Source organism: Aegilops tauschii, chromosome 1, assembly GCF_002575655.3.
Source record: "Aegilops tauschii subsp. strangulata cultivar AL8/78 chromosome 1, Aet v6.0, whole genome shotgun sequence".
NCBI lineage: Eukaryota > Viridiplantae > Streptophyta > Magnoliopsida > Poales > Poaceae > Aegilops > Aegilops tauschii.
The window spans coordinates 349139722-349283900 of NC_053035.3; positions in this window are offsets into that span (position 1 = coordinate 349139722).

Consider the following 144179-nt stretch of genomic DNA (forward strand, 5'->3'; position numbering starts at 1 on the left):
CAGGGCTAAACTTTTTCATTGGCATTGGATATATTCTACACTAATGTAACCATTCATACAGATCAGATAATTTGGAGCGAACAATTGATAAGCAAGCTATCATGCATACTGCTGTCACATAATGAACCAGGTATGAATGCAAGTATAGTGATACAGGACAATAGGTATGTACTAACAAGAGCAAAGCAGCGGGCATCATATTTGCGATATCCCGTCGTCCTTTTCAAACCAGAGTTCTTCTTCGAGCAGATTTCCTGCAAAAGAGATCCGTAAGGCACATGCGGAAAAGTAGAAGTTCAAATTGTCATGTGATATCATAAACAATACCTCATCCTAGGAACGAGACCAGTGCATAACAAGGTTTTTCCATTCAATGTCTTCTAACTTTAGCACAGGAGACTTCATCAGAAATTCGTTTATAGACTTGCCACCAAAGTGTGATTTCCTCAGGTAACACCAATGCTGCTGCAATGCTTCCTTGAAAAGCGCAAGCAAGCTTTGCTTTTCATGACTATCAAGATTGATCCTCGCCTACTTACAACAATGTAATGTAAATCATTGATGTGTTCAATCAGTAGAAAACAGGAAAATAATCACCATGAATAATAGCACATACACGTAAGTGGGACGGGAAGATGTGAAAATGGTGTTCGTCTTCACTATAATCTTCACATGATGGGAATATATGCAGTCCCTAAAAACATTGAAAGCATTGTCTTTTAAACTGGGAATAACTGGAATGGGGTTCCAATCTGCAGGAATTTGCCGTCTCTGCAGTTGGGATAGGTCTTCGGCCGGTGGACTTGCTATACCTTTTGCTGGAGTGGGATTTTTCTATGGTATGACTGGTGCTATGGAAACTGAAATCAGCATACCTTTTGCTGGAGTGCAGGTCCTGTGTGGTGGGGCTAGTGGTGTGGCCAGTGAAGTATGGGTACAGTCTGCTAGAGTCAATCCTACTTTTTGTGTCACTGGTTGTAGAGCCAATATAAGTGGGGTGATGTCTAATTTCTCCGGCACCACCATGTTTTTCAAGGACTTTGCTTTCGCTCCTTCAGTTTCGGCAATCACCCTCTTCCTTTTTAATGTCTGATGCACAAGAACAACATTTGAGTGGAAAAACATGGTATGATGACAAATGGAATATGTATTGATAATGGATGGGCATGGCATCTTGACATATATGATGAGTAAACTAAGCAGATGGAGGTGTAACGAAGTAGAAGAAATGCAAGACACCTTATGCAAGATACGCACAATCAATAAAACCTTGCCAAATTAGAACAAGCACCTTGATGGGTGAATAGGACAGGTCATCTGCCTTCAAATCCTCGAATCGGAATAGTCATTAGGATCATATTCCGAACAAGAATCTGCAGGTGGGGAGCGTATGAGTTTCATTGCATCCAGAATGGCACTCAATGCCTTGGTGCCAATTTTGTTACTTGTTGCAGTGTTCCACAATATTCTTCTGATGTCTGCATTATGATATTCATTGTGATTACGTATAATATCTGTGAAGCATGAAAACATAAATTGTAGTGAGATTATCTTTGTAATGTAGAGGATATTCTAACATAGGGGCTCCCTGTAAACCCTTGTGCGCTATCACTGGATTCTGATGAGAGAGCCCATGTGTGCTGTAATATGGTGCATGCATTAACATAATCTAGCACAAGTACACAAAAAAATAAGCTCCAGAAGTAAGGATAATTGGCAGATGATAGGTTCATAATATACTGATAGAGAGTTTATTGCCAAACCATGATAACAAGAGCACACAGCAACTAGGCAGATCGTAGTGTACATAAAAGGGGTACACCATAACCAGCATATATAAATCGGGAAAGTGGAACTGGCTGGAAAATATGGAGTTGTATTGCCGCTACTAATTGAAAGCCTATCAATCACGTATAGGCCAACTCTATCAGTTGTTGACTGCAGATGTCCCTGCTCCCCTTCCTGACAAGGAACATACTGTACGTACTAAATACAGAATAACAAAAGAGGAACATGTTAAAGAACAGAAGAGGAAGCATATTATTGAGGTTCCGATTCTTTGCATACACTGTTGGTTGCCCACTCATGATGAATCACAGCGCCTAAAGAAATGCAATTCCATGCTGTCTCTCTATATGTGGCCACATGCATTTGGGAAATCAAGTGGGAGCATTAGCTGACCAATTAAATGTGTGTCTGTTAAATAATATCAGTATCATATCACAATTCGTATTTGAAGAAGTAAGCTTTGGACTTATGATTGGTGTGTTATTTAGCTTCAAGAGTGGACTGCTGCTAGTGCGACACAAAGCAGCTACACAGATCATAGTGTAGATATAAGGGGAAACCCGTAAGCATCACAAGTAAAATCAAGAAAGTGGAACTTGCTGGAAAATATGGGCTACTATTGCCGGTACGGCTAGAAAGGCTTCGGATACCAGCTCTCTTCAAGTGAAGGTGCGGTACTGTTAATATCAGTGTAACTCTCAAAGGCGACACAGCTCCCCACATTTCCTTGCTAATCTTGTAGGATTCAAGTGGGCAGGCCACTACAATTCCTATTCCTATGTTTACAAAATCCTACGAATCAAAGAGGCCCGAAGAGTTGAAAGTGTCCATCACAACCGACCGAATAGACATCTACACTACAAATGTCCCTGCTCCTCTTCACTACAAGGAACATACTGTACTACTATCATACTCCCTCCATTCCAAAATATAAGTCTTTGTAGAGATTTCCACTATGGATCACATACAGATGTATACAGATACATTTTAGAGTGTAGATTCACTCATTTTGCTCCATATGTAGTCCATGGTGGAATCTATACAAAGACTTGTATTTAGGAACGGAGAGAGTACTTATTAAAGAAGAACAAAAGAGGAACATGCTAGAGAAGAGCAAGCAGATTTTGGATAATAAAATGTTCGTTGCGCAGTGCCCACACATGCAAGTCCCCACTGTCTCTCTATATGTGGTGCACGTGCTTTTTGAAAGTATAGTAGGAACACTAGTTGACCAATTAAACGTTATCTGTTTTAGTAATATCAACATCATATTAGATTCGTATTTGAGCAACAAGTTTGGAATTATGAGTGGCACGTTGTTTAGCTTGATGGATTGAGGAGCAGTGTTAAGCAGCTACGATGATGGTACTGAATATGAAGGAACGTCTGGATGCAAGTCGCGTGACTTCCGTCATTTGGGTCAGTCGACCATTTCAGGCGGTTGGATGAAGATCCTACGTCTCCTAACCCTTCTTCTTCCTCGTCTCTGATTCTTCCCCTACAGAACACCGCACGGGCCGCCGGCCGAACCTCCGGCCCCGACCCCCCCCCCCCCGCCCTCCCCTGAACCGCCCCACCGCATGTGTTCCTCCGCCACCCTACCCCCAACCCCCGCCACCACCCGCGTCAAGTTTTCTTCGTTCTGCGAGGCCCCACCACCGCCAAGCCATCGCCCCCCACAACAACTGTCCCCACCGAAGCCCCTTCCTTCCCTCCGGCGAACTCCGGCGAGCTCTCAAAAATCGACTGACCTAATTTTGAAATTTAGTCTATTGTCATTTAACGGGTGTGGAATATAAAAGGGGAAAACCATAAGCATTGCGAGTATACTGTTGAGCGTGCCATGGCGGATCTGAAGGTGCAAACCGGAGAAAGGCAACTTCACAACCAATGTTTGCTTTCAACTAACAAGTAAGTGATGGACAAGACATCACAGTAAAGCAGTGGCGATCTATTTTCTTGCTGCGATAAATAAGTTGAGCAGATACGAAAGAGTACCGCCTCTGGTGCGGTGTCGTGTATGCATCTGCTGAGAATATGACGGTGTTGCGGTAGCGATTGCTGTCAGCGGCGTGGAAGCAGATCTAGGAGGGTAGACGGTGGCAGCGGGGGAAATATCCCGGTGCGGTGGACGATACGGTCGTAGGAGCGGCGCCGGCAAGGTGGACAACGGCGGGGATGAAGTGAGAGGATGGGATGCAAGGATCCTGGTCCGAAGCTGTGGATGAGAGAGGTCGACCTCTTGTAATGGACGACGACGTCGGGGTATCAGCTCCGGCATGGTGGAGGAGGACGGCGTCGAGGTATCAGATCCAGCATGGTGGAGGAGGACGGCGGTGGATGGGGTGGCGGACGGAGGAGGCTTGGGTGGAGAGGGTGTTTTGGCGCCCACGGAGTGCGAATGGGGAAATGGAGGGAGAGAGGAAGGGGGAACTATGTCTTCTGGGTGCGCTTGTCTCAAATGCGAGGAAATTTACAAACTTAGCCCCCGTTTAAAATTTCCTACATCACAACAAAATTAGTCGGTTGGGGATAGGACGGTAATCTCAGATACACCGAATATTTGTTGACGGAGAATTTGGCCGATGAGAGTTTGGTTTGGCGCCCACCGACCACCATGTATGAATCAGGGAGGGAGGCAATTTCGGCCGAGGAGACACTGTGTTTTGGCGCCCACCGTGTATGAATCCGGGGAGGTGAGAGGCGGAGGGGGTTACATCACGTTTGAGTGAAATTACAAACCTACCCCTATCGAAACCTTTAGATATCGAGCCGATAGGCTTTGCGTGTCAGGGATAGGCAGTAATTTCCATCTCGTAGATTTTGGTTTCGGGCGGTTACTTCGACTTTCCCCGCGTTGTTCAAGTTTTTGCACAAAAAGAGTGCACGTTTACCGTGCCAACTCAATTCGAATCCAGTTTATATTCTATTTTTGTTCGGGTAGGATCCATTTTCGATTGGAATAAAATTCTATATACATCATTTTTTTATATATACTTTCAAAAGCACAACAAAGAATTCTGCTCCTTTATATATATAATATGATTTACAAATACAATGATCACAAAATCATAATGTTGAATTCAAAAACTTTAAACCAAATTATGTTCTACTAAAATGTATGGATCAGTAATATCTACATATTAAATAACATAGATGCACGTGAATTCATATGAGTATGCATGTTTGGTAGATTAATTTTGGTTCGAGTATGAATTACATGTATCATCATCTCGAATTCAAATATTTTAATCCCTTTTATGTTGACATTTTCTATACACGCAACCAAATATTTGAATCTCCTTTCACGCCCATCTCTCTCGCATGCTCCTTCATGTTGCTATCACTCTCTTTTCTCCAGCTCACCCGCACGCTCACTTCATGTTTCTCCTATTTCGCAAACGTGGTCTCTCGTCGTCTCCCTTGAGAAGTGTCACACTCTCCCTATCATTATACATTACACGGTTTTCATTATCTCTCACGTCTCTACCGTTCTCTGGTATCACTAGGTACCTAAGCTTTCTTCTTCACCGCCACACACACACTCTCACTCGTCTTTAGCTTTGTCTTTCTCTCTATAGGGTTCTCTCACGCACCCTATATCTCTCTAGATATGACTCATACCTGAAGGAAATATGCCCTAGAGGCAATAATAAAGTTGTTATTTATATTTCCTTATAGCATGATAAATGTTTATTATTCATGCTAGAATTGTATTAACTGGAAACTTAATACATGTGTGAATACATAGACAAACAGAGTGTCACTAGTATGCCTCTACTTTGACTAGCTCGTTAATCAAAGATGGTTAGGTTTCCTAGCCATAGACATGTGTTGTCATTTGATGAACGGGATCACATCATTAGAGAATGATGTGATTGACTTGACCCATCCATTAGCTTAGCACTATGATCATTTAGTTTATTGCTATTGCTTTCTTCATGACTTATACATGTTCCTATGACTATGAGATTATGCAACTCCCGAATGCCAGAGGAACACTTAGTGTGCTATCAAACGTCACAACGTAACTGGGTGATTACAAAGATGCTCTACAGGTGTCTCCGATGGTGTTTGTTGGGTTGGCATAGATCGAGATTAGTATTTGTCACTCCGTATTTCGAAGAGGTATCTCTGGGCCCTCTCGGTAATGAACATCACTATAAGCCTTGCAAGCAATGTGACTAATGAGTTAGTTGCAGGATGATGCATTACGGAACGAGTAAAGAGACTTGCCGGTAATGAGATTGAACTAGGTATTGAGATACCGACGATCGAATCTCGGGCAAGTAACATACCGATGACAAAGGGAACAACGTATGTTGTTATGCGGTTTGACCGATAAAGATCTTCATAGAATATGTAGGAACCAATATGAGCATCCAGGTTCCGCTATTGGTTATTGACTGGAAGTGAGTCTCGGTCATGTCTACATAGTTCTCAAACCCGTAGGGTCCGCACGCTTAAACGTTCGATGACGATCGGTATTCTCTTTCCTTTCTATATGATAAGTCTACTCGCGCCTCAAGGGCCGGTCATTTACGCTCTCCACTGCATGAACAGCATTCGAGCAAGAGGATTGACTTACTCATTTCAAGCGGAAGTGGGGATTGAACCCAGTAGATACCATTATGAGTTTATGTGCTTTGATGTACCGAAGGTTGTTCGGAGTCCCGGATGTGATCACGGACATGACGAGGAGTCTCGAAATGGTCGAGACATAATGAATGATATATTGGACGATGTTATTTGGACACCGGATGAGTTCCGGGGGTCACCGGATAAATACTGGAGTGCCAGAAGGGTTATCGGAACCACCGGAGAAGTAATGGTCCTTATTGGGCCTAGGGGAGAGAGAGAGGGGCTGCCAAGGGCTGGCCGCGCGCGCGCCCATGGGCTAGTCCCAATTGGACTAGGGGGAGGGGCGGCCCCCCCTCCTTCCTTCACTTTCCCCCTCCTTCCTTCTTCTCCTAGTAGGACTAGGAAAAGGGGGATTCCTACTCCAACTAGGAGGAGGAATCCTCCCCCCTTGGCGCGCCTATGAGGGCCGGTCGGCATCCCCCTCCCTCCTTTATATACGTGGGGAGGGGGGCACCCTAGAACACACAAGTTGGTTGATTAGCCGTGTGTGGTGCCCCCCCCCCACAGATTTCCACCTCGGTCATATCGTTGTAGTGCTTAGGCGAAGCCTTGCGTCGGTAACTTCATCAACACCTTCATCATGCCGTCGTGCTGACGAAACTCTCCCTCAACCTCAGCTAGATCTAGAGTTCGTGGGACGCCACCGAGCTGAACGTTTGCAGATCACGGAGGTGTCATACGTTCGGTGCTAGGATCGGTCGGGTCGTGAAGACGTACGACTACATCAACCGCGTTGTCATAACGCTTCTACTTTCGGTCTACGAGGGTACATACACAACACTCGCCCCTCTCGTTGCTATGCACCACCTAGATAGATCTTGCGTGATCGTAGGATTTTTTTTTAAATTACTGCGTTCCCCAACAGTGGCATCCGAGTCAGGTTTATGCGTAGATGTTATATGCATGAGTAGAACACAAAGAGTTGTGGGCGATAATAGTCATACTTCTTACCAGCATGTCATACTTCGATTCGGCAGTATTGTTGGATGAAGCGGCCCAGACCGACATTACATGACCGCGTTCATGAGACTGGTTCTACCGACGTGCTTCGCACACAGGTGGCTAGTGGGTGTCTGTTTCTCCAGCTTTAGTTAAATCAAGTGTGACTACGTCCGGTCCTTGTTGAAGGTTAAAACAACACACTTAGGAAAAATCGTTGTGGTTTTTGATGCGTAGGTAAGAATGGTTCTTGCTAAGCCCGTAGCAGCCATGTAAAACTTGCAACAACAAAGTAGAGGACGTCTAACTTGTTTTTGCAGGGCATGTTGTGATGTGATATGGTCAAGACGTGATGATATATAAATTGTTGTATGAGATGATCATGTTTTGTAAAAGTTATCGGCAACTTGCAGGAGCCTTATGGTTGTCGCTTTATTGTATGAAATGCAACCGCCATGTAATTGCTTTACTTTATCACTAAGTGGTAGCGATAGTCGTAGAAGCAATAGTTGGCGAGACGACAACGATGCTTTGATGGAGATCAAAGTGTCAAGCCGGTGACGATGGTGATCATGACGATGCTTTGGAGATGGAGATCAAAGGAACAAGATAATGATGGCCATATCATATCACTTATATTGATTGCATGTGAGGTTTATCCTTTATGCATCTTATTTTGCTTAGTTCGGCGGTAGCATTATAAGATGATCTCTCACTAAATTTCAAGGTATAAAGTATTCTCCCTGAGTATGCACCGTTGCGACAGTTCGTCGTGCCGAGACACCATGTGATGATCGACTGGTGCAACTGGTGCATGCCAGTTTTGCACACGCAGAATACTCGGGTTAAACTTGGCGCGCCTAGCATATGCAGATATGGCCTCAGAACATTGAGACCGAAAGGTCGAGCGTGAATCTAGTAGATATGATCAACATAGTGATGTTCACCATTGAAAACTACTCCATCTCACGTGATGATCGGACATGGTTTAGTTGATTTGGATCACGTGATCACTTTGATGATTAGAGGGATATCTATCTAAGTGGGAGTTCTTAAGTAATATGATTAATTGAACTTTAATTTATCATGAACTTAGTCCTGATAGTATTTGCATAACTATGTTGTAGGTCAATAGCTCCCTGTTTATTTTTGATACGTTCATAGAGAAAAATAAGTTGAAAGATGATAGTAGCAATGATGCGGACTTGGTCCGTGATATGAGGATTATCCTCATTGCGGCACAGAAGAATTATGTCCTTGATGCACCGCTAGATGACAGAACTATTGCAGGAGCAGATGCAGACGTTATGAACGTTTAACAAGCTCGGTATGATCACTACTTGATAGTTTAGTGCACCATGCTTTATGGCTTAGAACCGGGACTTCAAAAAGGTTTTGAACGCCACGGAGCATATAAGATGGTCCAAGAGTTGAAATTGGTATCGCATACTCATGCCCGTGTCAAGAGGTATATATGAGACCTCTGATAGTACTTTGCCTACAAGATGGAGGAGAATAGCTCAACCAGTGAGCATGTGCTCAGATTGTCTGGGTACTACAATTGCTTGAATCAAGTGGGAGTTAATCTTCCAGATAAGGTAGTAATTGACAAAGTTCTCTAGTCACTATCACCAATTTACTAGAACTTCATGATGAACTATAATATGCAAGGGATGACGAAAGTAATTCCCAAGCTCTTCGCGATACTGAAATCGGCGAATGTAGAAATCAAGAAAAACCATCAAGTGTTGATGGTTGACAAGACCACTAGTTTCAAGTAAAAGGGGAAGGAAAAGAATGGGAACTTCAAGAAGAATGGCAAGCAAGTTGCCACTCCCATGAAGAAGCCCAAAGCTAGACCCAAGCCTGAAACTGAGTGCTTCTACTGCAAAGGAAATGGTCATTGGAAGTGGAACTGCCCTAGATACTTGGCTGATAAGAAGGATGGCATAATGAACAAAGGTATATTGGATATACATGTTATTGGTGGATAAGAATAATGGCAAGCAACTTTACTAGTGTTTATAGCAACCCCTCGGTATTTGATACTGGTTCAGTTGCTAAGAGTAGTAACTCGAAACGGGAGTTGCAAAATAAACAGAGACTAGTTAAGGGAGAGGTGATGATGTGTGTTGGAAGTGATTCCAAGCTTGATAAAATCACCATCGCACACTCCCTTTACCTTCGGGATTAGTGTTGAACCTAAAATAAATGTTATTTGGTGTTTGCGTTGACCATGAATATGATTGGATCATGTTTATTGCAATACAGTTATTCATTTAAGTCAAAGAATAATTGTTGTTCTATTTACATGAATGAAACCTTCTATGGTCATACACTCAATATAAATGGTTTATTGAATCTCGATCGTAGTGATACAAATATTCATAATATTGAAGCCAAAAATGCAAAGTTAATAATGATAGTGCAACTTATTTGTGGCACTCCTGTTTAGGTCATATTGGTGTAAAGCGCATGAAGAAACTCCATGCCGATGGGCTTTTGGAATCACTTGATTATGAATCACTTGATGCTTGCGAACCATGCCTCATGGGCAAGATGACTAAGACTCCGTTCCCCGGAACAATGGAGCGAGCAACTGACTTATTGGAAATAATACATACTGATGTATGCTGTCCGATGAGTGTTGAGGCTCGCGGCGGGTATCGTTATTTTCTGACCTTCACAGATGATTTGAGCAGATATGGGTATATCTATTTTATGAAACATAAGTCTGAAATATTTGAAAAGTTCAAGGAATTTCAGTCTGAAGTGGAAAATCGTCGTAATAAGAAAATAAAGTTTCTATGATCTGATCGCGGAGACAAATATTTGAGTTACGAGTTTGGTCTTCAATTAAAAACAATGTGGAATAGTTTCACAAACACATGCCACCTGGAACACCACAGCATAATGGTGTGTCCGAACGTCATAACCGTACTTTATTGGATATAGTGCAATCTATGAAGTCTCTTACCGATTTACCACTATTGTTTTGGGGTTATGCATTAGAGACAACTACATTCACGTTAAATAGGGCACCGTCTAAGCCATTGAGACGGCACCGTATGAACTATAGTTTGGCTAGAAACCTAAGCTATCGTTTCTTAAAGTTTGGGGTTGCGATGCTTATGTGAGAAAGTTTCAACCTGATAAGCTCGAACCAAAAATCGGAGAAGTGCGTCTTCATAGGATACCCAAAAGAAAAATCTTTGGTACACCTTCTATCACAGATCCGAAGGCAAGATCTTTGTTGCTAAGAATGGATGCTTTCTAGAGAAGATGTTTCTCTCGAAAGAAGTGAGTGGGAGGAAAGTAGAACTTGATGAGGTAATGTAGCGAGCCGACCTCAAACGGTCGAATCTCTGTGCATAAGTGTCATCCCTGGATCGGTAATGCTGACACACACAATACTTGAAGGGTTTATAACAGAGTGCACTTATTACATCGAATGTCTCAAAAGAGAACTTATTACAATAATATGGCTTAAGGCCATCTAATAAAGATAACTGCGAAAGCATCGAAGGTAAACGAGTCCATCAACTCCAACGACATAGCTCAGTGCATGACAACGACCTATCACACCTTACTCTTCATCTGAAAAGCTACAACATAATATGTTGCAGCCCGAAACGGGCCAGCAGATGGAATATGCTGGCAAAATAACACTGTAGAGCAATGAAAATAAATTCTAACACTACATGCATATATGGCTGGTGGAGGCTCTAAGTTTTAATTTTTGCATAAAGCTAGTTTTTCCCTACAACAAAGGAATGTATTTTGTTTAACTATCATGGTGGTTGATAAACATTGAGAAGGTTCCTCCAACTCAATCCCAATTAAACAGTATTAAGAACCCAACAAATTAATTAAATGAGTGATGAGATCAAATAAATAATTCAAGTACCACATGCTCAAGATGTCCATAACCGGGGACACGGCTAATCATGATTAGTTTGTACACTCTGCAAAGGTTTGCGCACTTTTCCTCACAAGACTTGATCTCCTCTGTTGTATTTCTTGGACTGGATGATGTTTGAGAAACGGATGACCGAGACACGGTCTTTCCGAAGAGGTCCCCTTAACCGATAGATAGGCCGGTACACCTACAATCCCCTACATCTGCTAGCCCATCATGGAAAGGTTTCCCACAACTTACTCAACTATGCCAGAGCCCATAATGGCCTGTGGCTGCACACGGAAGTTTCTAGCATGAATAATCTTATGATCCCTTTGAGCCTAGGTGACGAACCATAGGATGATCACACGGGTACTCCGGGATATCCCAGGACAGCGCTGGATTGCTCCAGGTGGCCAGACAACCACTGGGTGCTCCAAGGTGCCTCAACCAATCCACCCAGATGTGTATTTAAGTAGCCACCTTAAGTTAACCATTAATTAACAACTCTCACGTCTGTCATGGATACACTCAACCAATCCACGTCTACGAGCATAGCGTAGCAGTATAAGCATAACGTAGAAGTAACTCCCAGGGTTTGATAATAAGGACAATAGGCTCTACCTCATCAAGTACTTCCCAAAACCCACAAGTTAATCAGATCCTACTCATGTAATGTTTGAGGATTGGACTAATGCATAAAAACTGGGTAATAAAGGGTATGATCAAAGTGTTACTTGCCTTGCTGACGATCTGCAAACCCTAGGGACTCGTAGTAGCACGCTTCGCACTCCGGAAATTCTATCGCAAACAAACAATAGCATACATAAGCACTCAAGCATAGATGCAAGGGTAAAACTCAGATAAGAAAGTCCAAACTGGAAATTCAACTGAAGAGCTTCGATTTGCAAAAAGAATCAATCAAATCGGAGCTACGAAACTCAAACTATGATCAAAAGAAGTTCTAACTCAAATCTGCTTGAAACAAAATTTTAAATTGTCAAAATCATGTTCAAGTTGATTAACTGGAAAGAGGGGTTCGAGACGAAGATTTTGGTGTTGGTTTCACTGGATTTGGACGAACGGTTAAAAAGTTACGAGGGTTTGAAGGTCAGGGGCTAATCTGTGTTAAAAATAATCGCGGATAGGTCCCTGGCGAAAAAACAGAAAAAGAAAAATCTATCGGACGGACGTCCGCTAACAGAGACAAACGAGCGAATTCGTTCATTATAAGAACTAAACGAACGAACGTTCGCAGAATAGATCTAACCGAGAAAACCGATGTAAAAAAACTAATTAGATCTAGGGTTTACCGAAATAAACCGACGAACACCGGACAAAAACCGATCGGCGGCGGCGGATCCGAACGGCGGGCGGGGGGGCTAGGCGGGGCTCCGGCGACGGCGGTGCGCCGTCGGGCGGCAGCGGCGTGCGGCGGCGTAGCAGCAGCGGCGGGCGACGGCGCGGGCTGCAGCGGCGGCGACGGCGCTGGTGATGGGCGGCTGCGGCGGCTCAGGACGTGGTGGAGAGGGGCGGCGACAGCGGCTACTTATAGGAGGGGGGCTCGGCTTGCGGGAGGGGGTGCGGGCGGCGGTGTCCGGGCGGGACACGGCGGCGTGCGGCAGCGCGGCTCGGGACTCTGTCCCGAGTCGGAGAGGGAGGCGGCGGCGCACTAGGCCGGCCTGCTTGGCTGGGCCGTTGGCCCAGTCGGGCGAAACTTTAAAAATAATAATAATTCTGCAGAAGAAAAACCCTAATAAAATATAAAAATATCTAAAAATGCCAAAAACAAATTTTGCCGTCTAAATAAAATATATCGAACAAAGTGAACATTTTTCTAGCCTAAGAATGCAATTTTGAAAAATGCATATTTTTCTAATTCAAATAAATTAGGAATAAAAATCCAAATAAAATATTTATTTGATTTTAACAATTTTCCTCCAATATTTCTTCTATTTTGGAGAAGTCATTTTATCTCCTCTCATTTATTTTTAATATTGGAAATACTTTGGAGAGAAAAAATATTAAAATCAAAATGATCCTTTCTTTCAAATTTGAGAAATTCAAATATGAAAATTTTGTGAAATCCCCAACTCTCTCCGTGGGTCCTTGAGTTGCTTAAGATCTCTAGGATCACAACAAAAAATGCAAAAAAAAATATGATATGCATATGATGACCTATGTATAACATCCAAATTGAAAATTGGGATGTTACAAACCTACCCCCCTTAAGATGAATCTCACCCTCGATATTCGGGTTGGCTAGAAAATAGGTGTGGGTGGTCCTTCCGTAGGTCTTCCTCTTGTTCCCAGGTGGCTTCATCCTTGGTATGGTGGCTCCACTGAACTTTGCAAAACTTGATAACCTTGCTGCATGTGACTCGGCTAGCAAACTCGAGAATCTTGACGGGTTTCTCCTCGTAGGTCAGATCATTGTCCAACTGAATTGCTTCCAGGGGCACTGTACCTCTCAGAGGAATATCGGCCATCTCTGCATGACACTTCTTCAACTGGGAAACGTGAAACACATCATGAACTCCTGACAGTCCTTCGGGTAATTCCTACTTGTAGGCCACTTCTCCCATACGTTCCAAAACTCGGTATGGTCCTACAAATCTCGGGGCTAACTTTCCCTTAACTCCAAATCGTTTAACTCCTCGCAGTGGTGACACACGAAGATATGCTCGGTCTCCGATCTCATAGACTACCTCCTTGCGTTTTGAATCTGCATAACTTTTCTGCCTGGACTGAGCTACCTTAAATCTATCCTGAATCAACTTAACCTTCTCTTCTGATTCCTAGTTCAAATTTGGTCCAAATAACTGGCGGTCTCCAACTTCATCCCACATTAATGGTGTCCTGCACCTTCTTCTATACAAAGCTTCGAAAGGTGCCATCTTCAAACTAGCTTGATAACTGTTGTTGTATGAGAACTCTGCATAAGGTAGGTTATCATCCCAACTAGATCCATAATCTAGCACACAAGCTCTCAACATGTCTTCCAGAATCTGATTGACTCTCTCGGTCTGTCCATCTGTCTACGGATGAAAGGACGTACTGAACTCTAGCCTTGTACCCAAAGTCTGATGCAGCTGATTCCAAAACTTCGAGGTAAACTGTGTCCCTCTATCTGATACGATGGTCCTCGAAACTCCATGCAGACATACTATCCTGGTCATGTATATCTTGGCCAACTTCGCACTCCTATAGGCAGTTTTCGCAGGAATAAAGTGAGCCACTTTGGTCAAACGATCCACTACTACCCAGATAGAGTCATATCCCGATCGGGTCCTGGGTAATCCGGTAATAAAATCCATGACAAGCTTGTCCCACTTCCACTCGGGTATCGGCATAGGCTGCAGTAATCCTGCTGGTTTATGATGTTCTGCCTTCACTCTCTGACATACATCACATAGGGCTACATACTCGGCAATATCCTTCTTCATACCTGTCCACCGGAAACGCTCCTTCAAATCCAAATACATCTTGGTGTTTCCGGGATGAATCGAGTATGGCGAGTCATGAGCTTCTTGAAGTATTAACTTCCTGATCTCTGCATTATTGGGTACATATACACGGTCCTCGAACCATAAGGTTTCATGCTCATCCTCACGAAAACCCTTGGCTTTTCCTTTGCTCATATTCTCCTTTATCTGAGCAACTTCCTTGTCATTTTTCTGAGCTTCTCGAATCTTTCCCAATAATGTTGACTGAACCTCCATTGCTGCAACAAAACCTTGAGGAACTATCTCCAAATGAAGCTCCCTGAGATCTTCGGCTAACTCCTTTGGTAATCCTCCGGTTACGAGGGTATTGACATAGCTCTTCTGGCTCAAAGCGTCTGCTACTAAATTGGCCTTTCCTGGATGATAGTGCAACTTCATGTCATAATCCTTTATAAGCTCCAAGCATCTCCTTTGCCTGAGATTCAGCTCCTTCTGAGTGAAAATGTACTTCAAACTCTTGTGATCTCTGTACACATCACAACGGTTTCCAATAAGAAAATGTCTCCAGGTCTTAAGCGCATGCACTACGGCTGCTAACTCCAAATCATGCGTGGCGTAATTCAATTCGTGCGGTCGAAGCTGGCGTGAGGCATATGAAACAACTCTTCCGTCCTGCATAAGTACTCCTCCAAGTCCTAAGCGGGAAGCATCACAATACACTTGGAAATCCTTGCGTATATCCGGAAGAATCAGCACTGGGGTTGTAACCAAACGTTCTTCAACTCCTGAAAACTGGCCTCACATTCTTCGGTCCACTTGAACTTAGTGTCCTTCTTCAACAACTCCGTCATGGGCTTCGCAATCTTGGAAAAATTCTCAATGAGCCTCCGATAATATCTCGCGAGTCCAAGAAAACTGCGGATCTCTCCTACTGAGGTGGGTGCCACTCAGTGACTGACTGAACCTTGGTAGGGTCTACTGCTATACCTTCTCCTGATATAACATGTCCAAGGAACCCAACTTCCTTCAACCAAAACTCACATTTGCTGAACTTGGCATATAACTGATGTTCCCTGAGCTTCTCGAGAACTAAACGCAAATGCTCCTTGTGTTCCTCTTCATTCTTCGAGTACACCAAAATATCATCAATGAACACCACGACAAACTTATCCAAGAACTCCATGAACACCTTATTCATCATACTCATGAAATAGGCAGGGGCATTGGTCAATCCAAATGACATAATTGTATACTCATATAGCCCGTACCTTGTGGTAAAGGCTGTCTTAGGTATATCCTGTTCTCGGATCTTCAACTGGTGGTATCCTGACGCAGATCTATCTTGGAGAATACTTTAGCTCCTTGCAGCTGGTCAATCAAATCATTGATCATCGGTAGTGGGTACTTGTTCTTGATCGTCACTTCATTCAATGCACGATAATCAACAACCATTCTCAGAGATCCATCCTTCTTCTCAACTAAGAGCACTGGGGCACCCCACGGTGAGGAACTTGGTCCAATTTAACCTTTCTCCAACAACTCTTTAATCTGCTTCTTAATTTCCTCCAGATCATTTGCGGGCATCCGGTATGGCCTCTTTGATATTGGTCCGGTGCCTGGCAACAGTTCTATAAAAAACTCAATGTCTCGATCCGGCAGCATGCCTGGTAATTCCTCTGGAAATACATCCGGGTAATCCTTCACTACAGGCACTTCCTCCTGAAGAACTCCTGAGAGGGAATTTACTTGTGTCCTCCTCGGCGCATGCCGAGACACATACTTGATCCTTTTTCCCTCCGGGGTGGTGAGCAGAATTGACTTACTGGCGCAATCGATATTTCCCCCATACATCGATAGACAATCCATGCCTGGTATCACATCCAATCCTTGTGACTCCAGAATTATTAGGTCTGAGGGGAAAACATGCCTACCTATGGTCAATGGCATCTGAAAACATCCTCTGCTTGCCATATACTCCGCTCCAGGCGAGCTTACTAACATAGGTGTCTTAAGAACTTTGGTGGGCAACTTATATTTATCCACAAATCCCCTTGATATGTATGAATGCGATGCACCAGTATAAAAAAGAACGATTGCAGTAAATGACTTAACCAAAAACTTATCTATAACTGCATCTGGCTGCTCTTCAACCTCCTCCACATTAACGTGGTTCAACTGTCCCCTGTTGAAAGGGTTGGGCTTCTTCCCAGAGCTTCCATTGCCATTTCCATTCTTTGCTTCAGAACACTCGGTAGCGTAGTGTCCAGTCTTCCCGCACTTGAAGCAAGTAATGTGACTTAGATCCTTCTTGGCGGGCGTTGCTGGGTTGGAACAGTTCTGGCTGCTGCTACCTCTATTCCCATTCCCATTCTTGGGGCCACTATGATTATGCGAACTTCCTCCGTTGTGAGTGTGGCCTCCATGGTTATGGGTATATCTTCCCGAGTTCGGGGTAAAATGAGGCTTCTGTGATGCTCCAGAAGTATACTTCCCTTGTCCATACTTCCTTTTGCGGCTCTCTATCTGCTGCTGCTTCCCTTCAATCATAAGAGCCCTATCTACCAAGTCCTGGTAGTTAGCAAATGTGGCTACCATCTACTGCATACTCAGCTCATCATTCAGCCCTTCCATAAACTTCTCCTGCTTTGCTGCATCTGTGGCCACACCATCCGGGGCATAGCGAGCTAACTTACTGAACTCATCCACGTACTACCCCATAGTACGATTTCCCTGGCGTAAGTTGCGAAACTCATGCTTCTTCATGCTCATAGCTCCAGTAGAGACATGTGCAGTGCGGAACGCTTGCTGAAACTGACCCCAAGTGACATTGGCTATAGGGAATGTGGTTGTGTAATTCTCCCACCATGAGGCTGCGGGCCCATCCAGTTGGTGTGCGGCAAAACGCACCTTCTCAGCATCTGTGCAACCTGCGGTGGTTAACTCCCTTCCAATCCTGCGTAGCCAGTCATCAGCAACAATCGGCTCGGTGCTACTAGAAAACACCGGCGGATTCAACCTTAGAAAACGGGCTAAGTTGTCAACTGGAGGTGGTGGCGGTGGGTTGTTGTTGTTGTTGCCTTGGTTCTGGACTTGTAGCTGCATCAAGGCATTCTGCTGTTGGATCAACTGAGTAAGTTCTGGTGGGAAGACAAATTCGGGGTCACGTCTCGGAGGCATCTATTGGGTTTAGAGGGAAGAGATTAGAATAGAATGAGGTCTAAAGAGAAACACTACCCATATGCACATGAGACAAACACAATCATATCACACCACTCAATTCAAACAAGGGCATACAATCGATCTAACTACCGTTACAAAATACTCAGTCTACTACTATATACATGGGGGAAATTCTACTCATAGTATGGTGGTCATCTAGAAATTTTGATCGGTGGAAGACTCCATGATATTCGCTCCAGCTTCGTCTTCGTAATCATCATCACTACTATCGGGGTCAGAATCAGTGTCGTCGATGATGATGTAGTCCTCGGGATGGTTGTCATCTCCTCCTGGCACGGGGTCTCCCATGAATACTCCTAGCTTCTTCGTCAGGTCTTCATTCTTTTCTACTAGCACTGCGATTTCCTCCTCATATTCGTCGCGTGTAGACTTGAGTTCCTCTTCAAGCTCCATGTTCCTGGTCATCACCTTCTTCAGATCTATCATGCTTGCGCACATTTGATTCTCCTGGCGGCGAATGTGCTGGTTCAACTCCTAGATGAAAGCTGCAATGGACCCGTCCCTCCTGGTGCTGATCATCTCCCATTGTTCATCTCGGTGCCCACATATCTAGTAGATGGTGTCCTTAAGATCCTTGTGATAAACTTCGCCGATGCGTCCCATGGCGATGTGAGCTGCCATGCTCTTTCCTAGACTCCAGGTTGGTGCATCAAAGGAAAACTCTATGGGCTCAGTAACTGGCGTGAACGTCCTTCCTGGAACATGAACTCGAATCATCCAATGCTCCTCTTCTGGTAAAGTGGCGGTGTAGGTCCCGGTGAAGCTTGGTATTCCGATGTTCAGGTACCTAGTGACTTCCTTCAAGTGTCGTCCAAAAGGTGTGTCTTCATCCGGTTGAGCAAACTTTTTCATTGAGTCTGCCATCTATAGAGTGGAAAAATGGAGAGGAGTCAGAAATGAGTAGAGAAGAGTGACCTATGGCTTATCTTAGTGGTCGTGTCCTACAATCAGCGTGTGCTCTGATGCCATCTTGTAGCGATCCGACCTCAAACGGTCGAATCTCTGTGCATAAGTGTCATCCCTGGATCGGTAATGCTGACACACACAGTACTTGAAGGGTTTATAACAGAGTGCAATCACACACTTATTACATCGAATGTCTCAAAAGAGAACTTATTACAATAATATGGCTTAAGGCCATCTAATAAAGATAACTGCGGAAGCATCGAAGGTAAATGAGTCCATCAACTCCAATGACATAGCTGAGTGCACGACAACGACCTAGAGCACCTTACTCTTCGTCTGAAAAGTCTGCAACATAATACGTTGCAGCCCAAAATGGGTCAGCACATGGAATATGCTGGCAAAATAACACTGTAGAGCAATGAAGATAAATGCTAACACTACATGAATATATGGCTGGTGGAGGCTCTAAGTTTTAATTTTTGCATAAAGCTAGTTTTTCCCTACAACAAAGGAATGTATTTTGTTTAACTATCATGGTGGTTGATAAACATTGAGAAGGTTCCTCCAACTCAATCCCAATTAAATAGTATTAAGAACCCAACAAATTGATTAAATGAGTGATGAGATCAAATCAATAATTCAAGTACCAGATGCTCAAGATGTCCATAACCGGGGACACGGCTAACCATGATTAGTTTGTACACTCTGCAGAGGTTTGCGCACTTTTCCCCACAAGACTCGATCTCCTCTGTTGTATTTCTCGCACTACATGATGTTTGAGAAACATATGACCAAGACACAGTCTTTCCGAAGAGGTCCCCTTAACCGATAGATAGGCCGGTACACCTACAATCCCCTACATCTGCTAGCCCATCATGGAAAGGTTTCCCACAACTTACTCAACTATACCAGAGCCCATAATGTCTTGTGGCTGCACACGGAAATTTCTAGCATGAATAATCTTATAATCCCTTTGAGCCTGGGTGGTGAACCATAGGATGATCACACGGGTACTCCGGGATATCCCAGGACAGCGCTGGATTGCTCCAGGTGCCCAGACAACCACTGGGTGCTCCAGGGTGCCTCAACCAATCAACCCAGATGTGTATTTAAGTAGCCACCTTAAGTTAACCATTAATTAACAACACTCAACCAATCCACATCTACGAGCATTGCATAGCAGTATAAGCATAACATAGAAGTAAATCCCAGGGTTTGATAATAAGGACAATAGGTTCTACCTCATCAACTACTTCCCAAAACCCACAAGTTAATCAGATCCTACTCATGTAGTGTTTGAGGACTGGACTAATGCATAAAAACTGGGTAATAAAGGGTATGATCAAAGGGTTACTTGCCTTGCTGACGATCTGCAAACCCTAGGGACTCGTAGTAGCACGCTTCGCACTCCGGAAATTCTATCGCAAACAAACAATAGCATACATAAGCACTCAAGCATAGATGCAAGGTTAAAACTCAGACAAGAAAGTCCAAACTGAAAATTCAACTGAAGAGCTTCGATTTGCAAAAAGAATCAATCAAATCGGAGCTACGAAACTCAAACTACGATCAAAAGAAGTTCGAACTCAAATCTGCTTGAAACCAAATTTTAAATTGTCAAAATTATGTTCAAGTTGATTAACTAGAAAGAGGGGTTCGAGACGAAGATTTTGGCGTTGGTTTCACTGGATTTGGACGAACGGTTAAAAAGTTACGAGGGTTTGAAGATCAGGGGCTAATCTGTGTTAAAACTGCAATCCTTAATGGATATCTCAAAGAAGAGTTGTATATGATGCAACTAGAAGGTTTTGTTGATCCTAAAGGTGCTACAAAGTGTGCAAGCTCCAGCGATCCATTTATGGACTGGTGAAAGCCTCTCGGAGTTGGAATATACGCTTTGATATTGTGATCAAAGCATATGGTTTTATACAGACTTGTGGTGAAGCCTGTATTTACAAGAAAAGAGTGGGAGCACTACAGCCTTTCTGATAAGTATATGTGAATGACATACTGTTGATCGGAAATGATGTAGAATTTTCTGGAAAGCATAAAGGAGTGTTTGAAAGGAGTTTTTCACAGAAAGACCTCGATGAAGCTGCTTACATATCGAGCATCAAGATCTATAGAGATAGATCAAGACGCTTGATAAGATTTTTCAATGAATACATACCTTGACAAGATTTCGAAGTAGTTCAAAATGGAACAGTCAAAGAAGGAGTTCTTGCCTGTGCTGCAACGTGTGAAGTTGAGTAAGACTCAAAACGCGACCACGTCAGAAAATAGAATGAGAATGAAAGTCATTCCCTATGCCTCAGTCATAGGTTCTATGAAGTATGCTATGATGTGTACCAGACCTATTGTATGCCCTGACTTTGGCAAGGGAGTACAATTTTGATCTAAGAGTAGATCACTAGACAGCGGTCAAAATTATCCTTAGAGGACTAAGGAAATATTTCTCGGTTATGGAGGTGATAAAGAGCTCGTCGTAAAGAGTTACGTCGATGCAAGCTTTGACACCGATCTGGATGACTCTAAGTCACAATCTGGATACATATTGAAAGTGGGAGCAATTAGCTAAATTAGCTCCGTGGAGAGCATTGTAGACATAGAAATTTGCAAAATACATACGGATCTGAATTTGGCAAACACGTTGACTAAACTTCTCTCACAAGCAAAACCTGATCATGAAGGAAATATGCCCTAGAGGCAATAATAAAGTTATTATTTATTTCCCTATATCATGATAAATGTTTATTATTCATGCTAGAATTGTATTAACCGGAAACATAATACATGTGTGAATACATAGACAAATAGAGTGTCACTAGTATGCCTCTACTTGACTAGCTCGTTGATCAAAGATGGTTATGTTTCCTAGCCATAGACATGAGTTGTCATTTGATTAACGGGATCACATCATTAGGAGAATGATGTGATTGACTTGACCCATTCCGTTAGCTTAGCACTCGATCGTTTAGTATGTTGCTATTGCTTTCTTCATGACTTATACATGTTCCTATGACTATGAGATTATGCAACTCCCGTTTAACGGAGGAACACTTTGTGTGCTACCAAACGTCACAACGTAACTGGGTGATTATAAAGGTGCTCTACAGGTGTCTCCAAGGGTACTTGTTGGGTTGGCGTATTTCGAGATTAGGATTTGTCACTCCGATTGTCGGAGAGGTATCTCTGGGCCCACTCAGTAATACACATCACTATAAGCCTTGCAAGCATTGTGACTAATGAGTTACTTGCGGGATGATGTATTACGGAACGAGTAAAGAGACTTGCCGGTAATGAGATTGAACTAGGTATCGAGATACCGACGATCGAATCTCGGGCAAGTAACATACCGATGACAAAGGGAACAACGTATGTTGTTATGCGGTCTGACCGATAAAGATCTTCATAGAATATGTGGGAACCAATATGAGCATCCAGGTTCCGCTATTGGTTATTGACCGGAGAGGTGTCTCGGTCATGTCTACATAGTTCTCGAACCCGTAGGGTCCGCACGCTTAACGTTACGATGACAGTTATATTATGAGTTCATATGTTTTGATGTACCAAAGGTTGTTCGGAGTCCCGGATGTGATCACGGACATGACGAGGAGTCTAGAAATGGACGGGACATAAAGATTGATATATTGGAAGCCTATGTTTGGACATCGTAAGTGTTCCGGGTGAAATCGGGATTTTTCTGGAGTACCGGGAGGTTACCGGAACCCCCCGGTAACTTAATGGGCCTAGGTGGAAGAGAGGAGAGGAGGCCAGGGCAGGGCTGCGCGCCCCTCCCCCCCAGTCCGAATAGGACAAGGAGAGGGGGGCGGCTCCCCCCCTTCCTTCCTCCCCTCCACCTCTTCCCCATTACTCTCCTAGTCCAACATGGAAAAGGGGGGAGTCCTACTCCCGGTAGGAGTTAGACTCCTCCTGGCGCGCCTCTCCTCCCTTGGTCGGCGGCCTCCCCCTTGCTCCTTTATATACGGGGGCAGGGGGGCACCTCTCTACACACAATTGATCAACGATCTTTTAGCCGTGTGCGGTGCCCCCCTCCACCATATTACACCTCGATAATATCATAGCGGTGCTTAGGCGAAGCCCTGCATCGGTAGAACATCATCATCGTCACCACGCCGTCGTGCTGACGAAACTCTCCCTCAACACTCGGCTGGATCGGAGTTCGAGGGGCGTCATCGAGCTGAACGTGTGCTGAACTCTGAGGTGCAGTGCGTTCGGTACTTGATCGGTCGGATCGTGAAGACGTACGACTACATCAACCGCGTTGTGTTAATGCTTCCGCTTTCGGTCTACGAGGGTACGTGGACAACACTCTCCCCTCTCTTTGCTATGCATCACCATGATCTTGCGTGTGCGTAGGAATTTTTTTGAAATTACTACGTTCCCCAACAGTGGCATCCGAGCCAGGTTTTACGCGTTGATGTTATGCACGAGTAGAACACAAATGAGTTGTGGGCGATATAAGTCATACTGCTTACCAGCATGTCATACTTTGGTTCGGCGGTATTGTGCGATGAAGCGGTCCGGACCAACATTACGCGTATGCTTACGCGAGACTGGTTTCACCGTTGCGAGCAGTCGTTGCTTAAAGGTGACTGGCGGGTGTCTGTCTCTCTCACTTTAGTTGAACCGAGTGTGGCTACGCCCGGTCCTTGCGAAGGTTAAAACAGCACCAACTTGACAAACTATCGTTGTGGTTTTGATGCGTAGGTAAGAACGGTTCTTGCTAAGCCCGTAGCAGCCACGTAAAACATGCAACAACAAAGTAGAGGACGTCTAACTTGTTTTTGCAGGGCATGTTGTGATGTGATATGGTCAAGACATGATGCTATATTTTATTGTATGAGATGAGCATGTTTTGTAACCGAGTTATCGGCAACTGGCAGGAGCCATATTGTTGTCGCTTTATTGTATGCAATGCAATCGCCATGTAATTGTTTTACTTTATCACTAAGCGGTAGCGATAGTCGTAAAAGCAATAGTTGGCAAGACGACAACGATACTACGATGGAGATCAACGTGTCGCGCCGGTGACGATGGTGATCATGACGATGCTTCGGAGATGGAGATCACAAGCACAAGATGATGATGGCCATATCATATCACTTATATTGATTGCATGTGATGTTTATCTTTTATGCATCTTATCTTGCTTTGATTGACGGTAGCATTATAAGATGATCTCTCACTAAAATTTCAAGATAAAAGTGTTCTCCCTGAGTATGCACCGTTGCGAAAGTTCTTCGTGCTGAGACACCACGTGATGATCGGGTGTGATAGGCTCTACGTTCAAATACAACGGGTGCAAAACAGTTGCACACGCGGAATACTCAGGTTAAACTTGACGAACCTAGCATATGCAGATATGGCCTCGGAACACGGAGACCGAAAGGTCAAGCGTGAATCATATAGTAGATATGATCAACATAGTGATGTTCACCATTGAAACTACTCCATCTCACGTGATGATCGGACATGGTTTAGTTGATATGGATCACGTGATCACTTAGAGGATTAGAGGGATGTCTATCTAAGTGGAAGTTCTTAAGTAATATGATTAATAGAACTTAAATTTATCATGAACTTAGTAACTGATAGTATCTTGCTTGTCTATGTTAATTGTAGATAGATGGCCCATGCTGTTGTTCCGTTGAATTTTAATGCGTTCCTTGAGAAAGCAAAGTTGAAAGATGATGGTAGCAATTACACGGACTGGGTTCGTAACTTGAGGATTATCCTCATCGCTGCACAGAAAAATTACGTCCTGGAAGCACCGCTGGGTGCCAGTCCTGCTGCAAGAGCAACACCAGAAGTTATGAACGTCTGGCAGAGCAAAGCTGATGACTACTCGATAATTCAGTGTGCCATGCTTTACGGCTTAGAACCGGGTCTTCAACAACGTTTTGAACGTCATGGAGCATATGAGATGTTCCAGGAGTTGAAGTTAATATTTCAGGCAAATGCCCGGATTGAGAGATATGAAGTCTCCAATAAGTTCTACAGTTGCAAGATGGAAGAGAATAGTTCTGTCAGTGAGCATATACTCAAAATGTCTAGGTATAATAATCACTTGATTCAACTAGGAGTTAATCTTCCGGATGATAGCGTCATTGACAGAATTCTTCAATCACTGCCACCAAGCTACAAGAGCTTAGTGATGAACTATAACATGCAAGGGATGAATAAGACAATTCCCGAGCTCTTTGCAATGCTAAAGGCAGCGGAGGTAGAAATCAAAAAGGAGCATCAAGTGTTGATGGTCAATAAGACCACTAGTTTCAAGAAAAAGGGCAAAGGGAAGAAGAAGGGGAACTTCAAGAAGAACAGCAAGCAAGTTACTGTTCAGGAGAAGAAACCCAAGTCTGGACCTAAGCCTGAGACTGAGTGCTTCTACTGCAAGCAGACTGGTCACTGGAAGCAGAACTGCCCCAAGTATTTGGCGGATAAGAAGGATGGCAAGGTGAACAAAGGTATATGTGATATACATGTTATTAATGCGTACCTTACTAATGCTCGCAGTAGCACCTGGGTATTTGATACTGGTTCTGTTGCTAATATTTGCAACTCGAAACAGGGGCTACGGATTAAGCAAAGATTGGCTAAGGACGAGGTGATGATGCGCGTGGGAAATGGTTCCAAAGTCGATGTGATTGCGGTCGGCACGCTACCTCTACATCGACCTTCGAGATTAGTTTTAGACCTAAATAATTGTTATTTGGTGCCAGCGTTAAGCATGAACATTATATCTGGATCTTGTTTGATGCGAGACGGTTATTCATTTAAATCAGAGAATAATGGTTGTTCTATTTATATGAATACTATCTTTTATGGTCATGCACCCTTGAAGAGTGGTCTATTTTTAATGAATCTCGATAGTAGTGACACACATATTCATAATGTCGAAGCCAAAAGATGCAGAGTTGATAATGATAGTGCAACTTATTTGTGGCACTGCCGTTTAGGTCATATCGCTGTAAAGCGCATGAAGAAACTCCATAATGATGGACTTTTGGAATCACTTGATTATGAATCACTTGGTACTTGCGAACCGTGTCTCATGGGCAAGATGACTAAAACACCGTTCTCCGGTACTATGGAGAGAGCAACTGATTTGTTGGAAATCATACATACAGATGTATGTGGTCCGATGAATATTGAGGCTCGTGGCGGATATCGTTATTTTCTCACCTTCACAGATGATTTGAGCAGATATGGGTATATCTACTTAATGAAACATAAGTCTGAAACATTTGAAAAGTTCAAAGAATTTCAGAGCGAAGTAGAAAATCATCGTAACAAGAAAATAAAGTTTCTATGATCAGATCGTGGAGGAGAATATTTGAGTTACGAGTTTGGCCTACATTTGAAACAATGCAGAATAGTTTCGCAACTCACGCCACCCGGAACACCACAGCGTAATGGTGTGTCCGAACGTCGTAATCGTACTTTACTAGATATGGTGCGATCTATGATGTCTCTTACTGATTTACCGCTATCGTTTTGGGGTTATGCTTTAGAGATGGCTGCATTCACTCTAATAGGGCACCATCAAAATGCGTTGAAACGACACCTTATGAACTATGGTTTGGCAAGAAACCAAAGTTGTTGTATCTTAAAATTTGGGGTTGCGATGCTTATGTGAAGAAACTTCAACCTGATAAGCTCGAACCTAAATCGGAGAAATGTGTCTTCATAGGATACCCAAAGGAGACTGTTGGGTACACCTTCTATCACAGATCTGAAGGCAAGACATTCGTTGCTAAGAATGGATCCTTTCTAGAGAAGGAGTTTCTCTCGAAAGAAGTGAGTGGGAGGAAAGTAGAACTTGATGAGGTAACTGTACCTGCTCCCTTATTGGAAAGTAGATCATCACAGAAATCAGTTTCTGCGACACCTACACCAATTAGTGAGGAAGTTAATGATAATGATCATGAAACTTCAGATCAAGTTATTACTGAACCTCGTAGGTCAACCAGATTAAGATCCGCACCAGAGTGGTATGGTAATCCTGTTCTGGAGGTTATGTTACTAGACCATGATGAACCTACGAACTATGAAGAAGCGATGGTGAGCCCAGATTCCGCAAAATGGCTTGAGGCCATGAAATCCGAGATGGGATCCATGTATGAGAACAAAGTGTGGACTTTGGTTGACTTGCCCGATGATCGGCAAGCCATTGAAAATAAATGGATCTTCAAGCAGAAGACTGACGCTGACGGTAATGTTACTGTCTATAAAGCTCGACTTGTTGCGAAAGGTTTTCGACAAGTTCAAGGGATTGACTACGACGAGACTTTCTCACCCGTAGCGATGCTCAAGTCTGTCCGAATCATGTTAGCAATTGCCGCATTTTATGATTATGAAATTTGGCAAATGGATGTAAAAACTGCATTCTGAATGGATTTCTGGAAGAGTTGTATATGATGCAACCGGAAGTTTTTGTCGATCCAAAGGGAGCTAACAAAGTGTGCAAGCTCCAGCGATCCATTTATGGACTGGTGCAAGCCTCTCGGAGTTGGAATAAACGCTTTGATAGTGTGATCAAAGCATTTGGTTTTATACAGACTTTTGGAGAAGCCTGTATTTACAAGAAAGTGAGTGGGAGCTCAGTAGCATTTCTGATATTATATGTGGATGACATATTGCTGATTGGAAATGATATAGAATTTCTGGATAGCATAAAGAGATACTTGAATAAGAGTTTTTCAATGGAAGACCTCAGTGAAGCTCCATATATATTAGGCATCAAGATCTATAGAGATAGATCAAGACGCTTAATTGGACTTTCACAAAGCACATACCTTGACAAAGTTTTGAAGAAGTTCAAAATGGATCAAGCAAAGAAAGGGTTCTTGCTTGTACTACAAGGTGTGAGATTGAGTAAGACTCAATGCCCAACCACTGCAGAAGATGGAGAGAAGATGAAAGATGTTCCCTATGCTTCAGCCATAGGCTCTATCATGTATGCAATGCTGTGTACCAGACCTGATGTGTGCCTTGCTATAAGTTTAGCAGGGAGGTACCAAAGTAATCCAGGAGTGGATCACTGGACAGCGATCAAGAACATCCTAAAATACCTGAAAAGGACTAAGGATATGTTTCTCGTTTATGGAGGTGACAAAGAGCTCATCATAAATGGTTACGTTGATGCAAGCTTTGACACTGATCCGGACGATTCTAAATCGCAAACCGGATACGTGTTTACATTGAACGGTGGAGCTATCAGTTGGTGCAGTTCTAAGCAAAGTGTCGTGGCGGGATCTACGTGTGAAGTGGAGTACATAGTTGCTTCGGAAGCAGCAAATGAAGGAGTCTGGATGAAGGAGTTCATATCCGATCTAGGTGTCATACCTAGTGCATTGGGACCAATGAAAATCTTTTGTGACAATACTGGTGCAATTGCCTTAGCAAAGGAATCCAGATTTCACAGGAAAACCAAGCACATCAAAAGACGCTTCAATTCCATCCGGGATTCAGTCCAGGTGGGAGACATAGAAATTTGCAAGATACATACGGATCTGAATGTTGCAGACCCGTTGACTAAGCCTCTTCCACGAGCAAAACATGATCAGCACCAAGACTCCATGGGTGTAAGAATCATTACTGTGTAATCTAGATTATTGACTCTAGTGCAAGTGGGAGACTAAAGGAAATATGCCCTAGAAGCAATAATAAAGTTATTATTTATTTCCTTATATCATGATAAATGTTTATTATTCTTGCTAGAATTGTACTAACCGGAAACATAATACATGTGTGAATACATAGACAAACAGAGTGTCACTAGTATGCCTCTACTTGACTAGCTCGTTGATCAAAGATGGTTATGTTTCCTAGCCATAGACATGAGTTTTTATTTGATTAACGGGATCACATCATTAGGAGAATGATGTGATTGACTTGACCCATTTCGTTAGCTTAGCACTCGATCGTTTAGTATGTTGCTATTGCTTTCTTCATGACTGATACATGTTCCTATGACTATGAGATTATGCAACTCCCATTTACCGGAGGAACACTTTATGTGCTACCAAACGTCACAACGTAACTGGGTGATTATAAAGGTGCTCTACAGGTGTCTCCAAAGGTACTTGTTGGGTTGGCATATTTCGAGATTAGGATTTGTCACTCCGATTGTCGGAGAGGTATCTCTGGGCCCACTCAGTAATACACATCACTATAAGCCTTGCAAGCATTGTGACTAATGAGTTAGTTGCTGGATGATGTATTACGGAACGAGTAAAGAGACTTGCCGGTAATGAGATTGAACTAGGTATCGAGATACCGACGATCGAATCTCGGGCAAGTAACATACCGATGACAAAGGGAACAACGTATGTTGTTATGCGGTCTGACCGATAAAGATCTTCGTAGAATATGTGGGAACCAATATGAGCATCCAGGTTCCGCTATTGGTTATTGACCGGAGAGGTGTCTCGGTCATGTCTACATAGTTCTCGAACCCGTAGGGTCCGCACGCTTAACCTTACGACGACAGTTATATTATGAGTTTATATGTTTTGATGTACCGAAGGTTGTTCGGAGTCCCGGATGTGATCACGGACATGACGAGGAGTCTCGAAATGGTCGAGACATAAATATTGATATATTGGAAGCCTATGTTTGGACGTCGGAAGTGTTCCGGGTGAAATCGGAATTTTTCCGGAGTACCGGGAGGTTACCGGAACCCCCCGGTAACTTAATGGGCCTTAGTGGGCCTAGGTGGAAGAGAGGAGAGGAGGCCAGGGCAGGGCCGCGTGCCCCTCCCCCAGTCCGAATAGGACAAGCAAAGGGGGGGGGGGCGCGCCCCCTTCCTTCCTCCCCTCCACTTCTTCCCCCTTCCTCTCCTAGTCCAACATGGAAAAGGGGGGGAGTCCTACTCCCGGTAGGAGTAGGACTCCTCCTGGCGCGCCTCTCCTCCCTTGGCCGGCGGCCTCCCCCTTGCTCCTTTATATACGGGGGCAGGGGCACCTCTCTACACACAATTGATCAACGATCTTTTAGCCGTGTGCGGTGCCCCCCTCCACCATATTACACCTCGATAATATCGTAGCGGTGCTTAGGCGAAGCCCTGCGTCGATAGAACATCATCATCGTCACCACGCCGTCGTGCCGATGAAACTCTCCCTCAACACTCGGCTGGATCGGAGTTCGAGGGACGTCATCGAGCTGAACGTGTGCTGAACTCGGAGGTGCCGTGCGTTCGGTACTTGATCGGTCGGATCGTGAAGACGTACGACTACATCAACCGCGTTGTGTTAACGCTTCCGCTTTCGGTCTACGAGCGTACGTGGACAACACTCTCCCCTCTCGTTGCTATGCATCACCATGATCTTGCATGTGCGTAGGAATTTTTTTGAAATTACTACGTTCCCCAACAGATCACACCTTAGTACTCTTTGGGTGTTAATCACATGGCGATGTGAACTAGATTACTGACTCTAGTAAACACATTGAGTGTTGGTCACATGGCGATGTGAACTATGGGTGTTAATCACATGGTCATGTGAACTATTCATTTTAAATCATACAGCGACGTGAACTAGATTATTGACTCTAGTGCAAGTAGGAGACTGAAGGAAATATGCCCTAGAGGCAATAATAAAGTTATTATTTATATTTCCATATATCATGATAAATGTTTATTATTAATGCTAGAATTGTATTAACTATAAACTTAATACATGTGTGAATACATAGACAAACAGAGTGTCACTAGTATGCCTCTACTTTGACTAGCTCGTTAATCAAAGATGGTTAAGTTTCCTAGCCATAGACATGTGTTGTCATTTGATGAACGGGATCACATCATTAGAGAATGATTTGATTGACTTGACCCATCCGTTAGCTTAGCACTATGATCATTTAGTTTATTGCTATTGCTTTCTTCATGACTTGTACATGTTCCTATGACTATGAGATTATGCAACCCCCGAATACCGGAGGAACACTTAGTGTGCTATCAAACGTTACAACGTAACTAGGTGATTATAAAATTGCTCTATGATACGTCTCCAATGTATCTATAATTTTTTATTCTTCCATGCTATTATATTAACTGTTTTGGATGTTTAATGGGCTTTATTATGCACTTTTTATATTATTTTTGGGACTAACCTATTAACCGAAGGCCTAGTGCAAATTGTTGTTTTTTGCCTATTTCAGTGTTTCGTAGAAAAAAAATATCAAACTGAATCCAAACGTAACGAAACCTTCACGAGGATCGTTTTTGGAACAAACGCAATCCAGGAGACTTGGAGTGGACGTCAAGGAAGCAACGAGGCGGCCACGAGGCAGGGAGGGGCACCCAGGGGGGTAGGCGCGCCCCCACCCTCGTGGGCCCCTCGTAGCTCCACCGACCTACTTCCTTCGCCTATATATACTCTTATACCCTGAAAACATCGAGGGGAGCCACGAAACACTTTTTCCACCGCCGCGACCTTATATACCCATGAGATCCCATCTTGGGGCCTTTTCCGGCGCTCCGCCAGAGGGGGAGTCGATCATGGAGGGCCTCTACATCAACACCATGGCCTCTCCGAAGATGTGTGAGTAGTTTACCACAGACCTTCGGGTCCATAGTTATTAGCTAGATGGCTTCTTCTCTCTCTTTCGGATCTCAATACAAAGTTCTCCTTGATTTTCTTGGAGATCTATTCGATGTAATACTAATTGCAGTGTGTTTGTCGAGATCCGATGAATTGTGGGTTTATGATCAAGATAATCTATGAACAATATTTGATTCTTCTCTGAATTCTTATATGCATGATTTGATATCTTTGCAAGTCTCTTCGAATTATTAGTTTGGTTTGGCCTACTAGAATGATCTTTCTTGCAATGGGAGAAGTGCTTAGCTTTGGGTTCAATCTTGCGGTGTCCTTTCCCAGTGACAGCAGGGGCAGCAAGGCACGTATTGTATTGTTGCCATCGAGGATAAAAAGATGGGGTTTATATCATATTGCTTGAGTTTATCCCTCTACATCATGTCATCTTGCCTAATCCGTTACTCTGTTCTTATGAACTTAATACTCTAGATGCATGCTGGATAGCGGTCGATGTGTGGAGTAATAGTAGTAGATGCAGAATCGTTTTAGTCTAGTTTTCACGGACGTGATGCCTATATACATGATCATGCCTAGATATTCTCGTAACTATGCGCTTTTCTATCAATTGCTCGACAGTAATTTGTTCACCCACCGTAGATTTTGCTATCTTGAGAGAAGCCACTAGTGAAACCTATGGCCCCCGGGTCTATTTTCCATCATATTAATCTCCCGCCAACATGCTATTTTTGTCGCCGTTTATTTTGCAATTTTACTTTTCAATCTATACAACAAAAATACCAAAAATATTTATCTTATTATCTTTATCAGATCTCACTTTTGCAAGTGGCCGTAAAGGGATTGACAACCCCTTTATCATGTTGGTTGCAAGGTTCTTAATTGTTTGTGCAGGTACTAGGGATTTGCGTGTAGTCTCCTACTGGATTGATACCTTGGTTCTCAAAAACTGAGGGAAATACTTACGCTACTTTGCTGCATCACCCTTTCCTCTTCAAGGGAAAACCAACGCATGCTCAAGAGGTAGCAAGAAGGATTTCTGGCGCCGTTGCCTAGGAGATCTATGCACAAGTCAAGACATACCAAGTACCCATCACAAACTCTTATCCCTCGCATTACATTATTTGCCATTTGCCTCTCGTTTTCCTCTCCCCCACTTCACCTTTGCCTTTTCTTCGCCCCTCTTCCATTCGATCTTGTGTTACCATGTGCCTTCTTTTTTCTTGCATCTTCGCTGGCTAAAAGTTTATGGATCCTCATCCCATTGCTAATCTTTTTAAGAGATCCAATTATGATGAACCAATTTCTAGTGATTTGAGTGCACTAGATTATCTTTATGAGGTTTTGCTTGAAATTCGTGAATCTGAAAATTGTGATGAAGCAATTTATGAAGAGATTCACGATAGCTCCTTGAATAAAAAGCATGTTTGCAATGATTTTACTATAAATTCTCTTGATGTCAATTGTGCTAATAATATGCAAAACCCTAAGCTTGGAGATGCTAGTTTTGCTATGTCCACTACTTGTTGCAATGATCATGATTGGGGAGATTCTTATTATGATCTTGAAAATTTATTTAAGCCCCATGATGAATATGAGATTGACAATGGTCTTTGCAATAATATTAAAAGTGGGTTTGGAAGAGTGTCAACTTTAGATCCCACATATTTGGATAATGTTCAATCTTATGAAGTTTTTGATGAAAGTGGTTTGGAGAGGTGATGACTTTAGTTAATGTTAATCCCACTATTTTTGAAGAGCGTCAACTTTGCATACATGTGGATCATGTTAAGAATATGTTTTTCATAGCTATATTGTTGAATTTGCTTATGATCCTACATGTGATTATTATGAGAGGGGAAAATACGGTTGTAGAAATTTTCATGTTACTAAATTACCTCTCGTTATGTTGAGATTGCTATTGTTTCTCTCTTCTTCCATATGCTAGGATTTGCTTGCCTTGATAATTTGTTTGCCTATAAGATGCCTATGCATAGGAAGTATGTTAGACTTAGATGTGTTTTTCACATGCTTCATGATGCTCTCTTTATGTTTCAATTGCTATCTTTCATGTGAGCATCATTATCAATGCCTAGCTAGGGGCGTTAAATGATAGCGCTTGTTGGGAGGCAACCCAATTTTATTTTTGTTCCTTGCTTCTTGTTCCTGTGTAGTAATAAATAATTCATCTAGCCTCTGGTTAGATGTGGTTTTATGTTTTAATTAGTGTTTGTGCCAAGTAAAAGCTATAGGATCTTCTTGGGTGATAATTATTTGATCTTGCTGAAAAAGACAGAAACTTTCTGCTCACCAAAACAATTGTTAAAAATCACCAGAAAGTGATAAAATACTAATTCCAATTGCAGTAGATCAATAACCAAATTATCTAGGCCTTCCTATTTTGGTAGATGTTTCTGAGTTACATAAGTTTGCGTTTGATACAGATTACTACAGACTGTTCTGTTTTTGACAAATTTAGTTTTTCGTGTGTTGTTTGCTTATTTTGATGAATCTATGGCTAGTATCGGGGGGTATGAACCATAGAGAAGTTGGAATAAAGTAGGTTTAACACCAATATAAATAAAGAATGAGTTCATTACAGTACCTTAAAGTGGTGGTTTGTTTTCTTACACTAACGGAGCTCATGAGATTTTCTGTTGAGTTTTGTGTTGTGAAGTTTTCAAGTTTTTGGGTAAAGATTTGATGGATTTTGGAACAAGGAGTGGCAAGAGACTAAGCTTGGGGATGCACAAGGCACCCCAAGGTAAAATTTCAATGACAACCAAAAGCCTAAGCTTGGGGATGCCCCGGAAGGCATCCCCTCTTTCGTCTTCGTCTATCGGTAACTTTACTTGAGGCTATATTTTTATTCACCACATGATATGTGTTTTGCTTGGAGCGCCTTGTATGATTTGAGTCTTTGATTTTTAGTTTACCACAATCATCCTTCCTGTACACACCTTTTGGAGAGACACACATGAATTGGAATTTATTAGAATACTCTAAGTGCTTCACTTATATCTTTTGAGCTAGATAATTTTGCTCTAGTGCTTCACTTATATCTTTTAGAGCACGGTGACGGTTTTATTTTATAGAAATTATTGATCTCTCATGCTTCACATATATTATTTTGAGAGTCCTTTAGAACAACATGGTACTTTGCTTTGGCTATAAAATTAGTCCTAATATGATAGGCATCCAAGATGGATATAATAAAAACTTTCATATAAAGCGCATTGAATACTATGAGAAGTTTGATACTTGATGATTGTTTTGAGATATGAAGATGGTGATATTAGAGTTGTGCTAGTTGAGTAATTGTGAATTTGAGAAATACTTGTGTTGAAGTTTGCAAGTCCCGTAGCATGCACGTATGGTAACAGTTGTGTGACAAATTTGAAACATGAGGTGTTCTTTGATTGTCATCTTATGAGTGGCAGTCGGGGACGAGCGATGGTCTTTTCCTACCAATCAATCCCCCTAGGAGCATGCGCGTAATGCTTGGTTTTTGATGACTTGTAGATTTTTGCAATAAGTATGTGAGTTCTTTATGACTAATGTTGAGTCCATGGATATTACGCACTCTCACCTTTCCATCATTGCTAGCCTCTTCGGTACCGTGCATTGCCGTTTCTCACCTTGAGAGTTGGTGCAAACTTCGCCGGTGCATCCAAATCACGTGATATGATACGCTCTATGAAACATAAACCTCCTTATATCTTCCTCAAAACAGACACCATACCTACCTATTATGGCATTTCCATAGCAATTCCGAGATATATTGCCATGCAACTTTCCATTATTTCATTTATAATGACGCGTTTCATCATTGTCATATTGCCTTGCATGATCATGTAGTTGACATCGTATTTGTGGCAAGGCCACCATGCATAATTTTTCATACATGTCACTCTTGTTCATTACCCATCCCGGTACACCGGCGGAGGCACTCATATAGAGTCATATTTTGTTCTAGTATCGAGTTGTAATCATTGAGTTATAAATAAATAGAAGTGTGATGATCATCATTAATAGAGCATTGTCCCATGAAAAAAAGGAAAAAAAGAAAGGCCAAATAAAAAAGAGAAAAAAAAGAAAGGCCAAAAAAAAGAAGGGAAATGCTACTATCCTTTTTCCACACTTGTGCTTCAAAGTAGCACCATGATCTTTATAATAGAGAGTCTCTTATTTTGTCACTTTCATATACTAGTGGGAATTTTTCATTAGAGAACTTGGCTTGTATATTCCAACAATGGGCTTCCTCAAATGCCCTAGGTCTTCGTGAGGAAGCAAGTTGGATGCACACCCACTTAGTTTCTTTTGTTGAGCTTTCATACATTTATAGCTCTAGTGCATCTGTTGCATGACAATCCCCACTCCTTGCATTGACATCAATTCATGGGCATCTCCCTAGCCCGTTGATTAGCCGCGTCAATGTGAGACTTTCTCCTTTTTTGTCTTCTCCACGCAACCCCCATCATTATATTCTATTCCACCCATAGTGCTATGTCCATGGCTCACGCTCATGTATTGCGTGAAAGTTGAAAAGGTTTGAGAAATACTAAAGTATGAAACAATTGCTTGGCTTGTCATCGGGGTTGTGCATGATGAGAGCATTTTTGTGTGACGAAAATGAAGCATGGCCAAACTATATGATTTTGTAGGGATGAGCTTTCTTTGGCTATGTTATTTTGAGAAGACATAGTTGCTTAGTTAGTATGCTTGAAGTATTATTATTTTTATGTCAATATTAAACTTTTATCTTGAATCTTTCGGATCTGAACATTCATGCCACAATAAAGAGAATTACATAGAAAATTATGTTAGGTAGCATTCCACATCAAAAATTCTATTTTTATCATTTACCTGCTCGAGGACGAGCAGGAATTAAGCTTGGGGATGCTTGAGACGTCTCCAACGTATCTATAATTTTTGATTGTTCCATGCTATTATATTATCTGTTTTGGATGTTTAGTGGGCTTTGTTATGCACTTTTTATATTATTTTTGGGACAAACCTCTTGACCGAAGGCCCAGTGCAAATTGCTGTTTTTTGCCTATTTCAGTGTTTCGAAGAAAAGGAATATCAAACGGAATCCAAATGGAATGAAACCTTCGCGAGGATAGTTTTTGGAACAAACGCAATCCAGGAGACCTGGAGTGGACGTCAAGGAAGCAACGAGGCGGCCACGAGGCAGGGAGGCGCGCCGAGGGGGTGTAGGTGCGCCCCCACCCTCGTGGGCCCCTCGTAGCTCCGCCGACCTACTTCCTTTGCCTATATATACTCTTATACCCTGAAAACATCAAGGGGAGCCACGAAACACTTTTTCCACCGCCGCAACCTTTTGTACTCGTGAGATCCCATCTTGGGGCCTTTTCCGGCGCTCCGCCGGAGGGGGAATCGATCACAGAGGGCCTCTACATCTACACCATGGCCTCTCCGATGATGTGTGAGGAGTTTACAACAGACCTTCGGGTCCATAGTTATTAGCTAGATGGCTTCTTCTCTCTCTTTGGATCTCAATACAAAGTTCTCCTCGATTTTCTTGGAGATCTATTCGATGTAATACTTTTGCTGTGTGTTTGTCGAGATCCATGAATTGTGGGTTTATGATCAACATTATCTATGAACAATATTCTATTCTTCTCTGAATTCTTATATGCATGATTTGATATCTTTGCAAGTCTCTTCGAATTATCAGTTTCGTGTGGCCTACTAGATTGGTCTTGCTTGCAATGGGAGAAGTGCTTAGCTTTGGGTTCAATCTTGCGGTGTCCTTTCCCAGTGACAACAGGGGTAGCAAGGCACGTATTGTATTGTTGCCATCGAGGATAAAATGATGGGGTTTATATCATATTGCTTGAGTTTATCCCTCTACATCATGTCATCTTGCCTAATGTGTTACTCTATTCTTATGAACTTAATACTCTAGATGCATGCTGGATAGCGGTCGATGTGTGGAGTAATAGTAGTAGATGCAGAATCATTTCGGTCTACTTGTCATAGACGTGATGCCTATATACATGATCATGCCTAGACTATGCGCTTTTCTATCAATTGCTCAATAGTAATTTGTTCACCCACCATAGAATTTGCTATCTTGAGAGAAGCCACTAGTGAAACCTATGCCCCCCGGGTCTATTTTCCATCATATTAATCTCCCACCAACGTGTTATTTCTGTTTCCGTTTATTTTGCAATCTTTACTTTTCAATCTATACAACAAAAATACCAAAAATATTTATCTTATTATCTTTATCATATCTCACTTTTGCAAGTGGCCATGAAGGGATTGACAACCCCTTTATCGCGTTGGTTACAAGGTTCTTAATTGTTTGTGCAGGTACTAGGGATTTGCGTGTGGTCTCCTACTGGATTGATACCTTGGTTCTCAAAAACTGAGGGAAATACCTACCCTACTTTGCTGCATCACCCTTTCCTCTTCAAGGGAAAGCCAACGGATGCTCAAGAGGTAGGACTCTACAGGTGTCTCCGATGGTGTTTGTTGGGTTGGCATAGATCGAGATTAGGATTTGTCACTCTGTATTTCGGAGAGGTATCTCTGGGCCTCTCGGTAATGGACATCACTATAAGCCTTGCAAGCAATGTGACTAATGAGTTAGTTGCGGGATGATGCTTTACGAAACGAGTAAAGAGACTTGCCGATAACGAGATTGAACTAGGTATTGAGATACCGACAATCGAATCTCGGGCAAGTAACATACCGATGACAAAGGGAACAACGTATGTTGTTATGCGGTTTGACCGATAAAGATCTTCGTAGAATATGTAGGAACCAATATGAGCATCCAGGTTCCGCTATTGGTTACTGGCCGGAAGTGAGTCTCGGTCATGTCTACATAGTTCTCGAACCCGTAGGGTCCGCACGCTTAAACGTTCGATGACGATCAATATTATGAGTTTATGTGTTTTGATGTACCGAAGGTTGTTCGGAGTCCCGAATGTGATCACGGACATGACGAGGAGTCTCGAAATGGTCGAGACATAAAGAATGATATATTGGACGATGTTATTCGGACATCGGATGAGTTCCGGGGGTCACGGGATAAATATCGGAGTGCCGGAAGGGTTATCGGAACCACCAGAGAAGTAATGGATCTTATTGGGCCTACGGGAGAGAGAGAGGGGCTGCCAAGGGCTGGCCGCGCGCCCCCCATGGGCCTAGTCCGAATTGGACTAGGGGGAGGGGCGGCGCCCCCTCCTTCCTTCTCTTTCCCCTCCTTCCTTCTTCTCCTAGTAGGACTAGGAAAAGGGGGATTCCTACTACTAGGAGGAGAATTCCTCCCGCCTTGGCGCGCCTATGAGGGCCGGCCAGCCTCCCCCTCCCTCCTTTATATATGTGGGGAGGGGCACCCTAGAACACACAAGTTGATTGTTTAGCCGTGTGCGGTGCCCTCCTCTACAGATTTCCTCCTCGGTCATATCGTTGTAGTGCTTAGGCGAAGCCCTGCGTCGGTAACTTCGTCAACACCGTCATCACGCCGTCGTGCTGACGAAACTCTCCCTTGACCTCAGATGGATATAGAGTTCATGGGACGTCACCGAGCTGAACGTGTGCAGATCGCGGAGGTGCCGTACGTTCGGTGCTAGGATCGGTCGGATCGTGAAGACGTACGGCTACATCAACCGCGTTGTCCTAACGCTTCCGCTTTCGGTCTACGAGGGTACGTAGACAACACTCTCCCCTCCCGTTGCTATGCATAACCTAGATAGATCTTGCGTGATCGTAGGATTTTTTTTTAAATTACTGCGTTCCCCAACAATACCACTAAAATTACTCTCTCCCGCAGACACAACATCTGTTGCGGTCTCTTTCATGGTACTAAGACTGACAGTAGAATAGGGGGGTAGTATGGAGAGGCAAGATCCTAGCTATTGCGAAGTTGTACACACGAGTATTACGAGTTCAGGCCCTTCTCAGAAGAAGTAACAGCCCTACGTCTTGGAGCCCGGAGGCGGTCGACTAGATTATGCGTATGTGTGTTACAGAGGGTGCGAACCCTTGTGCCTATGGAGAGGGGTGGCTTATATAGAGTGCGCCAGGACCCCAGCCCGCTCACGTTACAAGGGGTTTAAGGTACATCAAGAGGGGGGCATTACTGGTAACGCTAGTAATAAAGAGACATAATAACCATTAAAGCTATGATGTAATGTCCGACCGTTGCAATGCGGAGAGACTTTAGATCTTCTGGCGGTCGAGTGACAGTCTCCATGCTCGAGTGTCTTCAAGTCTTCCGAGTGGAGTGCCTCATGGTCAAGTGGATAATGACTCCTCTTCGAATGCTTTTGGTTTTAGGGTGATGTCCTAGGGGAGGGTGTCTAGGTCAGGCCTATGACCCTACCCTAGGTATATAGCTTCATCATTAGCCCCCGAATGGTTCAGGGTTCGAGTGGAGAAGGAGTTGATAATCTCTCCGATTCAACTTTTGCGCTTCGGAAACGTCTTGTCCAGGGATCAAATGAACAATCATGATGACTTCAACTTCTTGTTCAGTCGCCTTGATCCATTCTTGGTTTTGTTGAGTGAACTTTCGTTGTTAAGCTTCGAGTGTTGATATGGGGAAAATCTTCCGTCTGACAGGTTGTTCTGCTGCCCGTGGATCTCGCGGGATTCGAATTTTTGGGAAGCGCGCGGGGCAGAGGAGGTCGCAGCAATCGGGCTGGATAAGGCAGGGCCGCCTCGATTTCCATGCCGACTTTTTCGCCACGTATCGCTCGCGCGACTGTTGCGGGATTTGATAAGATCGCCCGGGTCCACAAGTCAGTCACTCGGAAGAGTCCTCATATAAGGCGTCGGTCCGGGGTTTTTGAACAGTGCGCTCCCATTCTCCCTCTTCTTTCTCTGTTTTCTCCACCGCTTTCGCCCCTGCCCCGGCGCCGCTGCTCCGTTCGAGCTTTGTCCGCTGCGATGGGGAAGGAGAAGACGGTGGCATTGGAGCGCGCGAAGAAGGCGACGGCGAAGGCGAAGGGGAAGAAGTCCAGCCGGGGCGGATCTTCCTCGAGGTCTAGTCTGCCGCGCGGGTGGATCCAGGGAGATTGGATCTGGTCGACGATTCGCCAGGACAACATCGACGATCTGGCCGAGGAGGGATTGATCCCCCACGGATCTGCGCGGCTCCCAGCGGACGAGACTGAGCCCGACCACAGGAGGGTGAGTGTGTCCTCCTCGCCACCCACGTCGACCGCGGGTTTTCTTTGCCTCCCCATCCTTTTTTCCGAGCTTTCTTGAAATTCTTTGGAGCACAACTTCATCATTTTCCCCAAACACCATCGTGTATCTTTCCGCTTTCGTGTCCATGTGCGTAAACTTCTTGGGTTGTCGACCACACTGGGGCCTCTTCAAGCACATTTTCACGTGTCGTTCCCAGTCGGTCAAAAAAGCTAATCCAAGTGATGAGAGGACAATAGTGATCCAGATGTGTGGGGGTCTTGGAATCCAAATGAGGGGTAAGAGCTCTTTCCCAGCCATAATCCTACCCGAGTCAGTCTGAGGGTGGCAGTCGACCTGGTTTTACTACAAAGACCAGCCCTGAAAGTGACCCCGGGGGAGAAAGCAGAGGTGAAGGTGCTGGTCGAGCGAGTGGTCCAGATCATCCGTGATGGTGTGACTGGCATGGATCTATTGGAAGTTTTTCTCCGGCGACGCATTCAGCCGCTTCAAGCCCGTGACCATCCGATGTGGATGTATTCGGGCATTGACGATTCCACTCAGATCCATCCAGAAGAAGTCGACGAGGATACGGTGGAGAAGTGGTTGAGGGGTATCACTGGCAACAAAGATAACCCCAGGGGTGCCAGGAGAGTCCCTCCACTTGACAACTCGCACCAACCAGAGAAGGTCCAACTCTGAATAGCCGAGTGTTATCTTGATTTATCATGTAACTGCTTGCAATCAACCGACTGACTTTTGTCTTGCTTGTTGTCTTCTAGGTTCTTACTGAGATGTATTCGATGCCCAACGGAGAGCAGGAGCAGGATCCGGAGGGGGAGGCGAGCGGAGGCGAGAGCGGCGAGTGGCATTCCGATGGTGAAGGGGACGAGGGGAGCTCCGACCCGAGTGATGAAGAAGAGGTCGACTCCCCTCCCTGTATGGAAAGGCGATACAAGCTCACCCACGATCCCGCAAGCACCCGCGACAAGGCAACCGCTCAGACCGGGCAGTCGTCAAAGCGTCCTCGGACGTCTTCTCCGGCGCCGACTGAAAAGGCTCTGAAACAATCCAAGATCGTCCCGCAGAAGACCCGAAAGGCGCTGCCCAGAATCAAAATGGACGTCCCTGTTGCCTCTGCGTAAGTGTCATGTCTTCAGTTTTACCCAGAATTCTGCGTTGTCTATTTTTCCTTGGTTTGAACGAATGGATATTGAAACTAGCAGTGCCGCTACCTCTAGGACCTCTGCTTCCAAAAATGAGGATGAGGACATGGAAGATGCGGTCACCTCCAACCCAAGTATAATCTTTGTGATCTTGTCTTTGCTTTATCGATGGGACTGCGGTGCAACCAACGAGGATGAATTTTTGGCAATTGACCTTTTTACAGCTCTTCCCAACATCATCGATCTCCCAGACAACGACGAAGACGAGCCACAGAGGCCCTTGGGGAGAAGAAGTAGGAAAACGTCCGCTGGCACGACGCCTCAGTCGACGCCGGTGGCGGAACTGGTAATCCAGGAAGCCGGCGATGCCAATCGTACCTCTGCTACCTTCGCCATACCACTGTCGAGTGCTCAGCCGTCAGCGTCAGCCGCGCAGACTCCTGCCGATCCACCTTCACTTTTTGCTGCACATCACGTCCCAGAGGACCAGGTGGGTGCTGCCAAAGAGGCTATACGCCAGGCGGGCATTATGATGGAGAAGATGAAGATGGTGCGGGAAGCCAGCCAAGCTGATTATGATGCCAGCTCCGCTCTCCAGAGCAACGTCCAGGTTAGCAAATTGCTGACAGACTCTTTTAGCTTGTTCTGTCAGGATATGCTACCTGAAAACTTTCTTTCAAAGAATATTTTCAAATGTCTGCGCTTCGCATCTGTACACCCACTGGGTGTTTTGATTTGCCACTGAGTGAACTTGTATCTTGGGTCGACTAGGTTGTGTCGATTGGATTTTTGAACTAGTGGGGGCATGCTAAGTGCACCCACTGGGTGTAGTCCCCGAGACCATAGTTGACTGCGGGTAGTCGACTGTGGTCTGAGAAGCTAATTTTTCCACTCGGTCTGGACGGACCATGTCGAGTGGAATCCGAACCAGTGGGGGCACGCTAAGTGCACCCATTGGGTGTAGTCCCCGAGACCGTGGTCGACTGCGGGCAGTCGACTATGGTCTTTGATCCTCTTCCTTTTTTGCATTCGGCCTGGACAGACCACGTCGAGTGGAAACTGGATCAGTGGGGGCACGCTAAGTGCACCCACTGGGTGTGGTCCCCGAGACCATGGTTGACTGCGGGCAGTCGACTATGGTCTGAAAACAACTATTGTTCTGAAGCAACTAATCTTTCCATCTGTCGATTGACTGTCCCTTGATTACAAAAATCTTGTGAACTCGGAGCTCATTTTGTTGAATTGGAAAAACAACAAACTCAGCTCAACCTCGATCTGGAACTGGCCAAGACAAATCTGCAGAAGGCCAAGGATGAAGCTGCTGGTAAGAGAAAGCTTGTCGACTGATTTGTCTCTCTACCAGATTCTATTTTTCTTTTTCTGAATCGAGCGATGTTTCTTTCAGAGAAAATGAATCAAGCTTTGGCGAAAAAGGACCAAGATCTTGCGGCCGCCCAGAAAGCAGCTGACGAGAAAACTGCACTCGCCGAACAGAAGCTAGCTTCAGTCGGCAAACTGGAGGAAGAAAAAGCCAAGCTGAAAACTGCCCTTAATGAAGCCAATAAGGAAGCGACCTGTCTGAAGAAGGACAAGAACAATCTGAACGAGAAAATGGAAGGCATTGCTCGCAAGAGGGACGATCTGGAGAATTATCTGGGAGGTCTTGCCAAGAAGCTGTTCGTCATGCTTGAAGGTATTTTCTTTGAACCGGCTGACTTGTCATTGTTGATTTGATATACAACCGCTGGCTCATCTTTGAATTGTACGTGCAGAATTTTGCCGGAACTTCGAGGAAGAGACTGGGCGAGTTGAGACAAGCTTGGACCCCATCCATTCTCCGATGAAGGACGCGGCTGCCATGAATGTACTCTGATTGGAATCTCGTGTTGCTGGCGTTGTTGATTATCTTGCTCGACTGAAGGTCGCAATGTCGCGGATCGACACAACGCTCTGGCCAGGGGCAACGCTCCAGAATGACCTCGAGTCTCTGATGACTCGCCTTAATGAGATTCCTAGTCGAGTGCAAGAATGGAAGAAGTCTTCTGCTCGGTGCGGCGCTTATGTGGCTCTGTCTTTGGTTCGTGTCCATGCAAGGAAGCGCGAGAAGAGAAGCTGGCAGCGATCAAGGTTGCCAATACCAAGAAGCATGACTTCCAATCTTTCATGGAGACCTTCATTGCTGCTGCCACTCAGATTACCGACGGAATCGACCTGGACGAATTCGTCAAGCCTGCCAGCCCTCCTCCTGCGGAGTGAACAAACTTTTATGCCTCACCTTAAATTTTCCTCGGAATGCCGAGTGATTTTGTAACCGTTAAACTCCTTCGGGCTTGATGCCCGAGTACTTTAATCCACGGTCGGAACCTTAGGATTTATCTGAATTCGGTTTATCTCTGAATATGCTTGTGTTTGCCTTCGAGTGGAATTTGCTCTTCACTCGGAATAATATTTGTACTTAAGATGCAGCTCTGAGGAGCAGATCCCAGTCGACCTGTACCTCGTCGTCCTTGCGGATAGGGATGGAGCGTACGTTGTACTTGTGGCGTGGCTCCGAGGAGAAGGTTGCAGTCGACCTGCACCTCGTCGTCCTTGTGGATAGGGATGGAGCGTACATTGTACCTCTGGCGTAGCTCCGAGGAGAAGGTTGCAGTCAACCTACACCTCGTCGTCCTTGTGGATAGGGATGGAGCGTACGTTGTACTTGCGGGGTAGCTCCGAGGAGAAGGTTGCAGTCGACCTGCAGCTCATCGTCCTTGCAGATAGGGATGTGTTTCAAACTTAGGCGAGTACTGGACTGCAGCTAAGCCCCCGAGTGAGAGGGTTGCTCTTCACTCGGTAGGATTTCTTAAACTTAGGCGAGTAGTGGACTGCGGCTAAGCCTCCGAGTGGGAGGGTTGCTCTCCACTCGGTAGGATTTCTTAAACTTAGGCGAGTACTGGAATGCAGCTAAGCCCCCGAGTGGGAGGGTTGCTCTCCACTCGGTAGGATTTCTTAAACTTAGGCGAGTACTGGACTGCAGCTAAGCCCCCGAGTGAGAGGGTTGCTCTTCACTCGGTAGGATTTTTCAAACTTAGGCGAGTACTGGATTGCGACAAAGCCTCCGAGTGGGAGGGTTGCTCTCCACTCGGTAGGATTTCTTAAACTTAGGCGAGTACTGGACTGTAGCTAAGCCCCCAAGTGGGAGGGTTGCTCTCCACTCGGTAGGATTTCTTAAACTAAAGGTGAGTACTGGACTGCAGCTAAGCCCCCGAGTGAGAGGCTTGCTCACCACTCGGTAGGATTTTTCAAACATAGGCGAGTACTGGACTACGGCTAAGCCCCCGAGTGAGAGGCTTGCTCACCACTCGGTAGGATTTTTCAAACTTAGGCGAGTACTGGACTGCAGCTAAGCCCCCGAGTGAGAGGCTTGCTCACCACTCGGTAGGATTTTTCAAACTTAGGCGAGTACTGGACTGTAGCTAAGTCCCGGAGTGAGAGGCTTGCTCACCACTCGGTAGGATTTTTCAAACTTAGGCGAGTACTGGACTGCAGCTAAGCCCCCGAGTGAGAGGCTTGCTCACCACTCGGTAGGATTTTTCAAACTTAGGCGAGTACTGGACTGCAGCTAAGCCCCCGAGTGAGAGGCTTGCTCACCACTCGGTAGGATTTTTCAAACTTAGGCGAGTACTGGACTGTAGCTAAGCCCCCGAGTGAGAGGCTTGCTCACCACTCGGTAGGATTTGTTTAAAACTTACACTACTAGAAAACAGGTTATTAATGGCGCACCTATTTTGGCTACTAATGGCGCACATTAGGTGCGCCATTACTAGCACGCCATTAGTAAGTTTTAGTAATGGCGCACATTTGATGCGCCATTACTATCCCAGACAGTAATGGCGCACCTAATAGTGCGCCATTACTAACCCTTAGGTGCCCCACTAGTAATAAAGCCAAGTGCGCCACTAGTAACCTTAGGGTGCGCCACTAGCTAAAAAGCTAGGTGCACCACCAATAAAGGCTGAAATGCGCCACTAATAGTATATTTGGAAAACAAAAAAATACAAATTTACAAAAAACAACCTATAAGGAAAAATAATTTAAAAACAAAAAATGAAATAGAACCATCATTTTTATTATAGCAAGAATATTACCATGTCTTTATAAGTATCCAATAAAAAGAAAATTGCACAGAAATAAAACAAAATCCTATAACTAATCTTCTACTCCCTCCGTCCAAGAATACCTCTCGCAAGGGGAGGAAATTTGGAACTAAAGTGCATTTTACATTACAACCCGTCATATTTCAAATCAAAATCAATCGAGTCCACGTCCGATCGGCAACAGCGCCTCGTCCTGGCATCGAGGAGAGCCAGAACTCATCTCTTTGGTAGCTCGTCACCACCCTCCCGGCAGCCTCCGACATCACGTACCCACCCTCTCGGCGTCGATCAACTGCTTTGAGGTAGCGGATTCCTCCTTTGTGTTTGCTCCTGCAATTAACACTTTGAATGCAATTAACAATTTGAATGTTAACATGGGGCAAAGACAAGATGGATCAGTATATAACAATGGAGTACATGCACAATTAGATGTTCAAGCTGTTTAATGTCACTCCCATCATCACAATTTCATCTCAGGAAATGGAGTAGAATAGATTTAATTGGATGTTTGAATGATATGGTTACTTACAAGTGTCAGGGCTATTACGGTTAGTTAAGTAATTGCACCAGATTAAAGAGGAGCCAAAGAATTTACAAGTGGTCTAGTGCATATGCAAGTGCAAGTTACTCAGTTAAAATTCAGTACTCCATTGCCCAAAAAAATTCAGTTAAAATTTTGTTAAAAGATCACTGAATTAACCAAGTACTCTAGGTCAGGTCGAGTTACTCAATGCATAATTTCTAAACCTATCATCAATGGAAGGTCACCAATTTTAATTGAGCAGTAGCTAATTGAGCAAACACACTGAGCTTATGCATAACACATTAGCTGCGGAAAGTACTCACCTTGCGGTGATTATTTCACAGGGATAAACCTCCAAATATAACCATATACCACACTATATAAATTGTGAATCAAGGAACTGCTGCAATTGACATGAGAAGATCAACAATATATGCTCACCTCCAGGAACAAAGTCAGCTCCATATATATGCTAGCTCCAGGGTAAATATGCCACAATATCACACCTTGTGAAAAGAGCATCTTATTAAACAGTCGGTCACAAACATTCTAATTTCTTAACATAATTACAGTAAGTTACTTACTTGCGGTATACACAGGGGAAACGGAATCCAGAGGACGGACACGGAGGGTGTGAGAGCGGAGAGAACCTGAGGGAGACGGGTTGAGGCCGCCTCTCGCGGCAGCCGGGATGGGGAGCGAGGCGAAGGCGCGGAGGAGGAGGAGGAGGAGCGGGGGCGGAGCAGGGCGAGGCCGCCGTTGCTGCGGGAGATGGCGGCTGGATCCGCGCCGATACGGGGCGGGGGAGGCCACCGTGGCTGGTGGCGGAGCGGGTGGCACCTGTGAAGCTCGTGGGGCGGATCTGGCCGGTTCCCGGCGAGTGGAGACGGCGGCGGCTCCACCACTGCCAGATCCAGCGCCGCCGCTGCCTTCCGATCCGTCGCCGCCGAGCTCGGGCTCCTTGGCTGCGACTGCCGCGAGGAGGCGCGAAGGGGACCGAAGAGAGAGGAGGGCAAGGGCCGCCGCGCAGGAAGAGGAGGGAGAACTTGCCTACAAAACCACAATGGCGCGTGGATCGGGGCTGGGGCGAGGCCGAGAGACGTGTGTGTGTGTGTGCGGGGTGAGGGAGAAGAGGATAGGGTTCCGTGCGAGAGAGAGAGGAGAGAGATGGTGGACGGTCGGGCTGCGGCACTTACCTACAAAACCACAATGGCGCACCTCCTAAGCAATGCGCCATTAGTATCAAAAATAGCAATGGCGCATCAGGGAAAGTGCGCCATTAGTAGTTTTGCAAAAAAGGGAATAAAAATATAATAGAAAAAACAACATTAGTGGGGCACTTTCCGGCAGGTGCGCCATTACTAGTTACAACTAGTAATGGCGCACTGTGTCTGGATGCGCCATTAGTATGTTTGGACAGGCGCACTAGTTAAATTTTTTTTTGATACTAATGGCGCACCCTGGGCCAGGTGCGCCATTAGTAGTTTCAACTCTAATGGCGTATCAGAAGGTGGTGCGCCATTAGTATATACTAATGGCGCACCGCTTGTCTGGTGCGCCATTAGTGTCAATCCCATCTATAGCCCTTTTTCTAGTAGTGTTAGGCGAAATGGATTCGCAGCTAAGCCCCTGAGTGAGAGGTTTGCTCACTACTCGGTAGGATTTTATAAACTTAGGCGAAACGGATTCACAGCTAAGCCACCCACTGGGGGATTTCAGACACAAACGTAAGAAACGACAATCATTTTAGAAGACTGTAAAACTCTTGTCTTTGATAAACAAACTACAAAGGTGCTTCTTATTACATCTCAACAGACTGAGTGCTTAAGTATAAAAGGGGCGGAGCAGCTCCGCATTCCAAGCGCGCGGCTCGTCTTTCTTGTGCTCGACGTTGTAGAGGTGGTACACTCCATTGTGGAGCACTCTGGTGACAACAAAAGGGCCTTCCCAGGCAGGAGCAAGCTTGTGTGGTTTCTGCTGATCACTCAAAGAACCAAGTCTCCCTCTTGAAATGCTCGACACCTCATGTTTCTGGCGTGGAATCGACATAGGTCTTGCTGATAGATGGTCGACCGGATTAAGGCCATCTCTCTTTCCTCTTCTAGGAGATCAACTGCATCTTGTCGGGCTTGTTCTACTTCATCTTCTGAGAAAAGCTCAATTCGAGGCGCATTGTGGAGCAAGTCACTCGAAAGTACAGCTTCAGCTCCATAAACCAAGAAGAATGGAGTTCTGCCAGTCAACCGATTGGGAGTCGTCCTCTGTCCCCACAATACTGATGGAAGTTCATCAACCCAGGCTCCTGCTACGTGTTTGAGATCACGCATCAGTCGGGGTTTCAATCCTTTGAGGATCAATCCATTTTCTCTTTGAGCTTGTCCATTCGACTGGGGGTGAGCGACTGAAGCATAGTCGACTCGAGTACCTTGAGAAGAACAGAAGGTTCTGAACTCATCAGAATCGAAGTTTGACCCGTTTTCAGTGATGATGCTGTGTGGAACACCATATCTGAATGTTAATTCCCTAATGAAACTGACAGCAGTACTGGCTTCAAGGTTTTTTATAGGCTTGGCTTCAATCCATTTGGTGAACTTGTCGACAGCTACAAGCACATGAGTGAAGCCGCTCCTACCAGTCCTCAGAGGTCCAACCATATCCAACCCCCAAACAGCAAAGGGCCAGACGAGTGGAATGGTCTTCAGGGCCGACGCAGGCTTGTGAGACATGTTGGAGTAAAATTGGCAACCTTCACATTTGTCAACTATTTCTTTTGCCATCTCATTTGCTCGTGGCCAGTAAAATCCCGCTCGGTATGCTTTGGCCACAATGGTCCGAGAAGACGCATGGTGACCACAGGTCACCGAGTGGATGTCATTGAGGATCACTCGACCTTCTTCTGGTGTTATGCATTTCTGGCAGACTCCAGTCACACTTTCTCTGAACAACTGTCCTTTTATCACACTAAAGGCTTTAGATCGACGGACGATCTGTCGAGCCTCTTCTTCATCCTCTGAGAGTTCTTTCCTAAGGATCTATGAAATGTACGGTACTGTCCAGTCGGGAGTGATGACCAAAACCTCCATGATCAAGTCGAGCACGGCAGGGACTTCGACTTCAGTCGGATTAGTGGCACTTTTTGGTTGCGGGGGCTCTTCAGTGAAAGGATCTTCTTGAACTGAAGGTGCATGAATATGTTCCAAGAACACATTGCTGGGAATGGCTTCCCTCTTGGAACCTATCTTTGCCAGATCATCAGCTGCTTGATTTTTCAGTCGGGGTATGTGATGGAGCTCTAACCCCTCGAACTTCTTTTCTAACTTTCTCACTGCATTGCAATAACCAGTCATAGCTGTACTTCTGACGTCCCACTCCTTCATCACTTGATTGACCACTAAATCTGAGTCGCCATAGACCATGAGGCGACGGACGCCGAGTGAAATGGCCATATGTAACTCATAAAGAAGTGCTTCATATTCACCTTCATTATTGGAAGAGTCAAAGTGAATCTGGAGAACATAGGTGAGTTTGTCACCTCGGGGGGATACCAAAACAACCCCAGCACCAGAACCATTCATCATCCTGGATCCATCAAAGAACATGGTCCAATGCACCGAGTGAATCTGAGTCGAAAGTTGCTGTTCGATCCACTCGGCGAGGAAATCTGCTATTGCTTGGGACTTGATAGCTTTCTTTGCCTCAAACGTGATATCCAAGGGAAGGAGTTCAATCGCCCACTTTGCCACTCGACCAGTTGCATCTTTGTTGTTCAGAATCTCTGATAATGGAGTGTCGCTGACGACTGTAATGGAGTGGTCAGAGAAATAGTGTGCAACCTTCTTCGTGGTCATGTAAATCCCATAAAAAAGCTTCTGATAATGTGGATATCTTTGCTTCGATGGACTCAGAACTTCAGAAACATAATATACTGGGCGCTGAACTTTATGGGCTTTTCCTTCTTCTTCCCGCTCAACCATGAGTACTGTACTGACAACTTGTCCAGTGGCTGTAATGTAAAGCAGTAAAGGCTCTTTGCTGATTGGGGCAACAAGCACCGGCTGGGTGGAAAGCAGGGCTTTGAGCTCTACAAACGCTGCATCAGCTTCGGGAGTCCACTCGAACTTATCAGACTTCTTCATCAATCGGTAAAGAGGCAATGCCTTTTCACCGAGTTGAGAAATGAATCGACTCAAGGCGGCCAAACAACCAGTAAGCTTCTGGACATCGTGCACACACACAGGGCGTTTCATCCAGAGTATAGCACCAACTTTCTCTGGGTTAGCGTCGATCCCTCGTTCGGAAACAAGGAAACCGAGTAATTTTCCGCCAGGAACTCCTAATGTGCACTTTGATGGATTAAGCTTGATATCATACCTTCTGAGGTTGGTAAAAGTTTCAGCAAGGTCAGCCAGCAGGTCAGAACTCTTACGTGACTTGACCATAATGTCATCCATGTATGCTTCCACATTCCGACTGATTTGAGTGAGCAAACACTTCTGAATCATCCTCATGAATGTGGCTCCGGCGTTCTTTAGGCCGAATGGCATGGTGACATAACAGAAGCACCCGAATGGAGTGATGAAAGCTGTTTTTATCTCATCGGGTCCATACAGTCGGATCTGATGATACCCGGAATAGTTGCCCAGAAAAGACAATCGCTCACACCCCGTAGTCGAGTCGACTATTTAGTCAATGCGGGGGAGAGGAAAATGATCTTTCGGGCAGGCCCGATTGATATGATTGAAGTCAATGCACATGCGAAGTGAATCGTCCTTCTTGGGGACCATGACCACATTGGCGAGCCACTCGAAGTGGTAGATTTCTCGGATCAACTCAGCTGCCAGGAGCCGAGCTACTTCCTCACCAATTGCTTTCCTCTTCTGTATGGCGGACCGTCGAAGATGCTCCTTAACCGGTTTTACCTTCGGGTCGACTCGCAACGATGCTCAGCCAGTCCCCTGGGTACATCCGTCATGTCAGAAGGTTTCCATGCAAAGATGTCCCAGTTCTCACGGAGGAACTGGATGAGCGCTTCTTCCTATTTGCTGTCGAGTGTTGTTGAGATGTGAGTCGGAGCAGCATTGGGATCGGTCGGGTGAATGTGAATCGGCTTCGTTTCACCGGACAACTGACATGCAGAGTCTGTGGCACGCTTCTTGGCTCATAGCAAATCACTCGGATCTGCATTTTTCTGATACTCTTGCAATTCTACTATTGCCATTTGTGCATCGGCGATCTTTGAGCCCTTCTGGAAGCACTCTTCTGCCTTTTGCCGATTGCCAGTGATAGTGATCACTCCTCTGGGACCAGGCATCTTCAATTTGAGGTACACGTAACATGGTCGAGCCATAAAACGTGCATAAGCAGGCCAACCCAGAATAGCTTGATAAGCACTCTGGAAATCCACGACTTCAAATGTCAACTTTTCCTTGCGGTAATTCATGGAATCACCAAAAACCACATCGAGGGCGATCTGACCGAGTGATTCAGCCTTCTTGCCAGGTATAACCCCATGGAAACTCATATTGCTTTCACAGAGTTTGGACATCAGAATGCCCATCCCCTTCAAGGTTTCAGCATAAAGTATATTCAGACCACTGCCACCATCCATCAGTACCTTAGTCAGCCGAGTGCCTTCAACAACTGGGTCGACCACCAACGCTTGCCTCCCAGGGATGGCTATGCACGCAGGGTGCTCAGACTGGTCGAATGTAATGGCAGTCTGAGACCACTTCAAATAACTGGGTGTCGCCGGAGCAACCATGTTCACTTCTCTGTTAATGACTTTCAGTCGACTTTTGCTCTCAACATCAGCAAAAAAATCATCAAAGTGGAATTGACGTTGGGGAAACCATCATCTTCTTCTTCTTTATCCTCACCCTTGTCCGACTCCTTTTCCTTCTCATTGGGTTGTTTCTCTCGGAACTGCTGAATCAGGAGCCGACACTGTCGAGTGGTATGTTTAGGGTAAATGAAATTACCCTCTTCATCTTTTTTGGTGTGAATGTGGCATGGTAAATCCAACACACCATTTCCATCTTGATCTTTCACTTTTTTGGGGTTCCACGGCCCCTTGGGCTTCCCCTTGAACTTTCCTTGAGTCACGGCTAAAGCTTCACCAGGAGCAGCTGGCTCAGCTTTGCGCTTCTGCTTCCGACTGGAATTCCCTCCTCCGGTTTCTTGGGCAACTGTTTTGTGCTTGCCACTCCGGATTCGATCCTCCTCTTCACCATTAGCATACTTGGTGGCAATCTCCATCATCGGACTCAGAGACATATCTCTGGTCCGACCGAACTTCAGGTTCAATTCTCGATACTTGACACCTTCCTTGAAGGCACAAACTGCTTGGTGATCTGATACATTCTCCACTGTGTGGTGCAACGTGATCCATCTCTGGATATAATCCCTCAGGGTTTCATTCGGTTTCTGCACACAGGATTGCAACTCTGTTAACACTGCTGGCCATTTAGATGTTCCTTCAAAGGTTCTAACAAACACTCAGGCGAGTTCATCCCAACTATATATGCTGCCAGGTGTTAACTGATTCAACCACGCTCTGGCCGAGCCCTCCAACATCAGAGGAAGATGCTTCATGGCCACTTCATCATTGCCGCCGCCAATCTGAACAGCCACTCGGTAGTCCTCAAGCCAAGTGTCAGGTTGGACTCACCAGTGAACTTGCTGACTCCAGTCGCCAACCTGAAGTTGGGAGGAATCACCTCAGCCCTGATGGCTCTGCTAAAACACTCTGGGCCTGAGACATGCACTCTGCTGCCAGTCAGATAGTCTCTGTCATGACCTTCTCTGTGAGCTCTGTTCCTGTCAACCAGACCCTGAACGAGAATAGATCTCGCATCAAAGCCCGACTCTCGGGGGTCGACTGGAATCCTTCGCCCACCACTGTGAGGGCATCTGTCATCGTGCTGCCGAGGCACATATGACCCACTCCTTGGGGGAGGCGTGGGTACTCGACGACGATCATCGTGGTCGGGTCGGTGATCATACTGCTCACGGTTTCTGTACTGATCTCGCCGATCTCCACGTCCCTCACGCCTTGGAGGCGATCTTGGGCTGTGAGCCGACTAAACTATGTCTGCCATCACAGACCTGCTATGAATCCTATTCCGCGACTGAGATACTGCCGTGTTCTGCTCTCCCGCAGCCCGGAGTAAAGCCCGGATCGGCATCAAACCTCTGCCAGCTTCCGACTGGGAAGGTTGAATCGACTCTGCTATTCGGGCTGCAGCTGTGAGATTCTGAATCGGAGTTCGGTATACCTGAGTTGGAGGCGGAAAAAGTTATCGTCGACTGGACTCAGGAATCCGCTGCCGAGCACGCTCGTCGAGTGCATGCTGGAGGTTCTCCATTCGAGTGCGCTCAGCCAAGTTGGCCAGGCGCGCCTCCTCCAAGGCCCGGGCCTCGGGGGTTTCCCCAATGATAGGACTGTGAAGTGCATCCATGTTACGGCGGCGAAGCTCTTCCCTCTGCTGCAAAGAGAGGGGCTCGGGGCGGTACTCCTCGTGGACGTGCGACGGATCGCCGACGCCATCACCACCGTCGTCGCGGGGGAAGCCAGGAGGACTGCGCGGTCCGTTGACCATCAGGACTTCCGCCGCGGGGTCACTGCTGTCACACTCGAATGCAGTCTCGACGGAGCCAGTCGAACAGGCCGTAGAGGGTTTCGTCGGGCTCGATTGCCGCGACTTGCGGGGTGGCCGATTGGCGGGCCACCGCATGCCTCGCCCACCGCTGGAGCCGCGACCGACTGGAACGCTTACACCGGCGAACAACGGGGAGCGAGGACACCACAGGAGCCGACCGATATTGGGTCGACGGCTGCCGAAGAAGGACGCCGCGGACGCACGCACGAAAGTGCGTTGCCCCGCGGACGGGGAGCGCCTCGACGTCACGTGGAGCCTCTTGGAGCCAAGCGGACTCGTCGGCGACGAACACGAGCGCGCCGAGATGGATCTCGCGGCCCTCAGCCAACCCTCCACCGGAAACCATGATGATGGGGATCGGAAAAATCGCAACTTCTCCAACAAGTCGCTAAGATACCTGGCCCACGGTGGGCGCCAACTGTCGTGGTACTAAGACTAACAGTAGAATAGGGGGGTAGTATGGAGAGACAAGATCCTAGCTATGGCGAAGTTGTACACATGAGTTTTACGAGTTCAGGCCCTTCTCAGAAGAAGTAATAGCCCTACGTCTCAGAGCCCGGAGGCGGTCGACTGTATAATGCGTATTTGTTTTACAGAGGGTGCAAACCCTTATGCCTGTGGAGAGGGGTGGCTTATATAGAGTGCGCCAGGACCCCAGCCCGCTCACGTTACAAGGGGTTTAAGGTACATCAAGAGGGGGGCGTTACTGGTAACGCTAGTAATAAAGAGACATAATGACCATTAAAGCTATGATGTAATGTCCGACCGTTGCAATGCGGAGAGACTTTAGATCTTCTGGCGGTCGAGTGACAGTCTCCATGGTCGAGTGTCTTCAAGTCTTCCGAGTGGAGTGCCTCATGGTCGAGTGGATAATGACTCCTCTTTGAATGCTTCTGGTTTTAGGGTGATGTCCTAGGGGAGGGTGTCTAGGTCAGGCCTATGACCCTACCCTAGGTATATAGCTTCATCAGTCTCCTTTTCGTCTCCATCCCAGTTATAAAACTGACATTATTCATTTGTTTACTGATCAGACAACCCCCCCCCCTCTCTCTCACACACACACAACTCCTGCTTCCACTCCCCTTCCCGACTACCGTCTCTCTCACACGCACACACACAAAACTCTCGCTTTCGCACCCCCGACTCGTATTTGTCTCAGAAACATTGATGGACTAGCCTCCCGATAGTTTTATACACCCGCACACTCGTGCTTCCACTATCTCGTACATGTCTCTCTCGCGCTCCTTGTATCTATGTAGATTTTTCGTCCCTTCTTGAGACACGCCCTCTCGATCATGCACACATACACTATTGCCTCATTTTATGGTGATACTTCTCGCACACACACTCTTAGTGTCTTTGTCACACACGCACTCCGTCCTCCTCCTCTCTCCCTCTCTCTCCCTCTCTCTCACATACACACCACAAACACACATGTGCTTTTTGCAACATCCTTTTCTCCCACAAGATAAACTACTCATAGAAATGCATCTTGATGTTCCGTGCAACACATGGGCATCTTGCTAGTTCTAAAAAACTTTCCATCATTTTCCACACTACTGGTTGCAGATGAAGAACCTACCCAAGCACAGTGCGATACATGAGCGACGAACAATTACAAGGTGATATTCTATTGGACAACGCAAGCTATAACCAATTACTTTTACAGGAACAATAGCAACCAGGAAATTTGAAGGGTAGGTATGAACAAAATTGGAACTGCACATGTACTGCTAAGAGATTCAATACACACATTACCAATCGAGGAGGAGTACGATGGTCCCGGCGGCCTCTGTGCATCATGGTCGGCAACGGGAGTCAGTTCATTGTCCATGACGGTGGTGCTTCTGCGCTTGGCGTCGGCTTCCAGGAAGCAGATCCGAGACCGTGGAAGACGGTGCCGGGGAAGAGGCTTCGTGTATGATGATGACGGTGGACCAGCTCCAGTGCGGCATAGGACGTCGTCGATGAGGCAGATGCACTGCGGTGGACGAGTGCACCGATGTAGAAGGGGAGGAGCACGAAGGGTGCGGTGCCGTGGAGAAGTCTATTTTGCGGTGGGGATAGAAAAGGGGGAGTATTCAGGTGTACTACTCTGGGTGCCGGGGTGGGGTTGGCTGGGTAGGGTGAACCTGAAGTTACCAAAAACAGCCCCCTACCAAGCATCATCCGTAGGCCTGTTCCGAAGGATATGATGGTAACTTCGCACTGCTCGAATCAGGGTCGCGGGAGATTTCCCCGCTGACCTCAAAATTTTGTGACACTGAACTCCCTGTGCGGCGTGTTGGGTGATTGGGCTAAGCAACTAGCGAGTAGTACTAGCAGTTAGTAGTACTAGTAACTACTAGTACTCCCTCCATTTTTATTAACTCTGCATATTAGGTTTGACCGAAGTCAAACTTCCTAAAGTTTGACCAAGTTTATAGAAAAATATAAACATTTACCATAACAAATATGTATGATGTGAAAGTACATTCAATAATGAATCTAATGGTATTTATTTGTTATTGTATATGTTAATATTTTTTGTTATAAACTTTGTGAGAGTTTACAAAACTTGACTTTGACCAATGCTAATATGCGGACTTAAATAAAAACGGAGGGAGTACACATTTGTTTTCTTAGTTTGTAGTGAATTAATCATTTGTTGTAATCGTGAAATAAATATATTAGGCTACTAACTTCGAATGTAATGGTTTATACAATTCAATAGTTAGAATCATTGTTGAATTCCAAGATGTATACGAGGTCTATAGTACTTCACAATATGCTCAAACTCACATAATCCTAGTCAAATGAAAATCTAAATGCATTTCATAGTTATTACTTTGTAGGATGCAACAAAACCAACCATAACTCTACATGATCCATTATAAAAGCAACACTTTGAACACATCCCAATGTGTGAACGAAACGTGTAGAGAGAGCTTGTGAAGATGGAGCAGATAGGGCGGGAAATATTGTATGTGTGTGGGCGAGAGAGTAGGAGACAAACCTAACGAGAGAGAGAGAGAAAGGAAGAAGTTAGGTCTGTGAGAAAGATGGAGACATGTAATATACGTGAGATGTGTGTGCATCCGGATTTTGTACACGTGGAAGGAGAAGGGACAACAGGTTTGATGAGAGAGCTGGAAATACATGGACGAGAGGGGAAGGATCTCGTGGGTTGAGGGATTGATATTTTTGTGCGGGGGAGAGAGGGATTGGTAATTTTGTGCGGGAGAGAGAGGGGGGAGGAGTCAGTCAGCCGTCGTCACATCATCCTGCTTCCAAATGGACCCGCATTCTCTAGTGCAGTGTGGTCGCCGTCTTCGATCTCCTCGATGCCCTCTTTGAAGATTGAGGTGGTGTGCATGCTGGGGTGTAGAGAAGCACAAGCGAGAGTGGTCGCCATATAACCTTGGATGGGGATGAATTGTGTGCTTGGGGGAGGGAGGAGTGTGTGTGCAGTGTGTGTGTGTGTGTGTGTGTGTGTGTGTGTTTGTGTGTGTGTCGGATATTGAGAGAAATCAAACCTATGGAGAGAATGTGTGTGTATGTGACGGAAAGCTACATGCTAAATAGGGTTTTCACGAAGAGATTGTGCGTGCGATATAGAGAGCGATGTGCGGGCCTTGAGGTGGGCAGGGGCCGGGTGAGGGTATCAAAATGTGTGCGTTGATGCATGTGTTACATGCGATCGTGCGAGGGACGGACGAATCGAGAGAGATGGTTGTTGTGTTACGGATGCTCCTTTCTCTCTCTCTCTCTCTCTCTCTCTCACACACACACAAGTACAAATGGAAGACTGTTCTCTCATGTATACACAACGTATCGACATCTCTCTATGTCTCACTCATGAATGATCATTTGCACATTCACACCTCTCTATGTCTCTGTCACACGCACACCGTCTCCACATTGCCCTTCCGCCACAACACACATATGGACACATACACACGTTCTCTCTCAGTCACACACACAGAATCAGTATTAAAAAAACTAGCGCACACCTAAAACGTCCAAATCCAAATAAACACGAACTGAAGCTAAATTCAAATATATGGAAATATTGTAGCGTGAAGAACTTTTCGAGGAAAAAAGTTGAGTAATATTCAGGGATTGTTTTCACACACACAAAAATGTTCATTGGATGTCCTTCGAGCGCGACACAGTGACACACCGTTCGATCGACCGGGTGGCCGCGGTGCACAGGATTCCGTATCGTTGTTATGCTAACTAATAAGGTAGTATAAGCACTGCCTCAATCTAATTTTTACGTGTGCTAGTACGGTGTTCTTTTAATTATGAGCAACCCTATATAAAACTAAACTAAGCTCGCATACGCGCACTCATCAATATGCCGCCGCCGTTGCGCATGCCGGCGCCCACCTACTCGGGCCGACCATTTCTCGCCCATCACCGTCGTGTCCCCGCCATCCCTGTGCCATGAAGCCAAAGGCTCGCCCGCTCACGTCGTCTGCAGTCCCTCCCCGCGATGGCGCTGCGCTGCCAAGCACGCGAGCAGCTAGTGGAGCCACGTTTATGCACGCAGCGTACGAAGAGGAGGACGAGCGCGTGCTCCAGCACGTCGGCGAGGAGGAGCTAGCGTGTCATTGTCGTCTCCACCTGCGCGGAGGAGGCGCGCATGGTGGCTGTCGCGGCGGAAGCCGGTCACGCCTGCACCGAGCCCGCAAACCGGGTGCGGACGTGGAATCTACCTTCGAGACCTTGAATGCCACGTGGATCCTGCAATCTGAAGGAGCAATTTGGGTCGGTCGACTCTTGTGAGCCGTTGGATGCAACATGGACGGCCAGAAGGGCTTCTTCAACCTCCGAAATTGATGTACTATTCATCTTCTCTCTCAGGCATTGAGCCGCCAGCCTGCCACAAGCCTAACTGCCTGCCGCCACCGCCCCGCCCTCCCCTGAACCGCCTGCCACCACCATGATCCCCCACCCCCGCCATTCGTTTAACCCCGGGCACGATCCATTTTTTCCCGCGAACTACATTCCACACCCAACACTCGTAAGATAGATCATGGGCACCTTGCCACCCTAATATAGATATTGGGGTAGCTTCTCTGCCGTCTTTTTCCTTCGCTCCATCGAACTTCTTTCACAAATCGACTGACCCAAATTATACTACTAGTATGTATTAAGTATAGTAGCACTGGTGCGCGTCGGTCCGAAACAAACGGTTTTTAACCCCTTTCCGCGACGGCATTTGGAACCGTCGCCAAGTGAGTGTGTGCGATAGGGTGTCCTTCCCACACGACCCAGAAATCGTCAGGGATAGGCCCTCCTGGGACCCAGGCTGGGGCCGTGTGTAATCGGGCGAGGCATCGAAACCCAATCATTTCCGTAGGTATGTACATCCCACACGGTAATCCGAGAAAACCATTTCCGTAGGTATGTACATCCCACATGGTAATCCGAGAAAATCATTTCCGTAGGTATGTACATCCCACACGGTGAATCCCATAAAAACATTTCCGTTCGTATGTATATCACACACAGTCAATCCAAGGAATGCATTTCCGTTCTTATGTACATCCCACACAGTCAATCCAGGGAAAACGTTTCCGTTCGGACATACATCCCACACAGTTTTATGTGTAAGCTCGTGTGTGACAGGTGTAACTATCACACACGGTCTTCCTTGGTTAACTGGTTGCTTTTATCAACTATATCACACACGATTTGATGAAGAAAACTGTGTGGCATTGGGCAATCCATCGCAAGCGCTTTTACTGCTAGAACCGTTTGCAAAGGTCCATGACACATTTAGCAAGTTTATTAGTTTACAATTAATAATTCCAGTATTACGCAAATTCACATTTCATATTGAACAGCTGTTTGCCAATTTCATCTCAGGCACATAAATATATTATAACATCACAGTACGGTAGCTACATGAAAACATCATAGTATAACATATAGCTAGTTCAACTTCATAAGAACAATATATTCATTTCCCTAATCGAGATCATCCAGGCTCGTCTTATCCACCTCTACTTTCAGTTCAGTAAGAACCCGTTTTGCTCGGGCCAACTGGGAAAGTGCGTCCTCCTTCGTTTTGCTCAGGCAAAGTCTGATTTAAAAAATCTGAGCTCATTCTCCACCTTCAACTTTTTATCCCGCATCTTGAAATTTGCTTCAGCGTTGACAAAACTTTCTGTAAGCCTACGTGTGTTCACTTCCTCATACATGCTCCAGAGCTTCGTTAGGCACATCTTCAAAGACTCTGGCCACTCTTGATCAACCCACTCCAAGTAAGAACACTTCCGTTCATCCTATAATATTTAAAACTAGATCAGTAAAAATTGTAGGGGAAATGGGTTTATAGCAACATAGAAAATCACCAATGCTTATTTTGAAAAACTGAAGAAACATGTTAATTATGACATATCTTCTCAAAAAGATCAATGTGCAAATGAAATAATTGGTACTGAGACAACAACCAAATTCTGGAACATCGGAAGCTATAATTAACTACAACGACGCTACAAGTTCTTACTCATGTACAATAAATAACAAATTGAACATTTTATGAGGAAGGTAAATATAACTGGAACAACATAGCGACAGTGTTTGGATGACAGCAAATTGATACTAACAGGTGTGTACATGCACAAATTTAGTAACATAGAACTAATAGCACCAAGGCCGTCCACTACGTATGCCAAAACTAGTGTAAAGACAACTGTTGCTACATCTTGCACCGGTGCCCTGAACTGGCGAGCCGATGCAGCGGAAAAAATCAGGGACCCGGACTCCGGAGCACGTAGTTGCTCCGATGCCCAGTTCCTTCGTGCCATAAAGATTTAGTATTTACTGCTTGGCTGCTCGGATGTGTGGACCAAAGTTGGCTGCACAAACTGCTGAAGTGGTGCCAAATAATTTTCTAATGGCACCGCTGATGAGATGGCAACAATTTAAGATACTAGGTACAAAGTGTGACACTGTCTTAGGATGCGTTTGGTTGAAGGTGTGGTATGAATGGGTTGGGACCGTGACAGTGTCTGAATCACATCTAACAAATGATTTGTAACAATGGAAGAGGGTCTAACCTTCTCTGCACATGCAAGAAACTTCCTCCCAGTGTCCATAGAATCAAATGCAAGTAGCTTCACACATGGAGATTGATGGTGAAAACGAGTAGATAGATCTTCAGCCACCCCGCTCCATTCGTTGCCACTGATGGTCTTAGGGAGCTCCAAGAGGAAGAAACGACTCAAATTGACCTCCGGGTAAAAATCCTTCATTCCAAGTCATAGCCCGAGAGAGAGAGAGAAGAGAGGCATACCCGGGTGGTGAAGGAGTAGTTGCCAGAGGAGGAACCGCTGGAGATGTCTTTGAAGAAGACTATGGCGGCCCCGGCGGTAGGATGCGAGACGGCGAGAGCGAGGAAACGGCTATAGCTTAGCAAGGAAGGAAGGAAGGAGGAAACAGGGGAAATGTGACTTGTGGTCGGGGAGAAAAGGGGGTGGGGAAGGGGGCGGGGGTAGATATTTTGGTGGTAGGCCAAAAGTTTGGAAATGTGGAGCGAAACTTTGCGCGCGGTGCCGCCGGACCATTCACTTTGAACGATTGTGTGCATCGCAAACGATTCTTCTGCTTTACGCGCATGGGATGAGTTTGATAATTCAAATTTTGGTCTCAAGGCATGGGCACATTCACTTTGAACGCGCGCGGTGCCGCCGGACCATTCACTTTGAATGATTGTGTGCATCGCAAAAGATTCTTCTGCTTTAGGCACATGGGATGAGTTTGATAATTCAAATTTTGGTGGAAATTTCCCCGGGTACGTCATTGCATAATTTAACATCGCTTGCTAATTTGGGCACACAAAAGAGCATACAGCAGACAGACCACACTTACTGAATTAAGCAATTTTAGTAATTACACAGAGCCAGTTGATCTAAACATTGCTCTAACAAAAGACCAGCATTAAAAACAAAGCCTAAGTACGCATAATTAAAAATCCACCGCCACACCGGCCTATGCATCGCCGGTGTGAGATGAGACGTCGATGACTTGTCCTGGTGACATGCCGCCGTTGGTGGACTTCGCGTCCCCCCTGCTGAAGTCGACCGCGTCCTCGTCCTCGTCCTCGTCCTCGGCGCCGCCCTCAAGGTTGTAGTACTCGTAGTAGTGGCTGCGCCAGAGCTCGCGTTGGTACTCCACCACCGATTTCTCGACGGACAGACTCTTCTCTACCTCGACCTCGGCCACACGCAACTCCTCCTCCCGGCGCTCCTTGATCTCCGCCGCCTCCTGCGTCTCCAGCTCCCGCTCGGCGACCTCATGAGGAAGCAGGTGCTCCATGGCCACCGCCGCCTTTTCAAACGTGGGTTGCATGCTGCAGTCCGAGGTGGCCTAGAATATCTTGGTGTGTGCATCCTCGATCTTGGCGTGGATGGCCTCGACCCGGGCCAGGGCGATGTCAGCGGCATGGACGGCAGCTCGAGCGCTCTCGGCGTTTGTAGCCGCCGTCGCAACAGCTGCTGCAGCCATCTCGGCTGCTGCTGCTGCCCTATTGGCTGCCGCAGACGCCCTCTCAGCGGAAGCGGACGCGCTCACTGCGGATACGGCAGCACTCTCGGCGTAGGCGGCCGCGCTCTCGGCGCAGGTGGCAGCGGTCGGGGGGGGATGCGGCCATCATATGGGTCTTACGAAGCGTTTCCTCGGCGTCATCGTTGCAAGAAGGGGTTGCGGGAATGGGGATCGAGATTCATGGATTCGGGGGTTGCAGGCACTAGAGCAGACGAGCCGGCGAAGCTTAAGGAGGGAGACTTAAATAGACCAAGATATTTTCATCGCAAACGGTTCCTAGAAAACAACTGTGTGATGTTGTAGATATTTTTTATTAGCTGTGAAAGACGAATTTGGAATAAAGTGCCAACGGATGGTGTTTTAAATGAACGAGAAATTTTGTAGTATTAATATAACTGTCATGTAAAATTTTGGAAAATTTCAGGGGTCATTTGACCTTCTAAGACATTTAAGTGATTTTCTAGCCATTTAATGACCGTAATTGAAATTTGAACTACATGTACATGCAACAGCTAACCATAACGGTCTGAAAACTCATATTTCGTGTACCTGTGTGCGATTTAATTCCATGTGCAGTAAATTGGAAGGAATTTTCAAACATATTGGTTTAACGGCTATGACACAATTAAGCATGGAGTGACATGGTATTTTAATTCCAAAAAATTAAAAAATCAGAACACATGAAACCTTGGTTGATGTAATATCATGCCACCAAGATGATGTGGTAAAAAAATTGGCAAGTTTGACCAAAGTTTGGACACACACCCCTCACAAACCGGAGCAACTCACTGGAAGGCTCGTGGTTCCGAGAGGGAACAATGAATGTTTGATGATGAACGGGAGATAGTTTCCTCTTACGGCCTTCAAATTTTTTCTACGTCTAACGTGCACTACTACAACTGTAATGTGAAATTTTTGAAAACTCTAGGGGTCATTTGACCTTTTAAAGACATTTAAGTGATTTTCTAGCCATTTAATGACCATAATTCAAATTTGAACTACATCTACAAGCAACGCCAAACCAAAACGGTTTGAAAAATCATATTTTCTGTACTTGTGTGTGAGTTAATTCCATGTGCAGTAAACTAGAAGGAATTTTCAAACATATTTGTATCACGACATGGACAAATATGCATGAATACGTATGCATGGAGTGGCATGGCATTTTAATTCCAAAAAAATCAGAAACATTTGAAACCATGGTTGATGTAATGTCATGCCACCAAGATGATGTGGTAAAGAAATTGGCATGTTTGACGAAAGTTTGGACACACACCCCTCACAAACCGGAGCAACTCGCTAGAAGGTTCGTGGTTCCGAGAGGGAACAATGCATGTTTGATGACGAACGGGAGATAGCTTCCTCTTACGGCCTTCAAATTTTTTCTATGTCTAACATGCACTATTACAACTGTAATGTGAAATTTTGGAAAATTCTATGGGTCATTTGACCTTTTAAAGACATTTAAGTGATTTTCTAACCATTTAATGACCGTAATTCAAATTTGAACTACATCTACATGCAACGCCTAACCAAAACGGTTTGAAAAATCATATATGTGTACTTGTGTGCGAGTTAATTCCATGTGTAGTAAATTAGAAGGAATTTTCAAACATATTGGTCTCACGACATGGACACATGCATACGTATGCATGGAGTGACATGGCATTTTATTTCAAAAAAATAGAAAAATGGTCAGAAACACATGAAACCTTGGTTGATGTAATGTCATGCCACCAAGATGATGTGGTAAAGAAATTGACATGTTTGACGAACGTTTGGACACACACCCCTGACAAACCGAAGCAACTCGCTAGAAGGTTCGTGGTTCCGAGAGGGAACAACGCATGTTTGATGACGAACGGGAGATAGCTTCCTCTAACGTCCTTCAAATTTTTTCCTACGTTTAACGTGCACTAATACAACTGTCATGTGAAAATTTTGGTAAATTTCTTGGGCCATTTGACCTTTTAAAGACATTTAAGTGATTTTGTAACCATTTAATGACCGTAATTCAAATTTGAACTACATCTACATGCAACGCCTAACCATAACGGTTTGAAAAATAATATTTTTGTGTACTTGTGTGCGAGTTAATTCCATGTGCAGTAAATTAGAAGGAATTTTCAAACACATTGGTGTCAAGGCATGAGCACATGCATGGAGTGCATGCCATGGCATTTTAATTCCAAAAAAATAAAAAATGATTAGAAAAAATGAAATGTTGCTTGATTTAATGGCATGCCACCAAGATGATGTGGTAAAGAAATTGGCATGTTTGACGAAACCTTGGACACACACCCCTCAGGAACAGGAGCAACTCGCTAGAAGGTTCGTCGTTCCGAGTGGGAACAATGCATGTTTGATGACGAATGGGAGATAGCTTCCACTTACAGCCTTCAAATTTTTCTATGTCTAACGTGCACTACTACAACTGTAATGTGAAATTTTGGAAAATTCTAGGGGTCATTTGACCTTTCAAAGACATTTAAGTGATTTTCTAACCATTTAATGATCGTAATTCAAATTTGAACTACATCTACATGCAACGCCGAACCAAAACGGTTTGAAAAATCATATCTGTGTACTTGTGTGCGAGTTAATTCCATGTGCAGTAAATTAGAAGGAATTTTCAAACATATTGGTCTCACGCATGGACACATGCATACGTATGCATGGAGTGACATGGCATTTTAATTCAAAAAAATTAGAAAAATTATCAGAAACACATGAAACCTTGGTTGATGTAATGTCATGCCACCAAGATGATGTGGTAAAGAAATTGGCATGTTTGACGAACGTTTGGACACACGCCCCTCACACACCAGAGCAACTCGCTAGAAGGTTCGTGGTTCCGAGAGGGAACAATGCATGTTTGATGACGAACGGGAGATAGCTTCCTCTTACGGCCTTCAAATTTTTTCCTACGTTTAACGTGCAACTGTCATGTGAAAATTTGGTAAATTTTAGGGGTCATTTGACCTTCTAAAGACATTTAAGTGATTTTCTAACCATTTAATGACTGTAATTCAAATTTGAACTACATCTACATGCAACGCCTAACCAAAACGATTTGAAAAATCATATTTTTGTGTACTTGTGTGCGAATTAATTCCATGTGCAGTAAATTCGAAGGAATTTTCAAACATATTGGTGTCAAGGCATGGGCACATGCATGGAGTGCATGCCATGGCATTTTAATTCCAAAAAATTAAAAAATGATCCGAGAGTTTGGTAAAAAATTGGCCTGTTGACGAAAGTTTGGACACACACCCCTCACAAACCGGAGCAAGTCACTAGAAGGTTCGTGGATCCGAGAGGGAACAATGCATGTTTGCTGACGGAAGGGAGATAGCTTCCTCATACAGCCTTCAAATTTTTCTATGTCTAACGTGCACTATTACAACTGTAATGTGAAATTTTGGAAAATTCTATGGGTCATTTGACCTTTTAAAGACATTTAAGTGATTTTCTAACCATTTAATGACCGTAATTCAAATTTGAACTACATCTACATGCAATGCCTAACCAAAACGGTTTGAAAAATCATATTTTTGTGTACTTATGTGCGAGATTCCATGTGTAGTAAATTAGAAGGAATTTTCAAACATACTGGTCTCACGACATGGACACATGCATACGTATGCATGGAGTGACATGGCATTTTATTTCAAAAAATTGAAAAATGATCAGAAACACATGAAACCTTGGTTGATGTAATGTCATGCCACTAAGATGATGTGGTAAAGAAATTGACATGTTTGACGAACGTTTGGACACACACCCCTCACAAACCGAAGCAACTCGCTAGAAGGTTCGTGGTTCCGAGAGGGAACAATGCATGTTTGATGACGTACGGGAGATAGCTTCCTCTAACATCCTTCAAATTTTTTCCTACGTTTAACGTGCACTAATACAACTGTCATGTGAAAATTTTGGTAAATTTCTTGGGCCATTTGACCTTTTAAAGACATTTAAGTGATTTTCTAACCATTTAATGACCGTAATTCAAATTTGAACTACATCTACATGCAACGCCTAACCATAACGGTTTGAAAAATAATATTTTTGTGTACTCGTGTGCGAGTTAATTCCATGTGCAGTAAATTAGAAGGAATTTTCAAACACATTGGTGTCAAGGCATGGGCACATGCATGGAGTGCATGCCATGGCATTTTAATTCCAAAAAAATAAAAAATGATTAGAAAAACATGAAACGTTGCTTGATTTAATGGCATGCCACCAAGATGATGTGGTAAAGAAATTGGCATGTTTGACGAAACCTTGGACACACACACCTCAGAAACCGGAGCAACTCGCTAGAAGGTTCGTGGTTCCGAGTGGGAACAATGCATGTTTGATGACGAACGGGAGATAGCTTCCACTTACAGCCTTCAAATTTTTTCTACGTCTAACGTGCACTACTACAACTGTAATGTGAAATTTTTGAAAATTCTAGGGGTCATTTGACCTTTCAAAGACATTTAAGTGATTTTCTAACCATTTAATGATCGTAATTCAAATTTGAACTACATCTACATGCAACGCCGAACCAAAGCGGTTTGAAAAATCATATATGTGTACTTGTGTGCGAGTTAATTCCATGTGCAGTAAATTAGAAGGAATTTTCAAACATATTGGTCTCACGCATGGACACATGCATACGTATGCATGGAGTGACATGGCATTTTAATTCAAAAAAATTAGAAAAATGATCAGAAACACATGAAACCTTGGTTGATGTAATGTCATGCCACCAAGATGATGTGGTAAAGAAATTGGCATGTTTGACGAACGTTTGGACACACGCCCCTCACACACTGGAGCAACTCGCTAGAAGGTTCGTGGTTCCGAGAGGGAACAATGCATGTTTGATGACGAACGGGAGATAGCTTCCTCTTACGGCCTTCAAATTTTTTCCTACGTTTAACGTGCAAATGTCATGTGAAAATTTGGTAAATTTTAGGGGTCATTTGACCTTCTAAAGACATTTAAGTGATTTTCTACCCATTTAATGACTGTAATTCAAATTTGAACTACATCTACATGCAACGCCTAACCAAAACGGTTTGAAAAATCATATTTTTGTGTACTTGTTTGCGAGTTAATTCCATGTGCAGTAAATTCGAAGGAATTTTCAAACATATTGGTGTCAAGGCATGGGCACATGCATGGAGTGCATGCCATGGCATTTTAATTCCAAAAAATTAAAAAATGATCCGAGAGTTTGGTAAAAAATTGGCCTGTTTGACGAAAGTTTGGACACACACCCCTCACAAACCGGAGCAAGTCACTAGAAGGTTCGTGGATCCGAGAGGGAACAATGCATGTTTGCTGACGGAAGGGAGATAGCTTCCTCATACAGCCTTCAAATTTTTCCTACGTTTAACGTGCACTAATACAACTGTCATGTGAAACTTTGGAAATTTTCAGGGGTCATTTAACCTTTTAAAGACATTTAAGTGATTTTCTAACCATTTAATGACCGTAATTCAAATTTGAACTAGATCTACATGCAACGCCTAACCAAAACGGTTTGAAAAATCATATTTTTGTGTAATTGTGTGCGAGTTAAAAAATCATCAGACGATGTAAATATCTGGTGTTCAAAAAAGAAAATGTAAAGATCTGGCAAGACAACCGGCCCCCAGATATGGCAAATAAGAAAAGAGCAATAAGAAAGAAGTCGTCAAGAAAGATCCGACCCAACTGCTCAGCAGTCGGCCCGAATCTCGGGGACTACACCCAGTGGGTGCGCTGACGCGCCCCCACGTGAGATAAAAGATGAAGCACTTACCCCGGCTCTCAGATAGATCAGCATTCTTCTGGGTCAGCTCCCGAGCCTGGGAGTTGAAGGCAGCCGCATGGAGGTTGTGGTAGTCCTGCAAGTCAGACAAAGAAGCGAATGAGAGCAAGATAGCAAACAAAGCACACTAAGAAGTTCCAAGCCGTCTGCTCAGCAGCCGACTCAGAACTCGGGGACTACACCCAGTGGGTACGCTGACGCGCCCCCACGGAAGAAACCAAGATCAAGAAGCAAAAACGGGAAGACTTACCCGAATGGCCGCCCGTGTCGCGAGGAACTCGTCATTATATTGCCTCAGCACTGAGGCCTGGGACTGAAGCCGGTTCCGGACTTCTTGCGCCGCCACATTCACCACGGCCGTCCCACCACCCGGCGTCCACCCCGAGCTGGCGCTGGCCGCCTCCACGTCCTGGGCCGACGAGCTGGAGCCCGCGGCCTCCTGCGCGTCCGGAGCCGAGGTTGCCTTCCCCGCGCGCTGGTGCGATGGCGACTGGACCACCAGGTCCGTCCTCGCTGCCGGCTCGCCCCCAGCCGATTGCGCAGGCGGCGCGTTAGGCCGGCTGCCTTGGGCCACCCCAGTCGACGAGGGCGGTGCCGCCTCCCTCTCCTAGACGACGATGTCGTCCGCCCTCTCCAACCCCGGCAGGTCGCCGCCGGCTTCCTTCGGCGGGGGCTCCGGGACCTCGGGCGCCGCGACACGCAGAGGGGTGACAAGCAAGGCCCCCTCCGTTGTCGCCGCGGCTGCAGCCTCCGCCTAGGCCTTGGCCGCCGTGTCGGCACGCGCCTTCGCCGACTCCTCCTCCTCCTGTGCCGCCTTGGCGGCAGCCGCCCTCAGCTCCTCCGCCTCCCGCTCCTCCCGCGCATTTCGCTCCGTCGCCGCTTGAAGCTCGGCGCGGGGGTCCACACGGCGGGTGCTCCCGGATCCTCCCGGCGATCCAACCACGGAGGCGGCAGCAACCCGCTCAAGAGAAAGCGGAGCCCTGATTTTTGAGACAAGACAAGGATTCAGAAATCGACAAGAAAAGAAGATATAGTATGCAAGAGAATCTACACTTACGCCGACACCGTCTGCGGCTGCTTCACCACCTTGCGGAAGCGGGCCGCCTTCGCGGCCGCCTCATACCGCCTGGTCGCCGCCGCCCGCCCTTGGGCTTCTTCGGCCAACTGCCGAACAAGCCCGACGCGGCCCGGCGCTTCTGCCCGCCGCCCCGAGCAGGCGGCGCGGCGGAGGAACCCGCGCCATGGCCAGACGCCGGCTGGCGGCGTGGGACAATTTCCGCCTCATCGTCATCCGGCCAGTCGTCGAAGCTGGCTCCAAGCCCGGATCCGCCTGCGTCGTCGCCTGCTTCGCTGCCTCCCGCCTTGGTGTTGTCGTCCATGGCGGCCGTCCCCAAGTCGTGGTCCTCCAAGTCATGCTCCGCCCGGTCGGGGAGAAATCGGCGATCCGCCCCCGACCCGGCCGCAGGTCGAAGGAGAGGGCTCTGCCAAGACATGCCGACTGGTCAGAGTCGGCCAAGAAAAACTTGGCGACAAAACTAAGAGAAGAAAGGATAAAGAAAGCATACCGTAGGCAGGGGATGAGCACGGGAGTACGGCTCCTTGCCAAACCGCCACTCTGCAGAGAGCTTGCAGTTCGCAAGATAATTCACCATATGAGCCACCTCATCGTGAGGCATATTCTTGGTGCACATCCGACTCGGATCGAGTTGGCCGCTCATCTGACAGATCAGATGAGGGCGGCTTTGAAGCGGAAGCACCCGGCGCGCGACGAAGGCGGCCAGCAGGTCGGACCCAGTCAGGCCCTCCGACTGGATCATTACCCGGAGTCGGGCGACGGCCGCGGCTCCAGCCGGCGATAGCGTCACGGCCCGATAGGACCACTGGGCCGCCTCCCAGCCGGCGGGCCGGCTACGTAAGCCGGCAAGTTGACGTAGTCGCCTTGTGGGGTGACGTTCTTCATGTAGAAGTACGACTTCTGCCAGCGCTTCACCGACTGGATCAGCGTGATGACGGGGAAGGGGTTGTCGGCTGCCGGCCTCCGCATCGCGATGAAGGCGCCGCTCTGAGCCGGCACGCCCTGCATGCGGGTGCCGAGCTTGGTTTGGAAGAATTCCCCCCAGAGCTCGAGGGTGGGGAGAACGCCAAGAAATCCCTCGCACAGAGTGACGAAGGCGGACAGTAGCACCACCATGTTCGGGGTGAGGTGGTGCGGCTGGAGTTGATAGAACTCGAGGAAGGAGCGGAAGAAGGTGCTCGCGGGCAGACCGAGGCCGCGCAGGAAGTGCGAGCGAAAGAGTACCCGCTCGTCTTCCTCCGGCATCGGCGTGATCTCCTTCTCCGGCGCGAGACGGACCCGCGCCTGGTCTTTGCCGGGCAACCGCCGCATCTTGCGGAGGAAGTCGATGTGGTCCATATGAACGTTGGAGCTGTCCCAGTCTCCGCCGTACTGCATGGTGGCGAGAAGCTGGCGAGAAAGGATGCAGCGGCGGAGGAAGCACGGCCCCGCGGCGGCAAAGCTGCGGGGTGATGCGAAGATTGGCGGGACGGCGTGGCGGCGAGATGCTGCTGCGATGGAAAGGAGGAGGAAGAAGATGGCGGAGAGAGGAGGAGCGTGCAAGCGTCTGCCGCTTCCCCTCCTCCCCCTACTTATAGCCTCGTGCGGCGAAGCCGAGGAGGCGAGGCGTGGGGGGGACATGGGATTAACTACGCCCACTCCCCCACGTCCCGCGATTATTACACCCTAACGGCATGCAGAAACCGCCGCCGGAAGGCGTGCGGCCAGCTTTGGGCCACAGAGAATCTGTGTCTGGGCCTAGGCATAGGAGTGGTGGGCCCCCGGCCTGCGGCGACGTCCTGTCGCGCGTGTGGGTTGGCAGGCTTTTTTCAGCCGGAGGATGCCTTGTGGTCCGCGGGCGGCGAGCGGCCGGCCCGCAGCCCGGCGCGCGCACCAACTGACTCCCGCCTTCCGAATTTAGAAATTTTGCCAAGACGGCGCGCCCAACCGAAGCCGGCTCCCAGTTGCTGGCTCGTCAAGATAAGAAGCTGACCGAGCTTCTCGACCTCCTCTCAGCCTCGAAGCCAACCAGCTTCGGGGACTACTGTCGGAGTAAATGGCCACGGGTAGCCTAACCTGTTGGGGAACGTAGTAATTTCAAAAAAATTCCTACGCACACGCAAGATCATGGTGATGCATAGCAACGAGAGGGGAGAGTGTTGTCCACGTACCCTCATAGACCGAAAGCGGAAGTGTTAACACAACGCAGTTGATGTAGTCGTACGTCTTCACGATCCGACCGATCAAGTACCGAACCAACGGCACCTCCGAGTTCAGCACACGTTCAGCTCGATGATGTCCCTCGAACTCCGATCCAGCCGAGTGTTGAGGGAGAGTTTCATCAGCACGACGGCGTGGTGACAATGATGATGTACTACCGACGCAGGGCTTCGCCTAAGCACCACTACGATATTATCGAGGTGTAATATGGTGGAGGGGGCACCGCACATGGCTAAGAGATCGTTGATCAATTGTTGTGTCTATGGGGTGCCCCCTGCCCCCGTATATAAAGGAGCAAGGGGGAGGCGGCCGGCCAAGGAGGAGGGCGTGCCAAGGGGGGAGTCCAACTCCCACCGGGAGTAGGAATCCTCCTTTCCTTGCTGGAATAGGAGAAAGGAAGGGAGAAGGAGAAAGAAGGAAGGGGGCGCCCCCCTCCCTAGTCCAATTCGGACTAGTCCATGGGGAGGTGTGCGGCCACCCTTTGGGGCCTTTCTCTCCTTTCCCGTATGGCCCATTAAGGCCCAATATGAATTCCCGTAACTCTCCGGTACTCCGAAAAATACCCGAATCACTCGGAACCTTTCCGATGTCCGAATATAGTCGTCCAATATATCGATCTTTATGTCTCCACCATTTCGAGACTCCTCGTCAAGTCCCTGATCTCATCCGGGACTCCGAACTCCTTCGGTACATCAAAACATATAAACTCATAATATAACTGTCATCGTAACGTTAAGCGTGCGGACCCTACGGGTTCGAGAACTATGTAGACATGACCGAGACACCTCTCCGGTCAATAACCAATAGCGGAACCTGGATGCTCATATTGGCTCCCACAAATTCTACGAAGATCTTTATCGGTCAGACCGCATAACAACATACGTTGTTCCCCTTGTCATCGGTATGTTACTTGCCCGAGATTCGATCGTCAGTATCTCGATACCTAGTTCAATCTCGTTACCGGCAAGTCTCTTTACTCGTTCCGTAATACATCATCCCGCAACTAACTCATTAGTCACAATGCTTGCAAGGCTTATAGTGATGTGCATTACTGAGTAGGCCCAGAGATACCTCTCCGACAATCGGAGTGACAAATCCTAATCTCAAAATACGCCAACCCAACAAGTACCTTTGGAAGCACCTGTAGAGCACCTTTATAATCACCCAGTTACGTTGTGATGTTTGGTAGCACACAAAGTGTTCCTCCGGTAAACGGGAGTTGCATAATCTCATAGTCACAGGAACATGTATAAGTCATGAAGAAAGCAATAGCAACATACTAAACGATCGAGTGCTAAGCTAACGGAATGGGTCAAGTCAATCACATCATTCTCCTAATGAGGTGATCCCGTTAATCAAATGACAACTCATGTCTATGGCCAGGAAACATAACCATCTTTGATCAACGAGCTAGTCAAGTAGAGGCATACTAGTAACACTCTGTTTGTCTATGTATTCACACATGTATCAAGTTTCCAGTTAAAACAATTCTAGCATGAATAATAAACATTTATCATGATATAAGGAAATAAATAATAACTTTATTATTGCCTCTAGGGCATATTTCCTTCAGTCTCCCACTTGCACTAGAGTCAATAATCTAGTTCACATCGCCATGTGATTTAACATCAATAGTTCACATCACCATGTGATTAACACCCATAGTTCACATCGTCACGTGACCAACACCCAAAGGGTTTACTAGAGTCAGTAATCTAGTTCACGTCGCTATGTGATTAACACCCAAAGAGTACTAAGGTCTGATCATGTTTTGCTTGTGAGATAATTTTAGTTAACGGGTCTGTCACATTCAGATCCGTAAGTATTTTGCAAATTTCTATGTCGACAATGCTCTGCATGGAGCTACTCTAGCTAATTGCTCCCACTTTCAATATGTATCTAGACCGAGACTTAGAGTCATCTAGATTAGTGTCAAAACTTGCATCGACGTAACCCTTTACGACGAACCTTTTGTCACTTCCATAATTGAGAAACATATCCTTATTCCAGTAAGGATAATTTTGACCGCTGTCCAGTGATCAATAGATCTGGTACACAGCATGGCATACTTTATAGAACCTATGGCCGAGGCATAGGGAATGACTTTCATTCTTTTTCTATCTTCTGCCGTGTCGGGCTTTGAGTCTTACTCAATTTCACACCTTGTAACACAAACAAGAAACTTTTTCTTTGACTGTTTCATTTTGAACCACTTCAAAATCTTGTTAAGGTATGTACTCATTGAAAAAAACTTATCGAGCGTCTTGATCTATCTCTATAGATCTTGATGCTCAATATGTAAGTAGCTATACCGAGGTCTTTCTTTGAAAAACTCCTTTCAAACACTCCTTTATGCTTTGCAGAATAATTCTACATTATTTCCGATCAACAATATGTAGCGACCAGACCTCAAACAGTCTGTGCTGCTGTGCACCAGTGTCATCCCTGGATCAGTAATGCTGACACGCACAGTACAAATGGAGGATTTATAACAGAGTAGCAATCACACACTTATTACAACGAATATCTCAAAAGAGAATAAGTATGATAAATATGGCTTAAGGCCATCTAAAAACAATAACAGCGGAAGGCTTGGAAGATAAGTGAGTCCATCAACTCCAACGGCATCACTGAGTATAAGACCACGACCTAAGGCACCTTACTCGTCGTCTGAAAAGTCTGCAACATAAAATGCTGCAGCCCGAAAACGGGTCAGCACATGGAATATGCTGGCAATGTAACACATAGAGAATAATGAACATAATAATGCTATACTATATGCATATATGGCTGGTGGAAAGCTCTATGGTTACAGTTTTGCGAAAAGCCAATTTTTCCCTACTACAAAGGAATAAATTTTATTTAACTATCATGGTGGTTGTTAAACATTGAGAAGGTACCTCCAACTCAATCCCAATTAAGTATCATCATTAACCCAACAAAATTAATTAAAGTAACATGGTGATGAGATTCACATGATAATCCAGGTACTAGATACTCAAGTTGTCCATAATCGGGGACACGGCTAACCATGATTAGTTTGTACACTCTGCAGAGGTTTGTGCACTTTTCCCCACAAGACTCGATCGCCTCCGCTTGATTCTCGCACTGCATGATATTTGAGAAACGGATGACCGAGACACAGTCTTTCAGAAGCGTAAACTCTCTACTCTGGGTAGACCGTACCACCTACATCCCCTACATCTGCTAGTCCACCTCTTGAAGAGCTCACACAACTTAATCAACTATGCTAGAGCCCATAATAGCATGTGGCTGCACACGGAAGTTTCTAGCATGAATAATCTCATGATCCCTTTGAGCCTGGGTGGCGGTCCATAGGATGATCACACGGGTACTCCGGGATATCCAAAAATACAGGCAGCACTGGGTTCTACAGGTGCCTCAATCCACCCAGATGTGAGTTTTAGTTGCCACCTTAGGTAAACCATTAATTAACAATCTCACATCTGTCATGAATATCTCTCAAACCCAATCCACGTCTACGAGCATAGCATAGCAATATAATAGCAAACGTAGAAGTAACTCCCAAGGGTTTGATAAATAAACAGGTAATAGGTACTACCTCAACTACTTCCCAATATCCATAGTTTAATTAGATCCTAACCATGCAATGTTTGAGGATTGATCTAATGCAATAAAAACTGGGTACGGAAAAGTATGATCAAAGTGTTACTTGCCTTGCTGATGATCCGCGTAACCTAGCGATTCGAAGTAACAAGCGGCGCACTCCGGGTACTCTATCACAAACAAACAAGCAAACAATAAGTACTCATCTAATGCACAAGTAAAACTCCAATAAAAGATCCAACCAGAAAGTTCAACTTAAGAACTCCGGTTTGCAAAAAGAATCAAATTGAATGAAGCAACGAAAGTCAAACGGCGAAAGAAACAAGCTTCGTTTACTAATTTGGATCTAGGTCAAATTTTACAGTAGCAAAAACTTGTTTGAGTGGGTTAAACTGAAAGAGAATTTTGAGACGAAACTCTAGGCGCTTGAATCGCCTGATTCCGATAAACGAGCTAAAAGTTAAATGAAAACGAAGATCTGATCTGAAATCACGATCTGGAATAATCGCGGAAAAATCCGACGAAAAAGAAAAACTGACGAACGGTTAAAGAACGGACGTTCGTTAACAGCGACAATCCGACGAACACGTTTGTTAAAACGAACGGGTCGGTGAACGTTCACTAAGTAATAAAACCGAAAAAATAAACCGATCTGAAAAAAACGAAAACTAGGGTTTAGAAAAAAAAACCGAATCGTTTTTTTAAAAAAAACCGGACTCGGGCGGCGGCGGCTCGGCAGGGCGGCGGGGCTCGGGCGGGAGGCGGCGGGCGGCGGCGCAAGCGGCGGCGGCGCGGGCGCTGCAGCGGGCGGCGGCGGGTGCGGGTTGGGGCGGCGGCGGGGTGGGGGTATTTAAGAGGGGGGAGGGGTGGCGTGGAGGAGGGGGCAAGGCGGCGGCGGGGCGGCGTGGCCCTGGCGGACTCGGGCGGCGGCGGCGTCGTGCGCGCGAGGGAGACGACGGGAGGTGGGCCGGCTGGCTCGGTTGGGCCTCGGCCCGGTGGGGCGCGGGTTTTTTTTAAAATATTCCGCCGAATTTAAAAAAATCGCAGAAAAGTAAATAAAAATCCAAAAATGATAAAACAAAATTTCTCAGTCTAATTAAAATAATTAGAACAAGGTGAACATTTTTTTGGCTCAAAAATGCAGTTTTGAAAACGTGCAATTTTTTTAATGCAAGTAAAATTGCAAATAAAATCCGCATAAAATCCAATATATGATTTTAATATTTTCCTCCAATATTTCAATTGTTTTGGAGAAGTCATATTTTCTCCTCTCATTTATTTTAATATGAAATATTTTTCGGAGAGAAAATAATTAAACCAAAAATCCTCGTTTTATTATTTGATAAAAATCAAATATGAAAAATCGGGAAAATCCCCAACTCTCTCCGAGGGTCCTTGAGTTGCTTAGGATTTATCGAGGATTTGCGAAAATGCAATAAAATATGCTATGCAATGATGATCTAATGTATAACATTCCAAATTGAAAACTTGGGATGTTACAAACCTACCCCCTTAAGATGAATCTCGCCCTCGAGATTCGGGTTGGCTAGAAAATAGGTGAGAGTGGTTCTTCCGTAGATCTTCCTCTCGCTCCCAGGTGGCTTCATCTTCCGTATGGTGACTCCACTGGACTTTGCAAAACTTGATAACCTTACTACGGGTAACTCGGCTGGCATACTCAAGAATCTTGACCGGTTTCTCCTCATAGGTCAAATCACTTTCCAGCTGAATCGCTTCCAGTGGCACTGTATCTCTCAGTGGTATCTCAGCCATCTCTGCGTGGCACTTCTTCAACTGGGAAACGTGATATACATCATGAACTCCTGACAATGCTTCAGGCAATTCCAGCTTGTAGGCAACTTCTCCCATACGTTCCAAAACTCTGTATGGTCCGATAAAACGGGGCACTGGCTTTCCCTTAACTTCAAAGCGCTTCACTCCTCGAAGTGGTGATACTCGAAGATAAACTATGTCTCCGACTTCGTGAACTGTCTCCTTATGTTTAGAATCCGCATAACTCTTCTGCCTGGACTGGGCTACCTTGAGCCTATCGCGAATCAACCTCACTTTCTATTCAGACTCCTTAATCAAATCTGGTCCAAACAACTGACGGTCCCCAACTTCGTCCTATAATAACGGTGTTCTGCACCCCCTTCCGTACAAAGCTTCAAAAGGGGCCATCTTCAAACTGGTTTGATAACTGTTGTTGTAAGAAAACTCTGTATATGGCAAATTGTTGTCCCAACTAGATCCATAATCTAGTGCACAAGCTCTCAACATGTCTTCCAAAATCTGATTGATTCTCTCGGTCTGACCATCTGTCTGTGCGTGAAAGGCTGTACTGAATTCTAGCCTGGTTCCCAAAGTTTCATGTAACTGATTCCAAAACTTCGAGGTAAACTGGGTTCCTCTATCTGATACAATGGTCCTCGGAACTCCATGCAAACATACGATTCTGGTCATGTATATCTTTGCCAACTTAGAACTGGTGTAAGTGGTCTTCACTGGGATGAAATGAGCTACTTTCGTCAAACGGTCGACTACAACCCATATTGAGTCATAGCCTGAACAAGTCCTGGGCAATCCCGTGATAAAATCCATGCCTAGTTTATCCCACTTCCATTCGGGTATCGGCAATGGTTGTAGCAATCCCGCTGGCTTCTGATGTTCTGCCTTCACTCTCTGACACACATCACAAACTGCTACATACTCCGCAATATCCTTCTTCATTCCGGTCCACCAGAAAGTATCCTTCAAATCCAAATACATCTTGGTATTTCCTGGGTGAATCGAATACGGTGAATCATGGGCCTCTTGCAAGATCAACTTCCTGATCTCCGGATCATTGGGCACATAAACGCGGTCCTCAAACCATAAGGTATCGTACTCATCCTCATGAAATCCCTTGGCTTTTCCTTTGCTCAACTTTTCCTTTATCTCGTCAATCTCCTTGTCTGTCTTCTGAGCTTCTCTGATCTTTTCCATCAAGGTAGACTGAATCTCCAATGTCACTAAATAGCCTCTTGGAACTATCTCCAAACATAGCTCGCGAAGATCCTCGGCTAACTCCTGGGGTAACTCTCCTGTCATGAGGGTGTTGACATGGCTCTTGCGGCTCAACGTGTCTGCTACTACGTTAGCCTTCCCTGGGTGATAATGCAATCTCATATCATAGTCCTTAATAAGCTCCAACCATCTCCTCTGCCTGAGATTTAACTCCTTCTGCGTGAAAATATACTTCAAACTCTTGTGATCCGTGTACACCTCACAATGGTTTCCGATGAGAAAATGTCTCCATGTCTTCAACGCATGCTCTACGGCTGCTAACTCCAAATCATGTGTGGCATAATTCTTCTCATGGGGTTTAAGTTGTCGTGAAGCATATGACACAACTCTTCCTTCCTGCATAAGCACTGCTCCAAGTCCTCGACGAGAAGCGTCGCAATAAACTTCATAATCCATGCGTTGATCTGGCAGAATCAACACTGGTGATGTAACCAATCATTTCTTCAACTCTTGGAGACTAGCTTCACATTCGTCAGTCCAATTGAATTTGGTGTCCTTCTTAAATAGCTCAGTCATGGGCTTTGCAATCTTTGAGAAATTCTCGATGAACCTCCGGTAGTATCCTGCAAGTCCAAGGAAACTCCGGATCTCTCCAACTGACGTGGGAGATTCCCAACTTGTTACTGTGTCAACTTTCGCGGGGTCTACTGCTATTCCTTCTCCGGATATAACATGTCCGAGGAATCCAACTTCCTTCAGCCAAAATTCGCATTTGCTGAACTTGGCGTATAACTGATGTTCTCTGAGCTTCTCAAGTACCAAACGCAAATGCTCCTTATGCTCTTCTTCATTCTTGGAATAGACTAAAATATCGTCAATGAACACCACGACGAACTTATCCAAAAACTCCATAAACACTTTGTTCATCAGGTTCATGAAATAGGCAGGTGCGTTAGTCAGGCCAAATGACATAACGGTATACTCATATAGCCCATACCTGGTGGTAAAAGCCGTCTTAGGTATATCCTGCTCTCGAATCTTTAACTGATGGTATCCTGATCGTAGATCGATCTTGGAAAATACCTTAGCTCCTTGTAAGCGGTCAAACAAATCATTGATCATCGGCAGTGGGTACTTGTTTTTGATGGTCACTTCGTTCAATCCACGGTAATCAACAACCATCCTCAACGATCCATCTTTCTTCTCCACTAGAAGTACTGGTGATCCCCAAGGTGACGAACTTGGGCGAATATAGCCTTTATCCAATAACTCCTTAATCTGCTTCTTAATCTCCTCCAAATCTTTTGCGGGCATCCTATACGGTCTCTTAGATATTGGCCCTGTGCCTGGCAAAAGTTCAATCAAGAATTCAATGTCTCTATCCGGTGGCATGCCTGGCAACTCTTCTGGAAATACATCCGGGTAATCCTTCACCACTGGCACTTCCTCCTGTACAACTCCTGATAAGGAATTCACTTGAGGCCTCTTCGGCATATGCTGGGATACATACTTAATCCTTCTTCCTTCTGGGGTGGTAAGCAAAATCGACTTACTGGTGCACTCAATGTTCCCTTCATACTTTGATAACCAATCCATGCCTAATATCACATCCAATCCTTGCGATTCCAAGATTATTAGGTCTGAGGGAAACAGGTAGTTACCAATCCTTAATGGTAACCGTTCACACCATAAACTAGCCATATACTCTGCTCCTGGCGAGGTTACTAACATGGGTGACCTAAGGGCTTGGGTTGGCAGTTTATACTTACCACAAATCCCCTTGATATGTATGAATGCGATGCACCGGTATCAAAAAGAACGAGTGCAGTAAATGACTTAACCATAAACTTACCTATTACTGCCTCAGGCTGTGCTTCAACCTCTTCCACGCTCACGTGGTTCACATGTCCTTTGTTGAAAGGGTTCGGCTTCTTCCCAGAGCTTCCATTACCATTTCCATTGAGGGCTTCAGGACAATCAGTTGCATAATGTCCAGTCTTCTGGCACTTGAAACAAGTAATGTGGCTTAGATCCCTCTTGGCTGGTGTACATGGGGTATTACGGTTCTGTCCGTTGCTTCCTCCATTCCCATTACCATTCTTGGAGCCATTATGGTTGTGCGAACTACCTCCTCCATGGGTATGCTGAAACTGTCCTCCCGGTTTTGGGGCAAAACGCGGCTTCTGCTGAGCTCCAGAATTATACTTCCCTTGTCCATACTTCCTCTTACGGTTTTCAATCTGCTGCTGCTTCCCTTCAATCATGAGCGCTCTATCTACCAACTCCTGGTAGTTGTTGAAGGTTGCTACCATTAGCTGCATGCTCAGATCATCATTCAATCCTTCGAGAAACTTCTCCTGCTTGGCTGCATCTGTAGCAACGTCATCTGGTGCATAACGTGCTAACTTACTGAAATCCTCCACATACTAGCCTACGGTGCGTCCTCCTTGGCGTAGGTTACGAAACTCACGCTTCTTCATGGCCATAGCTCCTGCTGAAACATGGGCTGTACGGAAAGCTTGCTGAAACTGGTCCCATGTGATAGTGTCAATAGGGTGTGTGGCTGTGTAATTCTCCCACCATGATGCTGCGGGTCCATCAAGCTGATGTGCGGCAAAACGCACTCTTTCCGCATCTGTGCATCCTGCAGTGGCCAACTCCCTTCCAACTTTGCGGAGCCAATCATCTGCAACAATCGGCTCGGTGCTGCTGGAAAACACCGGCCGATTTAGCCTCAAGAAACAGGCTAAGTGATCAATAGGTGGTGGTGGTGGGTTGTTGTTGTTGTTGTTGCCTTGGTTCTGTACTAACACTTGCATCAAGGCATTCTGTTGCTGAATCAACTGAGTGATCTCCGGTGGGAAAACAAATCCGGTGTCGCGTCTCGGAGGCATCTGAGAGGTTAGAAAAGATGAGAGTTTAGAATAGAATGAGGTCTAGAGGGAAAACACTACCCATATGCTCATGAGACAAATACAATCAATAACACTCAATCAATTCAAACAAGGCGTACAATCGATCTATCTAGCGTTACAAAAGTGCTTGAACTATACTATATAAATGGGGGAAACTACTATTGATATGGTGGTCTACTAGAAATTCTGATCAGTTGAAGACTCCATGATATCTGCTCTAGCTTCATCAACAAAGTCATCTTCACTGGGGTCCGAGTCGGTGTCGTCGATGATGATGTAGTTATCCGGGCAAGTGCATTCATCATGTTCTGCTTTTGGCACTGGATTTCCCATGAATACTCCAATCTTCTTCTCCAGGTCGTCATTCTTCCCTACTAGTGCGACGATTTCCTCCAGATAATCCTCACGTGTAGCCTTGAGTTCTTCCTCCAGCTCCTTGATCTTCGTCAATGCCTTCTTCAGATCTATCTTGTCTGAGCACATCTGGTTCTCCTGGCGACGAATGTGTTGGTTTTGCTCCTGGATGAAAGCTGCAATTGATCCATCCTTCTTGGTGCTGATCATCTCCCATTGCTCGTCTCGGCGTCCACAAATCTGATAAATAGTATCCTTAAGCTCCCTGTGGTAGACTTTTCCAATGCGTCCCATAGCGATGTGGGCTGCCATGCTCTTCCCTAAACTCCAGGTTGGTGCTTCAAAAGACAACTTTATAGGCTCAGTGACTGGCGCAATCGTCCTTCCTGGAACTTGAACTTGAATCTGCCAGCTCTCCTCTTCGGGTAATGTGGCGTTGTAGGTTCCGGTGATGCTTGGTATTCCTATGTTCAAGTACTTAGTGACTTCCTTCAAGTGACGTCCAAAAGGTGTATCCCCTTCTGGTTGCATGAACTTGCTCCTTGCATCCGCCATTCCTAAAAGAGTAGAAAGTGGAGAGGGGTCAGAAATGAGAAGAAAGAAGTGTTCTAGGGTTTAAGCTTAGTGGTCGTGTCCTACAGTCAGCGTGTGCTCTGGTACCACCTTTGTAGCGACCAGACGTCAAACAGTCTGTGCTGCTGTGCACCAGTGTCATCCCTGGATCAGTAATGCTGACACGCACAGTACAAATGGAGGATTTATAATAGAGTAGCAATCACACACTTATTACCACGAATATCTCAAAAGAGAATAAGTATGATAAATATGGCTTAAGGCCATCTAAAAATGATAACAGCTGAAGGCTTGGAAGATAAGTGAGTCCATCAACTCCAACGGCATCACTGAGTATAAGACCACGACCTAAGGCACCTTACTCGTCGTCTGAAAAGTCTGCAACATAAAACGTTGCAGCCCGAAAATGGGTCAGCACATGGAATATGCTGGCAATGTAACACATAGAGAATAATGAACATAATAATGCTATACTACATGCATATATGGCTGGTGGAAAGCTCTATGGTTACAGTTTTGCGAAAAGCCAATTTTTCCCTACTACAAAGGAATAAATTTTATTTAAATATCATGGTGGTTGTTAAACATTGAGAAGGTACCTCCAACTCAATCCCAATTAAGTATCATCATTAACCCAACAAAATTAATTAAAGTAACATGGTGATGAGATTCACATGATAATCCAGGTACTAGATACTCAAGTTGTCCATAACCGGGGACACGGCTAACCATGATTAGTTTGTACACTCTGCAGAGGTTTGTGCACTTTTCCCCACAAGACTCGATCGCCTCCGCTTGATTCTCGCACTGCATGATATTTGAGAAACGGATGACCGAGACACAGTCTTTCAGAAGCGTAAACTCTCTACTCTGGGTAGACCGTACCACCTACATCCCCTACATCTGCTAGTCCACCTCTTGAAGAGCTCACACAACTTAATCAACTATGCTAGAGCCCATAATAGCATGTGGCTGCACACGGAAGTTTCTAGCATGAATAATCTCATGATCCCTTTGAGCTTGGGTGGCGGTCCATAGGATGATCACACGGGTACTCCGGGATATCCAAAAATACAGGCATCACTGGGTTCTCCAGGTGCCTCAGTCCACCCAGATGTGAGTTTTAGTTGCCACCTTAGGTAAACCATTAATTAACAATCTCACATATGTCATGAATATCTCTCAAACCCAATCCACGTCTATGAGCATAGCATAGCAATATAATAGCAAACGTAGAAGTAGCTCCCAAGGGTTTGATAAATAAACAGGTAATAGGTACTACCTCAACTACTTCCCAATATCCACAGTTCAATTAGATCCTAACCATGCAATGTTTGAGGATTGATCTAATGCAATAAAAATTGGGTATGGAAAAGTATGATCAAAGTGTTACTTGCCTTGCTGATGATCCGCGTAACCTAGCGATTCGAAGTAACAAGCGGCGCACTCCGGGTACTCTATCGCAAACAAACAAGCAAACAATAAGTACTCATCTAATGCACAAGTAAAACTCCAATAAAAGATCCAACCAGAAAGTTCAACTTAAGAACTCCGGTTTGCAAAAAGAATCAAATCGAACGAAGCAACGAAAGTCAAACGGCGAATGAAACAAGCTTCGTTTACTAATCTGGGTCTAGGTCAAATTTTACAGTAGCAAAAACTTGTTTGAGTGGGTTAAACGGAAAGAGAATTTCGAGATGAAACTCTAGGCGCTTGAATCGCCTGATTCCGATAAACGAGCGAAAAGTTAAACGAAAACGAAGATCTGATCTGAAATCACGATCTGGAATAATCGCGGAAAAATCCGACGAAAAAGAAAAACTGATGAACGGTTAAAGAACGGACGTTCGTTAAGAGCGACAATCCGACGAACACGTTCGTTAAAACGAACGGGTCGGTGAACGTTCACTAAGTAATAAAACCGAAAAAAATAAACCAATCTGAAAAAAAACGAAAACTAGGGTTTAGAAAAAAAATAAACCGAGTCGTTTTTTTTAAAACCGGACTCGGGCGGCGGCGGCTCGGCTACCTCGACGGCAGCTCCGGCGGGACTCCGGCGGGGCAGCGGGGCTCGGCGGGAGGCGGCGGGCGGCGGCGCAAGCGGCGGCGGCGCGGGCGCTGCAGCGGGCGGCGGCGGGTGCGGGTTGGGGCGGCGGCGGGGTGAGGAGAGGAGGCGGGGTGGGGGTATTTAAGAGGGGGGGAGGGGTGGCGTGGAGGAGGGGGCAAGGCAGCGGTAGGGCGGCGTGTCCCTGGTGGACTCGGGCGGCGGCGGCGTCGTGCGCGCGAGGGAGACGACGGGAGGTTGGCCGGCTGGCTCGGCTGGGCCTCGGCCTAGTCGGGCGCGAGTTTTTTTTAAATATTCCGCCGAATCTAAAAAAAATCGCAGAAAGATAAATGAAAATCCAAAAATGATAAAACAAAATTTCCCGTCAAATTAAAATAATTAGAACAAGGTGAACATTTTTTTGGCTCAAAAATGCAGTTTTGAAAACGTGCAATTTTTTTAATGCAAGTAAAATTGCAAATAAAATCCGAATAAAATCCAATATATGATTTTAATATTTTCCTTCAATATTCCAATTGTTTTGGAGAAGTCATATTTTCTCCTCTCATTTATTTTAATATGAAATATTTTTCGGAGAGAAAATAATTAAACCAAAAATCCTCGTTTTATTATTTGATAAAAATCAAATATGAAAAATTGGGAAAATCCCCAACTCTCTCCGAGGGTCCTTGAGTTGCTTAGGATTTATCGAGGATTTGCCAAAATGCAATAAAATATGCTATGCAATGATGATCTAATGTATAACATTCCAAATTGAAAATTTGGGATGTTACACAATATGTCATTCACATATACTTATCAGAAATGCTGTAGTGCTCCCACTCACTTTTTTGTAAATACAGGCTTCACCGCAAGTCTGTATAAAACTATATGCTTTGATCAACTTATCAAAGCGTATATTCCAACTCCGAGATGCTTGCACCAGTCCATAGATGGATCGCTGGAGTTTGCATATTTTGTTAACACCTTTAGGATTGACAAAACCTTCTGGTTGCATCATATAAAACTCTTTTTTACTGAATCCATTAAGGAATGTAGTTTTGTTTATCCATTTGCCAGATTTCATAAAATGCGGCAATTGCTAACATGATTCGGACAGACTTAAGCATCGCTGCGAGTGAGAAAATCTCATCGTACTCAACACTTTGAACTTTGTCAAAAACCTTTTTCCGACAAGTCTAGCTTTGTAGATAGTAACACCACTATCAGCGTCCGTCTTCCTCTTGAACATCCATTTAATCTCAATGGCTTGCCGATCATTGGGCAAGTCAATCAAAGTCCATACTTTGTTCTCAAACATGGATCTCATCTCAGATTTCATGGCCTCAAACCATTTTGCGGAATCTGGGCTCACCATCGCTTCTTCATAGTTCATAGGTTCGTCATGGTCTAGTAACATAACCTCCAGAACAGGATTACCGTACCACTCTGGTGCGGATCTTAATCTGGTTGATCTACGAGGTTCAGTAATAACTTGATCTGAAGTTTCATGATCATTATCATTAACTTCCTCACTAATTGGTCTAGGTGTCGCAGAAACTGGTTTCTGTGATGATCTACTTTCCAATAAGGGAGCAGGTACAGTTACCTCATCAAGTTCTATTTTCCTCCCTCTCACTTCTTTCGAGAGAAACTCCTTCTCTAGAAAGGATCCATTCTTAGCAACGAATGTCTTACCTTCGGATCTGTGATAGAATGTGTACCCAACAGTCTCCTTTGGGTATCCTATGAAGACACATTTCTCCGATTTAGGTTCGAGCTTATCAGGTTGAAGTTTCTTCACATAAGCATCGCAACCCCAAACTTTAATAAATGACAACTTTGGTTTCTTGCCAAACCACAGTTCATAAGATGTCGTCTCAACGGATTTAGATGGTACCCTATTTAACGTGAATGCAGCTGTCTCTAATGCATAAGCCCAAAACGATAGTGGTAGATCGGTAAGAGACATCATATATCGCACCATATCTAATAAAGTACGGTTACGATGTTCGGACACACCATTACACCGTGGTGTTCCAGGTGGTGTGAGTAGTGAAACTATTTCACATTGTTTTAATTGAAGGCCAAACTCGTAACTCAAATACTCTTCTCCACGATCAGATCGTAGAAACTTTGTTTTCTTGTTACGATGATTTTTCGCTTCACTCTGAAATTATATGAACTTTTCAAATGTTTTAGACTTCTGTTTCATTAAGTAGATATACCCATATCTGCTCAAATCATCTATGAAGGTCAGAAAATAATGATACCTGCTACGAGCCTCAATATTCATCGGACCACATACATCTGTATGTATGATTTCCAACAAATCTGTTGCTCTCTCCATAGTTCCGGAGAACGGCGTTTTAGTCATCTTGCCCATGAGGCACGGTTCGCAAGCATCAAGTGATTCATAATCAAGTGATTCCAATATCCCATCAGTATGGAGTTTCTTCATGCGCTTTACACCAATATGACCTAAACGGCAGTGCCACAAATAAGTTGCACTATCATTATTAACTTTGCATCTTTTGGCTTCAATATTATGAATATGTGTATCACTACGATCGAGATCCAACGAACCATTTTCATTGGGTGTGTAACCGTATAAGGTTTTATTCATGTAAACAGAACAACAATTATTCTCTAACTTAAATGAATAACCGTATTGCAATAAACATGATCAAATCATATTCATGCTCAACGCAAACACCAAATAACACTTATTTAGGTTCAACACTAATCCCGAAAGTATAGGGAGTGTGCGATGATGATCATATCAATCTTGGAACCACTTCCAATACACATCGTCACTTCATCCTTAACTAGTTTCTGTTCATTATGCAACTCCCATTTCGAGTTACTACTCTTTAGCAACTGAACCAGTAACAATTACCGAGGGGTTGCTATGAACACTAGTAAAATACACATCAATAATATGTATATCAAATATACCTTTGTTCACTTTGCCATCCTTCTTATCCACCAAATACTTGGGGCAGTTCTGCTTCTAGTGACCAGTCCCTTTGCAGTAGAAGCACTTAGTCTCAGGCTTAGGTCCAGAGTTGGGCTTCTTCACTTGAGCAGTAACTTGCTTGCCGTTCTTCTTGAAGTTCCCCTTCTATCCCTTTGCCCTTTTCTTGAAACTAGTGGTCTTGTTAACCATCAACACTTGATGCTCTTTCTTTGATTTCTACCTTCGTCGATTTCAGCATCGCGATGAGCTCGGGAATTACTTTCGTCATTCCTTGCATACTATAGTTCAACACGAAGTTCTACTAACTTGGCGATGGTGACTAGAGAATTTTGTCAATCACTATTTTATCTGGAAGATTAACTCCCACTTAATTCAAGCGATTGTAGTACCCAAACAATCTGAGCACATGCTCACTGCTTGAGCTATTCTCCTCTATCTTTTAGCTATAGAACTTGTTGGAGACTTCATATCTCTCAACTTGGGTATTAACTTCAACTCCTGGAACATCTCATATGGTCCATGACGTTCAAAACGTCTTTGAAGTCCCGATTCTAAGCCGTTAAGCATGGTGCACTAAACTATCAAGTAGTCATCATATTGAGCTAGCCAAACGTTCATAACGTCTGCAACTGCTCCTGCAATAGGTCTGTCACCTAGCGGTGCATCAAGGACATAATTCTTCTGTGCAGCAATGAGGATAATCCTTAGATCACGGATCTAATCCGCATCTTTGCTACTAACATCTTTCAACATAATTTTTCTCTAGGAACATATCAAAAATAAACACAGGGAAGCAACAACGCGAGCTATTGATCTACAACATAATTTGCAAAAATACTATCAGGACTAAGTTCATGATAAATTTAAGTTCAATTAATCATATTACTTAAGAACTCCCACTTAGATAGACATCCCTCTAATCATCTAAGTGATTACGTGATCCAAATCAACTAAACCATGTTCGATCATCACGTGAGATGGAGTAGTTTTCAATGGTGAACATCACTATGTTGATCATATCTACTACATGATTCATGCTCAACCTTTCGGTCTCAGTGTTCCGAGGCCATATCTGCATATGCTAGGCTCGTCAAGTTTAACCTGAGTATTCTGCGTGTGCAAAACTGGCTTGCACCCGTTGTAGATGGACGTAGAGCTTATCACACCCGATCATCACATGGTGTCTGGGCACGACGAACTTTGGCAACGGTGCATACTCAGGGAGAACACTTTTATCTTGAAATTTATTGAGAGATAATCTTATAATGCTACCGTCAATCAAAGCATGATAAGATGCATAAAAGATAAACATCAGATGCAATCAATATAAGTGATATGATATGACCATCATCATCTTGTGCTTGTGATCTCCATCTCCGAAGCACCGTCATGATCACCATCGTCACCGGCGCGACACCTTGATCTCCATCGTAGCATCGTTGTCGTCTCGCCAACTATTGCTTCTACGACTATCGCTACCGCTTAGCGATAAAGTAAAACAATTACATGGCGATTGCATTGCATACAATAAAGCGACAACCATATGGCTCCTGCCAGTTGCCGATAACTCGGTTACAAAACATGATCATCTCATACAATAAAATTTAGCATCATGTCTTGACCATATCACATCACAACATGCCCTGCAAAAACAAGTTAGACGTCCTCTACTTTGTTGTTGCAAGTTTTACGTGGCTGCTACGGGCTTAGCAAGAACCGTTCTTACCTACGCATCAAAACCACAACGATAGTTTGTCAAGTTGGTGCTGTTTTAACCTTCGAAAGGACCGGGCGTAGCCACACTCGGTTCAACTAAAGTGAGAGAGACAGACACCCGCCAGTCACCTTTAAGCAACGAGTGCTCGCAACGGTGAAACCAGTCTCGCGTAAGCGTACGCGTAATGTCGATCCGGGCCGCTTCATCTCACAATACCGCTGAACCAAAATATGACATGCTGGTAAGCAGTATGACTTATATCACCCACAACTCACTTGTGTTCTACTCGTGCAACGCATAAAACCAGGCTCTGATACCACTGTTGGGGAACGTAGTAATTTCAAAAAAATTCCTACGCACACGCAAGATCATGGTGATGCCTAGCAACGAGAGGGGAGAGTGTTGTCCACGTACCCTCGTAGACCGAAAGCGGAAGCATTAACACAATGCGGTTGATGTAGTCGTACGTCTTCACAATCCGACCGATCAAGTACCGAATGTACGGCACCTCCGAGTTCAGCACACGTTCAGCTCGATGACGTCCTCGAACTCCGATCCAGCCGAGTGTTGAGGGAGAATTTCGTCAACATGACGGCGTGGTGACAATGATGATGTACTACCGACGCAGGGCTTCGCCTAAGCACCGCTACGATATTATCGAGGTGTAATATGGTGGAGGGGGCACCGCACACGGCTAAGAGATCGTTGATCAATTGTTGTGTCTATGGGGTGCCCCCTGCCCCCGTATATAAAGGAGCAAGGGGGAGGCGGCCGGCCAAGGAGGAGGGCGCACCAAGGGGGGAGTCCTACTCCCACCGGGAGTAGGAATCCTCCTTTCCTTGTTGGAATAGGAGAAAGGAAGGGAGAAGAAGAAAGAAGGAAGGGGGCGCCCCCCCTCCCTAGTCCAATTCGGACTAGTCCATGGGGACGGGTGCGGCCACCCTTTGGGGCCTTTTTCTCCTTTCCCGTATGGCCCATTAAGGCCCAATACGAATTCCCGCAACTCTAAGGTACTCCAAAAATACCCGAATCACTCGAAACCTTTCCGATGTCCGAATATAGTCGTCCAATATATCGATTTTTACGTCTCCACCATTTCGAGACTCCTCGTCAAGTCCCTGATCTCATCCGGGACTCCGAACTCCTTCGGTACATCAAAACATATAAACTCATAATATAACTGTCATCGTAACGTTAAGCGTGTGGACCCTACGGGTTCGAGAACTATGTAGACATGACCGAGACACCTCTCCGGTCAATAACCAATAGCGGAACCTGGATGCTCATATTGGCTCCCACATATTCTACGAAGATCTTTATCGGTCAGACCGCATAACAACATACGTTGTTCCCTTTGTCATCGGTATGTTACTTGCCCGAGATTCGATCGTCGGTATCTCGATACCTAGTTCAATCTCGTTACCGGCAAGTCTCTTTACTCGTTCTGTAATACATCATCCCGCAACTAACTCATTAGCAACAATGTTTGCAAGGCTAATAGTGATGTGCATTACTGAGTGGGCCCAGAGATACCTCTCCGACAATCGGAGTGACAAATCCTAATCTCGAAATATGCCAACCCAGCAAGTACCTTTGGAAGCACCTGTAGAGCACCTTTATAATCACCGAGTTACGTTGTGACGTTTGGTAGCACACAAAGTGTTCCTCCGGTAAACGGGAGTTGCATAATCTCATAGTCATAGGAACATGTATAAGTCATGAAGAAAGCAATAGCAACATACTAAACGATCATTATGCGAAGCTAACGGATGGGTCTTGCAAGCATCCGTATGCATTGAACGGAGTGACAAATCCCAGTCTCGATCCGTGCCAACCCAACATACACTTTCGGAGATACCTGTACTGCACCTTTATAGTCACCCAGTTACGTTGTGACGTTTGGCACACCCAAAGCACTCCTACGGTATCCGGGAGTTGCACGATGTCCGAATATAGTCGTCCAATATATCGATTTTTACGTCTCGACCATTTCGAGACTCCTCTTCATGTCCGTGATATTATCTGGGACTCCGAACAAACTTCGGTCACCAAAACACATTACTCATAATATAAATCGTCATCGAACGTTAAGCGTGCGGACCCTACGGGTTTGAGAACTATGTAGACATGACTTAGACACATCTCCGCTCAATAACCAATAGCGGAACCTGGATGCTCATATTGGCTCCTACATATTCTACGAAGATCTTTATCGGTCAAACCGCATAACAACATACGTTATTCCCTTTGTCATCGGTATGTTACATGCCCGAGATTCGATCATCGGTATCATCATACCTAGTTCAATCTTGTTACCGGCAAGTCTCTTTACTTGTTCTGTAATGCATCATCCCGTAACTAACTCATTAGTCACATTGCTTGCAAGGCTCATAATGATGTGTATTACTGAGTGGGCCCAGAGATACCTCTCCGATACACGGACTGACAAATCCTAATCTTGATCTATGCCAACCCAGCAAACACCTTTGGAAGCACCTGTAGAGCAACTTTATAATCACCCAGTTATGTTGTGACATTTGATAGCACACAAGGTGTTCCTCCGGTATTCGGGAGTTGCATAATCTCATAGTCAGAGGAACATGTATAAGTCATGAAGAAAGCAATAGCAATAAAACTAAACGATCATTATGCGAAGCTAACGGATGGGTCTTGTCCATCACATCATTCACTGATGATGTGATCTCATTCATCAAATGACAACACATGTCTATGGTCAGGAAACATAACCATCTTTGATTAACGAGCTAGTCAAGTAGAGGCATACTAGGGACACTCTGTTTTGTCTATGTATTCACACATGTACTAAGTTTCCGGTTAATACAATTCTAGCATGAATAATAAACATTTACCATGATATAAGGAAATATAGATAACAACTTTAGTATTGCCTCTAGGGCATATTTCCTTCAGTCTCTCACTTGCACTAGAGTCAATAATCTTGATTACATAGTAATGATTCTAACACCCATGGAGTCTTGGTGCTGATCATGTTTTGCTCGTGGAAGAGGCTTAGTCAACGGGTCTGCAACATTCAGATCCGTATGTATTTTGCAAATCTCTATGTCTCCCTCCTTGACTTGATCACAGATGGAATTGAAGCATCTCTTGATGTGTTTGGTTCTCTTGTGAAATCTGGATTCCTTCGCCAAGGCTATAGCTCCAGTATTGTCACAAAAGATTTTCATTGGACCCGATGCACTAGGTATTACACCTAGATCGGATATGAACTCTTTCATCTAGACTCCTTCAATTGTTGCTTCCGAAGCAGCTATGTACTACGCTTCACACGTAGATCCCGCCACGACGCTCTGCTTAGAACTGTACCAACGGACAGCTCCACCATTCAATATAAGTACGTATCCGGTTTGTGACTTTGAGTCATCCGGATGAGTGTCAAAGCTTGCATCAACGTAACCATTTACGACAAGCTCTTTGTCACCTCCCTAAACAAGAAACATATCCTTAGTCCTTTTTAGGTATTTCAGGATGTTCTTGACCGCTGTCCAGTGATCCACTCCTGGATTACTTTGGTACCACCCCGCTAAACTTATAGCAAGGCACACATCAGGTCTGGTACACAACATTGCATACATGATATAACCTTGGCTGAGGCATAGGGAATGACTTTCATTTTCTCTCTATCTTCTGCAGTGGTCGGGCATTGAGTCTGACTCAACTTCACACCTTGTAACACAGGCAAGAACCCTTTCTTTGACTGATCCATTTTGAACTTCTTCAAAACTTTATCAAGGTATGTGCTTTGTCAAAGTCTAATTAAGCGTCCTGATCTATCTCTATAGATCTTGATGCCCAATATATAAGCAGCTTCACCAAGGTCTTTCATTGAAAAATTCTTATTCAAGTATCCTTTTATGTTATCCAGAAATTCTGTCATTTCCAATCAACAATATGTCATCCACATATAATATTAGAAATGCTACAGAGCTCCCACTCACTTTCTTGTAAATACAGGCTTCTCCAAAAGTCTGTATAAAACCATATGCTTTGATCACCCTATCAAAGCGTATATTCCAACTCCGAGAGGCTTGCACCAGTCCATAAATGGATCGCTGGAGCTTGCACACTTTGTTAGCACCTTTAGGATCGACAAAACATTCTGGTTCCATCGAATACAGCTCTTCTTTAAGAAATCCATTAAGGAATGCAATTTTGACATCCATTTGCCAAATTTCATAATCATAAAATGCAGAAATTGCTAACATGATTCGGACAGACTTAAGCATCACTACGGTTGAGAAGGTCTCATCGTAGTCAACTCCTTGAACTTGTCGAAAACCTTTCGCAACAAGTCGAGCTTTGTAGACAGTAACATTACCGTCAGCGTCAGTCTTCTTCTTGAAGATCCATTTATTCTCTATGGATTGCCGATCATCGGGCAAGTCAACCAAAGTCCACACTTTGTTCTCATACATGGATCCCATCTTATATTTCATGGCCTCAAGCCATTTCGCGGAATCTGGGCTCATCATCACTTCGTCATAGTTCGTAGGTTCGTCATGGTCTAGTAACATGACTTCCAGAACATGATCACCGTACCACTCTGGTGCGGAACGTACTCTGGTTGATCTACGAGGTTCGGTAGTAACTTGATCTGAAGTTTCATGATCATCATCATTAACTTCCTCACTAATTGGTGTAGGCATCGCTGGAACTGATTTCTGTGATGAACTACTTTCCAATTCGGGAGAAGGTACAATTACCTCGTCAAGTTCTACTTTCCTCCCACTCACTTCTTTCGAGAGAAACTCCTTCTCTAGAAAGGATTCATTCTTAGCAACGAATATCTTGCCTTTCGATCCGTGATAGAAGGAATACCCAATAGTCTCCTTTGGGTATCCTATGAAGATGCATTTCTCCTATTTGGGTTCGAGCTTATCAGGTTGAAGCTTTTTCATATAAGCATCGCAGCCCCAAACTTCAAGAAATGACAGCTTAGGTTTCTTGCCAAACCAGACACTAGTACGCGGCGGTGCTATACAAACGGTTTTTAACCCCTTTCCGCGACGGGATTTGGAACCATCACCTAGTGAGTGACGGTGATAGGGGGTCCTTTCCACACGACCCAGAAACCGTCGGGGATAGGGACCCTTCAGTAATCCTACTCGTTTGTGCTCACATTGCCATCATAGTCAGTATTCTGTGGTGCTACGTTTACGACGCGTGGCCCATCACAAACAGTTCACTATTATAGAACGTGTATGATAAGCATACAATCACACACATTCGCTTTTCCCAAACCGTATGCGATAACTAATTAAGAAGATTAGCTAATCGTCATACGAGTGTCAGGCAGGATTACGAAATGTCGGACCATCGTAACATCGTCGTACACGACAACTATCGCACACACTATTCTGTGGTGCAACGTTTACGATGCATACTTCATCAAAAACAGTTCATGGTTACAAATCATGTACGATAAGGAAACTAACACAAATGTTTAGTTTCCCCGCACCGTTTGTGATATTGTCTGACATCGCACACGCTTTGCAAACGGCAACTGTGTGCATGCTTGCACACATTTCCTCTATGTGAACCGTCTCGGATTATGGTGTATATCGCAAACGTTTGTGTTTTACTAACCTTGTGTGCCGTAACGACCTAGAGAGCGTAATTTCACCGTAATTTAATTACTGCTATTTCAAATTGTACCATATTTGAATTTGAATGTATGCTACAGCTTTATTCATATCCATCTGGTTCAAACAACCAATGCTTATTTGATTCATAGCTACGTATGTTCAAGAATTACATAAGAACCAAATAAAGAATGATGACCCATAGTTGTATACTTGTACTATTAAAGACGGTAAAGAAAGAGGCGAAATACATTCTGGTTGCTGAACAAGGTGAAGCGGAATGCCCATATTGCGCCCTCCTCAGTGCAGAAGGCACGAACGACTCTAGTCCAACCCCTTGTGATGGCAGACCGCCCATCCTTCACGGTCTTCATGAAAACATCTAGATAATCATCGTGTTCTGGTAGAAATACTTTAACCATTGCATGCCCACCAATCATGTAGTTTGAGAGGTAATCTTGAGTAAACTTCTTTGGCAACCACTGCAAAGGAAAAAGATTTAGACATTGTCATCTAACACAACTCATTATGGGCAGTAAAAAGAAGGCTGCAGAGTTCTTACTTACCATCCTGCAGTTCGCTGTTGTCATGGATAAAGTGTAAATAAAATAGTTTGATTGCCATCTTTGGACCCATTTTACTAACAATCTTTATCAGCTTCCTCACTTGATGTTGGTTCATCGATATCTCATTGCCCCATCCGTAGAAAGGGTCAAAGCGCGGATCTTTACCAATGACATATGTACCTAAAAGCACCAAGTTGATATTAGAAGCTAAACATCAATTGCACAATGATGTAGTGCAACACTCTTTTATAATACTCCCTCCGTTCCTAAATATTTATCTTTCTAGTGATTTCAACAAGTGACTACATACGGAGCAAAATTAGTGAATCTACACTCTAAAATATGTCTATATACATCCGTATGTGCTAGTCCATTTGAAATCTCTAAAAAGACAAATATTTAGGAACGGAGGGAGCACCTTATAACATCCAATATACTCACATATTAGATGATTAAACATCTTATATTATGGGCTGGAAGGAGTTTAGTGCATTCTTATAAATTATCGGCTGATTAACTGCTGCTGTATCCATGGCTCACAATTAGTTTGAGCTAGTTCGGGCTCAAATAGACCTAAAGTATATCTAACCATGAGTGCTAGTTTGAGCTAGTTGCATCTATAACCCACCCAAAAAACTATCCAACCCAAGAGGTGCTAATTGGAGCTAGTTCTCCTAATGCATTTATTGTCAATCTAACCCTGCCATCCAAACAACTCTTTGGATGGAGTTAGTTCAGGGTTAGTCATGAGCTAGAAACTAACTCTAACCTCTAGGTAAGTTGAGTATCCAAACAGGGTTGTGTTGTTGTTGTTGTTGTTGCTGCTGCTGCTCTTCTACGTATATCTAGACATCATCAGAACATTAATGTAACACTCTACCTTGTTGCTATGTAGCCTAGGATTGCATATGTAGACATTAACACTACTGCAGGATGCTGCTAACGCGACACTACGATCAGAGACCCTTCAAGAAATTGTGTGCGATGCAATAATCGCAAATGGTGTTGTATGAAAACCGTCAGAAATGTATAAAACATTTGCGATGACGAATGCATCAAACACAGTTCATATTTTAGTTGCATGTGCGATGAAGGGCAAACGGTTCAGTTCAATTAACTGTTTGCGATGAGGAGGAACAAAAGAAACGGGCAGCCAGATGAAGGCGTGTGCGATACACAACATATGGTTCACTCGGATGAACTGTTTGTGATTAGGCAACACAAAAGAAACGGTCAGCCAGATCAAGGTGTGTGCGATGTACAGCATACGGTTCACTCGGATGAACTGTTTGTGATTAGGCAAGAGAACAGAAACGGTTCAATATAACAAGATGTGTGTGATACACGGCAAACAGGTTTGTAATCAGAAATGTGTGCGGAGACCGATAATAACGCGGACGATTGCTTCTAATAAGACGTATGTGTTGTGAGCAAACGATTGCTGGTATACAATTGTGAGTGATTTTGATGAAATCATCACCGACGGGTTCCATTGTTTAGTCCGTGTGCGATGTGATTTTCTTTGTCCGCAGAGCATCAACATATATATTTAAAAAGACAGCATTGCATAACCAAATTAAGCATACAATTACACAAGTGACTACACACATAACATTTCTACACACCAAAGAAAGCAATTACATGCATACTAAAGTAGGAGAAACGAGGATTTAATCATCTACTTATTGTTGCGACGACGCTTACTATTGCTCTGCTTCCGGCTGGATCCCTGGCCGTTTTGGGGAAGGAGGGACTTCCTCGTGTCAACAATCCGCCTGTACATGTCGTAGCTCGTGTACGCCTCCTTGGCCGCGTACACACGTGAGCTTTGTCAAGTTTCTCCATCCAGGCCGAGTGCCAGGCACGCTTGTCCTTGTTGCATGAATCCTTCATGTCTCTGTAGTAGGGGTCGATGATGGCCTCGGCGAGGTGAACCAATGAGTCCTTCTCATGCTCCTTGCTGCCCCTGATCTTGTATTCGCCCTGGATGTTGACAAGATTCTGGCAGGCGATGCTCGAATTCTCGAGCGCCTTTACATCGTTGGTGATGTCCACCGTAGCGAACATGTAGTGGGGGTTGTTGACAAACCTGGCGAAACGCTCGCAAGGCCTTGTGGCCAGGCAGTGGTGGTAGATGAGGACGTGGTCGCGCACGCACATCTGGGTGACGGCGACCTTGGGACGAGACCCGACACGAGCGCGGGTGTACTCGAGGTCGAACCCGACCACCTTGTACTTCTCCTCGGCAAGCAACAGCTCCATGATGTGGATGGAGTGCTCCGCCTAGACCGGGTCGTTGGTGTACACCACTGAGAGGTCCATGAACCTTCTGTGGGTGTCCATCATGGCATGCATGGTGAACTGCTGCTCGTCGTCGGCAGCCGCTCGGAGCGCCATTGGAGCCGTGCAGGATACCCTCTAAGAATTTCTCGTGGTGGGTGTGCTTATTGCAATGGTGGGGCACAATCGAAAGGTTGAAGAGACACAAGGGTAGGTTAAATGGCCGCTATAATAAATGGGGGCCGGCCGGCCTGTAAGCATCACGTCTTGTCATGGCGTTCATAGCGGAGGATTCTAGAATCCAGTGCACGCTTGACAACACGGCACCTCAGGCGTGGGCTCGAAGAGGCGCCAAATGTATCGTTGGTGAGCCTGTTCCCGCGCTACCGCGCTGTTTACCACGCAAGCTTCCCACCCGGCTAGTTTGGCCACGCGTCGGCTAGAAGAATGACAAATCGTGGGCGTTTATTGGCAAAAAGCTTTGTAAAAATGAAGTGTGTGGAATGACTTCGGTCATAAGTTTACCCTTGGGTGATGAGTTCAAAGTTACACAGAAGGGTGATGATGGACACTCGAGTGTGATAATTAATTCTGCACTCTACAGTGCACACAATGGAAGAAACCAACTGTGTGCAATAATGTCGAAGATCGCAGTCGAGTTAGCTATACAGATCGTGTGCTGTGAGATCGACAAGGTAAACTGATTCGAGAATGGTTAATAAAATCTAAGACCATTGCATATTAAGGTCAAAATAGTGCTAGCAATATATGAGTCTCATACAATGCCATTTCAATGATTGTACCACAAAAGCTCGAAATGTTACAAGGTTCAAATTCCAGAGTTATATGGCTCAAATTCGAAGATTACAAGGTTCAAACTGACATTAGAAATGAAATACAGCTCATCAGCTGCAAACGCTCGCGCCGATGCGCTGAACATGGATATCAGAGAGGTTCAAACTAATATCACCGCTTCTAAGTCTGGCTTCGAAACCTCACAATTTTTGCAAAGGGGTCAGCCACTGAGTAGTCATGTATGGGGTTGACCCGATGACTTCCGGTTACTCTGTTATCTGAAGTTCCAAAATGAAATTCAGCATTTTTGGAGCCTACTCCATTATGCCGCAGGCGCCGGCGCTGATCAACAGACCATTCATTTTTGCGAAATAAATGTAGGTCAAAGAACCTGGCGAATATAATCTCCGGTAAGGTCCCTCGGTAGGAGTTCAAAGTAATTTTTGAGAGATGTAGATCTAGGCATTCGACGTGATTGTTATATTGTATAGCATTATCCACCACTGGGCCTACTCTTATCCGCAAAAGAAAAAACGTGTTAGTGCCTACATGCAGTTTTGAACATTACTATAGGCCTAGCTATTTGGTTTGCAAGATTTGTAAAATGCACTAGCATGCCATCTTCGATCTGACATGATTAACATGGGCATTTGATTACATTCTAGAAAAATGTAGCCTTCTTCACAAGAGGTTGGAGTGGATGAAAAGTTCCCTAAGAAAACTAGTACAGATGAATCGAAAGGAGAAATGCTTATTGAATGTAACCATATGGATCAAGCAACCAATATGGGGGGGCATGTATGTACTGAAATCCTCCAAAAGAACCTTCAGAAATCGTAGTACATTGTCATTGTAAACTTGGAAAAAGGTGTCACAAATTGAACTCCCTTATGGTTAACATTTAACAGGAAAGGAACATCACCTTGATATATAGCTTCTCCAGGCACGGAAAGCATCTCAGGAAACTGACAACTTGCTCCAGGCCGGGCCTGATAGATTCTAGTGCCAAGACCTTCACTGTGCTCAGTTTCGGGATCAAGCTGGACGGAATCATTTTCTGAATGACAGACGAACAAACATCTTCAAAATTAGAAATAATGTTAATTTGTAGAAGGAGAGGTAGAAGGCGGTTGTTGTACCTGAACGGGTGTGGATCCAATAACAAGTTCGGAGTATTTTGTCAGACGAGTAGCCCACCACTGTTAATTTCGGCGTAGAAATGACATTGATTCTTGTTGGACCTTCTTGATCAACTACAAGTAATCTCTCAAGTGCAGGTGTGTCATGGATGACCATACTATGGTCCACATTTTGTGATGTCTTCCTGCCGCACCAGCAACACACATAAATAGTCCGGAGAGTCATGGAGGTGATGTGGAAGGTACTCAACCCATTGATCGCCTGAAGACGAAGGTACTCGAGTGTAGTACAGCCACAGAGCAGGCGCTCCATCTCACCCTTTGAGAGGCAGAAGGCGACGAGCTCGAGGTTCTTCAGTCATGGTAGAATAAGAGCGGGCGCGTCATTAAGGGGCGGGAAATGGCAGTTCCTGAACTTGGCGACGCGCAGCGTGGGCGCGAGGCAGAGTGCGGACGTTGGCAGCGACCGCATATGCCCATCATCAAAAGTGAGCTCCTCGAGCTGATCTAGGGCGGGGGATCGGAACCAGCCGTCAAGCTTGGCTCGGTCCTTGTTGTTGGAACGGAACTTGCCCATTCTAAGGCCTTTGGTTGGGCCAAGGTGACTGCCGAGGATCTTGGAGAACGCATCCAAGCTTTTGCGATAGCCATGGAGAGCTCGTGGGTGTCGATGAGGTCGAGAGGGCTGGAGTTCCCTAGGGGGCACCACCGCCGGGAAAGGAGGGTTGTCCGCGCCCATATTTGATAGGGAGGAGGGAGATGATGACTCTCAACATATCATCGGGGAGGCTGCTGATTAAGTCTAGGCCTGCTGGAGTCGCTTGCGGTTCTAGCTCACCCCACCTCCGCTTGTTGGCAGCCCCGTTCTCCACCTCCGGAGTCTCCTTGTCAGCGGCGCTTTCTGATAGAAATGGGAGTACAGGGAATATTTAGTTAAAACAGGGCAATAGAAAAGTGTATTGGTAACTAGAAGTTATTAGGTGGGAATATAGTAAGAAAAGGGAATAACAATTGGTTGCTTAAATACTACACGATTCATTTGACATTGTTGGGTAAGTCAACATATGCAGATAGTTGAAAAGAAAACTTACTTCGAACAAAGTCTGGACGGATGATTTTGTCGGGGAAGTTAGCATATATCTCATGACCAGGCCCTTCTATGTGTAGTGCAATTTTAGTGCCAACTATTAGTACATAAAACTTTGCAATTTCATTCCAAAAGCTAGTGCCAAAATAGGAGTCACCACGTTCATCAAGTCTTACAGTAGCAACAATTGTAAATCCATGGTTTGTGTGTAGTATGACATTCGTGGAGCCTTGATGTATGTAAAGGGAAAATTGTGCACTACATAATCTGTTGCATAGCGAGGGATGTCCTGCAGAAAATGGTAGGATTGTTAAAGAACATATGGTAACATGCAAATATGGGCCCCAATTGAAAGAACTGTACAGCAGTTGAAATCGAAGGACAAAAATCTATAATTAAATAGATAGGGTAAACATGATGTCATGGAAATATGAGAGTAATCGAAAGAACAATACATCATTAATTTGCCTAATATAGAAAGAAGAGGGGGGAAATCCCCTTTGACGTATATGGTGCATGTGGCACCTTTTATCCAAATGTAGCAATATTTAGAATATGTTCAGGAAAGTAGGCCATGCCAACCGATTTAGGGTGAGATTGAACATACCGCGCGTGTCCTCAAGTTATCTGATATGATGAGAAGGAATCTCTGGCGGTGGTCGCCAAGTCCTGAAGTGTCGGCGCACTGTACATTCTATGAATGAAAGAAAACCATCAAATCAGCTTGATAAAAATGAATTCACGGCGATTTCCGCCGGGTGATTAAAGGAGGCAGATGAACTGGGATAAGAGATGAGATAATATCTCGTTAAATTAGTTACCTTGTCGTCCATGAGAAAGAACCCTCAGTACGGCAGATTCCCGAACCGAGCGAAGCTGGGTCGACCGCAAGCAGCGTCGAGAAGTCGATGGTGATAGGCAGTGGCAAGCGGAAGTGGCAAAATGCGGTGGGCTTTGCCGGCAGCCTGGCGGCGGCGACAGGCACCGAGTTAAGTGTTTACCGCCGCGATAGGCGATGCCATGGTGTCAGGACCGGATTTTCGGGGTATCAATTTCCCAAAAATGGTCCTTGTGCTCACCAGCCCCAGGATTACTGTTAGCTGATGAGGCACCAACTTGATACAGAAATTCCAAGCAAAATTACAAAATATGTGGTACAAGACCATTCTGGCCTATGAGTACAACAAATGGTTTCTAGTGGTTGATGGCGGAAGCGGTTTGTGGTTCATCAGTGGCCATGGGACTCCATTTCCCACAAGAACAGCTGACCAGGATAACTCCTATCTTCGCGAGGCTGCTATCATCATTGCGTAGGTTCCGGGGCTGTCGTCGCAACGCTCCTCTCCACGCAAGAAATCTGGCCAAGACAATAGCCAGGGACAAGCCAGTGAGTACTTTGAATGTACTCGCAAACATTATGAACACAGGTATAATATAACAAATGATGATCATGCTCTGAAATATTCTATGATCACAACGTCAGCCACGAAATAAAAATCCATGATGCACGCAAGCAGTTTGTTCATATGAATATGCAATAAGGGAGCAGAAATAGAATGCACCGATCGGGTGTCTGAAGCGACGCCTCAAAAGGATAATAATATAAAGCATGCCTCGGTCGGGCGTCTGAGCGACACCACATAAAGGGCTTATAAATAATTTAAAATAACAAGCATGCCACAGTCAGGTGTCTGAGCGACACCGCATAAAGGGCTTATAAGGAATTTAAATAACAAGCATGCCACAGTCGGGCGTCTGAGCGACACCACATAAAGGGCTTATAAGTAATTTAAATAACAAGCATGCCACAGTCGGGCGTCTGAGCGACACCACATAAAGGGCTTATAAGTAATTTAAATAACAAGCATGCCACAGTCGGGCGTCTGAGCGACACCACATAAAGGGCTTATAAGTAATTTAAATAACAAGCATGCCACAGTCGGGCGTCTGAGCGACACCACATAAAGGGCTTATAAGAGAATAATCGCAGTGAGTATCCAGGAGGTAGAACCGTCCCAGGGATACTCAATAATTCAAATAATGTAAATGGTTAGTCCACAATACTAATAATCATAATCCTCATATGTCACAGGTCATAATCAATGTTCTGGTTTAGCAGTTTTTCCTTCGAAGACCGACACTAATACCGACACTTGACCCATCCCAGACTGTAGTCCTTAACCATGGACACGGCTATTCGAATAGATATAATCTCTGCAGAGGGTGTACTCTTTACCCATGAGTAACGGATTTCTTTAGTCCATCGGGACTAATTCCGTCTACGGTCTTTTAATTGAAAACACACCTAACCGCACACACCAGCCTAACTTACCGGTGTCTGGAATCACCCACGACACCCATTAAGCAAAACTCTAAGTGGGGAGGCTACAACCTCGATTAGCATGGGATCACAAAATTTATACCGCGCGCAAACTAGGGGAGCTACCCCTTTGGCTCCAACCGAAAACACCCATGCCCCCGGACCAGGTGGCATGCCTATCGGAGGCCTCCGGTATCTTCCACCATGGCCTCTCTGTATGGTGTGTGCTAGGAAGGGGTTGACAACTTACTGAACCGTACCCTACTTGTGGCAGGGACAAGTGGTAGTACGAAACAAGTATGGGGGTTACTGGAACAAGACTCGATCTACGGTCGACTCAGGAGGTTTTAAGTATTCCCTGCATGGTTAGCATAACAAATATGTTTCAACCAACAGTCAAAATCATCACTCATCATACCTCACTATGCCGTACTGGACACAATCGTCTCGACGAAGACTGGAGACAAGCTCGTGTCTACCCAAGACAGAGGCTTTCCCGGATTCCTTCCGGTAGGCATGAAAGGTATACGAGGGTGATTACTATCACAAACATATCAAATTCCAACAGCACGAAGTCATCAATATGCACTCATGGGTATGACCATATCACATAAAATAACGAATACTCCATGTCACGGTGGCGTTGTAACCGTTATCAAACAACGCACAACAGTATTATGCCAGGGTTCAGAATGCTTGCCTTCAAGAGTATGCAAGTGGGGGTGCACTTTTTGAAAGTTGCCTTCTTCTTCAAAATCCTATTTTTGAAAATATTCAAATTAACGCATAGTTTAAAAACAGTACAAAAAAGTTGTTTGGAAAATTTTCAAATAAGTATGAAAATAAACTAGACAAAATTTGAGAAAAAAAAGAAAAAGAATCATGTCAATTGGACTTATATTTAAAAAGTTATAGCCAATCAAAATTTGTTTTTAAATAGATAAATAAAAGAAACAGAAAAAACGGTTCGGGGGGGGGCGTACTCTGTGCTTTACGCCTTCACTTATGCCAGCATGGACCGGCTCTGGGTCACTGACAGTGGGTCCCTTGGGCCCACTGGTCAGGTTTGACCAGTCGCCCGCGCTTCCCTCCTCCTCTGTCCGAGCGGTGGCGGGGTTCCGGCGATGGACGCCGGCGAACGGCGGCTCCCCACTGGGTTCCGAGGGCGGGGATGGATCCGCCAGTCCAGGGCGGTCCTCCCGGTGGTCGAACGGCTGGCGGGGGCGAAGGGAGTCGCCGGCAGCGAGCTCCGCGGCGGAGGTGGCTTCGGGAGGATTGGGGACTAGAGCTACGGTGGCTCCCCGTCGAAGCTGAGAGGTTGGGCGGCTCCGCACGGTCGAGGGGAGGAGGATGGAAGCACTGGAGGGACGGGAAAGGCTCTGCTTGCGACGTATGGCAACAGAGCGTGGCGGCGGCCGAACTGATCGGAGACGAGGAAGAAGGCTTCCCGCCGTTGATTGCTGGCCGTGGGGGCTTTAGGGGAATGGCTTGAGGTCGCCTGAGTGTCTGGACGGGCTCGAGGGCTCCTTTTATAGGCGGCCGAGGTCGGTTCCGCGGTGGCCGTGGATAGGAACGGCGAACCGCCGTTCTGTAGCAGGCAGGGCGACGTGGCGGCGACGGGCGCTGGTCGGCGCATTCCGACGAACTCCCCACTGCTCGAGTGGGCGAGCTGGCGCGCGCGTATGGCTCGGGCGGCGCCGTCCATGGCAGAGGCCTGCTGTGGCCGTCTGCTAGCTGCCACGGCCGACCTGACGGCGGCGCTGCGGGGCTCCAGAAGGTGGTCGGGTGGCTCTGCGATGAGGGAGGAGTCGGGGCGCGCTGGTAGTGCGAGGGGAGGGACCAGAACGGGTGCGGGGAGGCGGCAGTGGGACGCGGCGACTCGGGCGCACGCACGTGCAAAACGCGCGCTCTGGCCGCGCCCAGAGCACGCACGCTACATGCTCGTCGAAATGCCAACGTGTGTTAGAGAGCTCGAATGATGCTGGTAGTAAACAGGTCTAGGTTAGTGGTAGGTAGGAGCTTAGTGGACAAGTTTGTTTGGTCAGGGGATCAAGATCACAATGCAAACTAAAAATCATGCCAAATCTCACTATGCACACAAAGTGCTCGACGGAATGTTATGGGCATCTAGGCATCTCTTGGGGTGGCCATAAACTCCAGATCCTAGTCTCTTTAGATGATAGAGAGGGTGGCAATGTTAGTTGGGCAAAACCAGAAACTTGTTAGTGCAAGTTTTTGAGAAAACCAAATCTGGGCAGAAACTGAAGGCTATAATTGCATGAACCAAAAATACTCCAATGGGTCCACTCTCCTGGACTTAAGGGTTTTGCAGGGTGGACTATAAGCAGGAAAAAGAATCATGGGCAATAGAGCAAACAAAAATAGAGTTGCAGTAGAAAATGCCAAACTGGACCAGAGAGCAAAAGAGGATGATTTGCTCAAATTTTTCAAAGAACACCCATGGGTTTTTGCATACAGTAGAATTATATGCATCTACTGACATCTCCAAACACTTGGAAGAATTTTTAAAGAAATATTTAAATAGGTTGTAGTGCAAAATTACCAACTGGACCAGATTTGAAAATTTGGTGTAGAGCTCAAAATCTCCAATGACCAAGAGATATTTTTGCATAAAAGTGATGTGGAAATATCACATGACATCCCCAAGTTTTGTTTGGAATTTTAAATAAATTTATCAAATGGTTGTAGTGCAAAAAAGGCTCTAAAGCTTATAAAAATCATTTTTAAAAGAATAAAGCTCAGGAAAAACAATTATGCAAATAAATCCACTGATAAAAGAAATGTTTTCTTGAGAGGGTATACAAGTCCAATAATATTTTTGGAAAGTTTTCACTTGGGGTAAAAATTCCACAATATCAAAGAAAAGAGAGGTTCTGAAATCAAAAGATAAATCCAGAAAATAAAAATTTAATTTCCTGGCAAAATTTTAATTGATAAATCATGGTTAAATTTTTGGGGTGTTACAACACTAACCCACTTAAGAAAAATCTCGTCCTCGAGATTTGCTAAGGGCTGTTTTGAAAAAAAAACTCCTATTAGCTGAAACCAAACAGTTTACTCATAGCACAAACTTAGGGTACGACGCATAAGCTGCAACGCATAAATAAATGCTGGGACAATGAACATAGCAGTGATGTCTACAATGAAAACGGTAAATGGACAGGGTCTTGAGAAAACGTCTCTGGTACTGGGGCACACTCCTCTTCTATCGGGGGAAGCGGATTGACTAGTCGATGGATGCGTCTCTCCTGGTCGGGCCTCAGTGGTCTGCCGATGGCGATCTGAGGATTTAAATCAGCGAGGCTCTAGAGATAACCCATTACTCGCTGGGTTAAAGGCTCTTGAGCGATGACATACTGTGCAAGGTTGGCCAGCACTGGGTCTCTCTCAATTCGTCCACTGGGAAAGATGCTACTTCTCTGGGTGTTGCACGACTCGGGAAGTAATAATACCCTCGTTCGCTGGCATAGGGCACCGCGAATCGAAGGCGAGCAAGCGCTTTGTACGCAGCAGCTTCTATGGCCATATGCGGAGTCGGCATAGATTTCCCCACGAAGGAGACTTCCGTTGGGTCTTGGTTTGGGTTTGCGGGAGGGATGTGCACTACAGCCCAATATTTCGAGGTGGATGGGGTGATCCTCGATTTGAGCAACTCGTACTGGGGTGGATGGATGGCACTCATGGTACTGCGGGTAAAGTCCCACAATATTTTGACAAAACTACCTGGGGTGGCATGTGGAGTTCTCAGATAAATACTGGGGCTCGGCATGGCAAAGGAATGGCTGTGAGTGTTATGCACAAGGTGAGAGATACTTGGCAGGGTCACGAGGTGGCCTTTTATATAGCATCTGGGCGGGGTCATTTATCGTGGTGAAGGGTAACTAGTTTGTCGGTTCTGCTCTTGGGGTCGGGGTCAATGCCACAGATACACATATCTCATAAATGTGACGCATTGCTGTGGGTATCGTCGGGGTGGTTTTTGGTAGCTACGCCCGGAATAAAAAAACAATCGTACATCAACATACTTATGCATGGCTACTATTTAAAATAGCGGCGCACAAGCAGACAGCATTTAATTATGGTGCTACAAGGTCACACGATTACAAGGCGTAGAAAAACATCAGGCTCGGTACTACTCGAGTGACTTAGTCTACCTCGTTAATATCTAAGCGGGCTTGCCTTGTGGACGTCGAGGCTTCTCCATGGGTTTCACCGTCAGGGTTAGCTGGAGGGGGTTGAGGAACTGCAGGGTCGGGGTAGCGATGATGACCATCGCGGGGGTTGTTGGCCACAATCCCGTTGGAGCGTGTTCCCAAAAGGCGACGAAGCACTTCTGGGGACACCAAAGCATTTTGGTCGATGGCTGGGGCAGTCCTCAAGGACTCGATCGGTTGTCCAAACAGGACGACTGGGTTGTCGGCGTCGGGCCCATCTTCTCTTCTTGCCGGGGCTCGGCGAATTAGTTCTCCACGAGTTGCGATCAGATCAAGGGTGATTTGATCGAACAGTCCCTCTAGTGCACTTACATAGAGCACCAGATGCAACAATGCAGGATCTGTCTCGTGATCTCCGTTGGCAACCCGGGGTGGCCTACCATACCCGTCACGGCTGGGGTAGTAGTAGAACGAGCGACAGTTAACTCTGGGCGACAAGTGCCGGAGTTGAACTATAGCCTCTCGAGCAGCTAGTTGGATGGCTTGTGGCTCAAAGGAAGTTGTCCTTCCGGTGAATCTGTAGGGGCGTTCTGGCGATACACCCCTACCATAGACGTGTACAGTGGCCCAGAATTGACGGCTCTCACCGCTCATAGGTCCTTGGTACACAACATATTCTGGGGGCTCTTCTAATGCGAAGGCACGGCGGGTGAGGTTTGCTAGCACGGTCACAAAACCTCCAAGGTTGGTTGTTGTGGTCCCATTATGAACATTGGGGCCAGGCATTATAGCCTGGTTTGGGGTAGAGGCTGTGCTGTGCTGGGTTGTGGCTAGCGTGCCCTTTTATAGAAAAAGGGGACGGAGTCTTCCTTCGCACGGTTGCGAAAGAGACTATTTAGGTGCCGGTCACTGGCGCGTGATCGACAGGCTAGGCTGATAGGTTGGGCACCGACTGCCAAAAGGTGTCGGGGTCACTGTGTGGCTATCTTACACGAGAAGCTTGGCCAGGGTTACGTTAAGGTCTTGTGGGTTGGCTAACCTAGGTTTATTGACCTGGCTAAGATAGGATTAGCCAATGGTTAGCCTGGCTCTGATACCAAGGTTCTCGGGACCGGATTTTCGGGGTATCAATTTCCCAAAAATGGTCCTTGTGCTCACCAGCCCCAGGATTACTGTTAGCTGATGAGGCACCAACTTGATACAAAAATTCCAAGCAAAATTACAAAATATGTGGTACAAGACCATTCTGGCCTATGAGTACAACAAATGGTTTCTAGTGGTTGATGGCGGAAGCGGTTTGTGGTTCATCAGTGGCCATGGGACTCCATTTCCCACAGGAACAGCTGACCAGGATAACTCCTATCTTCGCGAGGCTGCTATCATCATTGCGTAGGTTCTGGGGCTGTCATCGCAACGCTCCTCTCCACGCAAGAAATCTGGCCAAGACAATAGCCAGGGACAAGCCAGTGAGTACTTTGAATGTACTCGCAAACATTATGAACACATGTATAATATAACAAATGATGATCATGCTCTGAAATATTGTATGATCACCACGTCAGCCACGAAATAAAAATCCATGATGCACGCAAGCAGTTTGTTCATATGAATATGCAATAAGGGAGCAGAAATAGAATGCACCGATCGGGTGTCCGAAGCGACGCCTCGAAAGGATAATAATATAAAGCATGCCTCAGTCGGGCGTCTGAGCGACACCACATAAAGGGCTTATAAATAATTTAAAATAACAAGCGTGCCACAGTCAGGTGTCTGAGCGACACCGCATAAAGGGCTTATAAGTAATTTAAATAACAAGCATGCCACAGTCGGGCGTCTGAGCGACACCACATAAAGGGCTTATAAGTAATTTAAATAACAAGCATGCCATAGTCGGGCGTCTGAGCGACACCACATAAAGGGCTTATAAGTAATTTAAATAACAAGCATGCCACAGTCGGGCGTCTAAGCGACACCACATAAAGGGCTTATAAGTAATTTAAATAACAAGCATGCCACAGTCGGGCGTCTGAGCGACACCACATAAAGGGCTTATAAGAGAATAATCGCAGTGAGTATCCAGGAGGTAGAACCGTCCCAGGGATACTCAATAATTCAAATAATGTAAATGGTTAGTCCACAATAATAATAATCATAATCCTCATATGTCACAGGTCATAATCAATGTTCTGGTTTAGCAGTTTTTCCTCCGAAGACCGACACTAAGACCGACACTTGACCCATCCCAGACTGTAGTCCTTAACCATGGACACGGCTATTCGAATAGATATAATCTCTGGAGAGGGTGTACTCTTTACCCACGAGTAACGGATTTCTTTAGTCCATCGGGACTAATTCCGTCTACGGTCTTTTAATTGAAAACACACCTAACCGCACACACCAGCCTAACTTACCGGTGTCTGGAATCACCCACGACACCCGTTAAGCGAAACTCTAAGTGGGGAGGCTACAACCTCGATTAGCATGGGATCACAAAATTTATACCGTGCGCAAACTAGGGGAGCTACCCCTTCGGCTCCAACCGAAAACACCCATGCCCTCGGACCAGGTGGCATGCCTACCGGAGGCCTCCGGTATCTTCCACCATGGCCTCTCTGTACGGTGTGTGTGCTAGGAAGTGGTTGACAACTTACTGAACCGTACCCTACTTGTGGCAGGGACAAGTGGTAGTACGAAACAAGTATGGGGGTTACTGGAACAAGAGTCGACCTACGGTCGACTCAGGAGGTTTTATGTATTCCCTGCATGGTTAGCATAACAAATATGTTTCAACCAACAGTCAAAGTCATCACTCATCATACCTCACTATGCCGTACCGGACACAATCGTCTCGACGAAGACTGGAGACAAGCTCGTGTCTACCCAAGACAGAGGCTTTCCCGGATTCCTTCCGGTAGGCATGAAAGGTATACGAGGGTGATTACTATCACAAACATATCAAATTCCAATAGCACGGAATCATCAATATGCACTCATGGGTATGACCATATCACATAAAATAACGAATACTCCGTGTCACGGTGGTGTTGTAACTGTTATCAAACAACGCACAACAGTATTATGCCAGGGTTCAGAATGCTTGCCTTCAAGAGTATGCAAGTGGGGGTGCACTTTTTGAAAGTTGCCTTCTTCTTCAAAATCCTATTTTTGAAAATATTCAAATTAACGCATAGTTTAAAAACAGTACAAAAAGTTGTTTGGAAAATTTTCAAATAAGTATGAAAATAAACTAGACAAAATTTGAGAAACAACAGAAAAAGAATCAAGTCAATTGGACTTATATTTAAAAAGTTATAGCCTGTCAAAGTTTTGGTCAAAATCTGTTTTTAAAAAGATAAATAAAAGAAACATAAAAAAAGGTTCGGGGGGGGGGGAAGCGTACTCTGTGTTGGGGAACGTAGTAATTTCAAAAAAATTCCTAAGCAGACGCAAGATCATGGTGATGCATAGCAACGAGAGGGGAGAGTGTTGTCCACGTACCCTCGTAGACCGAAAGCGGAAGCGTTAACACAACGCGGTTGATGTAGTCGTACGTCTTCATGATCCGACCGATCAAGTACCGAACGCACGGCACCTCCGAGTTCAGCACACGTTCAGCTCGATGACGTCCCTCGAACTCTGATCCAGCCGAGTGTTGAGGGAGAGTTTCGTCAGCACGATGGCGTGGTGACGATGATGATGTTCTACCGACGGAGGGCTTCGCCTAAGCTCCGCAACGATATTATCGAGGTGTAATATGGTGGAGGGGGGCACCGCACACGGCTAAAATATCGTATATCAATTGTGTGTCTAGAGGTGCCCCGTGCCCCCGTATATAAAGGTGCAAGGGGGAGGCCGCCGGCCTAGGAGGTGTGGCGCGCCTTGGAGGAGTCCTACTCCTACCGGGAGTAGGACTCCCCCTTTCCATGTTGGACTAGGAGTGGACGAGGGGAAGAGGTGGAGGGGAGGAAGGAAGGGGGGCGCCGCCCCCCCTCTCCTTGTCCTATTCGGACTGGGGGGTAAGGGGGCGCGACCCTGCCCTAGCCTCCTCTCCTCTCTTCCACCTAGGCCCAATAAGGCCCATTAAGTTACCGGGGGGTTCCGGTAACCTCCCGGTACTCCGGAAAATCCCGATTTCACCCGGAACACTTCGATGTCCAAATATAGGCTTCCAATATATCAATCTTTACGTCTTGACCATTTCGAGACTCCTCGTCATGTCCGTGATCACATCCGGGACTCCGAACAACCTTCGGTACATCAAAACAAATAAACTCATAATATAACTGTCATCGTAACTTTAAGCGTGCGGACCCTACGGGTTCGAGAACTATGTAGACATGACCGAGACACCTCTCTGGTCAATAACCAATAGCGGAACCTGGATGCTCATATTGGTTCCCACATATTCTACGAAGATCTTTATCGGTCAGACCGCATAACAACATACGTTGTTCCCTTTGTCATCGGTATGTTACTTGCCCGAGATTCGATCGTCGGTATCTCGATACCTAGTTCAATCTCGTTACCGGCAAGTCTCTTTACTCGTTCCGTAATACATCATCTAGCAACTAACTCATTAGTTACAATGCTTGCAAGGCTTATAGTGATGTGCATTACCGAGTGGGCCCAGAGATACCTCTCCGACAATCGGAGTGACAAATCCTAATCTCGAAATACGCCAACCCAACAAGTACCTTTGGAGATACCTATAGAGCACCTTTATAATCAACAAGTTACATTGTGATGTTTGGTAGCACACAAAGTGTTCCTCCGGTAAACGGGAGTTGCATAATCTCATAGTCATAGGAACATGTATAAGTCATGAAGAAAGCAATAGCAACATACTAAACGATCGAGTGCTAAGCTAACGGAATGGGTCAAGTCAATCACGTCATTCTCCTAATGAGGTGATCCCGTTAATCAAATGACAACTCATGTCTATGTCTAGGAAACATAACCATCTTTGATTAACGAGCTAGTCAAGTAGAGGCTTACTAGTGACACTCTGTTTGTCTATGTATTCACACATGTATTATGTTTCCGGTTAATACAATTCTAGCATGAATTATAAACATTTATCATGATATAAGGAAATAAATAATACTTTATTATTGCCTCTAGGCCATATTTCCTTCAGTCTCCCACTTGCACTAGAGTCAATAATCTAGATTACACAGTAATGATTCTTACACCCATGGAGTCTTGGTGCTGATCATGTTTTGCTCGTGGAAGAGGCTTAGTCAACGGGTCTGCAACATTCAGATCCGTATGTATCTTGCAAATTTCTATGTCTCCCACCTGGACTAAATCCCGGATGGAATTGAAGCGTCTTTTGATGTGCTTGGTTCTCTTGTGAAATCTGGATTCCTTTGCTAAGGCAATTGCACCAGTATTGTCACAAAAGATTTTCATTCGTCCTGATGCACTAGGTATGACACCTAGATCGGATATGAACTCATTCATCCAGACTCCTTCATTTGCTGCTTCCGAAGCAGCTATGTACTCCGCTTCACACGTAGATCCCGCCACGACACTTTGCTTAGAACTGCACCAACTGACAGCTCCACCGTTCAATGTAAATATGTATCTGGTTTGCGATTTAGAATCGTCCGGATCAGTGTCAAAGCTTGCATCAACGTAACCATTTACGATGAGCTCTTTGTAACCTCCATAAACGAGAAACATATCCTTAGTCCTTTTCAGGTATTTCAGGATGTTCTTGACCGCTGTCCAGTGATCCACTCCTGGATTACTTTGGTACCTCCCTGCTAAACTTATAGCAAGGCACACATCAGGTCTGGTACACAGCATTGCATACATGATAGAGCCTATGGCTGAAGCATAGGGAACATCTTTCATCTTCTCTCTATCTTCTGTAGTGTCGGGCATTGAGTCTTACTCAATCTCACACCTTGTAGTACAGGCAAGAACCCTTTCTTTGCTTGATCAATTTTGAACTTCTTCAAAACTTTGTCAAGGTATGTGCTTTGTGAAAGTCCAATTAAGCATCTTGATCTATCTCTATAGATCTTAATGCCTAATATATATGCAGCTTCACCGAGGTCTTTCATTGAAAAACTCTTATTCAAGTATCCCTTTATGCTATCCATAAATTATATATCATTTCCAATCAGCAATATGTCATCCACATATAATATCAGAAATGCTACTGAGCTCCCACTCACTTTCTTGTAAATACAGGCTTCTCCAAAAGTCTGTATAAAACCAAATGCTTTGATCACACTATCAAAGCGTTTATTCCAACTCCGAGAGGCTTGCACCAGTCCATAAATGGATCGCTGGAGCTTGCACACTTTGTTAGCTCCCTTTGGATCGATAAAACCTTCCGGTTGCATCATACTCTTCTTCCAGAAATCCATTCAGGAATGCAGTTTTTACATCCATTTGCCAAATTTCATAATCATAAAATGCAGCAATTGCTAACATGATTCGGACAGACTTAAGCATCGCTACGGGTGAGAAGGTCTCATCGTAGTCAATCCCTTGAACTTGTCAAAAACCTTTCGCAACAAGTCGAGCTTTATAGACAGTAACATTACCATCAGCGTCAGTCTTCTTCTTGAAGATCCATTTATTTTCAATGGCTTGCCGATCATCGGGCAAGTCAACCAAAGTCCATACTTTGTTCTCATACATGGATCCCATCTCGGATTTCATGGCCTCAAGCCATTTTGCGGAATCTGGGCTCACCATCGCTTCTTCATAGTTCATAGGTTCGTCATGATCTAGTAACATAACCTCCAGAATAGGATTACCGTACCACTCTGGTGCGGATCTTAATCTGGTTGACCTACGAGCTTCAGTAATAACTTGATCTGAAGTTTCATGATCATTATCATTAACTTCCCCACTAATTGGCGTAGGTGTCGCAGAAACTGGTTTCTGTGATGATCTACTTTACAATAAGGGAGCAGGTATAGTTACCTCATCAAGTTCTACTTTCCTCCCACTCACTTCTTTCGAGAGAAACTCCTTCTCTATAAAGGATCCATTCTTAGCAACGAATGTCTTGCCTTCGGATCTGTGATAGAAAGTGTACCCAACAGTCTCCTTTGGGTATCCTATGAAGACACATTTCTCCGATTTAGGTTTGAGCTTATCAGGTTGAAGTTTCTTCACATAAGCATCGCAACCCCAAACTTTAAGATACGACAACTTTGGTTTCTTGCCAAACCATAGTTCATAAGGTGTCATTTCAACGGATTTCGATGGTGCCCTATTTAGAGTGAATGCAGCCGTCTCTAAAGCATAACCGCAAAACGATAGCGGTAAATCAGTAAGAGACATCATAGATCGCACCATATCTAGTAAAGTACGATTACGACGTTCGGACACACCATTACGTTGTGGTGTTCCGGGTAGCGTGAGTTGCGAAACTATTCCGCATTGTTTCAAATGTAGGCCAAACTTGTAACTCAAATATTCTCCTCCATGATGAGATCGTAGAAATTTTATTTTCTTGTTATGATGATTTTCAACTTCATTCTGAAATTCTTTGAACTTTTCAAATGTTTTAGACTTATGTTTCATTAAGTGGTTATACCCATATCTGCTCAAATCATCTGTGAAGGTGAGAAAATAACGATATCCGCCACGAGCCTCAATATTCATCGGACCACATACATCTGTATGTATGATTTCCAATAAATCTGTTGCTCTCTCCATAGTTCCGGAGAACGGTGTTTTAGTCATCTTGCCCATGAGGCACGGTTCGCAAGTACCAAGTGATTCATAATCAAGTGATTCCAAAAGTCCATCAGTATGGAGTTTCTTCATGCGCTTTACACCGATATGACCTAAACGGCAGTGCCACAAATAAGTTGCACTGTCATTATCAACTCTGCATCTTTTGGATTCGACATTATGAATATGTGTGTCACTACTATCGAGATTCACTAAAAATAGACCACTCTTCAAGGGTGCATGACCATAAAAGATATTATTCATATAAATAGAACAACCATTATTCTCTGATTTAAATGAATAACCGTCTCGCATCAAACAAGATCCAGATATAATGTTCATGCTCAACGCTGGCACAAAATAACAATTATTTAGGTCTAATACTAATCCCGAAGGTAGATGTAGAGGTAGCGTGCCGACGGCGATCACATCGACTTTGGAACCATTTCCCACGCGCATCGTCACCTCGTCCTTAGCCAATCTTCGCTTAATCCGTAGCCCCTGTTTCGAGTTGCAAATATTAGCAACAGAACCAGTATCAAATACCCAGGTGCTACTGCGAGCATTAGTAAGGTACACATAAATAACATGTATATCACATATACCTTTGTTAACCTTGCCATCCTTCTTATCCACCAAATACTTGGGGCAGTTATGCTTCCAGTGACCAGTCTGCTTGCAGTAGAAGCACTCAATTTCAGACTTAGGTCCAGACTTGGGTTTCTTCTCCTGAACAGCAACTTGCTTGCTATTCTTCTTGAAGTTCCCCTTCTTCTTCCCTTTGCCCTTTTTCTTGAAACTAGTGGTCTTACTGACCATCAACACTTGATGCTCCTTTTTGATTTCTACCTCCGCTGCCTTTAGCATTGCGAAGAGCTCGGGAATTGTCTTATTCATCCCTTGCATGTTATAGTTCATCACGAAGCTCTTGTAGCTTGGTGGCAGTGATTGAAGAATTCTGTCAATGATGCTATCATCCGGAAGATTAACTCCCAGTTGAATCAAGTGATTATTATACCCAGACATTTTGAGTATATGCTCACTGACAGAACTATTCTCTTCCATCTTGCAGCTGTAGAACTTATTGGAGACTTCATATCTCTCAATCCGGGCATTTGCTTGAAATATTAACTTCAACTCCTGGAACATCTCATATGCTCCATGACATTCAAAACGTCGTTGAAGACCCGGTTCTAAGCCGTAAAGCATGGCACACTGAACTATCGAGTAGTCATCAGCTTTGCTCTGCCAGACGTTCATAACTTCTGGTGTTGCTCTTGCAGGAGGCCTGGCACCTAGCGGTGCTTCCAGGACGTAATTCTTCTGTGCAGCAATGATGATAATCCTCAAGTTATGGACCCAGTCCGTATAATTGCTACCATCATCTTTCAACTTTGCTTTCTCAAGGAACGCATTAAAATTCAACGGAACAACAGCACGGGCCATTTATCTACAATTAACATAGACAAGAAAGATACTATCAGGTACTAAGTTCGTGATAAATTCAAGTTCAATTAATCATATTACTTAAGAACTCCCACTTAGATAGACATCCCTCTAATCATCTAAGTGATTACGTGATCCAAATCAACTAAACCATGTCCGATCATCACGTGAGATGGAGTAGTTTCAATGGTGAACACCACTATGGTGATCATATCTACTATATGATTCACGCTCGACCTTTCGGTCTCCGTGTTCCGAGGCCATATCTGCATATGCTAGGCTCGTCAAGTTTAACCTGAGTATTCCCCGTGTGCAACTATTTTGCACCCGTTGTATTTGAACGTAGAGCCTATCACACCCGATCATCACGTGGTGTCTCAGCACGAAGAACTTTCGCAACGGTGCATTCTCAGGGAGAACACTTTTATCTTGAAATTTTAGTGACAGATCATCTTATAATGCTACCGTCAATCAAAGCAAGATAAGATGCATAAAAGATAAACATCACATGCAATCAATATAAGTGATATGATATGGCCATCATCATCTTGTGCTTGTGATCTCCATCTCCGAAGCACCGTCATGATAACCATCGTCACCGGCGCGACACCTCGATCTCCATCGTAGCATCGTTGTCGTCTCGCCAACTATTGCTTTTACGACTATCGCTACCGCTTAGTGATAAAGTAAAACAATTACATGGCGATTGCATTTCATACAATAAAGTGACAACCATATGGCTCGTGCCAGTTGCCGATAACTCGGTTACAAAACATGATCATCTCATACAATAAAATATAGCATCATGTCTTGACCATATCACATCACAACATGCCCTGCAAAAACAAGTTAGACGTCCTCTACTTTGTTGTTGCAAGTTTTACGTGGCTGCTACGGGCTTAGCAAGAACCGTTCTTACCTACGCATCAAAACCACAACGATAGTTTGTCAAGTTGGTGCTGTTTTAACCTTCGCAAGGACCGGGCGTAGCCACACTCGGTTCAACTAAAGTGAGAGAGACAGACACCCGCTAGTCACCTTTAAGCAACGAGTGCTCGCAACGGTGAACCAGTCTCGCGTAAGCGTACGCGTAATGTCGGTCCGAGCCGCTTCATCTCACAATACCGCTGAACCAAAGTATGACATGCTGGTAAGCAGTATGACTTATATCGCCCACAACTCACTTGTGTTCTACTCGTGCATAGCATCAACGCATAAAACCAGGCTCGGATGCCACTGTTGGGGAACGTAGTAATTTCAAAAAAATTCCTACGCACACGCAAGATCATGGTGATGCATAGCAACGAGAGGGGAGAGTGTTGTCCACGTACCTTCATAGACCGAAAGTGGAAGCGTTAACACAACGCGGTTGATGTAGTCGTACGTCTTCACGATCCGACTGATCAAGTACCGAACGCACGGCACCTCCGAGTTCAGCACACGTTCAGCTCGATGACGTCCCTCGAACTCCGATCCAGCCGAGTGTTGAGGGAGAGTTTCGTCAGCACGACGGCGTGGTGACGATGATGATGTTCTACCGACGCAGGGCTTCGCCTAAGCTCCGCAACGATATTATCGAGGTGTAATATGGTGGAGGGGGGCACCGCACACGGCTAAAATGTCGTATATCAACTGTGTGTCTAGAGGTGCCCCCCTGCCCCCGTATATAAAGGTGCAAGGGGGAGGCCGCCGGCCTAGGAGGGGTGGCGCGCCTAGGAGGAGTCCTACTCCTACAGGGAGTAGGACTCCCCCCCTTTCCATGTTGGACTAGGAGTGGAAGAGGGGAAGAGGTGAAGGGGAGGAAGGAAGGGGGCGCCGCCCCCCTCTCCTTGTCCTATTCGGACTGGGGGGAAGGGGGTGCGGCCCTGCCCTAGCCTCCTCTCCTCTCTTCCACCTAGGCCCAATAAGGCCCATTAAGTTACCGGGGGGTTCCGGTACCCTCCCGGTACTCCGGAAAAATCCCGATTTCACCCGGAACACTTCCGATGTCCAAACATAGGCTTCCAATATATCAATCTTTACGTCTCGACCATTTCGAGACTCATCGTCATGTCCGTGATCACATCCGGGACTCCGAACAACCTCCGGTACATCAAAACATATAAACTCATAATATAACTCTCATCGTAACTTTAAGCGTGAGGACCCTACGGGTTCGAGAACTATGTAGACATGACCGAGACACCTCTCTGGTCAATAACCAATAGCGGAACCTGGATGCTCATATTGGTTCCCACATATTCTACGAAGATCTTTATCGGTCAGACCGCATAACAACATACGTTGTTCCCTTTGTCATCGGTATGTTACTTGCCCGAGATTCGATCGTCGGTATCTCGATACCTAGTTCAATCTCATTACCGGCAAGTCTCTTTACTCGTTTCGTAATACATCATCCCGCAACTAACTCATTAGTTACAATGCTTGCAAGGCTTATAGTGATGTGCATTACCGAGTGGGCCCAGAGATACCTCTCCGACAATCGGAGTGACGAATCCTAATCTCGAAATACGCCAACCCAACAAGTACCTTTGGAGACACCTGTAGAGCACCTTTATAATCACCCAGTTACGTTGTGACGTTTGGTAGCACACAAAGTGTTCCTCCGGTCAACGGGAGTTGCATAATCTCATAGTCATAGGAACATGTATAAGTCATGAAGAAAGCAATAGCAACATACTAAACGATCGAGTGCTAAGCTAACGGAATGGGTCAAGTAAATCACGTCATTCTCCTAATGAGGTGATCCTGTTAATCAAATGACAACTCATGTCTATGGCTAGGAAACATAACCATCTTTGATTAACGAGCTAGTCAAGTAGAGGCTTACTAGTGACAATCTGTTTGTCTATGTATTCACACATGTATTATGTTTCCGGTTAATACAATTCTAGCATGAATAATAAACATTTATCATGATATAAGGAAATAAATAATACTTTATTATTGTCTCTAGGGCATATTTCCTTCACTCTGTGCTTATCGCCTTCACTTATGCCAGCGTGGACCGGCTCTGGGTCACTGACAGTGGGTCCCTTGGGCCCACTGGTCAGGTTTGACCAGTCGCCCGCGCTTCCCTCCTCCTCTGTCCGAGCGGTGGCGGGGTTCCGGCGATTGACGCCGGCAAACGGCGGCTCCCCACTGGGTTCCGAGGGCAGGGATGGATCCGCCAGTCCAGGGCGGTCCTCCCGGTGGTCGAACGGCTGGCGGGGGCGAAGGGAGTCATCGGCGGCGAGCTCCGCGATGGAGGTGGCTTCGGGAGGATTGGGGACTAGAGCTACGGTGGCTCCCCGTCGAAGCTGAGAGGTTGGGCGGCTTCGCACGGTCGAGGGGAGGAGGATGGAAGCACTGGAGGGATGGGAAAGGATCTGCTTGCGACGTATGGCACCGGAGCGTGGCAGCGGCCGAACTGATCGGAGACGAGGAAGAAGGCTTCCCGCCGTCGATTGCTGGCCGTGGGGGCTTTAGGGGAATGGCTTGAGGTCGCCTGAGTGTCTGGACGGGCTCGGGGGCTCCTTTTATAGGCGGCCGAGGTCGGTTCCGCGGTGGCCATGGATAGGAACGGCGAACCGCCGTTTTGTAGCAGGCAGGGCGATGTGGCGGCGACGGGCGCTGGTCGGCGCATTCCGACGAACTCTCCATTGCTCGAGTGGGCGAGCTGGCGCGCACGTATGGCTCGGGCGGCGTCGTCCATGGCAGAGGCCTGCTGTGGCCGTCCGCTAGCTGCCACGGCTGACCTGACGGCGGCGCTGCGGGGCTCCAGGAGGTGGTCGGGTGGCTCTGTGATGAGGGAGGAGTCGGGGCGCGCTGGCAGTGCGAGGGGAGGGACCAGAACGGGTGCGGGGAGGCGGCAGTGGGACGCGGCGACTCGGGCGCACGCACGTGCAAAACGCGCGCTTTGGCCGCGCCCAGAGCACGCACGCTACGTGCTCGTCGAAATGCCAACGTGTGTTAGAGAGTTCGAATGATGCTGGTAGTAAACAGGTCTAGGTTAGTGGTATGTAGGAGCTTAGTGGACAAGTTTGTTTGGTCAGGGGATCAAGATCACAATGCAAACTAAAAATCATGCCAAATCTCGCTATGCACACAAAGTGCTCGACAGAATGTTATGGGCATCTAGGCATCTCTTGGGGTGGCCATAAACTCCAGATCCTAGTCTCTTTAGATGATAGAGAGGGTGGCAATGTTAGTTGGGCAAAACCAGAAACTTGTTAGTGCAAGTTTTTGAGAAAACCAAATCTGGGCAGAAACTGAAGGCTATAATTGCATGAACCAAAAATACTCCAATGGGTCCACTCTCCTGGACTTAAGGGTTTTGCAGGGTCGACTATAAGCAGGAAAAAGAATCATGGGCAACAGAGCAAACAAAAATAGAGTTGCAGTAGAAAATGCCAAACTGGACCAGAGAGCAAAAGAGGATGATTTGCTCAAATTTTTCAAAGAACATTCATGGGTTTTTGCATAAAGTAGAATTATATGCATCTACGGACATCGCCAAACACTTGGAAGAATTTTTAAAGAAATATTTAAATAGGTTGTAGTGCAAAATTACCAACTAGACCAGATTTGAAAATTTGGTGTAGAGCTCAAAATCTCCAATGACCAAGAGATATTTTTGCATAAAAGTGATGTGGAAATATAACATGACATCCCCAAGTTTTGGTTGGAATTTTTAATAAATTTATCAAATGGTTGTAGTGCAAAAGAGGCTTTAAAGCTTATAAAAATCATTTTTAAAAGAATAAAGCTCAGGAAAAACAATTATTCAAATAAATCCACTGATAAAAGAAATGTTTTCTTGAGAGGGTATACAAGTCCAATAATATTTTTGGAAAGTTTTCACTTGGGGTAAAAATTCCACAATATCAAAGAAAAGAGAGGTTCTGAAATCAAAAGATAAATCCAGAAAATAAAAATTTAATTTCCTGGCAAAATTTTAATTGATAAATCATGGTTAAATTTTTGGGGTGTTACACATGGCATAGACGCGGAGGAGCTTGTGCAGGTGTGAATGGGGAACCTACTGGAGGGGCCGAGGGGGTGGCGGGTGGGGTGAGGGTTTTTGTGACGTGGGGATGGTGAGGTTCTCTTTTTCCTTTTTTGAATTGGGTGGTGAGGGTTTTCTGTCCCACAAAGAATTTTGGGGCGACGGTTTGCTAGAGCGAACCTTGTGTAATTGACGTAGCAGGCAAAATGAATGTCATTGCACATGGTTCCAATTTTGGGAACCATGTGTGATTGACGTACTACCTCCGTCCGGGTTTATTGGTCCCCCGTTGTAATTTTTACCAAAATTTGGCGAAATATTTAACATACTCAGACATAGATAATAAGCGTACACGTACATCACCATAGTTCAACCATAAGTACATAGTTCAACCTTCATTAAGCATACTCAAGTGTACATAGTTCGATCCATCCCACATCACATCTCACGCGGCCGACACGATCCTGCAGCTTCTCCAGGTACTCGGCGTATGCGTCGTGCGCCACCCTGCGAGAATACTTCTGCTTGAAGGAGCCAACGGCCCATCCTCTTGCATGCGCCAGAACACTTAGATACGTGTCATGAATCTTGTGGTTGCAAAATGGGCATCCATAGCCGTCGTTCAGGTCCTAATACGCCTGTTAGGCATTCCCGCATAAAGCTCCCTCAGGATTCGCCTCTTGTAGCTCCTCTGGGCATCTTCATCCTCGCTGTCCACGTCGTCAGACGGCACCTATACAAATAGTAAAACAAATTTGGCATCAAATCACTAATTACATGCCGTGAAGTAGGATTAGGAATTTATGGCTATTTATTTATACATATCCAGAGATTATGGTTCGATTTTTAAGCACAGTCGTCTATGTACAGACCAATCTTGAAGAAAATAATGGCACAAATATATGTAGGTCATTCAAAATCAATTGTCAAGTCCTGGCTAGGAATTATTAGCACGAACACTAACCCTAGTTGGATTACTAGCAGAAATCATTTGCGCAGATGAAACAACTAATCACTTATCACCTGTACCATTCAAACAATCAATACACTACATGGATCTAACGAAACTTACTCATATTTCATGGATTGGGAGAACATAACCACAGGATTTCTATTCCAAAAAGGGGGACGCAGGAGTAACCAGAGAAACCCTATGATCTATTTGACACATAAATGGGTATAGATGACTAACCAGCTATCCGTCATCGTCGGAGTCATCGCCGGAGTGGTCATCGGAGTCGTCGCCGGAGTGGTCCTTGGATTTGGTGTGGAACTCCGCCTCGGCTGTGGAAGCTTGACGCCGTCGACGATGTCAGGGTGCAGCGATAACTCGCCGGCGGTGACGGCAACCTCTATCTCCATCTCCACGCCGTGCTCCGGTGCTTTAGCAGCCCCGGTGTCGCCACTCCCTCCGATGGGGCGCTTCGGCGGCATCCTCATACACTGACGGCTTTGAGGACTGAGAGCAGTGTCGAGGATGCAAGCGTAGAGAGAGGATTGTGTGTGCGTAGCGAGGATGGGGGGTGCGGCTGCTCGGGCGCACCATTAATATGGAGTTGTGGGAGAGAGGCGGGCGGCGGTCAAAAAGATGGCTCGCCTCCCGGTGAGCCTGCGCACCGGACTGCTGGCATGCCTACCAAAGTTTCACACAGCTACTCACACGCCTCCCGATGACACTGTGCAGTGAGCACGCCTCCGTCAATTCACACACTTGCACGCACGCCTCCCCATCTGCCTGCGCGGCGGACTGCTCGCATGCATCTCGTCAACTCACGCCTGCTCGCATGCCACACGGGTCGCGCGGCGGCACGTATATTGTTTTTCTATTTGGATGATTAATGCTGCTTTATTGCTTAACCGAAGAATGCACGTATCCATTGTTGGTCTAACGCTCACGGTTCGAATAAATAATCTATTTGGTATATTGGTTCCCAATTATTAATAATCTCCCGTCTGTAATTAGATAAAGATTATATCAAAACTGGTCACAAATTTGACCAAAAAAAGTACAATGCCACTTTGTATTGGTGTCCATATGACAACACGATAAGTTTCATGAACTTCAAATAAGTTTTGGATGTACTAGAATTTAAAAAACAAGATTCTCAATGTTTGAATTTTTTTGGACGGGGAGTAAACATGCACCCAGTGAGACACATGTGTTTTTGAAATCCATTTAGGTGCACTATCACGTGTGCATGTAGCTCAAATTTGATTTTTGCACATTATACCCATAGAAAATCAATCAATCAATGTAATAACACGTCTTAATGATCTCTGTGATTTTTTGAAATTAAAACGTCCCTCCTTTGGTAACATGTATGTACACCGCGAGATAATTAATTTAACATGCATCATAGTTGCTGTAGCGACCAGACCTCAAATGGCCTGTGCTGCTGTGCACCAGTGTCATCCCTGGATCAGTAATGCTGACACGCACAGTACAAATGGAGGATTTACAACAGAGTAGCAATCACACACTTATTACATCGAATATCTCCGAAGAGATTAAGTATGATAAACATGGCTTAGGGCCATCTAAAAACGATAACAGCGGAAGACTTGGAAGATAAGTGAGTCCATCAACTCCAGCGGCATCACTGAGTATAAGACCACGACCTAAGGCATCTTACTCGTCGTCTGAAAAGTCTGCAACATGAAACGTTGCAGCCCGAAAACGGGTCAGCACATAGAATATGCTGGCAATGTAACACCTAGAGAGCAATGAACAATAATAATGCTATACTATATGCATATATGGCTGGTGGAAAGCTCTAAGGTTACAGTTTTGCGAAAAGCCAATTTTATCCTACTTCAAAAGGAATAAATTTTATTTAACTATCATGGTGGTTGAAACATTGAGAAGGTACCTCCAACTCAATCCCAATTAAGTATCATCATTACCCCAACAAAATTAATTATAAGTATCACGGTGATGAGATTCAAATGATAATCCAGGTACTAGATACTCAAGTTGTCCATAACCGGGGACACGGCTAACCATGATTAGTTTGTACACTCTGCAGAGGTTTGTGCACTTTTCCCCACAAGACTCGATCGCCTCCGCTTGATTCTCGCACTACATGGTGTTTGAGAAACGGATGACCGAGACACAGTCTTTCAGAAACAATCACTCTTTACTCTGGATGGACCGGTACACCTACTTTCCCCTACATCTGCTAGTCCACCTCTTCAAGAGATCCTGTAACCTACTCAGCTATGCTAGAGCCCATAATAGATTGTGGCTGCACACGGAAGTTTCTAGCATGAATAATCTTATGATCCCTTTGAGCCTGGGTGGCGGACCTTATACATACAGACAACACTGGGTTCTCCAGGTGCCTCAATCCACCCAGATGTGAGTTTTAGTTGCCACCTTAAGTTGAACCATTATTAACAATCTCACATATGTCATGAATATCTCTCAAACCCAATCCACGTCTACGAGCATAGCATGGCAATAATAAAAGCAACGTAGAAGTAACTCCCAAGGGTTTTGATAGAGTAAAACAGGTAATAGGTACTACCTCAACTACTTCCCAATACCCACAATTTAATTAGATCCTAATCATGCAAGTGTTTGAGGAAATAGATCTAATGCAAATAAAACTGGGTATGAACGGGGTATGATCAAAGTGTTACTTGCCTTGCTGATGATCCGCAAAACCTAGCGAGTCGAAGTAACAAGCGGCACACTCCGGGTACTCTATCGCAAACAAACAAGCATACAATCAGTACTCATCTAATGCACAGGTAAAACTCGAATGAAACATCCAACCAGAAAGTTCAACTTAAGAACTCCGGTTTGCAAAAAGAATCAACTCGAAAGAAGCAACGAAAGTCAAACGGCGGAACAAAGAAACTTCGTTTGCTAATCTGGATCTAGGCCAAATTTTACTGTAGCAAAAACTTGTTTGAGTAGGTTAAACGGAAAGAGAATTTCGAGACGGAACTCTAGGCGCTTGAATCGCCTGATTCCGATAAACGAGCGAGAAGTTAAACAGAATCGAAGATTCGATCAGAAATCGAATCTGAAATAATCGCAGAAAAATCCGACGAAAAAGAAAAACGGACGAACGGTTAAAGAACGGACGTTCGTTAACAGAGAAAAACCGACGAACGGTTCGATGAACGCTCGTAAAATAGTAAAACCGAAAAAAAACCGATCTAGGTTTTTTTTAAACGAAGGGTTTTTTTTAGAAGAAAACCGGCAAACCGAACGGCATCGAGGTCTACCTCCTCGGGGCGGCTCCGGCGGGGCTCCGGTGAGGGTGGCGGGTGCGGTGGGATCGGGGGGGTGGGTGCAAGGGGCGACGAGGGGCGGCGGCAAACGCGGCGGCGGCGGCGGCTCGGCTCGGCTCCGGCGGCGGCAGCAAGTGCGGCGGCGGCTGAGATGAGGGAGAGAAAGAGGGGGGTATAAATAGGAGGGAGGGGGGAGCTCGGCTTGGAGGAGGGGGCGGACGGGCGGCGTGCGGCGGCGGGACTCGGCTCCCGTGCGCGAGGAGGACGACGCGCGGGCGGGCCGGCGGCCTGGCGCGGCTGGGCTTGGCCCAGCGCGGACGCGCGCGTTTTTTTTAACAAGTTCCGCGAAAAAAATTCGTAGAAAAATAAAAAATCAGAAAAATATAAAATAAATTTTCCCCGTCTTGTTAGAAAATCTAGAATAGGGTGAACATTTTTTTAAAACAAAATAAATATTTTGAAAACATGCAATATTTTTAATGCAATAAAAATTGCAAATAAAATCCAAATAAATTCCATATAATGATTTCAACATTTTTCCTCCAGTATTTCAATTGTTTTGGAGAAGTCATATTTTCTCCTCTCGTTTATTTAAAAATGAAATATTTTTTCGGAGAGAAAAAATATTAAAACCAAAATCCTCGTCTTATTATTTGATGAAAATCAAATATGAAAATTCGAGAAAATCCCCAACTCTCTCCGAGGGTCCTTGAGTTGCTTAGGATTTATCGAGGATTTGTCAAAATGCAACAAAACATGATATGCAATGATGATCTATGTATAACATTCCAAATTGAAATTTTGGGATGTTACAAACCTACCCCCCTTAAGATGAATCTCGCCCTCGAGATTCGGGTTGGCTAGAAAACAGGTGGGAGTGGTTTTTCCGTAGATCTTCCTCTCGCTCCCAGGTGGCTTCATCCTCCGTGTGGTGACTCCACTGGACTTTGCAAAACTTGATAACCTTGCTGCGGGTAACTCGGCTGGCATATTCGAGAATCTAACTGGTTTCTCCTCATAGGTCAAATCACTTTCCAACTGAATCGCTTCCAGTGGCACGGTATCTCTCAGTGGTATCTCAGCCATCTCTGCGTGGCACTTCTTCAACTGCGAAACGTGAAATACATCATGTACTCCAGACAATCCTTCGGGCAATTCCAACTTGTAGGCAACTTCTCCCATACGTTCCAACACTCTGTATGGTCCGATAAAACGGGGCGCTAACTTTCCCTTAACTCCAAAGCGCTTCACTCCTCGAAGTGGTGATACTCGAAGATACACTCTGTCTCCGACTTCATGAACTGTCTCCTTTTGTTTAGAATCAGCATAACTCTTCTGCCTGGACTGGGCTACCTTGAGCCTATCGCGAATCAGCCTCACTTTCTGCTCAGACTCCTTAATCAAATCTGGTCCAAACAACTGACGATCTCCAACTTCGTCCCATAACAACGGTGTTCTACACCTCCTTCCGTACAAAGCTTCGAAAGGGGCCATCTTCCAACTGGTTTGATAACTGTTGTTATATGAAAACTCCGCATATGGCAAATTGTTGTCCCAACTAGATCCATAGTCTAGTGCACATGCTCTCAACATGTCCTCCAAAATCTGGTTGACTCTCTCGGTCTGTCCATCTGTCTGCGGGTGAAATGATGTACCAAATTCCAGCCTGGTTCCCATTGTTTCATGTAACTGCTTCCAAAACTTTGAGGTAAACTGGGTTCCTCTGTCTGATACAATGGTCCTCGGAGCTCCATGCAAACATACGATCCTGGTCATGTATATCTTTGCCAACTTAGCACTGGTGTAAGTGGTCTTCACTGGAATGAAATGAGCCACTTTCGTCAAACGGTCGACTACAACCCATATTGAGTCATAGCCTGAACGAGTCCTGGGTAATCCCGTGATAAAATCCATGCCTATTTTATCCCACTTCCATTCGGGTATCAGCAATGGCTGTAGCAATCCTGCTGGCTTCTGATGCTCTGCCTTCACTCTCTGACATACATCACAAATTGCTACATACTCCGCAATATCCTTTTTCATTCCGGTCCACTCGAAAGTATTCTTCAAATCCAAATACATCTTGGTATTCCCTGGGTGAATCGAGTACGGTGAATCATGGGCTTCTTGCAAAATCAACTTCCTGATCTCCGGATCATTTGGCACATATACGCGGTCCTCGAACCATAAGGTATCGTGCTCATCCTCACGAAATCCCTTGGCTTTTCCTTTGCTCATCTTCTCCTTTATCTCTTCAATCTCCTTGTCTGTCTTCTGAGCTTCTCTGATCCTTTCCATCAAGGTAGACTGAATCTCGAATGTCGCTAAATAGCCTCTTGGGACTATCTCCAAACATAGCTCGCGAAGGTCCTCGGTTAACTCCTGAGGTAATTCTCCTATCATGAGGGTGTTGACATGACTCTTGCGGCTCAGCGCGTCTGCTACTACGTTAGCCTTTCCAGGGTGATAATGCAATCTCATATCATAATCTTTAATGAGCTCCAACCATCTCCTCTGTCTGAGGTTTAACTCCTTCTGCGTGAAGATGTACTTCAAACTCTTGTGATCCGTGTACACTTCACAATGATTTCCGATGAGAAAATGTCTCCATGTCTTCAATGCATGCACCACGGCTACTAATTCCAAATCATGCGTAGCATAATTCTTCTCATGGGGTTTAAGTTGTCGTGAAGCATACGACACAACTCTTCCTTCCTGCATAAGCACTGCTCCAAGTCCTCGACGAGAAGCGTCACAATAAACTTCATAATCCTTGCGTTGATCTGGCAGAATCAACACTGGTGAGGTAACCAATCGTTTCTTCAACTCTTGGAAACTAGCTTCACATTCCTCAGTCCAATTGAATTTGGTGTCCTTCTTCAATAGCTCAGTCATGGGTTTAGCAATCCTTGAGAAATTCTCAATAAACCTCCGGTAGTATCCTGCAAGCCCAAGAAAACTCCGGATTTCTCCAACTGTCGCGGGTGATTCCCTACTTGTCACTGTGTCAACCTTGGCAGGGTCTACTGCTATTCCTTCTCCAGAAATAACATGTCCAAGGAATCCAACTTCCTTCAGCCAAAACTCACATTTGCTGAACTTGGCGTATAACTGATGTTCTCTGAGCTTCTCAAGTACCAATCGTAAATGCTCCTCATGCTCTTCTTCATCCTTGGAAAAGATTAAAATATCATCAATGAACACCACGACGAACTTATCCAAAAACTCCATAAACACTTTGTTCATTAGGTTCATGAAATAGGCCGGTGCGTTAGTCAGTCCAAATGACATAACGGTATACTCATACAATCCATATCTGGTGGTAAATGCCGTCTTGGGTATATCCTGCTCTCGAATCTTTAACTGATGGTATCCTGATCGTAGATCGATCTTGGAAAATACCTTAGCTCCTTGCAGGCGGTCAAACAAATCATTGATCATCGGCAGTGGGTACTTGTTTTTGATGGTCACTTCATTCAATCCTCGGTAATCAACAACCATCCTTAGTGATCCATCTTTCTTTTCCACTAGAAGTACTGGTGATCCCCAAGGTGACGAACTTGGGCGAATATAGCCTTTATCCAGTAACTCCTTGATCTGCTTCTTAATTTCCTCCAAATCCTTTGCTGGCATCCTGTACGGTCTCTTAGATATTGGCCCTGTGCCTGGCAAAAGATCAATCAAAAACTCAATGTCTCTATCTGGTGGCATGCCTGGCAACTCTTCTGGAAATACATCCGGATAATCCTTCACCACTGGTACTTCCTCCTGTACAACTCCTGATAAGGAATTCACTTGAGTCCTCTTCCGCATATGCCGGGATACATACTTGATCCTATTTCCTTCCGGGGTGGTAAGCAAAATCGTCTTGCTGGCACAATCGATGTTTCCTCCATACAACGATAGCCAATCCATTCCCAAAATCACATCCAAACCTTGCGATTCCAAAACAATGAGGTCTGAGGGGAAAACATGCCTACCAATGGCCAACGGTATCTGAAAACATCCTTGGGTGGCCATATACTCTGCTCCTGGCGAGGTTACTAACATAGGGCTTTTGAGAACTTGGGTGGGCATCTTAAACTTGTTCACGAATCCCCTTGATATGTATGAATGCGATGCACCAGTATCGAAAAGAACGGTTGCAGTAAATGACTTAACCAAAAACTTACCTATTACTGCATCAGGCTGAGCTTCAACCTCCTCCACGCTCACGTGGTTCACATGTCCTTTGTTGAACGGGTTCGGCTTCTTCCCAGAGCTTCCATTGCCATTTCCATTTTGGGCTTCGGGACAATCAGTAGCATAATGTCCCGTCTTCTGGCACTTGAAACAAGTAATGTGACTTAGATCTCTCTTGGTTGGGGTAGATGGGCTGGTGCGGTTCTGTCCGTTTCCTCCTCCATTCCCATTACCATTCTTGGAGCCATTATGGTTGTGCGAACTACCTCTTCCATGGGTATGCTGAAACTATCCTCCCGGCTTCGGGGTAAATCGAGGCTTCTACTGAGCTCCTGAGTTATACTTCCCTTGTCCATACTTCCTCTTACGGTTTTCAATCTGCTGTTGCTTCCCTTCAATCATGAGAGCTCTATCTACCAGCTCCTGGTAGTTGTTGAAAGTTGCTACCATCAACTGCATGCTCAGTTCATCATTCAGTCCTTCCAAGAATTTCTCCTGCTTGGCAGCATCTGTAGCAACGTCATCTGGTGCATAACGTGCTAACTTACTGAAATCCTCCACATACTGGCCTACGGTGCGTCCTCCTTGGCGTAGGTTACGAAACTCACGCTTCTTCATAGCCATAGCTCCTGCTGAAACATGAGCTGTTCGGAAAGCTTGCTGAAACTAGTCCCATGTGACAGTGTCAATAGGATGTGTGGCTGTGTAATTCTCCCACCATGATGCTGCGGGTCCATCAAGCTGATGTGCGGCAAAATGCACTCTTTCCGCATCTGTGCATCCTGCAGTGGTCAACTCCCTTCCAACTTTGCGGAGCCAATCATCTGCTACAATCGGCTCGGTGCTACTGGAAAACACCGGCGGGTTTAGCCTTAAGAAATGGGCTAAGTGATCAACAGGTGGTGGTGGCGGGTTGTTGTTGTTGTTGTTGTTGCCTTGGTTTTGAACTAACACTTGCATCGGGGCATTCCGTTGCTGAATCAACTGGGTGATCTCTGGCAGGAAAACAAATCCGGTGTCGCGTCTCGGAGGCATCTGATAGGTTTAGAAGAGATGAGAGTTTAGAATAGAATGAGGTCTAGAGAGAAAACACTACCCATATGCTCATGAGACAAATTCAATCAATATCACTCGATCAATTCAAACAAGGCAAAACAATCGATCTAACTAGCATTACAAAGTGCTTGAACTATACTATTAAATGGGGGAAAACTACTACTGATATGGTGGTCTACTAGAAATTCTGATCCGTTGAAGACTCCATGATGTCTGCTCCAGCTTCATCAATCCATTCGTCTTCACTTGGTTCCGAGTCGGTGTCGTCGATGATGATGTAGTTATCCGGACAAGTGCATTCGTCGACTTCTGCTTGTGGCACTGGATTTCCCACGAATGCTCCAATCTTATACTCCAGGTCGTCAATCTTCCCTACTAGTGCGTTGATTTCCTCCAAGTAATCTTCGCGTGTAGTCTTGAGTTCTTCTTGGAGTTCTTTGATCTTCGTTAATGCCTTCTTCAGTTCTTCCTTGTCCGTGCACATCTGATTCTCCTGGCGTCGAATATGTTGGTTCTGCTCCTGGATGAAAGCTGCAATTGATCCATCCTTCTTGGTCTTGATCATCTCCCTTGCGCGTCTCGACGTCCACAAATTTGGTAGATTGTATCCTTAAGCTCCTGGTGATAAACTTCTCCAATGCGTCCCATGGCGATGTGTGCGGCCATGCTCTTCCCTAAACTCCAAGTTGGTGCTTCGAAAACCAATCTCATGGGTTCCGTAATTGGCACAAACGTCCTTCCTGGAATGATAACTTGAATCTTCCAGCTCTCCTCTTCAGGTAATGTGGCGTTGTAGGTTCCGGTGACGCTTGGTATTCCTATGTTCAAGTACTTGGTGACTTCCTTCAAGTGTCGACCAAACGGCGTGTCTTCATCTGGCTGCATGAACTTGCTCCTTGCATTCGCCATTCCTAAAAGAGTAGAAAGTGGAGAGGGGTCAGAAATGAGAAGAGAGAAGTTTTCTAGGGCTTAAGCTTAGTGGTCGTGTCCTACAGTCAGCGTGTGCTCTGATACCAACTTTGTAGCGACCAGACCTCAAATGGCATGTGCTGCTGTGCACCAGTGTCATCCCTGGATCAGTAATGCTGACACGCACAGTACAAATGGAGGATTTATAACAGAGTAGCAATCACACACTTATTACATCGAATATCTCCGAAGAGATTAAGTATGATAAACATGGCTTAGGGCCATCTAAAAACGATAACAGCGGAAGACTTGGAAGATAAGTGAGTCCATCAACTCCAGCGGCATCACTGAGTATAAGACCACGACCTAAGGCATCTTACTCGTCGTCTGAAAAGTCTGCAACATGAAACGTTGCAGCCCAAAAACGGGTCAGCACATAGAATATGCTGGCAATGTAACACCTAGAGAGCAATGAACAATAATAATGCTATACTATATGCATATATGGCTGGTGGAAAGCTCTAAGGTTACAGTTTTGCGAAAAGCCAATTTTATCCTACTTCAAAAGGAATAAATTTTATTTAACTATCATGGTGGTTGAAACATTGAGAAGGTACCTCCAACTCAATCCCAATTAAGTATCATCATTACCCCAACAAAATTAATTATAAGTATCACGGTGATGAGATTCAAATGATAATCCAGGTACTAGATACTCAAGTTGTCCATAACCGGGGACACGGCTAACCATGATTAGTTTGTACACTCTGCAGAGGTTTGTGCACTTTTCCCCACAAGACTCGATCGCCTCCGCTTGATTCTCGCACTACATGGTGTTTGAGAAACGGATGACCGAGACACAGTCTTTCAGAAACAATCACTCTTTACTCTGGATGGACCGGTACACCTACTTTCCCCTACATCTGCTAGTCCACCTCTTCAAGAGATCCTGTAACCTACTCAGCTATGCTAGAGCCCATAATAGATTGTGGCTGCACACGGAAGTTTCTAGCATGAATAATCTTATGATCCCATTGAGCCTGGGTGGCGGACCTTATACATACAGACAACACTGGGTTCTCCAGGTGCCTCAATCCACCCAGATGTGAGTTTTAGTTGCCACCTTAAGTTGAACCATTATTAACAATCTCACATATGTCATGAATATCTCTCAAACCCAATCCACGTCTACGAGCATAGCATGGCAATAATAAAAGCAACGTAGAAGTAACTCCCAAGGGTTTTGATAGAGTAAAACAGGTAATAGGTACTACCTCAACTACTTCCCAATACCCACAATTTAATTAGATCCTAATCATGCAAGTGTTTGAGGAAATAGATCTAATGCAAATAAAACTGGGTATGAACGGGGTATGATCAAAGTGTTACTTGCCTTGCTGATGATCCGCAAAACCTAGCGAGTCGAAGTAACAAGCGGCACACTCCGGGTACTCTATCGCAAACAAACAAGCATACAATCAGTACTCATCTAATGCACAGGTAAAACTCGAATGAAAGATCCAACCAGAAAGTTCAACTTAAGAACTCCGGTTTGCAAAAAGAATCAACTCGAAAGAAGCAACGAAAGTCAAACGGCGGAAGAAAGAAACTTCGTTTGCTAATCTGGATCTAGGTCAAATTTTACTGTAGCAAAAACTTGTTTGAGTAGGTTAAACAGAAAGAGAATTTCGAGATGAAACTCTAGGCGCTTGAATCGCCTGATTCCGATAAACGAGCGAGAAGTTAAACAGAATCGAAGATTCGATCAGAAATCGAATCTGAAATAATCGCAGAAAAATCCGATGAAAAAGAAAAACGGACGAACGGTTAAAGAACGGACGTTCGTTAACAGAGAAACACCGACGAACGCGTTCGTTAAAACGAACGGTTCAATGAACGCTCGTAAAATAGTAAAACCGAAAAAAAAACCGATCAAGGTTTTTTTTTTAAAAGGAAGGGTTTTTTTTAGAAGAAAACCGGCAAACTGAACGGCATCGAGGTCTACCTGCTCGGGGCGGCTCCGGCGGGGCTCCGGTGAGGGCGGCGGGTGCGGCGGGCTCGGGGCGTGCAAGGGGCGGCGAGGGGCGGCGGCAAACGCGGCGGCGGCAAGTGCGGCGGCGGCGGCGGCTGAGATGAGGGAGAGAGAGGGGGGTATAAATAGGAGGGAGGGGGGAGCTCGGCTTGGAGGAGGGGGCGGCCGGGCGGCGTGCGGCGGCGGGTCTCGGCTCCCGTGCGCGAGGAGGACGACGCGGGCGGGCCGGCGGACTGGCGCGGCTGGGCTTGGCCCAGCGGGGACGCGCGCGTTTTTTTTAAACAAGTTCCGCAAAAACAATTCGTAGAAAAATAAATAAAACTCAGAAAAATATAAAATAAATTTTCCCCGTCTTGTTAGAAAATCTAGAATAGGGTGAACATTTTTTTAAAACAAAATAAATATTTTGAAAACATGCAATATTTTTAATGCAATAAAAATTGCAAATAAATTCCAAATCATGGTTTTAACATTTTTCCTCCAGTATTTCAATTGTTTTGGAGAAGTCATATTTTCTCCTCTCGTTTATTTAAAAATGAAATATTTTTCCGGAGAGAAAAATTATTAAAACCAAAATCCTCGTCTTATTATTTGATGAAAATCAAATATGAAAATTCGAGAAAATCCCCAACTCTCTCTCCGAGGGTCCTTGAGTTGCTTAGGATTTATCGAGGATTTGTCAAAATGCAACAAAACATGATATGCAATGATGATCTATGTATAAAATTCCAAATTGAAAATTTGGGATGTTACAGTTGCGGTGGATTCGCGGTGTGTGGGGGTGTGTGCGTCTGGGGGTGGCGGGTGGCTCGCGGTACACTACGAGTTGTGAGCCACCGTGTGGCTTGGCCATTTTGTTAGGCAGGCTGGTGCCACATCAGAGTCGTGAAATCGTTATTTAAAACATTACACATCCCTTTCATACATAAATGTTTTGGCCACATGTAGTCGATGGTTGTCCTACACGACACTCGATACTCGCGTGTGACGCTTTCTGTGGGCCTGCGAGGTCGTCGTCCATCACTTTGACGAACAGCCGGCAGTGAGGTTAGTTTGACCAGCAAGGTAGAATCTTTTTTGTTTGTGTTATGGTGGTATATAGTACGCGTCAAAGAGGTGGGAGGGACTAGCATATATACTATATGTGTGCGTCCGTGAACAAGTACACCTCACTCAGTGTCGGGACTTTTTGGTTACCGAGGCGCGTGCCACATCAAAATTGTGAAATTGGTTATTCAAATATCACACAACACCTTTTTGGGCCACATGCATATATATCCTAGCTAGGACACTCACGTGTGACGCTTCCATCTGTGGGCCCACGAGGCCATCGTCGATGCATGCATGCATGCATCACTTTGACCTACATCGGGAGAGGTTAATTAATTTCACCATCGATGAGGATTCTTTTGGGTCGTACATAATTACGGCAGGAGCATATAGTGTGCGGTGAAGAGGGGGGAAGGGGACCATCATATGTAGTACGCTTGATATGAACCTCGCTCTATGTGGGTGCATGGTTTACGGTTTTTGAGGCATGTGGCACATCAAAGTTGTGCATTTTGGGTATTCAACATATATATGTTTGGCCCACATGCAAAGTAGTGGTGGTTGTCCTCTCGCACCCACTTAAGCAGTTATCAGCGATATCGATGCTTTCCATCTGTGGGCCTGCTTGGTCCATCACTTCTTTTTGCCTGACAACAAGAGAGGTTAATTTGACTTAGAGGGGATTATTATTTTTGCTCTGGGATGACATGCATGATACACTTTGAGCACACACACATGCATGTGTATGCATGAATCCCTCCCATCGAGTCTAAGTGGCTAGTACAACGACACCATCATGAACCGATCTCACTCTGTGTGGGGAGCTAGTGTACGATTTTTAACACACGCGCCCGATCAATGTTGTGTATTCAAACATGCATGCACACATCACCTCCATACATATGCATGTAGTGGTTGCCTTCAAACGATACACTCCCTCGCGTGGTTATCGGCGACAAGCCTATATATTCGTGGGCCCGCGTGGACATCCAGGATCACCTTGACCAACAACAAGATAGGTTACCATGGCGGATTCTTCATTTGGTTCGTGTTATCATAGTATAGGTCATGGTGAGATTCAGACCTAATTAAGTTTGAGCGCATATACTATGCACGCATGCAAGCTTATGTAAATGCCCGTCGTTGGCTTGAAGTGTGGTGTAACATATATATGCATCGTCAACCTAACCCTCACTCAGTGTGGGGATTTCTAGTTTGAAATCACGGTGCCACATCAAAGTTGTTCCATTGTTACTCAAAAACACACCTCTCCATACATATGTTTGGGCCACATGCATGCAGTGGTTGTCTTCGGGGACTAGCGACTTGCGTGATTATTGGCGAGCTAGCCCATCTTCGGGGTCGCATGGACAACCATCACTTTGACCAACAACAAGAGAGAGGTTGTACGACCAAGGTGGATTATTCTTGGTTCGTTTTAGGATCCATCTTGGTAAGATATATGCCTCTCTGGTCCGCCGACTGAAAGTGTGTGTGGGGGGGGGGGAGGTTGCTACATCGCACTTTGCTAGGTGAACCTCGGTTGGGGGGCATGCATTCATAGCTTAATTAGGATTCCCTTCGTGGTGACACGAGGGGGGTGGGGGGCTGCTAGCTACTTCGCACTTTGCTAGGTGAACCTCGGTTGGGGAGGAGGGGGGCATGCTCATAGCATAGGATTTCCTTCGTGCCGACACGAGGGGGCTGCTAGCTACTTCGCACTTTGCTAGGTGAACCTCGGTTGGGGGGGGGATGTGCATTCATAGATTAGGATTCCCTTCGTGCCGACACAAAGGAGGGGTGGCTGCTAGCTAGTTCGCACTTTGCTAGGGTGAACCTCAGTTGGGGGGAAGGGCATGCATTCATAGCTTAGGATTCGCTTCGTGCCGACACGAGGGAGGGGGTTTGCTAGCTACTTCGCACTTTGCTAGGTGAACCTCGGTTGGGGGGGGCATGTGCATTCATAGCTTAGGATTCCCTTTGTGCCGACGCGAGGGAGGAGTGGCTGCTAGCTACTTCGCACTTTGCTAGGGTGAACCTTGGTTGGGGGGGAGGGCATGCATTCATAGCTTAGCTAGGATTCCCTTCGTGCTGACACGAGGGAGGGGGGCTGCTAGCTACTTCGCATTTTGCTAGGTGAACCTCGGTTGGGGGGCATGCATTCATAGCTTAGGAATCCCTTCGTGCCGACATGAGGGAGGGGGGCTGCTAGCTCTACTTCACACTTTGCTAGGTGAACCTCGGTTGGGGGGCATGCATTCATAGCTTAGGATTCCCTTCGTGCCGACACAAGGGAGGGGGGCTGCTAGCTACTTCACACTTTGCTACGGTGATCCGCGGTTGGGGGGCATGCATTCATAGCTTAGGATTCCCTTCATGCCGACACGAGGGAGGAGGGGGCTGCTAGCTACTTCGCACTTTGCTAGGTGAACCTCGGTTGAGGGGGAGGGGGCATGCACTCATAACTTAGGATTCCCTTCGTGCCGACATGAGGGGGGTGGGGGCAAGCAATACCGTGCGCTTTGCGAGAGAGGTGCCACATCGAAGTTGCATTTGGTATTTGAAAATCAAACCACCCTTTTGATACATAAATTTGGTCCACATGCAAGTGTGTTCGTGTTCTGACCCTCTCCCACATCATTTTTCGCTAAATTTATGAACATTAGACAAGTCGGATGACGGAACAGACACAGTTCACTCGAACTAACCTTGTGCCACGTCGGTGCACCTGTCACGCACACATCCGCACAGTACATTGGGCTCCACGAGGCTCCCCCTCTCAAAAATATATGCCCGCCTCGAGGTTTTTTCTGTTTCATAACACACGGTTGTTATCTCCGGACCGTGTGCAATGTTTCTTGTTCCCAATCCCGCCTGCATCCCTACAAAATATCTACCCGCCTCGAGGGTTTTTCTGTTTCATAACACACGGTTGTTATCTCCGGACTGTGTGCGATACACTATCATCAAAATTTTCAATAGCCCGACATTTCACTCCCGCGTTTGACTCCCGCGTAGTAAAATTTTCAGTACCCGCATCATTTCCTCAAACACCCCGCCCCCCCTCCACACACACACACACCAAAACCTCCTCGGGCGCGCGCGTGCACACACACACACACCCTCCCTCGCTCGAAACCCTAGAAAAGTCCCCGCCGCCGCCGCCGCCGACACTACAAGACCTCCATTGTCAATATCTGCCGGTTTGCCCATGCAGCTTACCCACCGATCTCCATACCTAGGCCGCCCTGAGTTTCTTAGATGACGCCTGCCAAACGCCCCCTTTCCCGCAGATCCCCATCCCCATCCCCCACTCCACAACATCGCAGCCTAAGCCCGGCTACGCTTCCCGTGGAGCTCGAGGAGTGACTGGCCCAAAAGAGGTGTATAGCGGTCTCTTCACCCGACGTCACTGAGGAAGCTGACGACCATTACTGGCGGCATGCACTCAAGCAGCGGGCTAGAGTATGCGGGCATGTCTCGTCCGCCGGCTACGACATCGAGGTCATCGACAGCGACGCCCTGAGGCGGGCTGTGTTACAGGTCAAGTGGCCCACCCCCAACCCCTCGGGTTCAACCACCGTCGGTCTCATCCATGGCCCCGCCGTTGATCTCCTCTGGCTCGTTGTCAACAATTTGCCATTCTACATCTCCATCGAGCCCCTTTTGTCATTTTTGAAGGACACATTCTGCGACGCTGGCTTGGGATCCACAGCTTCCAAGTCAGACCTCATCGACGGCGACCACGAGGAGGGCACCCTCTCCGGCTCTTCCAAGGGGAAAGAGCCCATCTGCTCTTCCAAGGGGAAAGCGCCCGTCTGCGACATCAGGGAGGGCACCCTACAGCCGTGCTCTTCCAAGGGGAAGGAGCCCATCTGCGACAACATGGAGTGCATCCAGGGTCCGTGCTCTTCCCATGGGAACGAGCCCATCCGTGACAAGTGAGGAAACCCATGATTTGTTTTGCCATGCCTCTTCACAGGGGGAAACCCATGATTTGTTTTGTCGAGTCCCTTTTGTAGTGTAGTGAGAATATGTCCAGTTTTAATCGCTATATCTGGTTGTTTGCAGTATGCCTTGTTTATTTTAGTTGTTCACAATGTGATGCTCTATATGTGCAATTATTTACTGTGCAGTACATTTCATCAATCCAGTTTTAAACATACCGATAGGAATGCATATATTTGCTTGCTGTTAAGCTGTTATAGCTAGCATATGCCTCTTTTAAAGTTTTTTTATTGTTCGGTTGTTTGTAGTTAGCATATGTTCAGTTTCGAATGCTATCTTTGGTTGTTCATAGTGTGCCTTGTTTATTCCAGTTATTCACAATGTGATGTTCTATATGTGCAAGTATGAACTGCGCAGTTCAATTTCATCAATACCAGTTTCAACAATACCACTATGAATGACTACATTTGGTTGCTGCATCTTGTAGTTAACACGCCTTTCCATTTTTATTTAACCATAACCAGTGTACTTAGACCGGCACAATACCAGTTTGAATGACCATGCTTGCTTGTTAAATGTTGGGTCTGTTGCAGTTAGCACACCTTTCCACTTGTTTTGCTTTACTAGCGTGCTTAAACCTGCACACTGAAGCTATCTTTTGGAGATTATTTTGTCTGCCATGTGTAATTTTGGTTGATGTTTAGCCTGTTGTGCTTAACATGCTTCTTGATGTACCTACACAGGACAATTTTGGGAACGACTGCTGTTTTCCATCGAGCTTAGTTTCATCCCATGGCTTATATCTGCTCACTGTTCAGGATATCGGTAGCTGGTACCATATAGGCCGGTGGCTGATAAGGGACTAATCGGTGAATCGGACTTTTAACTGAATATATTTGCAACCCATTTTTCCTTAGGTTAACTAGGGCCATATGTAATGTATCTGAGGGTACATAGCAACATGCACCGTACTTAATGTCTAAATATGCAATCCTAGGCTACATAGCAACAAGGAAGAGTGTTACATTAATGTTCTAATGATGTCTAGATATACGTAGAAGAGCAGCAGCAACAACACCAACAACACAGCCCTGTTTGGATACTCAACTTAGCTAGAGGTTAGAGTTAGTTTCTAGCTCATTACTAACCCTAAACTAACTCCATCCAAAGAGTTGTTTGGATGGCAGTGTTAGATCGACAATAAATGCACTAGGAGAACTAGCTCCAATTAGCACCTCTTGGGTTGGATACTAGTTTTTTTGGGTGGGTTATAGATGCAACTAGCTCAAACTAGCCCTCATGTTTAGATATACTTTAGGGCTATTTGAGCCCGAACTAGCTCAAACTAACTGTAACCCGTGGATACAGCAGCAGATAATTTGTAAGAATGAACTAAACTCCTTCCGGCCCATAATATAAGATGTTAATTCATCTAATATGTGAGTATATTGGATGTTATAAGATACTCCATCCGTTCCTAAATATTTGTCTTTTTAGAGATTTCAAATGGACTACCACATGCGGATGTATATAGACATATTATAAAAGAGTGTTGTACTACATCATTGTGCAATTGCTGTTTAGCTTCTAATATTAACTTGATGCTTTTAGGTACATATGTCATTGGTAAAGATCCATCTTTCGACCCTTTCTGCGTATGGGGCAATGAGGTATCGATGAACCAACATCAAGTGAGGAAGCTGATAAAGATTGTTAGTAAAATGGGTCCAAAGATGGCAATTAAACTATTTGTTTACACTTTATCCAAGACAACAGCAAACTGCAGGATGGTAAGTAAGAACTCTGCAGCCTTCTTTTTATTGCCCATAATGAGTTGTGTTAGATGACAATGTCTGAATCTTTTTCCTTGCAGTGGTTGCCAAAGAAGTTTACTCAAGATTACCTCTCAAACTACATGATTGGTGGGCATGCAAAGGTTAAAGTATTTCTACCAGAACACGATGATTATCTAGATGTTTTCATGAAGACCGTGAAGGATGGGCGGTCGGCCATCACAAGGGGTTGGACTAGAGTCATGCGTGCCTTCTACATGGAGGAGGGCACAATATGGGCATTCCGCTTCACCTTGTTCAGCAACCAGAATATATTTCGCCTCTTTCTTTACCGTCTTTAATAGTACAAGTATACAAATGTGGTTCATCATTCTTTATTTGGTTCTTATGTAATTCTTGAACATATGTACCTATGAATCGAATAATGCATTGGTTGTTTGAACATGATGGATATGAATAAAGCTGTAGCGTACATTCAAATTCAAATCCAAATCCGGTACAATTTGGAAAAGCATCAATTAAATTACGGTGAAATTACGCTCTCCAGGTTGTTACGGCACACACGGTTGGTAAAACACAAACGTTTGCAATATGCACCTTAATCAGAGACGGTTCACAGAGAGGAAACGTGTGCAAGCATGCACACAGTTGCCATTTGCAGAGCGTGTGCGATGTCAGACAATATCACAAACGGTGCGGGCAAAATAAACGTTTGTGTTAGTTGCCTTATCGTACACGATTCGCAACCATGAACTGTTTCTGATGAAGTATGCATCGTAAACGTTGCACCACAGAATAGCGTGTGCGATAGTTGTCGTGTACGACGCTGTTACGATGGTCCTACGTTTCGTAATCCTGTCCGACACTCGTACGACGATTAGCTAATATTCTTAACGGTGAACCGTTTGTGATGGGTCGCGCATCATGCACATTCTATAATAGTGAACCGTTTGTGATGGGTCGCACATCGTAAACGTAGCACCACAGGATACCGACTGCTATGGCAATGCGAGCAGAAACGAGTAGGAGTACTGTAGGGGCCCTATCCCCGACGGTTTCTGGGTCGCGTGGGAAGGACCCCCCTATCGCCCACACTCACTTGGCGACGGTTCCAAATGCCGTCGTGGAAAGGGGCTAAAAACCGTTTGTTTAGGACCGACGTGCACCAGTGTAAGTACAATGCATGTTGCTATCTAGCCTCAGATATATTACATATGGCCCTAGTTAACCTAACGATAAATGGGTTGCAGATATATTCAGTTAAAAGTCCGATTCACCGATTAGTCCCTTATCAGCCTCCGGCCTATATGGTACCAGCTACCGATATCCTGAACAGTGAGCATATATAAGCCATGGGATGAAACTAACCTCGATGGAAAACAATAGTCGTTCCCAAAATTGTCCCGTGTAGGTACATCGAGAAGCATGTTAAGCACAACAGGCTAAACATCAACCAAAATTATCCATGGCAGACAAAATAATCTCCAAAAGATAGCTTGAGTGTGCAGGTTTAAGCACGCTAGCAAAGCAAAACAAGTGGAAAGGTGTGCCAACTGCAACAAGTCTAACATTTAACAACAAGCAAACATAGTCATTCAAACTGGTATTGTGCCGGTCTAAGTACACTGGTTATTGTTAAATAAAAATGGAAAGGCATGTTAACTACAAGATGCAGCAACCAAATGTAGTCATTCATAGTGGTATTGTTGAAACTGGTACTGATGAAATTGAACTGCACAGTTCATACTTGCACATATAGAACATCACGTTGTGAATAACTGGAATAAACAAGGCATACTACGAACAACCAAAGATAGCATTTGAAACTGGACATATGCTAACTACAAACAACCGAACAATCAAAAAACTTTAAAAGAAGCATATGCTAGCTATAACAGGCTTAATAGCAAGCAAATATATGCATTCCTATCGGTATGTTTAAAACTAGATTGATGAAATGTACTGCACAGTAAATAATTGCACATATAGAGCATCACATTGTGAACAACTGAAATAAACAAGGCATACTGCAAACAACCAGATATAGCAATTAAAACTGGACATATTCTCACTACACTACAAAAGGGACTCGACAATACAAATCATGGGTTTCCCCCTGTGAAGAGGCACGACAAAAGAAATCATGGGTTTCCTCACTTGTCACAGATGGGCTCGTTCCTGTGGGAAGAGCACGGACCCTGGATGCGCTCCATGTTGTCACAGATGGGCTCCTTCCCCTTGGAAGAGTACGGCTGTAGGGTGCCCTCCCTGATGTCGCAGACGCGCGCTTTCCCCTTAGAAGAGCAGATGGGCTCTTTCCCCTTGGAAGAGCCGGAGAGGGTGCCCTCCTCGTGGTCTTCATCGATGAGGTCTGACTTGGAAGCTGTGGATCCCAAGCCAGTGTCGCAGAACATGTACTTCAGAAAGGATGGCAAATTGTTGACAGCGAGCCAGAGGAGATTAGCAGCGGGGCCATGGATGAGATTGACGACGGTTGAACCCGAGGAGATGGGGGTGGGCCACTTAACCTGTGGCATAGCCTGCCTTAGGGCGTCGCTGTCGATGACCTCGATGTCGTAGCCGGCGGCCGAGACATCCCCTCATACTCTAGCCCGTTGCTTGAGTGCCTGCCGCCAGTAATGGTCGTCAGCTTCCTCGGCGACGTCGGGCGAAGAGACCGCGATACACCTCTTTTGGGCCAGTCGCTCCTTGATCTCCACGGGAAGCATAGCCGGGCTTAGGCTGCGACGCTCTGGAGTGGGGGATGGGGATGGGGATCTATGGGAAAGGGGGTGTTTGGTAGGCGTCATCTAAGAAACTCAGGGCGGCTTGGGTATGGAGATTGGTGGGTAAGCTGCACGGGCAAACAGGTAGATGTTGACAATGGAGGCCATGCGGCGGCGGCGGCGGCAGCGGCTGCGAGGACCTTGCTAGGGTTTGGAGCGAGGGAGGGGGTGTGTGTGTGTGCGCACGCCCAAGGAGGTTTTGGTGTGTGTGTCTGGCAGGGGGCCGGGGGGTGTTTGAGGAAAGGACGCGGGTACTGAAAATTTTACTACGCGGGAGTCAAACGTGGGAGTGAAATGCGGGGCTATTGAAAATTTTGATGATAGTGCATCGCACACGGTCCGGAGATAACAACCATGTGTTATGAAACAGAAAAACCCTCGAGGCGGGCATATATTTTCTAGGGATGCAGGCGGGATTGGGAACAAGAAACATCGCAGACGGTCTGGAGATAACAACCGTGTGTTATGAAACAGAAAAACCCTCAAGGCGGGTAGATATTTTCTAGGGATGCAGGCGGGATTGGGAACAAGAAACATCGCACACGGTCCAGAGATAACAACCGTGTGTTATGAAACAGAAAAACCCTCGAGGCGGGCAGATATTTTTGAGAGGGGGAGCCTCGTGGAGCCCAATGTACTGTGCGGATGTGTGCGTGACAGGGGCACCGGCGTGGTACACGGTTAGTTTGAGTGAACCATGTCTGTTGCGTCATCTGACTTGTCTAATGTTCATAAATATGGCGAAAAATGATGCGGGAGAGGGTCGGAACATGAACACACTTGCATGTGGACCAAATTTATGTATGGAAAGGGTGGTTTGATTTTCAAATACCAAATGAAACTTTGATGTGGCACCTATCTCTCAAAGCACACGGTATTTCTTACCCCACCCACCCCTCATGTCGGCACGAAGGGAATCCTAAACTATGAATGCATGCCCCCTCCCCCAACTGAGGTTCACCTAGCAAAGTGCGAAGTAGCTAGCAGCCCCCATCCTCCCTCGTGTCGGCACGAAGGGAATCCTAAGCTATGAATACATGCCCCCCAACCGAGGTTCACCTAGCAAAATGCGAAGTAGCTAGTAGCCCCCCTCCCTCGTGTCGGCACGAAGGGAATCCTAAGCTATGAATGCATGCCCCCAACAACCGAGGTTCACCCAAGCAAAGTGTGAAG